Source organism: Homalodisca vitripennis, chromosome 2 (genome assembly GCF_021130785.1).
Source record: "Homalodisca vitripennis isolate AUS2020 chromosome 2, UT_GWSS_2.1, whole genome shotgun sequence".
Lineage (NCBI taxonomy): Eukaryota > Metazoa > Arthropoda > Insecta > Hemiptera > Cicadellidae > Homalodisca > Homalodisca vitripennis.
This window is the reverse complement of record NC_060208.1, coordinates 172,379,013-172,523,191: the sequence shown is the minus strand read 5'-3', so window position 1 is coordinate 172,523,191 and position 144,179 is coordinate 172,379,013. Positions and strand designations below refer to the sequence as shown.

Below are 144,179 nucleotides of genomic sequence, written 5' to 3'. Positions count from 1 at the left end.
AATTTTGAATGCAGCAATTGACAGCAATGAAGGATTCAATTTCAAGATTTTCTTTCAAAGTTGATTTTATGCAGAGAGTCGTATCATCGGCATATTGAATTATCTTTCCATTTTGGATCGATGAATTTATTCGATTTACATATAGAAGAAAAAGAACCGGCCCAAGAATAGATCCCTGTGGGACTCCATGAACCAGTTTATTTCTCCTCGACATGACAACCGAGATCTGCACACACTGGTATCTGTCCCTGAGATAAGACGAGATCCATTTATGAGGGAGACCCCGAATGCCACAAAGCTCTAACTGGTTCATCAGTGTCTCATGATGCACGCAGTCAAACGCTTTCGAAAGGTCGAGAAATACGCTGAGCACATGTTCTCGCCTCTCCAACCCATCGACAACATTATCCAGAAGGTTCGAAATTGCATCGATTGTGGATTTGTTTTTCCTGAATCCAAACTGATTTGGACTCAAAATCTCAAAACGCTCTAGAAATGCATTTAGCCGAATCACGAAGGCAGCCTCAAAGACTTTACTGAATACCGGCAGGATTGAAATCGACCGGTAGTTGCTCATTTGCCTGGAATCACCTTTCTTAAAGATCGGTGTTAATTTAGCAGTCTTTAAAATTGAAGGGAAAGAGCCTTGAATGAAAGAAAAGTTTATTAATTTTGTTAGTGGTGTCAATATATGCTGAAAGCATAACTTGAGCAACCACACTGAGACACCATTTATGTCGGTCGACTTTTTTGATTTCAATCTCTGTATGATGCGGGCCACCTCATCCTCGTCAACAGGGACAACGACCATGGATGTCAGCGGTTCCGGATTTCGACCCGTACCGCAGCTGGACCTCCCACAAAACGAAGCAGAAGACACCGAAGAGAAATAGGCACTAAACTCATTCGCTATATGTTCCGGCTGTGTAAAGATTTTATCTTCATTAACAATTTCCGAACATTTTAAACTTTTTGTGGACTTTAGTTTGGCGGTTTGGTTAATAATTTTCTAAGCCGTTTTTGAAAAATTGTCACAGTTCCTTAATTTTTCATCAATTTCGTAGGCTTTAGCGGCTCTTATTACTTTTTTGTAAATTCTGTTATAATTTCTAAAAAAGATTTTAAATTCCTCATTTTTTGTTGTTATAAAAATTGAATGATAAAATTTTATTTTTTTCCTGGAAGTTAAAATACCGCGAGTAATCCACGTATTCTGTTTGGCAATTTTTTTACTCTACTGGTTTTTAAAGGACATGACAAATTCAGATAAAAGATGAATCTATTGTTGAATCCATTAAACATGTCATCTAGGCAATTATAATCGTCTATGAAATCCCAGGATTCCAGCGCTAGATGCATTTTCAGTTCATGAATATTTTTTGGTCGCACAACGCGTTTGTATTTGAGCTCCGATGCCCCATCTCCATCCTGCGGACAATCGTCAATAAGAACCTCCTGCGCGAAATGGTCTGAGATGGCCGCATTCAAACCACACCACTACAAAGTTTGTATGATTATGTATCATAATAAAATTCTTTACTTCGTCCACGAGAACTCTAGCAGGCTGTTTATTTTTAGTGGTAACGTCTGACAGATACATTCTGTTGATATATTTAAGTAAACCTGAACATTTGGTTTTGTAATGGTACAACTGCTTAACAGATTTAAATGAATTATTAATTCAACGACTAATATACGAGATTCATTGTTATAAACATAACCTGTTTGCACGTACACAGTTGTGTGAATACTATCTCAGAGTTCAAAAACAAAAAGTCCCTTATCCGTAAAAAAATGGCTTATCTATGTTCCAGTTACAAACTTCCCTTTCTCCAATAATTGTTTCTTTAATTTAAAATATATATTATTCATTACTAAGAAGGTGTCTTGGGTTTGAATACTTTTATCCTTGATACATGCATGGTTACATTTTCAGGTAAATTAAATAACAATTTGGAAAAAATAAATTCACGATTTCCCAAAATTTTTGAAAAGTGGAAAAAGAACAATATGGTTCTGAGTGGCCCATTTACTCTATTTTAACTCTCAAGTTGCTGATGTTTGGTGATAACGAGATGCTGATTATAATATAACACTAAACAAAATACTTCTGTGGAACATAGGGATGAAAAGAACAAGGGGGCACGTGGCCCTGTAATGTATATATAAAAAGTAAAATATGTAATTAAAAATAAAAAGTCACTTATAATGAACTATAGAACCAAAGTGACTAACTACTATTCACATTAAGTGGACTTGAGACATTTAATTGAAGGCTTTCACTGTAATTAGGTTCTAGCTAAGCACGGGCAGTACTCGGGATTTAACTAAAGACCTTGGAAGACTACCATTAGGAGATTGAGCTCACGCAGGCTTTGGAAAGTCTGACATTAAAATTGTTTTATTAGTTAATTGCTTTTGTTTATACAACATACAGCGCAATAAGTAATTTATACTTGTACGTTATGTATGTAGAAGGTTTTGATATTATTTTTGTCAAGTATAATATACTAATAATTTTAATAAATACTTATTGTAAAATTCATAAATGTGTTATCATCTGATTTAAAAAAAAATTAATTAATTTTTTCTTACCAAATTTTGAGTCTGAAGTTGAAATAACAATTAAAACAACAACAAAAGATAATTAAACAGATTAATATCTTAATGTTATTTTTATTTCCAGAACACATTTTTCTTAAGTGTTGTGATCAAGATACGTACATTTACAATGTTTGGTTCACCCAACTTTTAAATCCCCATCTATTAAAAAACAATAATCTTCATGCACAGACATAGTGAAATTTTAAAATGCACCACAAATTAACACAAATTGACCGTGTTTGGTTATGTTTAGCGTAATCAATACATTACGCTTCTTCAGAGCGTACTCCTTCCTACTGGAATGTTTTGAACGATTCCAGGAGTCAAGTCTGAGACAGCTTCAGATACCAGACACTGCTACAAAAGGAAGATGAACTGGAGCTAAACTCAAAATTCATTTGAATCAACCCTTTCTACCATAGCTACGTTATGTGTAGTGAGTAGTGATTATACATACATAAACGTTAAAAGCCAAACGAGTGTGGTGAAATCTTTCCAAATATCGGCAGCTCAGGCTTGAAAAAGCTGGATTGATGTAGCCTCTGGGGCGTACAGTATTCACTGAAAACAAGTTAGAAATGATCCAATCCAGTCTAGTACATCCATGAAAATTTATAAACCAACTAGACCAAGAAATATGTTACGGTATTAGTTAACTATTGACGGTAGAAGTATGTCGTCAGGTATGTTGGCTTCTCAGCACTATCACTAATAGTATCTAGGTATACCTTCGTCCAAAAAAGAGAATGATCCAAAAAGGAAAAAAAGTAGAAGCTTCATACAAAGAGACTGGAACCAGAAAATGGAAAGATTTCTCCCAGAGACTGCAAGTGGTGTGAGAAATATTGCCCAGGCGATTAAAACACACCCGCAGTAGAGAGACGTATAGGAAAAATTAATCACAAGAGATCTATGTTTATAAAATAAGCTGTCTGACTTTGTCTTCTGAATGATTTTATAAAGCGTCACTTGCATAGGATAAGGAGAAAACCACACAATTCAATTTTAATATGATTAGTTTGTTTAGAATAAATTATATGAAAATGACAAGCTTATCACTCGGGATTACAGTAAACAGAACCGCTACAAAAGCCATTTTAAGATTAAATTAAATTGTAATTAATGAAGATAATTTTATTAAGTTATGAAATACTGATAATGTATGGTTAGTACCATACGAAACAAGTGTTAATAAAATGTCAAATATTGTGAAGAAAACAAAAAATACATGTGTAAAATAAATTCAGCAAGAAGAGGTTTAGTGGAGCTGAAAACAAGCATCAGCTAACGAATGCTGTCGGAACCGCAGTTGGTAAATATTGTGACAGCAGATTTCCGGCAGTGAATAAACATTACGGCCCCGATACTCGGCTTACAACATCACTGAGTCGCGGTATGTGGTGGTAATTGATACTTCCGTTTCTGTGGTTAAAAACTTGTATGTTCAATTTATTTTCAATCAATATTGGTTTAGTAAATGCAATTTTGAAACATGTTACTTATCTACACGATCTACTGTTTCGTTAATGTATTTTATTTACCAAATCGGAAGATTTTCCTGCTGTCAAATGAATGAGTTTCCATCTCTTCGGCTTAGACAAAGTAATGACCCCCAATTTTTCTTTGAGTGGCTCAAACGCTTGGAAGACACATGGATTTGATTAAATTGTTCTAGAATGAAGGCTGCTGTGTGCGGTCATGGGTTGTCATATAGCAGATTACCCTTGGAATAGGCATGTCTTGCCTTCTTTGTCAATAATAGCAATATACCAGTTTCACGACATCACGCAGTTAGAAATAGCCGTTTACGGAGAAAATAAATGAGCAATACAACTTCGTAATACAGCAGAGATCTACAAAAATATCTTTAGTCTGTGGTGACACCATAACAAAAATTTACCTGCAGAAAGAAATGATCTGGAGCTCATTAATTGTGTACAGCTCTTGCTTTCCACTGATTCTTGGCCTTCGCAGAAGAATCGTACAGGCCACGTTTAAACTTTGGCCATTGAAAGCGTTTTTCTGCTAACAGCGCAGCAGTCCTGGTGGATCAAGTACTTTTTGTGATTCAATGTTTATTGAAAAATTAAATCAGGCTATGCCACTTATACAAATTTAATGAATGTTAAATGTCGTTTGCTAGATATTTGGTCTTCTGATCATATGTTAGTTTGCTTATTTAAACACATATGCGACAGAAACGGTTAAAATACAAAATAATTGAATAGTAACAAGTATGGGCTCTGTGGTGTAGTGATAACATAATCGCCCGGCAGGTGAAAAAACCGGGTTTCAGTTTCGGCGGAACAGTTACTTTTAACATTTATTGACAATTAAGTCGCGTTATTACCGCTTAAAAATGTAATATATAAAGACATCAAGCCACTCACTTTCCCTTTTGAGCCTTCAAAGGAAACATCCGGTTAATATTTGACACCCTCAAATTTAACAGGCAGATCCCTACACCAACCACTATATAATTCGTAAACACAGCTAATACACTTATGAATCTGATATTATTCGATTGTATATAATTTGCTTTTTATTCCATTCGTCTTGAATTTTGAGAACCAAAATACTGTAATGAAACTATTTTCACTGGCTTTACACCAAATTTTCAATTCTCGGAGACAGTCATAATCATGGACTTTTCAAGATGACTGGATTATCTGAATAAAGTTCTATAAAGCTATTATTGTATACACGTAACTCATAAAACAATGAATACTTAAAACAACAATAAATACAATGAATACAGTGGGGACGTACCTGAACCGGAGACTGACCTGGGGCGATCACATTGACAGAGTTTGCTCAAAGGTCTTCCGCAATCTAGCAAAATTATGCTCGTTGGATGTACTGTAAACAGCCTACTTTGGCATAGTACATCCACATTTGACCAACGGTTTGAGACTGTTCTGAATAACAATTTGATAGAGTATTTAGAACACAAAAGAACGCTGTTAGAATACTTTCGAAATTAAAACCCAGAGAGTCGTGTAAAATTGTCTTCAGGGAGCTTGGATTTTTGACCTTACCCAGCCTCTATATTCTCGATATCACCCTGTACTGCCGATTCAAATGTGAACTGGTTCAGGGCAGGGATGTCCACCAGTACGAGACCAGAAGCAGGGACAACTTCAGAACTGAACAGCATAGAACGACTATGTTCGAACACATGCCCATCTCGAGTGGGTAATAAGATAATCAATAAGCTCCCTGGAGATCTCAAACGAATAAATGGACCTAAACAATTCAAATCTCGATTAAGACACTTTTTGTTGTCAATGGCATTTTACTCCGTTGATGAGTTTATAATGGGACGGATGGGATGAAAATTAGCATTTTATTATTATTCTATTTTTCCTTTTCTGATTTCTAAAACATGCAAAATACAATATATTGTTAGATTCACACATTAATATGTGGAATTCACTGTGCCTATGATAACTTTAAATAGGTTTAGTTTATAGATTTTTTTAATCAATATTATGAAATAACGCTTGCAATACAATTTTGTTAATTGTTTTAGTGCAATAAAGAATTATTATTATTATACTGGTGAAATCCTGTTCAGGAGAACCTACTTATTTTTTTTAAATTTCATTAACTATGAAGAATATAATCACGAAAGTTAAATCTACTTCCCAATTCATTACGACTTTAACTGATATCCTAGATAAAATGTATAGACTCCAAAACCTAGGTACACCTCTGGTACGTATGTATACGTGTGTTCCTCCTCTTAGCGTGATGGGTAAATATATTTGCTTGTGGAAGTATTGTGCAGTCCTTGTACTATCTCTGGTCCCAACCATACCAATGTCAGCAGAATGTTATTGCACTCGTCTATTGACACAGACTCCAGATCACACAGTTCCCACAAACAGCAATGTTCATGCAACCATAAATGGACTACAATGCTAATTGAAGTAACTTTAAAATGACAGTAAAACAATTGAGAGGATATCATATGGTATATTAAGCATATGTTAAGAACTCCCTTTTAGCTTCTTCAAAGTTATACTTATTTGTAACACACATTCTTTATACTTTTATTGGAACAAAGTTAATGCAGGATTGAGTTCCAGAATGGGATTCCATGTGTTATAATTACTCTAAAATAAGTATTAGTTAACGAATGGTGTTTGGAACCACAGTTGGGAAATACAGTGACAGCATATTTCCAGCGGTGAAACAATTCGACGTATAACACTGAGTCGCGGTTCGCGCCTGTAACTGATACTTACTGTGGTTAAAAACTTCTCAAGTTAGACCCTGAACGCAATTTGCTAAGATAAACTGTGTATGTTACCCGCGGCTTCGCACGCAGTTTTATTTAAAAAAACAGGGAATCATGAGCATATCGTTTTTAAATGGCATTCTAAACAATCCTGAGATAAGTGATTGTCACTTTCCTTATAAGTACCTCTGAAATTTCTAGAATTTCTCTCCAATATTTCCTAGTATTGGAACTCCTATAAGTATTGGCATTTTATTGTAGTTTATTAAAATTCCGATAAAACAAACCCAGACAAAGAAAAGCTTCTGATCGTAACATGAAACTAGTAAAGTGTAACTGTCTTTGGCAGATGAATGAAAAAATAAACAATTTACTATCATCCGTTTAAATGTATATGCATACTTAAACTTATTATTCTTAGTTGATTAAAAATAACAATATGTACTATTTCCTGATTGGGCCAAGTCCGTACATATAATAAATAATGCAGTTTTAAGGGAGTATTCAAGAACAGTGGGGCATAGCCCGGAGGGATTAAAAAGGTAGGAATTATTGTATAGTTTTTAATACATAACATAAACAATGCACATGCAACAGTTTTGCAGGCAACCCATTCGAAATAAGTATTAAATTTCTGTAAGTTTAGTCTTCAAAATAACTAACCTGAGACTTATACAGTGTGAGTTAAAAGTATGGATACACTCTGTATGGTTTTGGTGGTTAAAGATGGAGGGATGGAACTCGGGACACCTTTCTAGGAAATAAAAGTAAACTTTTTAGTCACTGTTACAACTTTGCTCATTTCCGCAAAATAGAATTTTGGGGGAGTGGGTCAAAATGTTGTAGACACCTCATTTGAAAGTTCTTGATAAAAGAAGGAGAAGAGTGGAAACTAGAGCTTTTGTATCTCAACACAGTACAAAATTGCAGTTATTGAAATTAATTAACAATTAATTACGGCGAAACATGAACATCCACATTCAGAAGGTAAATAACTTTACTACACATTCAAACCCGTTTTACAGTTATACCTGGTGTGCAGGACAGGCCTCCCTTATTTTATCAGGTTTGAGGAAGTCCAGTATCATGTTAAGTTTCTGGTTGGAATTAAAAACAAGTTAAGACGCGTTTCTGTGACACTTGAATATTACGATACCATACTTTGAATGTTTTAAGTGAACAAGGGCGTGTATGGTCCTGATGATGCGAGGCTACGGAGACCGGGAGAGATATTGTGATGAAGTAAAGAGTTTATTTAATAACACTTATCCCAATCGAAGTCTTGTATCTAAATGAGGAGTTCAACAAGCAATCCAACGTTTCCAGGAAACAGGAAGCGTTAAAAACCCCCCCAAACGACCAAAATCGGCAACAAAAGAAACATTGTCTCTTGACGTTTTACAGTGTGTTGTAAACATGTCTCAACAAGAAATGTTTTTCAAATGTTTAGGTATATCTCAAACACCTGTTTGTAAAGTTTTACATGACATGGTTATAAAGCTTGCAAAAACTGTTTAGTTCATGAGCTAAGTGAGGACGATTTTGACCGTCGAGTAGATTTTTTTTGAAATAATAATGCAGAACATTCATAACAACACAATTAAATAAAAAAAAAATGCTTTCTCATATAAAACAACTTTTTTTAAACGATAATGTTAACAGACGCAATGTTCGTTATTGGGCTGATGTTAACCCTCATTAGATGAGAGAGCAATATACCCATCACCCTGAAAAATTAAAAGTCCAGCTTGGCATTGTGCGGGATCAGTTTGTTGGGCCCTTTTTATTGATGGGAATCTTAACACCGAGGTACTGTATACCAGGAAATTATACAAAATCAGGTTTATCCAGCTATCCAAGTAGCAACCAACGACTGTAATAAAGTTTGGTTCCAGCAGGATGGAGGACCTCCACACTATAGCCTGCATGTCCGCGAGTATTTAAACAATATTTTTCCAAATTGCTGGATAGGCAGATGAGGAAGTATCGAGTGGCCACCAAGATAGCCAAATCTATCTCCACTTGACTTCTTTGTGTGGGGTCACATTAAAAGCAACGTCTATAAAACGAAGCCCCAACGCATTACCTTAGGGACAGAATAGTAGCAGAAATTTATACAAATCCAGCGTGAATCCATACAGCGTGCCGTTTCAAGTTTCTACAACAGGCTTGGACGTTGTAAAACTGTCCTGGCACAGTAGTAAGTTATGAACCTCATGTTAGTAATTTTTAGCTTAACGTAATATTAATTACTAGTGCTACTGTAACTTTACATTAAAATATTTTAAACTCCCCCCAACAAGCCCATTTTGGGGAAATGGTTCAATTTTGTTTACAAGAGCGGTGTGCTGAGTTTCATTTTTCTACCTTTGTCCATTGAAGGTTGAGCATGATCCATCCATGCTTTTAACTTAATTAATTTCAATAAGCTGCTATTTTGTACTCGGTTGAGTTGAAAGCTCTAGTTTTAACTGTTCTTTTTATTTTATCAAGAGCTTTCAAATGAGATTTCACCTAATGGCTCTTTACATTTAAACAATTTGAGACGCTCCTCCAAGATCCTATCTTGGGGAAATGAGCAAAGTTGTAACAGTGACTAAAAAGTTCACTTCTATTTTCTAGAAGGGTGTCCCGAGTGCCATCCCTCCGTATTTATCCATCAACATCTAAACAGAGTCTATCCTTAATTTTAACTCACACTGTATAAGTCTCAGGTTAGTTATTTGAAGTTGAACTTTTAACCCACACTTTATATTTTTAAATAGGTACGAAGGATATACTTTTTATTTTCATTATTGTTGATTGAAGTTTGACCAGTACATTATTGAAAACAATTGGTACGAAGACATATTACAGTTACATTAATTTGACTTAAAATGTATTAAAAGAAATTTATATGTCTAGATCTGTGTGATTTTTAGTAAATAGACATTAAACTTTTAACACAACACTAGTTCTGTCATAGACACATTTTCTCTTCTAACCCCTTCCAAATTTAGGTACTTAAAAACATTCATTATATCAGTCATCTTTAGTTATCAACGAAAATTGCTGATAATGTTGCACCGTGGCTAGGTGACAACACAATTCTCACAATCGCCTTACACTAATTGGAATCTGTTACTCCTCCTCCACAAACCGCACTAACCGACAACATTCCCACCTTCTCTATGGGACTTATGTGTAGGAAAAGTGTGATAGTCGTTTTCAGGGAAACCAATTAAAGAACCGAATTGATCTGTCTTTTATTTTTCTTAAAACTTAAGTTAAGATCTCGAAGGATCCTTTCTTCCCCTTTCCCCCGTCCCTTTTTTCTGAAGTGGCCTTAACGCCTATATTTTCCTATATTAATCCGGATGGCACTTGATGTGTACGGCGGCATTGTTACATATTGTTGAAGTCTGACTTCCAATATAAAGGTGATTAAAATAATCACTAAAGTAACAATAAGAAATTTTCGTGGAATTCTCAGCTCAGTATTAGGTTAAACTAATTTATTTGTTAACATTTTGGAGCGTTAACACCAAAGTGTCATACAACAGCAAAGAAGTGAAATATATTCTCTCCCAAAATTATACTTTATGGTATGAAGCTCCATTGCTCAGTTGATATGACGTATCAAGACACCTAAATAAAGCTTATGAGTTCCAGAACCATCTTTGTAAATACAGATAATAGTTACATTAATCTACTGCATTTCAAAAGACTGTACAATGTTGAAGTAATTTGATTATAAAAAAGACGGTTAGGATTAAATTAATATATTAATTAGGATTTTCTATTTTTCAAATAACGAAAGAACGAATTGTCTACCTTTCGGGCGAGTACTCATAATTTACCTCAATATTGATATAATCTACACTAAATGTAGGAACAAAGGCACGCTGTAACACAACGTTAAAGATGATTCTCACACATGAATATGCTGGTGAGTAAACATAACGTAGCGTAATTAATAAGTTACCTCAATATTGATATAATCTACACTAAAAGAACGATGTAGGAACAAAGGCACACTTTGTCACAACGTTAAAGATGATTATCACACATAAATATGCATGTAAGTACACATAACGTAGCGTAATTAATAAGTTACCTCAATACTGATATAGTCTACACTAAAAGATGTAGGAACAAAGGCACACTTTGTCACAACGTTAAAGATGATTATCACACATAAATATGCATGTAAGTACACATAACGTACCGTAATTAATAAGTTACCACAGTATTGTTATAGTCTATACTAAAAGAACGATGCAAGAACAAAGGCATGACGTGACACAACGTTAAAAACGATTATGACACATGAATATGCTGGTAAGTACACATAACGTAGCGTAAATATTAAGTTACCACAGTATTGTTATAGTCTATACTAAAAGAACGATGTAGGAACAAAGGCACGCCGTGACACAACGTTAAAGACGATTATCACACATGAATATGCTGGTAAGTACACTTAACGTACCGTAATTATTAAGTTACCACAGTATTGTTATAGTCTATACTAAAAGAACGATGTAGGAACAAAGGCACGCCGTGACACGACGTTAAAGATAATTCTCACACATGTATATTTTGGTGAGTACACATAACGTACCGTAATTATTAAGTTACCACAGTATTGTTATAGTCTATACTAAAAGAACGATGTAGGAACAAAGGCACGCCGTGACACGACGTTAAAGATAATTCTCACACATGTATATTTTGGTGAGTACACATAACATACCGTAATTATTAAGTTACCACAGTATTGTTATAGTATACGCTAAAAGAACGACGTAGGTACAATGGCACGCCGTGACACAACGTTAAAGATGATTATCACACATGAATATGCTGGGGAGTACTCATGAATATAAAGTAACGACTTCATTAACACGTTTATTGTCTTATCTCATCGTTCTCAACATCGTCGGACACAACTTGTCAGTGAGGTGGGAAGAACTTTAGAGTGTTTCTGAAAATATTAATATTATTTTTTTATATTAAATCAAAGAAACACAATTGTGACATTTTGAAATCCTATTTGCCTAATGTAAGAGGGAATAGTCCAATAAAGCAATAAACTAGTGTTTCGCTCAACATTTTTTCGGGCTATAATGAATAATGAAGATTGAGATGGGATGTCAGTTTTTGGATTGTAAGAGAAGCATTGTCAATAAAGAAAAAGATAGTATACAAGTGTGTGTGTGTGTGTGTGTGTGCGTGCGTGCGTGCGTGTGTGTGTGTGTGTGTGTGTGTGTGTGTGTGTGTGTGTGTGTGTGTGGGCGTGCGCGCTTGCGTGTTGATAATTTTGGAATCATACTTAATAAATTAAAATAAAGAGTCGCATATAGTCGTATGTATAATTAACTATTTGTAACATAAATTGAAATTATTTACATTGTTATAATTAATTTTACTATTACAATATTAATGTTATTTTTTACAATAAATTAAATAAACGCAATTGCGACATTTAGAACACCTAATTGCCTAATATAAAAGGGAAGAGTTCAAATAAAGCAATAAACTAGTGTTTCGCTCAACATGTGCTATAATGAATAATGAGGATTGAAATGGGATGTCAATTTTTAGATTGTAAGAGAAGCATTGTCAAAGAAGAGTGATACAGGACGGAAGAAAAATGTTTCTGGTATTTTATTTACTTTATATATTACTAATTGTCAGTTACTCCAGAGTAAATTCACAAATAAATCGACGGTTTGTTTCACCTTAGAGCTTGTCATGTAGGTACCAACGGCTTAAGTTCACTACCAATGGCTGTATAGGCTGCTCGTTTAAAATCCCAAATAATATCATAATATAGAAATCTTGATGTTCAAACTCAAACTCAAAATGACTTATTGTTGTTGATCATGTAAATTGCATACAAATCGTCAGTACATATATAATAACTACAGCTAAATAAGATACTTTAAAACTAAAAGTTTGTATCAATTAGCCTAATAAAACAAGGGATGCTGTAGTATTCCTTTAGAATTAAAACTTTTTTACTTATTCCTAAAATTAGTGGCCTCTTTGAACCTTGCGGGAAAGTTGTTAAAAAGCTTCATGCAAGAATAAAAAGTATGTTTTTCAAAGAAGGATATCCTATGTTTTGGAAGGGTCAAATAATTATTCCTCGGAGGTATAAGTTGTTTTATTGGAAACAAGTCTTTATTTTTAAGGCTAAATTCAAGCATTCCCGAATGTATATACTAGGAAAAGCAAGTAAATTATTTTCTCTAAAAACATGACGATCTCAGTGAAAGTTGAGGTCAAAAATGACACTTATGGGATGACACGAATAGAGATTTAGTCTTGGAGGATTCATAACTCCAAATGATTAATCCATAATGCAAGTACGTGTAAAAGCAACAGTAATATGCTCTCAACAAGACTACTCTACTTGCGAACGAGGCATACTGCGCAAAACAAACAGACTACTGCTTTACTTTTTGGAGACTTTATGAATGTGGTTGTGGAAAGATAAGTTAGTGTCGACCTCAAAACCACAGGATTTTAGGAAAGAATCAATAACCTTGGTTTTTTTTATAAATTTACGTGAAGACGATTTGACTAAACCATTGAAGTATAAAACTGCCTTGAGTGAAAATTCCAGTCTCTAAAAGTTCTATCACACTATTAGAAATACCGAAAGACGTCATCTGCAAAGAGACAAAGGTCACCCCGATATACTGCTGAGGGAATGTCATTCATAAATGCAAGAAAAAGTATCGGTCCCAGGACGGAACCCTGAGGTACCCCCACTAATGTAGGTAGTTCATTAGATTAAAATGTCCGAAGACAGCCTATACTATCGATTTAGGGAACAGACACAACCTGCTTACTATTGAAAATGAACGACGAACCCAATCAAAGGCATTACCTTTAATACCAACACGGGAGACCTTTTCGAGAAGCAGACTGTGCGGAACTACGTCAAAAGCTTTACTTTGGTCTAAAAACAAAGCATATGTATGTTTATGTTCATCAAGTGAATATAAAATCTGTGAAAAGAAGATAAAAATAGCATCTGAAGTTTGCTTCCTGAAACGAAACTGTTGTTTGCAGATAATCTTAATAAACATGAGGAGTGATTCCAGCCGATTGAGGAAAAGTTGAAAGAACTGATATAGGCCTTACATTTTCTGTTTCGTGATGGTTCCAATTCTTAACGAGAGGCTTAACAATTGCAGTTTTAAGATTTCGTGACAGAACACCAGCCTTGCAAGACGCGTTTGCTGTTCTTTAAGAATATTTCTACAAATTGCTTATTGATTTTACTTAAAACTATTCCATAGACGTACTTCTACACAGCAATCTACTATGAAACCAACTTTAATTATTAATGTAAGTCTAACAAGTTAATCTAACAAGATTCATCTGTTAACTATGATACACTTGTAGATACAGAATATGTTGTTAACACCTTCACTGCGAAACAGTAGTACAATACAAATCATTGCAATCCCAACCGTTTGACTGTATTACTTATTAACAATATAAATAGATTCTCGATTATGAATGTTAATACTAGTGTTAATATAAGAAAGTAAACTTCTATACTCATAGGAAGTTAAAACAATATATCTCAGGCCTAGGTACATTTAACAACAGATTATTTCCCACAACCCAGGATTGCAATGGTATGTCTAGTACTATAGTTAATACTTTAGGATACTCGTAATAATAACAAATTGCGTCCACAGCAGGCAGTGTGGTAAGCAAAAAGTCAATAGAAAAATAAATTTTTAATTTTCTAGCATAGTCACGTTACAGTAATGTGTTGAAGTGATGGTTTCCGGACCGACAGTACGAACCCCTGAATGTGTAGCTGAAGCCACATACAGAGAGAGGCCTGTGTTCGTATGCAGATTGTCCAGTTGTGGGTTGTATTTGCGACAAACCACGCACATTCGGATGATAATGAGATTATAATTACAGATCCGGAATGCAATTAAAGGCCTACTGTTTGCGACTACTGACTTTGCCTTAATAAACGATGATCATAATTCCATAACTACTTATACGGGTAGTAGTGCTGCTCATTCCCACTTGTCTTTCTTTATCGTATTAGACAGTTGTAATGATCTTGTATTTTGTCCTAATATAAGAACAATTTTTCATCATTATTTCCTTTATTACCCATTTTCACACAAATTGACAAAAGTTTTATTTTAAATATGATTGTTTATAATTACCCTCAACTGTTATTAATATAATGTTGCGTCAATTTTTTCCCAATATATTTTTACTTTTAAATTGTAAGATTTTTTTAACCACTGGGGAAAAAAATATGAATGTGTGTAATTTTATTCAAGATAAAACAACACCCCAAGGAAAATCTTACTGTTGAAAATTTGGAAGTAAAATGGACCAATGTGTACTTTTTTTTTTAAAGAAAAATCGAAAAGCTGCATATTAGGAGGACCCTCGTGATTACAAAAACAGTTTTAATAACATTACAATTTTTAGAAAAAGTACGTTTTTAATTTTTGTCCTTGAGGCACCAAAATGTTACTAGGAAAAAGGTGATTTTTAAAATACAAAGGACAAATCTATGGAAGCTTTACAACTGTATAAAAATGTTTATGATGCCTAAAAACTTACAAAAGTTCAAGATTTACCTTTTGCTGTAGAGATGCAAAAATTTACTAGGACAAAAGTGTTTAATTTGTATAAAAAAAACAATTCCAAGGAGGTCTTACAGTAGTTTTAAATCTAAGGACACGACTGAAACCAAAATGTTTCAGCAAAAACAACCCGGAGGTCTCCTTACTGTATGTACACAAAAAACAGGATGCCCAAACAGAATTTTAAATATTGACTTGGAGATATGTCTCTATACGCTAAAAGAAGTAACCGGTAATTTTCTAAAAATGTATCAACTGATTTTTTTTACTATTGAAATACATGTTCGGGTAATATACATTTTAAATAATACATGATACGATTACAGATGTCAGATAACAGTTGATAAAAAATGTATCCTCTGTCACTCTCTACCATTTGTTGTGTTACGTGATACAGGTAGATAGTTACGTATTATTAGACAAATTTAATTTATCCTTTACGAGTGCTTACGTGATCTGAGCTTGAATTTAAGTACTGCATTTTTTCGGGTGATGGTCTTATTTTTTTCGTAAACTGATGGTCAGGTCAGAGAGGCTTTCTGATCGGTACTTTCCCGACCTCAAATCACTTTAGACGAACTGAATTAGTTATGAACAAACAAAGCATTAGATTTAAATGGTCCATTACACATATTCTTTATTTTTGTGGGGGTGGGGGGGGGGGGGGGTGGGGGGGGGGGGGGGTGGGGGGGGGGGGGGGTGGGGGGGGGGGGGGGTGGGGGGGGGGGGGGGTGGGGGGGGGGGGGGGATTCGGTGCTAACATAGACTCCACCACAAGAAAAAAACCTTTGAAACCTGAATAATGTAAAACTATTTGTGAAGTATATAGGTATTATTGGTGCTGATTCTGGAGGGTTGAGGCTTATAGTAATGATGTGAGTGATATTCACATTGATGACAGTGTATCTGAATTGCATTTAGACACAGCAAATGATAATCCTCAGCTGTAAAGTAGACTACAACTGAATTTACCTTCCCACAAGCCAAAACACTTGAATGAGAAAAAATTATTGCTTCCCGTCCTCAGCTTGATTGGAATAAAAAATTCCCGTTATGAAAACATTTATATAATAAAAACAACTGGTTTATGTGTTGATATAACCAGGTGACATTTCCCCATTAAACTTTTTAGTTGATGACACCTTTCTGCATGGAATTATAAATGAAACAAATGCCTAATGCTGAACATCATCAAGAATGCTAATGGTTTTTATCATCAAGAAATGACAAGAAAATCTCTTATAAGCCAAGGGAGACTTGAAACATCCTGAATTTAACCAATTATGGGGTTTTTATTTCATATGGCAATTGTAAAAATGCTTCAAATTCAAGATAATTAGAAAATGAACAATCTTTTTAAGACAAAAGCTTAGGCAAGTAAATGAAACAGGATATGATTTTTATTAATACTAAGATGCTTACATTTAATAAAGGATAATCTAGAGTCTGAAGATTGAATGCAAAATTCAGTGATTGATGCAACGCATATACCCCGGAAATGAACTCTCGACAAGAGCATAGATCTTGTCAAAAAGGCAAAAAAACTAAACAAAAAAAGACATAAATAACGCGCTTGAAATTGTACATTCTAACTGAGGCTTAAATTGGTCTACTTTTTGGAAGTTCCTGTGTTTATGACTGTAGGTTAAGGCGATCTATCAGGTGCTGGGCACACCGAAAAGTGGTAATGCAATTATTATCTGAACGGTTAGGAAAGGGCCATGCTGTTTTTGTTGACAATTTTTATAATAGTGTACCACTGGCAAAAAAACTTCTTGCTAAACAGACATACGTAAGTGGAACACTCTTTGCAGATAAGGTAGGTAACCCTAAGGAAGTTGTGGAGAATGAAACTTAAAAGGGGGGAAACTACTGCTAAGTACCATAAAGGTGTAATGGTCAGAAAACGGAGGGACTCTAGGAATGTTTTGCACATGTCAAACCAATACAAAAACGAGATGACGACTATCATTACTAAAATGAAATTAAATTAAATGAAATGAAAAAATGACTTTATTAGAGGCGAAGTTAGGACTATAAAGTCCTCTCTAACCACTTAAAAGAGGAGAAGAGAAACAAAAACCATTGACAATTGTCAGATACAATGAAAATAAGAGTGGAATTGACAGACAACATCAACTCCTAAGTTACTACCCCTGTGAAAGAAAGACCATCAGGTGTACAAAAAGTTGTTGATCCATATATTACAAATGAGTCTACTGAACGCTACCTGCTTTACAAAAAATGCAACGTTGGCAAAAATGTGTTATTGGTAGAGTTTAAACTCAGCGTGATTGATAGATTGCTGATTCCCCTAGCACATGAGGGCAGCCAAACCTGCCGCTACCAACTCCCCATGGGTAAAAAATGAAGACCACTAAGATATTTCATTTGCAGTGGTAGGGAAAGGAAAACAGACACGACATACATGTGTGAAGCTTGTGATGAGAAGCCCGCATTGTGCCTAGTGGGATGCTTCCAAAGTGTACGTTAGGCAAAATGTGATTCATTTTTATTCACAAGACAATTTACAAAAGAAATGTATAAATATGAGCCACCTTCGATACAATCACTGCGGCGTTTCAATGCAACTTTAATAATAAAAAAGCTTTAATTTCGTTAAATATATCCAAAAGTATTCTGAAACTCCTCACAACAGAAACACGTTTACATAACCTCAAAGTTTAAATAAACACCATCTGAGTAGATGGCACCGAAGTTTTAAAAAACCATTTGTTCACGACTGCCAACTGGGTTTAAACCATGATCAAACTTAATTGAAACTTTTAACTTAACTTAGCTGGTAACAATTATTGTAAAAGCTGGTTCCACTCTAAATGTCTGAATTGGTCAAGATAGAAAAATCAAAAAACTTAGTAAAATAGAAATGGAAACTTGGCTGTGTGTAAATTGCAAATGTAATAACACTATTGAAACAAAGCTTGAGAACCTGTTAGAAAATAACACTTCCACTCAACCACAATCTACGATGGAAGATGTTCACACTAAAATACAAACATTTTGAAAATACAGATGACTTAGAAACCTCTCTAACATTAGCTGCTGAAGCAGGAAATGCCCTACTAGCAGAAAACAACAAACTCAGGCAGGACCTGCATGCTTTAACACTAAGAAATTCCCCAACTGGCAAAACAGATCTCCAACCTAAACTACTTTGTCAGAACTAACATATCAAGCTAAGGATAGAGGAACTTTGAGTCGCAAAATGAATCCCTACTCAGTAGAAATGCCATGCTAACTGATACACTAACAGAAATTGAGAACCAACTTCTGAAAGAGAAACAATTACAAGTTGCATTAGAAATAACATTTGAAGAACCAAGACGCAAGTAAAGAAAAAATAATCGATATCTTTGAAGGAAAAATCAAACAGCTTGAAGACAGCATTAAAAAATTAAACAGTACAAAAAAATATATCTACAATAAAGAAGAAGCTACTGCTATTGACTCCCGGAACCCAGACGAATAATCTTGACGACCCCTAAACCAAGTGATACATCACATATCCTGGTCGAACTAACCAAGCTAAAATGTCGACATGACCACATGGAGTCAACAATAAATGATTTGAAATGCAAACTACAAAACACAATGACACCTGCAGAGCTAACTTACAAAACAATCTCCAGCTAAACAACCTCTATCACCAAATTGCACGAATAAAAAATTTAAAAAACAAGGATCTAAGAAACAAAATATCTTCAGTATCTCGCTACAGGTAGCAAAAAATAAAGAACTCCAAGAAATAAAGAAACACAAAAATGAAACCGTCAAAAAAAACACCAGCTAATAAAATTGCCAAAGAGTTTGGTACTTTTCGTGTTACAAAACAGGCTCCCAATTACAACAACACAACTTAAAGGTAAAACGCTTGAAGAATTTTTTTTTAATGGAAACACCTACAAGAAGTGACAAGGATAAAACAATCCAAACTACCAGACGTTGCTTCAGGGACAAAATTCCAGATACACAGCGCATTCATACTCATTTTTTTAGAAGACCACCACATGAACACAGAAAAATACATAACAACAACCCAAACTGGATCATGATGCAAGGACAAGACCCATACCCTGCTCCTACCCTCCAATACGCAACAGAGTTAACAAAATTAAACCTGCTAGGGAAAACCAATGTACTCCTCCCGAAAAATATCCTAAATAAACAAAAACCAACAGATTGCAGCACCCAAAAAAAAAGAAAGTCCCACAATTTCTACAAAAAAAAAGACACTTCACTAACAATACTACATGCCAAAATCACCAGGATTGAAATCTCAAAATAAAAATAGATATGATGACTGAACCTCACATCAATACCTTATCCTACGAGTGTCGCTCATAATAACAGAACACGGCCTACTTCAAAAGTCGCAAATCACTAGGAAAATACCAACCTAGAAGGCTAGTACAACTTAATAGAGAGTTTTTGTTCGAAGAAGCACTCATCCAGTTAAGAGGGCGAGTTGGCGATCGATACTAGTGAACAACGATGAGACTTAAGAACTACACGGCTTCTGGGACTGGAAAGAAACATACATAGGCCAGGATAACTTGTCTATGTGAGAATAATCTGATTCAGTGCCCAATAACTAACTGACAATAATAACACTAATCAGCATACATTGTCGTGATATCTACATGACCAAATCACCGAAATTTGGACGAAGCCCAATTGACTATCTTATCTAGCACGACTAGAGAAACTAATACCTACATGGAGTATAATTAGGCCTCTAGATACCTTTGATATAATACGGTGACATCAACATTAACGACTGCGATTCTCCTTGACGATAAATAGAAACAATCAAGTCCTAATTCACAAGAAACCCTTAATTTCATAAATATTCAGTAAACAATATCACAAAGACATGCAACTTACCCACCTACACGCTTATCATTCCCCGAACTACTGCAACTTCCATTGATATGGTTCTGCTCCCAATGTACCAAAAATTTTCACGCTGCAACAACGCACAAGGCAACCAGTTCAATGTCATATAATAGTCACTTTCACTTATCCAAATATAAAAATCCGACACCGATTACAGGAACAAACGTGGATGACACTGAAACAACAACAAGTTCAATCGACATTTGACACAATAATTTCATGTATATGTACCAACAATTCTTCACTGTATCAGAAAACTTGGAACTAGCTTAATAGGTTACTCAGAGACAGGAGAACATTTGAATAGAATGACATCTCAAAGATTGGACCAATGGTTAGAAGACACTTATAACACAATTCCTGAAGAACTCTGGAACGTATTCAATAACATGGATGTAGGGCCCATGCCCCACATACTCGATACAGGCAGCGAAGAGGAAACGCGACGCAACAGCCAACTGTGACTCTAACCAAGTAGACGAACATGGAAAAGCGAAGATCAATGTTCCTCCAGCTGCACAGGAAACAAATATCTGCTTACCTGTAGCTCACATGGAAAAACAATGGGCTAAGGCAAATCAGGAAAAAGAAAAGGGAATACGACATTCAATCTCAGAAAAACCAAAGGAAAACTTAGTGGAAAGACATACATGAACACCATTGAACTAAAGCAGAACAATAAAAGCAAGGCAATATGGAGATATAATTAATAAGGAGAGACAACAAAATGTAAAAGACTGGTAATGGAAACAGGATATAACACTCTAACGAAATAAATGGTAACTTTAATTTGCAGATCCCATAAAGGTTAGGCAGATCACGTTTAGAATAAATCATCTTTAGCTAACTGTCCGCTAATAACTAACCCGTACTAACAAGCCTACGATTACTGACGGTCCAACCAATTAGTTAAAGCGAGCCTTTCGCATCAGCTATACAACACCATCATTCAAGACACGCTTACTCTCTTCACCGACAACTAGAACAGGAAGTTTAGGATAAAACTATAACAGACGAAACGAAACAACATAAAAACATCATATATCTACATTCTACACACACGGTGTGGGTGACGGGGTCTGGTCCCCTGTACTTGCCCCCCCCTCCACCCTCCACGACCCTCCCCCCCCCCCCCCCCCCCACACCCCCCCCCTACCCTCGCATTGAGCGAGACGCATAGACGCTCTCGGACACCCCCCTAAACTTATTTAAACACGCGATGCGAGACCCAGTGCGGATTGGCACCAGCCAAAGAATGCGATCATCTAACATATGTTACCTCAGTGTGTGTGCGGCAAGCATAATAAATAAGCATTCGATTCAGGCGACGGAGGGCATGCCTTCCTCTCAACAGAATTATTGAAGCGTATATGGCGTAAATTGGGTGTACGCTCTAAACTCGGAAACAAGAGGTTGGGATCCAAACACAGCAAGCACAGTAGCTAACAGGGTATACGCTCGGGCCAATAAAAGGAGCAAGGGGGAGTGGCGGAGCGCGGGAATGTCCGTGCGCAGAGGAAGAGAGCGCGATCCGCTACTACGCACATGCAATCACTCCAAACACAATTATCGACAAAGGTATTTTCTGTGTTATAGCAAATGGAGCTATTAATACTAGACATTAACTCAAATACTAACATACCTGTCTTCCCCCAAGAGAGGCAACATGGCTTTATGGGAGGTAAATCTACATCAACTGGACTGACAAGCATTGTCGAATATTTAATAAAAGCAATAAACAAAGGAGATACAACAACTGCTATTTTCTTGGATTTTACAAAAGCTTTTGACTGCTTAAGCCATGACATGCTAGTGAAAAAGTTAAAGGCTCGGGGAGTGGTAGGGAAAACTGCTGACTGGTTTACAAGCTACCTAACGGACAGAATGCAAACAGTAGAAATAAGAAGCACAACACAAGAGTGACAACAAAAACTACGCTCGACACCACTGCCAGTCAGTAGAGGAGTCCCACAAGGCCCCATACTGTATATAATTTTTGTTAGTGACTTCCCTGACTACCTCAGAGAATACTGCTCTATGCTATTGTATGCTACAGTACTCCTGTTACAAAACAAAAAGCCCACCAGAACTGGAAATAGACTCATATATAAGCTATTAATATGGCAATAGAATATTGTCAAGCCAACGATCTAGTAACTGAACAGCACTAAAACTCAGCAACTAATACTTGGACGAAGCAAAGGAGAAGTTTTGGAACTATCAGAGGCTGAAAGAATGTAAAATGTAAAGTACCTTGGTCTAGTCATAGACGAAACTTTCTCCTGGAATGACGCAAATATACCAGCTATGTGGAAAACTCCAGTACATCATTGTATGTGCTAAGGAGATTAAAACAAGTTGGTAGTCCAGAAATAATTAAATGTGTCATACTACGCTCTCTTTGAAAGCCACCTGAGATATGGTATAGCCATCTGGGGCAGCTCCTCGAAAACTAACACTAACAGGATCATGGTGCTGCAAAAGAAAGCAATCCGCATAATGTCAGGATTAGGACCAATAGATTCATGCAGGGAAGCTTTTAAAAACTTAAATATTCTAACAACAGTTGCCCTATTCATATTAGAAGTAACTGTCCATACCAGTCAACAAAACATACCAAGAAGAGGAGATGTACATTCACACAATACAAGAGCAGCAAACAATTACTTCACTTCCCTCTGCAATAGATTGACTTCCTATTTGAGAAGCAACCTACTTTATTACGGGCGCCCAAAATTCCTGATACATTAACTAACCGCCTGAAGTTTAAAAATGCATACTGCAGACAAACAGCAATTCAGAAGGGGAATGTGTGTAACCAGATGGCTCCAAGAATCGTCTGTCCTTCGCTTAACTCAATTGAACGTAGAATTTCTTAACTGGGAGAACTGATAACTTATTTACACTTTGCACAACCATCATAAAAACTTTATTACAATGCAAACTTTATGGACACCATTCTAATCTTGAAGATTATGAATAAAAGAATTTTTTGTCTATTGTCTATTGTCTATTGTCTATTGTCCTTAGCTAAACTAAGTTAAAACGAAGATTATGTAATAGATTGGAGTAAATTATTTTAAACTGCAAACGATTCCATTTTTTCTTTAATCAAGAGAAATTAAACTTTTTACTGATTTTCAAAAACACCATATATGGTTATTACTTTTCCTTATGGGGTTTTTGTCAAATAATTTCTAAAATACCACATTTTTGGTTGTTTGAAAAGAATCTTCGTTCTATTATTTAGATGGTTTGGGGTATTAAACTTTACTGATATTTCACTACACACAAATTAGTGTTGGAATCGGCTGTTAGTGAAAAATGGGAAATTAATCTGATATAGGTCTAAAAGTGACCATAACTGAAATTTTGTTGTGACTGAATAGCAAAATAGCATGTTTAGTTTCAAATGGTAAGACATATTTTATAATCTGACTGATACAAAATAAAAATCACCCCATTATAAAAATAATGTGTTAAATTAATTAAATCTTTAACACAATTTAAATTTTACACAACTTAATTGACTTTAACTAAAAAAAGAATACAATACATCATAAACGTAGATAGTTTTATAGTAATAAGAATGTAAAGACCGTAAAGGCTTATGTTATGAAGGTTAGTTGTTTATAATATTCCAAAAGGTGTTCAATATGGCCTCTTTCTCTTGCATCACACACATTATACAACCATTTTCAACACTACGTGTTTGCTCTGGTGCATAGTGGAATTTTGTTCCCAAAAAAACTCCAATACCATCGTACTTTTTTTATGAACGTGGAGACCCAGCGGACTTTTTAGTTAACAGTTTTGATTATTTCCATTTATGTTTTGTGTTTGTCATACTAACTACACTCATTTAACACCCAATTACACTCATCTGATGGCCATAGTTACAGGTAGACTAGCTGATGGTTTATTTTTAGCAACTAGCCACCACTTTGTCAGCAAAAATAACCTTAATAAATCCTTGTGATCTATACTTTCCAAGGAAGCAGTTTACCACAAGTTTAAAACAAAAGATAATTGAAGTTTCCTTCAAAATAATTACACAATACTTGGGTTTTCTGTATAAATAATCTTTGTAAAATAAATTAACTCTACAGTTTTTATCAGATTAAGAGTCTTACTAATTAGAAATCTATTGTTTTGTTTTTTTCTCATCATGTGTTTCTTCTGTGGATTTTCACTTATCCAGATCATTTTCCATCCCAATTAATCTGGAATAAACCAGATTATTACACCACTAATGCATAAAGCACAACTTTAATTCAATCCAAAAGGGCGTATGCAAGCAACAAAATGGATATTGATGTCACTGACAAAGAATGTAAGTCATGTATTAAATGAAGTGCGGAAATTTAAGTTTCCAATGATACCTGAATGCAAAATTTATGTTTAAATTGAACATAAATAACAATTAACAAACTGGCTTGACCCTGCCAACTAGCAAGGCATAATCAAAAATTTATGGTCCAGGTTCTCTGCCATGAGGAGGAGTTAAAAACAAATTTTAGTAGTTAGCATACTATAGACCTTACTAATGTGGGAAACATGGGAAGAAATTACTAGAATATAAAATTAATCTGTAACTTTTTAATCTACAAAATAGGAAGCAGTACATGACAGTAATGTACAAATGCACATGAAAGAAAAATCGATATCACAAAAAATAGATAAACGATATATAATAACTAACAAAAGTGATAATAGTAATTTGAAAATTGGGGGGGGGGTGGGGGGGGGGGGGGGTGGGGGGGGGGGGGGGTGGGGGGGGGGGGGGGTGGGGGGGGGGGGGGGTGGGGGGGGGGGGGGGTGGGGGGGGACTGATATTAGAAATAACTATTTTGACGTTCAGAAAGACACTTCAATTGCAGATAGTGACTCAAGTTTTGATGACCCCAACGATCTTGATTATATTCCATCAATTAACAGCAGCTTGATTGTTCAATCTTCACCTTTACGTGACCAGCAGCAGATATTAGATGTGGAAGTAAATCACTAGCTACTAGAAGTGGAAGTAAACCAGCAGCCACCAGAAGTGGAAGTAAACCAACAAGGTCCGGAACCTCCTGAAGAACAGCCCGTTGTAAGAAACAGAGTGAGAAGTAAAATTCCTGATAAGACTAAATGGAAAAGAAATGCTGAAAAGGAAAAAAGAATGAAAGGACAAGCATATTTAGGGTTTAGAAAAACAGCCGAAGGAAAAACCTACCATGACACGGAGAGAGAAGGAAGAAGGATGGGACCTCCGTGTACTTCAAGATTTTGTGAACGGTCCAAAGTTAGGTTTTGTAACAGCATAATACAACAAGAGAGACAGGAAATCTTTTCAAACTATTGGAATAATATGAACTGGGATCAAAGAAAAGTTTTCATAGTAAACAATGTCTTAAAAACACCAGTTAAACGGAGGGTAGCTGAAGGTGATGAATCAAGAAGAAACGATACCCTGTCTTACTATTTGACTGTAAATGGCAAAAAGATGAAAGTCTGCCAGAACATGTTTCTACAAACCTTAGGAATTAAGAAATGGACTGTACGATACTGGTTAGACACGCCTGGACAATCTACAGGTACTGCCTCTTCATTTGAGACATCTCATGATAATATTGGAGAAAGAAGGGTAAATCCGATTCAGATTGAGTTTTTAAACAAGTTTTTTGACAGTTTGCCCAAACTTCCCGCCCATTATTGTAGATCCACTTCTACATCTTTGTATCTAGAAACAACGATTCCTGTGTCCAAGACTCAGCTCTATGATCTATATAAGAACCAATGTCAGACCAGTAGCGCTGTTCCACTTAGTAGGTTTACATTTGATAAGATTTTCAAACAGAAGAACCTAGCTATACATGCACCGAAAAAGGATAAATGCGATCTTTGTTCTGCCTTTGAGATAAAAAATGGAACCGTTACTGAGGAGGAGTATAACAAACATATAATTGAAAAAGAACAAGCTAGAGAGCAAAAACAAATTGACAAAGCGAAAGCCATTCAAGGATTGCATTACGCTTTCACTCAGGATGTTGAAGCAGTAAAGTTAGCGCCTTGCTTGAATGCCAGTTCCATGTACTTCAAAACTAAGTTAGCAGTACACAATTTCACTATGTACAATTTGGGGAACAAAGATGTCAAGTGTTACTGGTTTGACGAAACAGCATCTTCACTTGAAGCGTCAACTTATGCATCCTGCATTATTGATAATTTAAAAACTATGCTTGCAGAAGACAAAAACCTATTGTTTTATGGTCAGATGGCTGTGGAGCCCAAAATTAAAATGCCATACTGTCAAATGCCTTGCTAAATCTATCGATGGAATCCAACGTAGTAATCAAACAAAAGTGGCTAGTGAAGGGTCATACTCAGATGGAGCGTAACTCAGTTCACAGCAAAATTGAATCCCTGCTCCAACGTAGCTACAACAAACAGGGAAGAAAAGAAATTTGTCTGCCGAGCACGTATCACAGCCTGACCTTAGAAGCCAGGAAAGCACCTATTCCTTACAGGTCTGTGTTTTTGACACACCAGTTTTTTAAAGATTTTTCAAAGCCCAGCACTATGTTTTACGATTCAATAAGACCCGGTAGAAATGTATCAGACCCAAAGGTTAACGATGTAAAAGCATTACAGTACCAGCCGGATGGAAAGATCCTCTACAAACTCAATTTCAATGATGAATTCAAGGAACTGCCCCAAAGTCGGAAACAAATGTTGAAAAATGTTGAGCCAATAACTGACTTCCCCGCCACTTAACAAACAGAGACTCCCCATCACTGAATCAAAGTAGAAACACCTTCAGGAACTGAAGCAATTTTATTCCTAGAGATTGTCATGAATTTTATGACAGTCTGCCGTACAAAAACAAGTAAACCTTTTATTGATTGGGATTTTACCGATTCCTTACTATCATAATTTAGTTTTATTATACTATTGTTGTATTATTTAGCCATAGCTAGTACTTTTCCCCCAAATTGTATAGATTCTACCATTTAAAATTTATACGACTTTTCATAATGTAATGATGATAATAACCATTTACAAGTACTTATATTTGAAATGTATGCTTACTTTATACAAATAAGAATACAACAAAAATAAATAATTTTATCTTTGCATTTTAATGAGTTGTTATTCCCCCATATTGATTTTCAGCATTAATTGAAATAAGTGGTTTTATATTTAAATTACTTTACTAATAAAACAAAGATTTGATAAAAACAAACTTTTTTTATGCTCTAAAGGCAGTTAAACAAAACCTGTCAATACCGCCTAAGTACCTAACGAAAATAATAATAAGCAGCAGTACCGCCTAAGTGCATTACATAAAACATGAATGGTAAATACTAATTAAATGACCTAATACCGTTCACAGATCTTAAAAATGTGAAAACAGGTAATAATTAAATCACGATTTGACATTATCTGTGGTAAAGAGAAAGTTTTTTGTCCCTCCTGAAAAGCTGACCAAATGTCACTTAGGCGGTCCTGTTTCTTAAGCGACGATATTGGAAATATCATATTAGATCAAAGAGAATGTCCACATTTCTGGAAAAGACCAATCATAGTCATTACACACCAGACACAGGAAGTGTATTAAACCTTTAAGTCATAGATTTTAAATATTTCATCTATTTCCTCAATATGTAGAGCTAAAAACTGTTTATAAATTATCAATATAACATATTCTGATTTCTGAAACTATCAAAAAATGTAGATTTCTATGACTTGGTTAAAAACATTTTATTCAGTAGGAGATTGTTTAAATAGCGATATCCTAATATCAAATTTAATAGAATTGGTTTACACATAGTATATACAGGGTGTTTATAAAATGTGTGGAATTATTTTGAGATATGGTTCAATTACTGAAAATAAACAATAATGTTCCTCTAACACTATAATATATTTTGCTTTTTTTGCACATCTGACTATCTATGTTTTAAATATTTTTACAAGGTGTGTTCAAAATGTAATAGGAAATTTAAAGTTTCACGGGTTTGGAGAGTCATAGTGTCAAGATTTTTTTATTATGTTTATACTCATTGCTCCTGAAGTATAATAAAATTTCCAGATGTATTCATTGTTTACTTTATCAGTGGCAGCTACTAAGGTTAGACGTGTTTTAAGTACTCAGCAATTTTTGTTTCTTAAAAAAATAGATAAAAGAATATGTATCAAAAATTGTGTCAAAAATGAAATAAAGTATGGAAAATTTTAACAAATGTGTATGGTGAGTTTGCTATAAGTAAAACAATGGTTTACAAGTGGTATAAATGGTTCAAAGATGGATGTGAAGACATTGAAGATTACGAATGCTCTGGACACTCCAGCACATCCACCGATGAAAACTTGAAAAATAGGGAAGAAGTAATTATGAACGATCATCATATTACAAAGTCACTGATGATATTGTTATAACAATTGGCTCATGTCACAACATTTTTTAGAATATTTTGGGTATGAAACATGTGGCAGGAAAATGTGATCCAAAATTTTGAATTTTGAACAAAAACAGCAATGAATAGAAGTTGCTCAGAGGTTACTAAATGAAGTTAATGACGATGCAGAATTACTGAAACGTGTTATAACAGGTAACGAAACATGGGTTTACGGATATGATGTTGGAACTAAAGCTCAATCATCCAAGTGGAGGCATTCTGGATCGCCAAGAGAGAAAAAATGGTCAATAAGTGCAGTAAAATGTGAAGGTTATGCTCAGTTTGTTCTTCGATTTTAGTTTTTATTTTTATTTCTTATTTCATTGGTTTTAATGAAATTTTGATTTTAACCCTAGAACTGTTAATCGACATAATTATGTCGGTTAATGCCGCTTTTGTAGTGTTAACCGTCAAAATTTTGTCGGTCAAACATTCCCTCGTATAATTACTTTTTACAATATACTCCGGTAACGTATCGATATAATTCATGCACCATTGGATTCGGGAAGAAAAATGCTAAGGAACAGATGAGTTTTATTCCTCTTTGTATTATGGTTATGACGTAGCAAGCTTGTTATTTTGAACGTAAAAGAAAACGTGACGCCGTTTGTTGTGACCGCCATATTGCCGCTGCCGTTCTGTATCACTTTCGTGCCGAGCTGTGGATATTTGTAAGTTTTAATAGTTTTACGCGTGTTTTAGTGTCGTATTTAATGTGTAGTGTGTTGTTTGATGTCGTAGTAGTGTAAACATATATATTTTAGAATAAATCAATTTCTATTTACTGAAATATGTTTGAGAAATTACCGGCTTTGTGTAGGCTATGGCAAAATGACTTTGCTAAAATTCATTTCACATAGTTTGTTATTGTTTTCACTTACTAAACGTTATTTATAGCACTCTTTTAGCTCTGAAGTAACTATTTATTTTTGGTAAATAGATAGTTTTCACAAGAAAATATGTATTTCCTGTAATTTCTTTGGTTATATATAATAACTGTTTGGGTTATTCTATATTTTTTCAATATCTTTAGTTATATTTATAGTTTTCTAACTACATAATATTTCCTATTACTTATAAACCATAAATTTATAAATTTTGATATAGTACAAGCTTTAGAAACTATTTTATATTTTGCTGAATGAAAATTTTTCGCAAAATTTTTTAATAATGGCAAAATTTAACTTTTTTTACTTTTCAAAAAATAATTTATGGTAATTATTTCATTACTACTGTATATTCTATTTTATTCTAAGTAATAAAATATGCAAAATAACATGTAGGCCTATTCATAGATAAATGTATTAGCAAAACTTGTTTTACCAAAGTCTTACGTGTACACCCGATTTTCAGAATTTATACGCATCGCTGCTTTTTGTTCTATAGCTTTATGATGCTTTCATAAATGTGTATATTGTTTATGTTTTTCTGAAACTAGATAAAATTTGACACAGAATGGCTATCTCACTTATAAATATTTCTCACTATAACTTCATTTGCTAGGTATGGTCCCCCCCAAATTTAAGAAATATTTTTCGTAAATTTTATATTTGATTAAAAAAAGTGTTTATTAGAAAATTTTTGATGGTTAATTTTACAATATAGTGCAATTCTACGTTTAATTCTGAACACAAAAATATATACTCTTATTTATATTGCTTTTATTTTATATTTTTAATAATTTTTTTAAAAAAACCTTGCGCGAAGCTCCAAAACAGCCCGACACTACAGGATGAAATGACTGCCAGTTCTAGGGTTAAATATTTAAAAGGCTGTCATTTTATAACTATTGATTTCTTTCAGCAAAAGTGATATCCTAATTATATAATTAAACATGCAAAGTTATAAGCCATAACTTTAATTGTTTCTAAGTCTTGATTACTTTTATTAAAAACACACTCAGGCAGACAAAGTAATCAAAATATAATAGTTCATTTTCACTTACTACACTATACCCCAAAAATATCCCCACAGTATATATTTTATTTTTTAACATGAATATTTTATAACTGACAACTGTCGAATCATTTATAAATGGTGTAATAACATGACATAAATAAATAAATACACACAATTAGGCAAACAGAGTAACAAAATATTGTGCTTTGTAAATAATATATAACTTGAAGTACTTACATATTTTCTAAGATCATATTTAACACCCTAACTTTGGTGGACACATTTCTACTATCTCCAGTTTCCTAAAGTCGAAACAAAAGTCATGTTGTAGCGAAGGTATTAACAACATACAATGTAGCTAGAGATATATCATAGTTTAACACATTGACTATGATGAACGCACATTCCTCACTGTTCTAAAGTCGGTAAATAACTCATGTCATAGCGAAGGTGTTAATGACATATAATATAGCTAGAGATGTTCAAGGTCAAAAACATTATATTTACTAGATACATAAAGTAATATATATTTGATGAGTTCTGTTGAACTCGCATGGAATAGTGTTTAATGCATTGACTGTGGTGAACGCACACTTCTACTATCTCCACTGTCCTAAAGTCACTTCATAATTCGTGTTAACAACATAGTAATATAGCTAGAGATGTATTGACATAGTTTAACACATTGACTGTGGTGAATGTATACAGGCTACTATGTAGAATGCTACTATCAATGTTCTAAAGTTGGTACACAACTCGTGCCATAGTGAAGTCGATAGCTCGTGGAGGACCTTGAAATGATGTTTAAAAAATGGCATTTCAGACGACCTAATTGGGAATAACCTTTGTGAGTATTTGTACAGAAGAGAAGTACGGTTTCTAGAGAGGATGCTTTCAACAACTTCTTGCGGTTAATCATTGCTAGGGTAGGGTACGATAAGCGGACCCGGTTTTTTATATCGAAATTGGTAAACGATATTAATTAATCATAACCATCGATATAATAAATCGATACTAATTAATTATTTTGAACAATTAACTTAAATAATCTATATCAACAGCTGTAAACACTTTCAAATAATACGCGTAAGGTAATATTTCAATTTTACATTTGTAGTAACATTTGATTATTAAAAATGGCAGTAAATTTTAGAAAACTACACGACATTGCTTTGAAAGATGATAGGACGTGTTTTTCGTGGCTTCGACATGTTGGACTCGTACCGAAAAAACCCATTTTATGAAATTTGCGGGAAAGAAACAACTATAACTGTGAGAGGAGCAAATATGGTCGTCTTCAGTTTTCCTAATCTTGGTTATAATAATTTGTCTGATCACTGAAAATATTAAATTCATATTTTAATTTAAAACATATGATTGATATTGAGGACTATAGGTACTTTTATATCGATTGATAGTCTAGGATTTGAGATGCGAATATTAGGTATCAATGATTACATTCTTCGATACCTATAAAAAACCGGGTCCCCTAATTGTACCCTATCCCATTGCGGTAATTGTCACATTAACGGCCGGAGCGGCAAAATACGAGTTTCGCGTTATTAATTTATTGGAATTGTTCTACAAAACAAAACAATATAAGGTTTGACGGGGTGGAAATGAGAAATAACGAAGTTCTAGAACATCAAAAGTGGTACAACTTTTCAAGCGTGGAGCTATATTTCCATGTTCTAAATCCACATCGGGCATCACGTGACTTTTTGTGACCATGATTCAACCTCGTGATGATGTCATCGGATGCGACGTCATCTTTGCAAACATAAATGAAAAATAATACTGAAATGAGCAGAATTTTGATCCAAATGAACAATGTTTTTCTTAAATTTTGAGCTACAAATTAATTAGTTGTTATCGAATTGAGACGAGTGCCTCCGGCCATCAGCACGGGCTTTGGCACTGCCTTGCTCTAATGTCAAGGAAAGAAAAACATCCCTCGAGATAGTACCTATCAGTAAAATATCCAATTCTAGAGGGGCTGATCAGAAATATAAATTGAATCGTAATGGAAAGGCAATTATGTACCGTGTAAAAAACTTAATAAATCATGAATACCCCTAATATGAATACGTATATAAATGGAATAGAGAACACTTACCATTAGTGTGTTCCACAGAATGTACAGAAACTAAATAATCTCGTTTCAGTAGAAACGTAACCTCTAACATGCCCGACAAAACACTCTGACACACCAATTCACTACGATTGGTCGAACTAGTGGATGGTTGATCCATGATTGTCACGCACTCACTCGATCCAAACTACAGTACACCTTATCTCTGACTTCTGCCCGGAGCTTTCAGATAACAGATACGCTATCAGTCCCAGCCGTAGATAATATTTACAGATATCTAGACACAGCACACAACAGAACATTAAAACATTAAAAACTTAAATATTTATGTATATATACCCTCTAAAATCATGTCATTTGTCATTTGCACTCCCTAAATACATGGTTTATTTTTTGTTCAGGAGGATGAGCAGAATACGTTGATAACGTCAAATTCGTGATTTCCCACCTCGACCCTTAATCTTATAATTTCCCCCATTGCTACCCAGGAGAAAACATAAATAGTTACGCATATTTCATATTTTCTCTTATAAAAGTTTGTTATGATTTCGTTATTATTTATGAGTCTTTCCTATTTCCAGTTCTAAATGTTTGTTTAATCGTTATATATACCCTAGCTCCTTTATTGTTAACAAAGAGCATGCGGTGCAGTCACCGGTGACCGCCACACTAGTGATGTTTGGTGATCGCTGGTGACCGCACCAAATGCAATGTCTTAATGAGATTGTTACTATATGTATTGTATTAACTATTTTAATTTCAAACATAACGTTATTATGACTAGATATATATGTTGACATGACTGACAGACTTGTATTGGATACATGAATATTATTGATGATTGTACAAAAACAATATAAAAACCAGATCCGCTTATCATACAATACCACTATATCATAATATAGCTAGAGAGGTATCATAGTTTAACACATTGACTGTAGTGGATGCACACTGCTAGTATCCCCACAGTCCTAAAGTCGGTACATAACTCGTGTTACAGCGAAGTTGTTAACAACATACAATATAGCTAGAGATGTAACATAGATGAACACATTGACTGCAATCGATGCACACTACTACTATCCTCACTGACCTAAAGTCAGCATAAGCCTGTCATAGTACAGGTGTTAAAATTCATTGCTTACTAAAAAGCCAGTAAAAATAGATCACTAGAAGCCTATTTAGCTATATTATCAATTTTCTAAAAAGCAGAGGTAAAAGTTGTTGTCACAGAGCAATAAACCACTGAGATCAGCAACCTTCTTACTTAGCTAAGTCAACCAAAGGTGTAAGTAAAATAACAGACAATAGAAAGATTTAAGTTATCCAGTAACTGTATAAAATTACCCAATGGTAATACTGTAATAAGTATGGATTTAGAAAAACAAAGCAGTAAGCCTAACAGGTTTTCCATTGCAGACAATTTAATACCAACAAAGCTATCAGAACAAAAATGTAATATTCAGGTACCTAACATGAATTCTTGCAACTTTTATCAAAGACATCTTAAGTACCAATAACACGTTTACAGTTCAATTTTAATATGAAAATTAGAGTTTTCAAACAAAAATTAATAGTATTTCATGTTTATTTGAACAATTAACTGTTTCAGATATAACATTTTACTAGTATAGGCTAGTTATCAATAAACAAACCTTGATACCCAGTGAACAGCCAAGTAGGCCTACCAACGAAATCCAGACTAGAGTGTACACAAACACGGTTTGTTGATACCACCACCACCTCCATGGCACAGAAAGAATGGCACTGTTTGTTTTCTTACGATGACTCATTCTCCGTCTGACTCACCAAACAGCTGCATCCTTTGTGATAACGGAAAATGGCTTATGCGGGACCGGCTAGCCAATCATCTAAGTCATACCTTTATATTGTTGGATGACGTCAACAGTTGTTATATTCTATTCTGCTAAAACAGAAACAGAGGGTATAAAATAGGGATACACTATTCTTAACACAGCAGCTAAAGGTAATGAATACATAGAAATATATTTTTATTTTTTGCAGAATTATTTTGTTTTTTACGACCTGTAAACGTTATATCGAGTAAAATTGTGTAGATCAATTGTGTATCAATTTTAGATTTTATGGCTAGCGATTTAAACTTGCTACCATTTTGTTATTATCACTAACCAAAAAAAGGGCATCCGGATCCGTTTGTAAAGTAGATTTCATCCTATCTTGTGTACAAAGAGAAACTGTATAATGTGTATAACTAACATGATTATAGAATATATCTATATGAAATATATTATACATTTTAGATACAGCTAAATGTTTTATTATGTTTATATTACATTTATTATAGCAGCAGTTAAAATTTCAAAAAAAATTAATGGATTTTATTTAAAATTACGGAAAGAATCACTCTTTCGCTGTTCAACCTTTTGTAGGATTATGATATTATTAATACGTTTACAATTTCCAAGTATGTTATGTTATATCGTAGTTTTTATTCTAGTATTTTATCATTTATTTTCGTATTTGATAAACGACAATCGATGAGTTATTGAATAGCCAAAGTTATGATGAATCCATTAACTAGAAGGACAATAAACACACTCTCAATGTTGTGTAAAGTGAAAGCTTAGAGGAGGATTCTCGAGAAGTAGTAGAAGCTCCAAAGAATATTTTATTGCCCTATGTAAGACACATAAAATGTGGACAAATTTCTATTATTTAATGCAGTTGAAAGTGCAATAGGCTTCAGGCCCGGTTAACTTATAAAACTAATTTGCTTCTAGATTTTACATTTTAGTTTTTGTTTGTACCTATTAAATAAAATCAAAAAACTATGTTTAATATGATTTGCGATTTAAATTAAGAACAATAATTCATAAACAAAAGTCATGTTTGTTGACTGGTTAAACACATAAAATCTAAAGTTTCTATATTATATAAATTGTAAAATTGCTGTACACTGTATACTAAAATTCCTAAGAATGTTTATAAATGGTTTTAAGATATAAAAAATGTTGTGTTCCATTGTAATGGAGAAATATCAACAGAATACTCTATATTGTAGTATGATAATATACTAACTAACAATACTATCACACTAAACTTATTGCTGTTATAATAGCAGTGTGCTTAGAAAATCCCTCTTTATTAATAATTTTTAATATATCTAGTACATTTAAATAACTTTTAAGGTGGAAGCTCCCATGTGCTTGAAGCCCGGTGCGACCGTGCCAGACTTGTTTAAACCGGCCATGTTATACCGAAAAGAGCGCTCATCAGTGTATCTTATCTTAATTGGCTGATGGTATTTTACTCTGAATGTCTAAGAGCTGCGATCAACAAATCAACACTATTAATCATTGTTGACGTTATTTACAGATTTCATTGCTGTTAACGATTTATTCACATTGCCACAATTATTCACCTACATTCTTATTCAATGTATTGCAATCCACGTGTTTGTCAGTAATAAATTATTTGTCAAAGTTGTCAAATCTTATTGTTACTTTTTATATTGTGCATGGCAATTAATGGAAGTAATATTTAAAAAATGGACATTTTGACAGAATATCTAAAAACTCAGTGATAAGTGAATAGCCCGTTTCCATGTGTTAGGGAGGATACTAAAATGTTAGAGCGTGTGATAATCAAGTTTTAGAACTAACATGTAACATATAATTTCCACTCTATCTTTTCTATTGTTTACTATGACAGAAAGAGATAAATTTATTGAAAGCTTGGGATCAAGGTATAAACCTTAACAAATATTTAAACAAGGTTGGAATTTGAAATATGTACAGGTATTAGGATGGATGAAGAAAGTCTCTCCAATTAAGTTGTAATACGTTTGGAAAATCTAGTATAGTATTTTAATGGCGTGTGTAATTGTAATAAAATAGTTCGAGATAAATTTGCAAGAGAAACTGATTTTCCAAAATTTGAATTAAAAATACGTCAACGATGAACAGAAGTTTAAAAGGACAACTGCACAAAACTAAAATTAGAAGATTTTCTACAACTATGAACATTAATGGAAAGGAGATGTCGCGAAAAAGAAGGACAGACACATGTAGTGAATATTGGGAAAGTGAATAACAAATTCAGGGTTTAAAAACCCAATCAACCAAGTTTACATGCTCAGATAATACTTACAGTAAATGCGGATTCGAACACAAAATTGTAAAATATTCTGCAAAACCATACAAATATTTCATTTATAAAGAAACTTGATATTTTCAAGGGTTTAAAAAGGAAAGTAGAGTAGGTAAAGATTCAAAAATTATTCAGAGTTGAAAATAAAATTGGTCGAGGTAGTGTTCCTGCAGCAGACTATCTAGGCGATGGCTCTAGTCAGTCTTTTTGGATGGATATCATGACCGATTAGGTACAGTTATACAAGTTAAATTCTTGCATATACTGCTGACGAATCTCAACCATACATTTATTTTTAATTGGCTAAAAATTATTTAAGATGTATTAATTTCAGTAAGAAATAAAATTAATTCCCTAGATATGTTTTGAATTTAAGTTTTGGGTTTTGACATAAACTACTAAATTTATGATTATATTAATTTGGCAATTATTTAGAATAAGGTCAAGTTGGGGACAGAAACGGAATTACCAAAGGCTCCTTTAAATAGAAGTTGAGAATGAAAACAGCCCCGCTCGTATATTACAACGTCCTCTTGCCGTGCTAGCTATATGCTCGGCCTATTCGTAAAATTTTGGTTGATCAGACGTAACAAACAAACATATGTCTCTATGCCATAGAGTAAAAAGAGATGGATACTATCTTGAGGTAGGTTTTTCGTGTAAAGCTGGCAGTATTTGCCAACACTAAGTTTAAAGGTAGCACTAACTAATCTTATACACGATTTATACGATCCAATATACTCATTTACATTCATGTATACGCTCAATGGTGTGTTTAGTTACTAATCTGGAGCCTATTCCCGTTATTTTCGAATATTATCTATGCCTTCCTATTGCTATTACATTGACTTATTTTCGTTATTTTCTATCCTTATTAATAGTTTTCTTCTAATTGTTATACACTGCCTGTTATTTATTTTTTAAATGAGTACTCAATGTCTATCAATAAATAAGAGGTTAGTGTTTCCGAATTAGATGTGTGAGTTTTGGTGCGACCAACATCAAATCAGTTCACAACGAGGCTGTATGGAACAATAGGTCTCTAGTCTGTCTTGTGAACGTTAATATCATCTCTCACTTCTTTTTTTCACGTTTTGTTTATTGAGAGTAACATTATTATTTAGTTCTATGTCTGTGTAGTGAATTGTTATTGACGCCTTCTGACCGGTTGTTTAGTGTTCGTGACTGAAATTTTTAATATAACAATTTGAGACAAAGGTAAATAAGTTAGTGGTTTATTATTTCAGTAGTAATACTAGAATTAAAAATGTGTTGCATGACAATTAAAGTTTAGTACTGATTAAGGTTAGGACACTTGATGATATTTCTCTTCATCTTTGAATTAATATTTAAAGCTAAGAAAAAAATATATATTTCAATTAACAAGACCTTTTACAAGCTCTGCTTTGCGTTTTTTGTTTATATGTTGATTTTTTAATGAAGAGTGTTTAAGATGTTAATAGTATAGCAATATGGGTAGGGTAAGATAAGCGGACCCGGTTTTTCATATTGAAGAATGTAATCATCAATAACTATATTCGCACCTCAAATCCTAGACTATCAATCGATATAAAAGTATCTATAGTCCTCAATAACAATCATATGTTTTAAATTAAAGTATGAATTTAATATTTACAGTGATGAAACATTATTATAACCAAAATTAGGAAGACTGAAGACAACCGTATTTGCTCCTCTCAAAGTTACAGTTGTTTATTTTCCACAAATTTCACACAATGGGTTTTTCGGTACAAGTCCAACATGTTGAAGCCACGAAAAACATGTCTTATCATCTTTCAAAACAATGTTGTGTAGTTTTCTAAAATTGACTGCCATTTTTTATAATCAAATGTTACTTATGTAAAATTGAAATATTACCTTACGCGTATTATTTGAAAGTGTTTACAGCTGTTGATATAGATTATTTAAGTTAATTGTTCAAAATGATTAATTAGTATCGATTGATTATATCGATGGTTATGATTAATTAATACTGTATCGTTTGCCAATTTCAATATAAAAAACCGCGTCCGCTTATTGTACCATACCCTAGCAATATAATGAAATAAACGTGTGTAGAGGCCTAGGCTATAAAACTAAAGTAAATTATTTTACTTAAAAGGGAGAAAATTCGGTACTTGAGTGGGATTATACCGACCACACTAGTATGAAGAACACAAAAATAGAAATTTATAGAAACAAACATGATAGAACGTAAAAACAACTCTTCAATTACAAAATTACAAACTTACAAGCATTTCCAGGTATTGTGATCGCTGTTATCTTATCTTTCTCGAGAATCCTGATTACGGCAGGCCGCGCGGCATCACGTGATTTGCACGGTACATAATTGCCTTTCCATTACAATTCAATTTATATTTCTGATTAGCCCCTCTAGAATTTGATATTTTACTGATAGGTACTATCTCGAGGGATGTTTTTCTTTCGTCGACATCAGCGCGGGGCAGCACCGAAGGTGCTGTCAATGCCCGCGCTGATGGCCGGAGGCACTCGCATTTTGGGTGGCGGAATGTGATCAAGAATAAAAACAAGTTTTTAGTGTTTTTTTAATAAAGAGTTTAGTTTGGTAAATGATTGTTTTTGTTGAATTTTTGTGTTTGGAGAAATGTAGAGGTAAAACACGGAAGTACAACAAAGCGATGCACCAGCTGAACGGGCGGCGAGACTGCAATCACGTTATCTACTAGACGCTCGACTTTGACCTCTGTCTGAGGATGGGGAGGGGTTTGCGATAAGACAATTCCTGTTTTATATTGACGAAATATTGTTCTACGCTAATCTAGTAATCAGTAGAAACGAAATGTGAAATAACGATTCATGTCTGGGTGTGGTCGGTATAATCCCAAAGTACCGTATTATTTTTTAAAAATTGTTAATACCTATTTTTCTTTTACATATAAAAATATAGCTTCACTAAAATACAATCATTAAAGCCTCTACCGTTCTACATTATTGTTTCAAACTAATTAAAACAAAGTAAAATCATGTGTATGGTATTTGATTTATGGCCACAAATAAAATGGTAATGTAGTCTACAAATGTTATTTGAGTCATAAAGTGTTGGCCATGTTTATCCTTCAACATAGTAAAAAGTAACTAAATGTTATACTTTTTGGTTTGTTACATTTTATAAATATAGTTCTTTGTTCATCATTAAAATTATTACTGTTCAAGATATAAAAATAGCTGAACTATAATGTAATTAATTTGAAATACCTATAATGAAATTTTATTCGACATTTTGGTTTCAGTAATTTTAGACTTAATCCTTGGATATCAAGGATTCGATAATCATGAATATAAATAATTTGTATTATATAAATAAAGAATAAAGAATAAAGAATAAAGAATGATTTATTTTCTCATTTTCTTACAGGCTACATACATACATCAGTACGTAACGGTAAATTAATATAATGGGGTTATAATTTCCTAAATCTTGCCAGGTCTGACTGCACCATTACAAAAGACTGGAAATAAAAAATTACTTCTTCAAAATACCAATAAACTAAATTTATAGTTAAAATATAACCTACATCTAAATGCGCTTAGGCCTATACTATACAATAAATGAGAAAATATAGGGCCTCCAAGGCTAAGCCTGTTTGGAGGTTCCTTATTATATTTTAACACATAAAAAAAACATCAGCAAACAACTTAATTTAACAATTTAGATCTCTCTTGAGGATATAAATTAATATATTATTTAATCAAAACATAATATAATAATAGTTATAATCAACCTGCTTGTTTGAGTTAGATTAGATTTTTCAAATTATTTGAAAATATATATAAATATGGGCCGTGAGGTAAAAAACCAGTTACTATGTCTGAATATATAAAATTGAATTTATATCCTCTAGTTCAAACAACCACCTTCCCAATTTTTTTTAAAAATACTAATTTGTTATTTGAGTTTTTTATATTGTTAGGTAATTTATTAAAAATCCACGGTGACATAAAAATGAATGATTTAGTAAAAAAAGTATTGTTTGGTTTTGGAACTCTTATATTTCCTGAATTTCTTAGTTTTAAGCTGTATTCATTTGCTTCTAAGTTGGTAGTATTTATCAAATCATAGTATTGTTTTAATACTTTATATATAAATAACATCTTGATAGGGAAAATCCTAAGCTGATTAAATAATGGTCGTGAGTGTTCAAATATATGACTGTGGGTTATTAATCTGACAAAGTGCTTTTGCTGCATAAGTAATGAGTTTAAATTTGAATCATACGCACTTCCCCAAAGAAATATGCCGTATTCAATTCGACTTTGTACAAGCGCAAAATATAACATTCTAAGTATTTTTAAATTGCAAATGTTTCTTAAAAAATAAAAAATTCTTATAATATTATTGAGTTTTTTTGTAATTTTCGATATGTGAATTTTCCAATTAAATTCACTATCCATATGAATTCCCAAATATTTTATAATATCCGATTTTTGTATCGTTGAACAATCCATTGTTAAGCAATTATTGATTTGGCTTGATTTCAAAATACAGTCAGCACATCTATAGAAAACAGGTTCAAATATAATGTCATTTTTTCTGAGACTGAAATTGACATATTTTGTTTTTTCCGTACTTAAAAGCATATGGTTCATTGTGAACCACCACTGAATTATTTCTAGATCTTTGCTCATAGCAACGTGGATATCAGTCCAGCTATCTTTGACATAGCTAAGGGCTGTATCATCAGCAAATGATGTTAGTGTTCCTTGAAATCTGGCATCGCATAGATCATTTATATATATAATGAAAAGGATTGCTCCCAATACTGACCCTTGGGGCACGCCATATAAGATTTTACCCATTTCACTATATGTGGAGTGCATTCTGACACACTGATACCTATCCCGTAAATAACTTTCAAACCAAGAATAAGCTATTCCTCGAATACCACACCTATAAAGTTTTTTTAATAAAATTGTATGATCTACAGTGTCGAATGCTTTTTTTATATCTAAGAATAAACCACTTATACATTTACTTGAATTTAGGCCATTGTATACATTTTTGGTAAAATTAAATAGAGCGCTTTCGGTATTCATATTTTCTCTGAAGCCAAATTGATTTTTACTAAAAAAATCGGTCTTATTTAAAAAATTAACAATTTTCTTTTTCATGAGTTTTTCATAGATTTTTGAGAAACAAGAAAGCAATGAGATTGGGCGATAGCTATTACACGTACTGCTTAGTCCACCTTTATATATAGGAATTACAACGGCTGTTTTTAATTGTGTTGGAAAAATTCCTTTTTGAAAACTACAATTGATCAAATATGAGAGAATAGTGACTATTTCTGGTGCGACAGTTTTTATAGTGTATGAACTAATTTCATCTATACCTGGAGAAGTATTATTTTTCAATAAATTAATTATACCAAGGATTTCTTCCTCATATACAGTTTCTAAAAATATAGTTCTTTGTTGGTGTTTATCTATAAAGTAATTTCTTATGTTTAATTTAGAAAAATCAGATGGAACATTATCGGACAATTTTAATCCACTTACTACATTAAGAAAATACTGATTAAATTCATTTGCTACATACTCTGAATCATATTCAAGTTTGCCATTTACATCTAAGACTATGGTTTTGCTATTTTTTGTTCTTTGGTTTGTAATGTCATTCAAAACTTTCCAAGTGTTTTTAGTATTGCCTTCACACCTTTCTAATTTATTTTTATAATAATCATTTTTCAATATCCTAATTTCCTCTAATAGCTTATTTCTAAAACGTATATAATGATTTTTCAATTGAATGTTTTGAGGATGATTTTTGACTAATTTGAATAATGAATTTCTTTTTTTAATCTTGTAACAGATTGTATCATTAATCCAAGGTTTTAGTTTCTTGAATTTATTTTTTTGTAATATTGATTCTCTGCTACAACTTATACAATTTTTAAATGTTTTAATAAACGAATCAAAAGCTGACGACGGATCAAGTTTATTGTAAACACAAGACCAATCCTCAGCGGCTAACAGCTGCTTTAGATTCACATAATTGATACGCTGGCCGTCCCGGTGGGGCGGAGGAGGGGGCCGGGTCTCCCCCTCCGCCACCCCACCAAGAGCAATGCATACCAGAGAGTGGTCTGTGATACCAGCGTGTATTGTTGTGACATCGATTGTTACCGAGCGCTTATCATATAAACGCGCATAGACATGATCAATACATGTTGCTGAATCTACTGTAATTCTTGTAGGTTCATTAACAAGACTTTCTAAACCATTTACTGCCATTAACCTTTGATAATTATCTACAAGATAATGATTTTCCAAAATATTTATGTTAATGTCGCCTACAACTAAAAAACTTTTTTCCTTCTTAAAACCATCTAAAATATTAGTAAACTCTTTAATAAACGAATCTATTGTATATGAATATAATCTATATAGAGCCAAAATACAAAGGTCAAAGTTACATAATTTTAATGATATTTTTAATGCGTCAGCTGTTTGCATTTCTACTATTGTTGAATTTATAACAGTTATTGAATTTTTAACATAAATGATAACGCCACCAGCTCTGTAGGTATCATTACAGTTTGAATATAAAACATAATTTGGTATTTCATAAAAATTTATTTCATTACTGTTGATCCATATTTCAGATAAAATAATTATATCGGGAAAAGTATTTCTCTGTTCAATTTCAAGTATAAAAAGATCAAAGTTTTTACGAAGGCTTCTTATGTTTTGATGGATTATTTTTACAGAATGTTGATTAGTCATAATTAAAGATTTTATATTTATATTTACTTAATACTGAATACAAAATAACTAGTATACTTTTTATTCAAAGTTGACCTACATAATATAATAATAAAATAAAAAAAATAACACTTAATGTATTAACATACAAAAGAAATAGATACTGGTACTGAGTTTAACCTTCATACATAAGCTATTTATTTACATTTACCTTTGGCAGGTCAGCCTGGCAAGTTACATGAATAACTTTAGAAGTCTCCTCTTTTCGTAAAAAGATCCTTCCATCCCGCACCCAAACGAACTGATAATTGTTCTCACGCTTAAACTTCCGTGCCTCTGCCATGAGCTTCCTCTTCATCGGTGTCAGGGACTCGTTGATATAGACCGGCTTGTCCATTTCCAGGTTCATGTGCCGCGTCGAGAAGTTACTTTTGACACGTCTTTTTCTTAGCAGCTCTTCTTTATCTAGTCGGCTTACAAACTTCAGCACTATTCCAGGCGGAGGACTGTTGGGCTCAGATCTTTTTCCCAGACGATGGCAGGCATCAATCATTGTATTGGATATATTGAAGTCCAACGCTTTTTCCCACCTCCTTTACGACAGACACCACGTCTTCATTTTTTTCCTGTGGGATACCATGGATTTCAACAGTGTTCCTTCTTGAATACTGCTCCTGCTCCTCGATGCGTGCTTCCAGAGAACTGATTTTCTCCCTGAGTATTTTATTCTCATTTACTAGGCCATCAACTATTGCGAGGCATTTTTCCACTTCCTCAGTTTGTATCTTGACGGCTTCGGTACTCTCGTCGATTTTACTGTAGAGTGTTTCATACGACTTATTGAAGTTTTTCTCCATTTCTTTTTGGCTTTCTGCCACTTCAATAATCTTCTTCATAACGTCTTCTATGGTGAGTTTCCCCTCCGTTGCTTGAGACTCGAACCTCATACTCTTTCGCCGTTCTGAAGCACAAGGTTGGCATCTCCACACTAGGTTATCCGCTGTCACACACTCTACATCAGCCTTGCTCATTTTTAGACAACTTGCGTGAAAATCCTTAACACAGTCTTTGCACGACAACCTTATCTGCTTAACCGTAATTGTTTTCAGGCACATCCCACACATAGACATTTTAAAAAATTTAATTATGTGGCAGTCACCAAAATAAAACTCTCCAAAAACCAATAGTATTAACACAGCGCGGCAGGTTGACAATTGATTCACTCGCGAATTTAAGACTCCCAAGAGAGACGTGAGCTCTTATCAGACACAACCTTCCTCAACGAGCGCTGACTCATTACTGATGTTAATTAATTATAGTTTAGTTGTTTTTATATTACAAAAAGTAGTAATTTCGGTACTTTGGGATTATACCGACCACACCCAGACATGAATCGTTATTTCACATTTCGTTTCTACTGATTACTAGATTAGCGTAGAACAATATTTCGTCAATATAAAACAGGAATTGTCTTATCGCAAACCCCTCCCCATCCTCAGACAGAGGTCAAAGTCGAGCGTCTAGTAGATAACGTGATTGCAGTCTCGCCGCCCGTTCAGCTGGTGCATCGCTTTGTTGTACTTCCGTGTTTTACCTCTACATTTCTCCAAACACAAAAATTCAACAAAAACAATCATTTACCAAACTAAACTCTTTATTAAAAAAAACACTAAAAACTTGTTTTTATTCTTGATCACATTCCGCCACCCAAAATGCGAGTGCCTCCGGCCATCAGCGCGGGCATTGACAGCACCTTCGGTGCTGCCCCGCGCTGATGTCGACGAAAGAAAAACATCCCTCGAGATAGTACCTATCAGTAAAATATCAAATTCTAGAGGGGCTAATCAGAAATATAAATTGAATTGTAATGGAAAGGCAATTATGTACCGTGCAAATCACGTGATGCCGCGCGGCCTGCCGTAATCAGGATTCTCGAGAAAGATAAGATAACAGCGATCACAATACCTGGAAATGCTTGTAAGTTTGTAATTTTGTAATTGAAGAGTTGTTTTTACGTTCTATCATGTTTGTTTCTATAAATTTCTATTTTTGTGTTCTTCATACTAGTGTGGTCGGTATAATCCCAAAGTACCGTAATTTCTTATAAACAATATCTAGGCTATGTGTATTAATGAAATGTAAAAAACAAAAGAACGTAACATAAGTGACTTTTTACTATTTTGAAGTATAAATGTGTCCAACACCTTGTGACATAAATAACACATGTTCATTGCTATTTTAGTTATGGCCATTTATTACTCAAATGCCATACAAATGATATTACTTTGTTTGGATTAATATGAGCTATATTGTTATTAAATACATTAAACAGAGCTGGCGATAATTAATTATAAATAACTATAATTATAGAATTTATTTTTATTTGATAGTTTAGGTATTCCTAATTGATAATTTGATATCACTGATTTGATTGTGGCTGTGACCACTTACTATACTGCAGCTGAGATCCCAAGAAAAGGATAACAGGTACTACAGTCATTTCACCTTGAAAGAAAGGGAGGCTTCCATTCAAATTCTTCCTTTCAAAGCAGACAGGAGAAGCCATAACTTGTTCTTCTTATGCATTTAGCCAATGTTGTCATTCTTCTTTTTTTCAGGACAAATTATCATTTTGATGATGAAAGACGTAATTGATGTATTCCAGTTGCAAGTTCAGCGAGACAAGAATAGAAACAGATTTCCGCCAGTGGACTATAAGGAACATGATGATTCTTATCATGTGGTTAGGTTTATTTTTGAGTGTGGTAAGTAAAACATCTATTTTCTTCACGTAACAAAGCTATGGGAAGAAGGGTTGATTCAATTTGAATGTTGAATTCAGCTCCATTTCACCTTCTGATTAAATCTTTTGCAATCGGGAGACCACAAATGTGGCCTTAACTTATTTCTCCCTCAGCTCAGATTTAGTCTCAAGTAGTTGTCTTCATAGTTTGCCAGGCGACGCATGCATAGGCCGGCTGCATCATTAAGTAGCACTTGCGTAACAATGTACGTCACTTGTACTCGGATTCAAATGGCAGAATTTGACCCTTGCCTCCTTAAATTACTGAGATTTAAATTAAATCCTCAGATAATTTACGAAGTTTATTAGCTTTAAGGTTGAAGTTTTATCGATTGGTTATTTATTACTTGTTTTTAAAAGATCCAAGTAATATGTAATTTAAGTTATAGATTGATCTGTTTGAAAAGAATTTTTATTTGCAGAATAATGTAGGCCTATTAATGTAAAGTACTTTTTGCGATTCAATGTTTATTGAAATTATATATATTATATATATAATTTATCCATGATGAATTATGAGCTTAGGTACATAATTTGTTAACAATATTTTTGTCAGTGTAACTGTACAATAATTTCATGTAATCTATTTATGTAGGCTATAGTGAGATAAAATCAGAATCAAAATCAGAATTTTGCATAGTGACTAAATCATTTAGTATTTTTGTCAAAAAAATTCAAATATGTTAAAAAAAAAACATGTAGATACAAGTTTTGTAGTTAAGTTATGTTTCAGGAATGAAGTTAAACGCAAGCCCTCTGAGTATATCCACTGCTGCCATACTCTTTCATAAGTTCTTCAAGGAGGCTGAGAACAGCAGCTACGATAAATATGTAAGTTTTCATTTCAAGAATCATAATAGACTTAAACGTTTTGTAGGTTTATAGATTATACTTAAAAGGTTTTTGTTATACTTAACCGAATTGCATAATCGAAAAATAAAATCATTCCCTGTGGCGTAATTAGAATTATATTTATTTCATTCATATTGCATGTTATGACCATGAAATAAGTAGTCTTATATTTTTATTTACGATTTGGATTGTTTATATTGATTTTAAGTAATAGTAAGGAGGAATAATAAATTCTTTCAGCAGCATTTTTTGGGCTGTACTATTGTGTGTGTGTGTGTGCGCGCACACACGTAGAGAGAAAGAGAGAGGAGAGAGAAATTTACTTCCAGTCTGAGATATTTTTGGTGCCATAATTCAGTTTCCCTTGTTCTCCTGGTCAAGTAGATATACATAAGCAGGTCTGAGAAGCTTACTTCTATCAAAGGACAATTAAGTTAGGTGTTATAACAGTTCTTAAAAAATGTATATTAAAAGTTAGATATAACTTTGTCCTTGATATCTACATTACGGTACTGACCAATCAGTGCATACTTAATATTTGATAAAACTTACAGTTAATAAAAGTATATTTTTATTCAAACTTTCAATTTTCTTATCTGGATATTGTCTTACTTTGTGTTCAACAGCAGTTGCTAAGAAGGTTGAAATAATAAAGTGATGTTACTATTAAGCTCATTCTATGCTTTCAATACCTTAAATAAATTTAAAATAGTGGTTAAATTTATTATACATTTGGTTGTGCTATCATAAAACTATGTTTACATAAAACAATTGATTACATATTTTAATAGGCTCTTTCAATTAATTTTTCAATTAACTTTAGAGGCTACAGTGGGTTGTAGTCCGGAGAGATATTCACAATAGGAATAGGCCTATGTTAACCAGAGACCCTAAGAATGCCCATGTAACATTTAAGTAAAATCAGACTACTAGTTCTATGTGATTGAATGAAAAACACACACACAGATACTATATTTTTATAAATTAGTATAGATTTGTTACTGTTTCCAGCTGATTGCAAGTACTTGTCTGTACCTGTCCGGGAAAGTGAAGGATGAGCCAGTGAAAGTGCGCGATGTGATCAATGTATCACGCAACACACTGCACCGCAATTCTGCACCACTTGATCTCGGTGAGGAGTACTGGAACATGCGTGATGCTATTGTACAAGGGGAATTATTGCTCATGCGTATGCTCAAGTTTGAAGTCACCATCATACATCCTCACAAGGTCAGTGGAATAAATATAATATTATCTTAGAAAGTGTATTAATTCATCATTATTTTAAAGATGGTGTCCTTTCCAATCAATATAACTTCAGTTGGTGCTCTTAATAAAATCTTCAGTAGGCGTAGAGTTTACTCCGTTTAGTTTTTCTGGAAGGGTTATTCGTTGTAGTTAAGTCTTTTCATAGATAAGGGTTATTGAAAGCACTACACTTGTTCTACCCGCATTGACAGCATATGCAGGAAGTAGTGATATAGTAATAGAGATTTATTATAGCAAAAATGATTTACTGTAGATTTTGTTAAACTCGCATAACCTACAGTGTAATAAGCATATTTTACAATATTTTGTCTATGGTAGTCTACATCTGAGACACATAAATAAGATATTGATAGTGAAAAAGAGAGTTGTTAGAACTATATTGTAACACTCAATCCCTTAGATAACTGTTGAACATGTTTTGAAAACTCACATCTTTGTGTCACAATTTAAATTTGTGAGGTGGTATATTATGCATTTAAATGAAACACCTTGCACAAGACACAAATGTATACAATTAAAATACAAGTCATACAAATTGTTAAAACCTCCCATCTCATAGAACTTCTCTATTTACAAGTATTTAAAAAATGCAACCCCCAACCTCAAGAATTACGGTATGAAACTGATGCAGCACTAAACAATAACTGAGAAATTTCTTATTGGACAATCCAGTCTACTGACAGAATACTGTCAGACGACCTAAACTTAATTTCACATGTAATATGTTGTTACATTAAAATGTTATGTATTTTCACTATATTTTGTGTATAGTACAGTATGATGTTATTGCATTTCTTAACATTCTGTGGACAGATCCAGATATGGATTAAGACTGGGTTTATATTGAACAGTTTGTAGGTGTATCTATTAAGGTGGCATTCTTAATGGACTGTTTGTGGACATATCTGCAAAATCACAGCAAAACCTTACCAATTTATTTGTTATGCAAAACTTTTTATGGTGTGTTAAAATCGTATTTATCAGAGGTTACAAAAATATAAGTGAGCTCTCTAAAACAGGAAGTGAATTACTATTATACATTAAGTTTTCATCAAAATTTATCAGAAAAACATGTTTATATAAAAAATCTTGTTGTGCCTCAAGTTAAAAAACTAGATATATTACTGATTTTTGGACGTCCAAGAAGGGTGAAAGAAATTATAATAATCATCTAATTTTTCTTAGCAATAATTTATATTTGTTATGAATCCAAGAGGAGAAGCCTATTCTCGTCCAGTATTTGTCAACTTAAAAACAGCCCAAAACACTTTTGTAATTGTTTAAATCACTGTTGATTCTCAACCCCAATTATCTTTACAAGAATCACTGTATAAATTAACTGTTGTCAAGTATTTTTTTTTTTTTTTTATTTTGTAAGAATTAAGATTTCTGTGGTATAAATACTGTATTCTTGACTACTCATTGTTGAAGAGGATAACATTCTATATTTTAAAAACACACCCACTTTAGTGATGCTTTTGATATAATTTTTGAAATAATCAGAAAACACCTTATTTTTCTCTAATGGATGGGTATTTTGAGACGATCCTGTTAATAGTTTCATATAGCTTTTTTTAAACTTAGAGGTATTTAAGAAATTTAGATATTTTAATTTTAAGTTCAAAAGCAGAACTAATGTGCTAATTTTGAAAATTTTAGTATATGCTGCATTACCTCAAGTCACTACAGACATGGATCTACCCAGAGGCTTGGGAGAAGGTCCCTATTGTGCACATGGCTTATTCTTTTCTGCAAGTAAGTTTTTCATTCAGTTTTATGATACAATGAAACTAGCTTTGTGAAAATATTGTTCAGTAAACTTTTGATCGTTCACAGTGTTCACCAGTGTAAATAATAAAAATGTATACAGCCTTTTTTGAAACTGTCTAAAACCCTGCACTTGGTACTGAAAGGAAGGACCTTTTGCACCTTCCTTATTTATTTTTAACCCTCAAATCTGAAGATTCTGTAAAAACCAATTAGATTAGTAGATTGATACATAATAGTAATAGGTTGTGGCTAGAAAATGGCAATAATTTAATTGAATTCAGTTTATTTTACCGTAAAAAATTCAATATTTACAATTTCAAAATTGATATATAAATTAATGTACATTCAACTTTAATAAACTAAACCCATGCAATGTATATTACAGTACATATTGTTCATTTTTTACAAAAATAAATTAGAACCAAATCAGTCAACCACTTTTGTTTTAAAGCATTTCTTCTTTATATGTGTTTAACCGTACATCTCATACCATAATTCAATCTAAAAATGGTTACCTTGTTTTCAGCACTTTGCAAGCCTTAAAAATATCACAAAAAATGTAACACTTACTCAAATAATGTATCATTATGTATCTTTTATCCAGAAATTATAGATATTGCATTAATCTGGGAAACAGTAGATGAAAAATATAAAAAAATGTTTTTATTATATAAATGAACATTTTTTTGGAAGTTGCACTAAACTTCTAACTTCAACTATCTTATAATAAAATAAATATTGTTACAAGTAAAAGTATACAAATTAACCACAATTCTATTTGACAATTCAAAAATTACAGTACTGTATTTAAAGCTCAAATTACTGGAACCAATCCAAACTGAAAGATGATACTTCTGTGTACAGGATTTCCATTATGTACCTGTGATCCTGGATTACAAACCTCAACATATCGCCATTGCTTGTATCAATCTCGCTTTACAAGTGTATGGAGTCCAAGTACCTTATACGGATGAAGATGAAGGTATAACATGGTACTCGGTAAGTCTGTTTATTTTAATAATTTAGTATATACTACACCATTAATAACTGTGTTAAAAATTAGATTGTTTTGATCAAGACACTTCTATAGATTTACAATTAAATATAGTTAACATATAGCACGAGGTCGTGATGGCGTCTAGAAGTAAGTCACTGAAGTGTGGTGCTTGTAAAAAATAATAAATCAGAAATGTAACAAGCTTTGCTGTGCGGGAAATTATGGTAACTTATATATTTTCACATTGTTTGTGTGGATTTGTCAGACGATGAGAATCGTATTATTAGCAAATACGGTACATTAATTTCATGGACTTGCAATGGATGCAGATAAAGTGAGGTTAATAATGTTAGTAACGCAAACTCAGATGCTGAAGTAAATATAAACTGCTGTCAGTGTAGTGAGTATATAAGAATATTAAAAGACCAAATTTATGATCCAAAAACCAATCTGAGATGAGAAAAGAACTTAGTTTTCTACTATCGGAAAATTCTAATCTGTCATCTGCATTGACAAACCAAGCTGAGGCTGTAGGTGATCTCTTATTGACTGACAATAGTGACAATGACAATACCTTTTCTTACTCTAGTATAGTGAAAAAATCAGTTAAAAATAAAATTAGGCCTAGTAATATAAGCAATCAGGACAAATCATACAGAAACGAAAGTTTAATCACAAAGGATAATAAGTCAACAATACCTCTCAATAAATTGAAGCCTTCTGCTGCCTCATTTGACAGAAATGAAAGTGATGCTGACATATCAGTCTCAGAGGAATGTGTAGTGATTGGTAGCGAAACTGTAAATAGCCATCAATCCATTCAACCAATTTTGCCGAATTTTCGGGATAATGAACCAAACAAAAACGTACCAAGCACAGTTAATAGGGTTACTGCTCATCATAACCTAAAAACTAGTAGTGACGGTTTTCAAGTTGTCAAGAAAAGAAAGCAGCATTATGATAGGAACGATATTTGAAAACCTCCCAGGAAACAAGGTAAATATATTACTGGATGTTCGACCAAGACTAATAAGTTAAATGTGGTAGAGAAACATAGATTCTTGTTTGTCTCGAGATTAGCTACAGACGTTACTTGTGACTCCCTTAAAAACTATCTTAATGAAGGGTTAAAGGGAGATTATGTAATTACACAGTTAAAAAACCGTTTCCCAGGTTATTCCTCATTTAAGGTTGGTGTGCCTATATCAAACTGGGACAAAGTGTTTGTGCCAGAATTTTGGCCTAATGGAACATATGTTAGTCGTTTTGGGTTCTTAAATCGATCAAACAATGTTGGTAATATCCAGTTGTCTTTTTTGGACAAGGATCAGAAAGGTGTAGTGATACCATAGGTTTTAAAGTTAAGGATACTGCCAGTGGAACCAGCGTTTTAAATAGGCCTAGGCCTATTACTAGAAGCAGTATATCTGAAATAGGTGTATGCCTTTGGAACTGTCAAGGTCTCTGCGGAAAGGTTGAAATTATCGAGATGCTTGCCTCAACAGAGAACAGTGATATTGTATGTGTAACAGAACATTGGTTGAAAGCGGAACAACTTGACTTGATTGGGTTACAGGGCTACATTCTAGTATCCAAATTTTGTCGATCGGAAAAAATACATGGGGGATCTACTATTTTTGTTAAAGATAGTTTAAGTTGTCGTCCAATTCTCGAAATTATGAACTTGTGTATGGTAGATATCTTTGAACTGTCAGCGGTATTTATTGCAGAATTAAACACAACAGTTATTTGTGTATATAGAATACCTGATGCAAATCTGTTACACCTGTTTCTTGAAAAGCTCAATGAACTTTTATTTTATTTATCATCTAAAAAAACTGAAGTGCTTATCTGTGCAGATTTTAATATTAATTTTATTGATACTACTCATTATGATACGATGGAGTTGAACCAATTAGTGACTTGCTATGGTATGCACATTATGTTTCAAAACGTTGTAACTCGTCCTGGTAACATCTACGATGGGTCCTGTATTGACAATATCATTACTAATATACATCCCTCAAGATGGACGACCTCAGTCATTCCTATGGCTGTGTCTACCATAATGCGCTGACAGTAAAAATTGGACTTGATGTCAAAATTGTGGGCGCTGATGACAGTGTTGTTAAACTTGGAAGACAGATTAATGACAATATTATAATCATCCTTTTAAATTGTTTAAAAAATGTAAATTGGTTTTCTGTATATGAATGTAAAGATATTGATGCTAAGTTTTCTCAGTTTCTGAATTTATTTGTATGGGCTATTAATCTAGCTTTTCCTTTAAAACCTTTGCGTTTTAAGAAATCATATTTTGTTAAAAGATGGTATGTCCCTGAATTAGATGCATTGAAACAGACATGCCTAAACTATTTTTATGATTTTAAAGAAAGTGGTTATGAAGCCCTAAAAATTAGATACAAAGAATTAAGATGCCTATATTTAAGATCTGTTAGAAGTGCTAAACTAGCCTATCATAATCAATTAGTTTCAAATTCAGTAAATCAACCTAAAGAAGTATGGAATATTATTAATAACAATCACAATGTAAATAGTAAGCCTAAATTATGTTTAGATGATAAGACATGTCCACTGACAGCTGAAGGTTTTAACACATTTTTTATCAGTAGTATTAGGGAAATTATTGAGAATGTGCTAGTTCATGTTAATGTATCTGTATATAGTTTTTTGTCTTCTTTTAGTGTACCTACTGTTTTTGCTTTTAAACCTGGATCTGTCAAGGAAGTTTTTGCTGCCATTAACTCCTTAAGTAATTCAAATTGTTTTGATGTATATAATATTAGTTCTAAAATGTTAAAAGTGAGTAATTATCTGGTTTCTAAAGTTCTTACTGACATTTTTAATCAATGTATTGATTATTGCATTTTTCCTGATAAACTGAAAATGTCAAAAGTTGTTCCTATTCATAAAAAAGGTGCCAAAGATGAATATGCTAATTTTAGGCCTGTTTCACTTGTTCCTGCTGTGTCAAAGGTCTTTGAGAGATTAATTAGTTTACAAATAATAAAATATCTAGAAAGTAACAAACTACTTTCCACACAACAATATGGTTTCAGGAAACAAAGGTCAACTACAGATGCTGTCCTTGCTTTTATTCAGGATTGTCTGGAAGGTTTAGAGGATGGTGTGCATATTAGTGCAAAGTTCTTTGATCTCTCAAAGGCCTTCGACACAGTATCTCATGATATCTTATTAATGAAACTTGAAGCTCTTGGTTTTGATTACAAGTCGATTAATTTTATAAAATCTTATCTTACTGATAGATCACAGGCAGTTTATTTTAAAGGCAATTTATCGAATTTTAGAAATGTTGACCAGGGTGTCCCACAGGGTTCAATTTTGGGACCTCTGCTTTTTTTTAGTATATGTAAATGACTTGCCTTGTAATATTGAAGATAATAATACTACTTGTTTTCTGTATGCCGACGATATTTGTGCTAGCATGAAATCTCAAAATGCTAATATTGATGATGTTTTTGCTTCAAAAGTTGATGCTTTGGCTAAGTGGTGTGATGTCAATAAATTATCTATTAATTTGACCAAAACTCAAGATCTTGTTATATCTTTAAGGAATAATACTTTTCAAACAATTAAATTTCTTGGCATAATGGTCCAGTCAAATCTTAAATGGCAATCTCATGCTAAATATATTGCTCCAAAAGTGTCTAGAGGAATTTTTATGATTAGAAGGTTAAGTTTAATCGTCAGCTCTCAAGTACTTCTTTTAATTTACTATAGTTTTGTACATACATATCTTTCTTATGGTAACATCTTGTGGGTAAACAGTTCAGTGTCTCAGTGTTTGTTTGTACTACATAAAAGAGCTATCAGACTAGTGTGTGGTGCTAGGCCTAGAGCACATTGTAAATTATTATTTAAAGAGTTGAAAGTTTTATCCTTACCTAGTCTATATGTTTATAATTGTTTGCTATATGTTAAAAAATACATTGCTAATTTTAAAAGTCATTCTGAGGTGCACTGCTATAATACAAGATTCAAGGATAATTTAAGGAAGGAGCAATGTAAATTCTCAACAACTCAACAAAGTTTTAAGTCCAATGTCATAAATTTTTTCAATCATCTGCCTTTAAATGTTAGAAGTTTAGAATATAATATATTTCAATTGTATGTAAAGAATGTACTTATTGAGCATTGTTTGTATACTGTAAATGAGTTTTATGACATAAGAATGTAGATAATATTCACTTTAAAAATACTTGACTATGCTAATACAAAATGTTTTTTGTCCTTGGCAATAAATTATTTGATTTGATTTGAATATTATATCTAATTTTCATTGTCTCACTTACTTGTATTTTGCATTGTCTCAAGTATATAGTAATTCCATAATAATTATTTAAATGTATGGGATTCTTTAAAAATAACTTATAAGATACACTGCTTATGGAAAAAATCTATGAATTATCATCCTGTAGGTTACATGTTACAAGCCAATGCAAACTGGGAAAGTTTTGCTGAAACTAAAATATATTCCCTATGTAGAGAATATATATTCTGCATAGAGAAAATATATTCCCTATTTTTTATCCCTCAAACTGCATTTATACCCATATTCTTCATTATATTTCTAATACCCTTAACTTGCTACATGATAGTAAAAACTACAAATGGCCATCAAAGACTGTCTTTCCTTTCAAAATACTGTAAACACTTTCATATTTTATCCTCTGATAAAATAACTAATTTAAAAACCAAGTCTAATTTTTCCATGACTTGTTTTTATAAACAAAATTATGTGAAACTAATAGTGTTAGATCGAATAGAACTGAACTTTTTTTTTAGTAAGAGCATGAATTAAAGACTTGGCATGGCCTTGAGAGTCACATCATATATCACACAACGTTTTGTTTAGATCGGAGCGAATGTTGGATCAGTGTGCAAATGTAGTAGTCACTATAATACTGTAAATTGTAATTTTAATTATAATTTGTTTACTATTTATTATCTTTGTATTTTTTCAGATGTAAACTGTGCAGTATTATACATTTAGGGTATTATAAATTTGTATTCAGTACACTAAAGAGTAAAACTAAACTGTAGGTATTTGTTTCAGGTATTCGTTGATGACCTCACTAAAGACCACATTTGGGAGATAATGGAAAACATTATGGATGTGTACGAGAAGGAGTCAGAATCACAGTGAACTTAATAAATGTGATCTCAATGTTCCATTACTGTGTGACTATTACTTACAGTGGAACTTTCTGTGTAGAATCCTTGATCCCAAACCACAACTTGAACTCTTTTGATTTATAGGTCTACAGTGTACAGAACGTATCTGAAACCGTGTATAATTTCTAGAGCACTTATGACTCAAAATAAGACTTTAAATATGTTCTGATATTTGAAAACAAACATTATTTTTAATAACTAATGAGTTATTACATAATACTTTGATATTACATTTTAAGAAAAGTAACTGCAGAAATGTTAATTGCTTTTTGGATAGTACCACAAAGAAAATTACTACATTTTTTAACTGTAGAGTAACTTTTTTGTTATTAAAATTGTAAGATCAGTCATAAAAGAGATTTTGAGGGGGGTATATTTTATACTGTAATTATTTTGTATACTAATTATCATAATTTCCTACACATTTTGAAAATTATATTGCATCATCCATATATGCCAATCTCTTAACACTAAAATGATTTATGAAAATTTGTATTTGTCTACTCTATAATACACACCACGAGAGGTTTTTTTATGGATTCAGATACTCTGTATAATAGATTTGTATACACTTTAAGTGTAAATTTGTACAATATTTATTAGTTCCACCGTTTTGTATTTCAGAGGGGATTTATAGATACAGTCAGTGAATGTAAATAAAGAATAGTCATTTTATAAGAAACTGCAATATATATATGCATTTATTTATTTTCAAGCTTTGTCACCTCCTTAATCCCCTCCATACACACACTAATCTTTCCTAACCTCTTAATTCTTGGGCAGAACCGCAACACCATTAATAAAAATTAATATACACTGGTATATTAACGTTTTTAAAGAGTACAAATAACTAAATATTAATTTTATATAACTGAGCATTTTTTTAAGTAAATTTAAGTATTGTAAAAAGTTTACGTATCAATAGTTTTATCCATAAAAAAAAGCTATTGATAAATTTGTATGTTAGTACATCTCATTTGACCTGCAGAAAGCACTGACTGGCAAAGAAGTCCATTGAAGGAGGAGCATGTCGGTGACGAATTCTTCAACTAGATAATAATCATTATATGGTGTTGCCAAGTTGTTTCCTAGCTTTGAAACACAGTCAGTACCAACTAAAACATGAGACCTGAGTAGTAAATTTTAAGTAGCCAAACAACATTCTTATACTTACCTGACAGAAGTCATAGAGAATAGTGTGCAATTGTCACTCTTAACAACTTGATTCCCAGCAGGGATCACTTCTGGCTAGTTTATACCTTCCAGTTGAATCTACCATAGTGCACAGCAAAAACCGGTGTGTCCCTTAAATCTGGGCAACCTTATGGATGTCCAGGAGCATCATTTGTGGTACATCACTAACCGCAAATGTCGAGATTTTGGTGTGCAAGGGTAATTCAATAGGTCTAGTCTTATGCGGGTGATGACTGTTGGAGTTGGCGGGGTCTGTTCCCTAAGTGTCAAATGTTCTTGCTAGCCTCGACATGAGGAAATGCCACCCCTTACCTGCTTTGATTGGAAAGGCTGGTTCAGAGCTTACATGACTTGAGATTAGTGGCCTAAATTCTTCCTTGTGGATCTTGATAGGAGGCGGTCCCTACCCCTAATCTTGCCAACCAAGAATATCCTGTCACTCCGGAAGTAGCACAAAGGTTCTTAGAGGACTAGGTGCAATTTATAAGCTTTTTTGTATTTAGAGTGAAAAAAGCTGTTGAGTGTCATCAATACTAAATCAATCCCTGGTAAATGTAAACACACAATACAACAGCTGTGTAAATTGATATTGGAATATCTGAAGTTTATTATTATCAAAACTGAACCATCACTTATAATTGGGAATGATCTTACAACACAAGAAAATTGTACATTTTTAGGCTTAATCATAGGTGAACACCTTCCTTGGAATAAACATGTTGACAAATATATTAAATACAATTTCATCTATTAGTTCCTATGATTGCTGTGCGATTGCAGCACCTATCGAAGACATTGCAGACCAGTTGCAAATGGAAGAAAACTGAAGTCATGGCGATGTCAGATGTCAAGTGGAACGGCAAAATTACAATGTCGGGATGAGGTTCAACAAACTAGTTGTAAGGGCTAAGAGTGATTTTAAGTGTTCATCAGTCAATTCAATTATTTATTTGCACATTACATTTGTAAGACTGTTACAAAAATAAAAACAAATTGGCACATTGTTATAACTTAACATGTATCGCTTGGTGATGAAACCTTTGGTTTCGAAAGGCCTCGCCCAAAAAAAAACCGTATTGGAAAGTATTGTTCTACTAACATTTTAGTACTAATAAATTTGTGTTTCCAATTGCTGCAAGAGTCTTCAATGTATAGGAAGATCTATAGTTCGCACTAAACTCTTCAGGATTATCTTCTTGCTGTGAAACATGGTAACAGTGTACCACGCACTTTTTTAAAGCCACCTAGTATATGGTATTCTGCTCTGGGGCTATGCACTAGAATACTTGTTCTCCAAAAGAAGCCACTACGCATCATTACATCATCAAACCATCTGGTGCATTGTAGGTCTATTTTCAAATGCCTCAGGATATTAATGATTCAAGGCCAATATGTAGTGAACTCGCTTATATACATACATATAGGAAAAAGTATTGCTGTTTGGGAGAAGACAAGATGTCCATGGTTAGAACACCCACCATGCAAAAGACCTAACACTCTACAATGTAGACTTTCAAAACCAGTTTTCTAATAGCAGTGGTCAAACTATTCAACAGCCTACCGGAAAGCATGAGTAACATGAACACAACTAAGTTTAGGGGAGCCATATGGTCCAGACTTACAAGTAGGCCTATCTAAACCCTCAAGGCAGTTGAAGATGAGCCACTGTTCTTGTCCTGCCACCATAAACTTATTAAAAATAGTGTATATAGTTTTAAATACTTGACAAAATTGTTCTAAACAAATTGCAAAAAGTTTGAAACAAAACTGAGTCTATTTGGTTTTACCAGTCAAAAATGAAGACATCAAGAATTGATGTTGGATATGTTTTATTTCTTAATAAGTCAGCTCACACACATAGATGGATCCGAGAAGAAAAGTTCTTCAAGCATCGTTGTTTTGTAATTCTGTTTCTGTAAGCGAACTAACTGTACAATGGAAGTAGATTACCTTGTGTGAAGCACTCTTGAAATTGTTCTTAAAGTAAATCATTGGTTGACAGCTCATTTGCATCTAGTAGATTCTGAAGGCACTTTCCGAATATTGAAGTTGAAAGAGTTTTTGGAATAATTGAATTTTTTTCTTCTTCATTTGTCAGATCAGACTTCCAAGCAATAACCTAACTGTTTTCACGGCTTAGAAATGATTTCCAAGATATGGGTTATGGTAAAAGTAGCAATGTTTTGTGCATAGAAATGATTTCCAAGATATGGTTTATGGTAAAAGTAGCAATGTTTTGTGCATAGAAATGATTTCCAAGATATGGTTTATGGTAAAAGTAGCAATGTTTTGTGCATAGAAATGATTTCCAAGATATGGTTTATGGTAAAAGTAGCAATGTTTTGTGCATAGAAATGAGTTCCAAGATATGGTTTATGGTAAAAGTAGCAATGTTCTGTGCGTAAAAGCTTTTATGATTTTGAGAATCTAATCAAAGCCCATAGATGCCATGTAATTTGCAAAAAGTACTGGATTTTTCTAAAAATTAATGTTCTAGTATTTTACAAACTTGAGAATTTTAACCTAGCAGTTTTTAAGTTAGGTATGAGTTAATATAATTTAGACCGACAAGAACAGCCAGTTTCAAAATGAACGAAGAATTATCCCACATAATGCTCAGTAATAAAAATGTTTCATTATAGGAGGAAGTTTAGCAAGTGGTTGATTAACCAACCTCTGACACATTTAATGAATTCTTCAACAAAGATTAACTCTTTCCTTCTTATCTGTGACTAATATAACTACCATTAATGTAACTTGATTTCATTGTAATAACCCTGTTAATTTGAAAAGATACTTGACACCATTGTATTTCTCTATTACATTAGAAAAAAAACAAACTTCTATGTAATCTTAAATTTGTTCATGCCACAAACAAAAAACTTGAGCCAAGTCTGTATTGTTAGTTGATTCACCCAGAACCATTCAAAATCTTTGAGAAAAAAGTTTTGACATATCTTTTGCTATAGATGCCACTGTATTAGCCAACAAACAACTGAATTGATTTAACAGGACACGTTTCTTTGATGGCTGTCAAGATACAATCTTTTATTACTTGGCCATTAGTAAACTGTTTGTTTCCAGCTGTTTGTTGGTTTTAGCTGAAATTTGGCTGACTTTTGCTTTGTTGCTTAGTAAACACCAGTGAAATGAATACAACTTATCATAACAGAGGCTTTGTTTGGATGATTCTCGCCCCATGTAGAGTAATCACAAGACACAGTGGTACCAAGCAAGTACAGTCTAGAATGTAGAGCAGGGACTCATGCTACTGCACAACCTGTAATTCCATACACTGATTGCTCTTGAGCCATTGCACACGCAGATTTTATTACTGAAGAAATTTTTATTGAAAATATGTAGACAAGTACAGGAAAATCATAGGTTGTATACTATACAATTGTTTATCTACTTTTGTTTTAATAACTTTATAAACGGAGGTTACTTTCCAATGGTATGGGGATATTCATACTACTAAATTTTATTTTATTTATAGGACAATAATTACAAATGGCACAATCCATTCCTCTGAAACTTAAACTATACATTAATGTAACTGAACCTGAGGTTTCCAACACAAGCAGGGAAGAAATAAATAAAATTCCAATTTTATGAAAATTTATTCAGTTGAAACGTGCGTTTGGTTTATTTACTTCAATGACACTCCATCATTTCATAACAGAGACTTCATAAATTAATTAATCAAAGCTTAACCAAAGCATATGACGATTTTAATAACATAATATTATTTTAACCAATAAAACAGAGAATGTATCACAATGTATACAATTTTTATACAAAACAAGTTTAGTGATACATGAAAAGTAAATTAAAATAACTTTTGTTTAGTATAAACCTCAAATAAGTAAATGTGCCCTGGTGGGCAAGGAATTGATTCATCCAGCATGTGAGTGGACAACCGAGGGCTAAGTTTACCCATATAGGTCTTCGTCCCCTTCGTCTTGGAACGTGGACTGGTCAGCGCCCGTGGTACCACTGGCACCTTGTGTTGCTCCCGAGGGGAACCTAGGAATATAAAAACAATTCAGCACAGTGAAAATTATTGTTTAAATCGGGTCAAAAAATACATTCCTTTTGTGCACCTATTTGATGAGTTCTCCTATCACACCTGGTCTGATGCACAAAAATCATTCAGTGTTCAATTTTAATTTCATTTCAATATTGAAATTGTCCAATATTTTTAAATAATTTTTACAAAACAACTGTTCCTTAATATTCTCAGATTAGATATATATATGACTAATTAATACGGTTTAAATATTTATAAGTTTCTGATAACTGTGTTGTCATCAATTTACTGATCACATAAGTACCTTTTTTGGAGACCATATATTTTAAATGCTCAAATTATGTGAAATCTAATCTCACTTATCTCTCTTAAGCCAAAACGTGTGCTATTACAACTGTACTCCTTGATTTTTATATTTGAACATGGTCAAACCAGTGACAATAGCACTATACACACTAGTACATATGATAAAACTTGTAAAATTGCTCATTGCAAGTGTTTGAATTATTTCGTACTCTTGCCAATTTAATCAATACAAGATCACACATGAATTTATGTATTTTGCTAATATCATAATATGTTGAAGATTGAGCTTTTATTGGTTACTTGTTAACTTATTTACATTCAAACACATAAACCAATATTTAAAACTTTTATTTTAGTGAGGCCTTTCAATAGCAAGACTTTTATGATGTTTCTGACGAAGATAGCCTTGCTATCGAAAGGCCTCACAAAAATAAAAGTTTTAAATATTGGTTTATGTGTTTGAATGTAAATAAGTTAATATCATAATATGTGAATGTGTAATCATATACATTTATTACAATACACATTACTGTTGAATTATTAGAATTTAATTCCAGGATTATTTCCAAACTTAACTTGACAACTTATGGGTCCTATGTTTTATAAAGAAACACATATTTGGACATTTTTTGTTACACTGCAATTGTTCCAACCAGTAGAGAGCATGCCAGTAATTGTTAACAACTGGCATGATTTCTACTGTTTGAGAAAGATTACAGTGCAATAGAAAATGTCTAAATATGTTTTTTTGTGTTTATTGTAAATCAGTGTCTCAAGTTTTCAAAGTAAACCTGTTGATTTTCCTACCCATTAGAAATAATACACATCAGTGTGACAAATCTACATAACCAGAAGGATCGTTCTTACTAGCCATAACACTTTTGATATTTTAGCAATGAAGTAACAACAAAATCTTACAATGAAGTAAATATACAAGAAGAAAGAATCAACTTTGCAAAGATTAACCAATGCAAAGGAAAATTTATCCTTGTGAATAGAATTAGATAAGACTTCTAAAGCTTTCACAATAACCTAACTCAAACCAAGAGTTACAAATTTGAATAACTGAATAAACCCCTAGCCGTAACGTAACCACCTACCGGAAGTTGGTGCCAAATCCTCGGGACTGCTGGAGTGTCTGAGCAAACATCTCGTACTTTCGGATATCATTATCAGTGACGGAACGGCGTGCAAACCTCATTGCTTCCTCAAAGTGAGCTCGAGTTATCTCGGGCACAGGGTCCTCTTCGTCCATCTAGCACAAACATTCAAAGACAGTCAAATATCCTTAAAGAGAAAAATTTCCTTACTATAGCTGGGGATAGTAGACTGATGAGTTGATGCTTTCATAACATTCTCCATATAATTTACCATTTGCTAGTTAAGGTATGTAGCAGAAAACACTACTTTTTCAAGTTTTAGCAATGTCTGTTATATCCAATAATGCATAAGTCCTTCAACTTTTAAATCTTTTACTAACATGGGACAAGGCTTTAAGTTTAACCTTTAGACAGACCACTAAGTTAGGACTGATTTCTTGTTCAGCTCAAGTGAAACTACAAACAATTGTCCTCTCAGCTCGGTGGGCCACACCTAGGGACCAGCTGAGTCTCCACTCAGTGATTGCACAACCATGTATTTAGACTAAAAATTAAATGGCAGTATTTGAGCTACCAGCCTATAATTTCTTGTTCAGCTCAAGTGAAATTACAAACAGTTGTCCTCTCAGCTCGGTGGACCACACCTAGGAACCAGGTGAGTCTCCACTCAGTGACTGCACAACCATGTATTTAGACTAAAAATTAAATGGCAGTATTTGAGCTACCAGCCTATAATTTCTTGTTCAGCTCAAGTGAAACTACAAACAATTGTCCTCTCAGCTCGGTGGGCCACACCTAGGGACCAGCTGAGTCTCCACTCAGTGATTGCACAACCATGTATTTAGACTAAAAATTAAATGGCAGTATTTGAGCTACCAGCCTATAATATTTCTTGTTCAGCTCAAGTGAAATCACAAACAGTTGTCCTCTCAGCTCGGTGAACCACACCTAGGGACCAGCTGAGTCTCCACTCAGTGATTGCACAACCATGTATTCAGACCCAAAATTGAATGGCAGTATTTGAGCTTCCAGCCTATAAATTACTGGAATTTAAGAGTAACTCTAAAAAATTTACAATGTTTATTAGCTTAAATTTAAAAATATTTTCGATTGGTCATTTAAATTCTTTTGTCGTAAACATACAAAGTACTATGTAATTGAAACTATGATTTTACCTAACTTAAAAGTATTTTTCTTTACAATATAAAAAAATAATTAGTCTTACGTAGGTCTCCAATTTCAACAGAATATATATTTATTTCCATGAATATATGTGTTTTGATAGTTTGCTCCACCAATTCACAAATATTTCAAATAACTGATAGGATATACTAAAGCAACTACATTAGTATAACCCTTGAATGAAAAAAACAACTCAAAACAAACAATGTGCTACAAATAATTTTTATAAATTATTTGCTGTATATATATATATATTTACCTCAATACAGACTAAGCAAAAGTGAAAAACCCCTCTTTATATAACATATTGTTTAATGAATAAGTTAAGTTTTCAATTAAAATCAAGCCATTAAGTGACTGTTCTTTTAAATAAAAATTATACAATGTCTTACTAAGTAATGCATTTTATTCTGTAAATGAGGTTTTATTGAGTCAATGGATTGAAGATGACCTTTTATAACTGGTAATAAATACATTTTACTTGAAATTTACTGACCTGCCCATGTATTTGCTTGAAATATTTTATGGCCAATAACCTATTCCAGTCTAATAGTAAATTTGTAGTTTAGTTCCTCATTTCGATGAGAGATTACAGCAATTTCCAGCCACACCTTTATAAGGATTCAGTTTTGTAACTGTATAGTAGTAGGCCACAGTCTGCCGAGCTTAACTAGAACTGCTGAGAGTGGTACAGGAATTTGTAGAACTTTACATGATCGAAATTCACTGTTCTAACTAAAGAAACTGCCATGGCCACTCACTGTGGTCGCCTGAGCTAAGAGAATAATCACTTAAGTTAAATCATTGTTAACAGTGACCTCTTACACTTAAATAAGAGCAAGAAAGGACATTCAACATGATAGTAAATGTATTTAATAATTACTAGATGAAGCAAAAGGTAATTATTAAAAAGGTCTGCCAACAATAGTTTCATATAGCCACTAATAGGTGGCTTCACACGGAAAACTCACATTAAAGGAGGAGTGGCAGGGTATGCAAAAAAATGGCATGGAAAAGCATATAAAATTCCTTGGCGCAAGCAACGAAGAGTCTGAGCTAATATGCGAAACTGCTCTTTTTGAAGTAAAGCTAAAGAAAGAGACCATCCGCGTACTAGGAGTGTATAGGCCCCCAAGAGCCAAGCAATTGAAATTTTATCAGATCAACTTGAACATGCTCTTTGCACAAAGAAGCCCACTGTCATCATGGGTGACATACATATTAACAACCTTGACGAACATGCAAATGACTCTGACAACAATAAGCTTGAAGAACTCTTAACCTCCTTCGACCTTACTAGGCTAAACCTACCAACCACTAGAATCACACATGAATCAAAAAGCTCAATAGACTGGATCTGCACAAACGTCGACCCCCAGCTCATTCAAACCTCCATACTATTATCTGGACTCTCAGATCACACGGCTCAAATCACCACATTTCAGCTACCATCACTAGACAAACCAAAGACAACCATAGAAAGAAAAAGAATAATTAACAAAAACACATTACAGCTCTTTAAAACCAGACTAATGTACCAAAACTGGGATACTGTCTGCCTAACACAAGATGCATCAATGTTCATAGAAACATCAATGAAGGAAATCTAATATCTGGAAAAAAGATAAACAGTAGTATAAAAATAAAGGATAATAAATGTCCCGCTATGCTACATTACAACATCCAAGGTGTTAAGAGCAAAATTGATGAACTAGAGTTGTTAATAACAAACTGTAAATATGATGTACAAATAATTTGCCTTAATGAATACAACATAACAAATTCTAATCAAACTTTTTTAAATAAATTAAATGGTTTTAAATTAACTGACGGATTTTTTAGAAATAGATCTAGGGGAGGGTCTTGCATTCTAATTAAAAACCATTTACAGGGTACTCCTAGACCGGATCTCTCAATCCTAAATGAAGAGTTCATCTTTGAAGGATCATTTACAGAAATCAAATCTCTGAATTGTTTAATTGTGGCAATATACAGAACACCAGGCTACTCAATGACTAACCTCTTTATACATAAATTAAAACTTTTAATGCAAATACTTGAAAAGGACTCAAAAACAAAATTTGTAGCTATTGCTTCAGACTTTAATATTAATTTGTTACAAAATGATAAATTTTCAGAATCATTTCAGGATTTAGCAAAACAATTTGGATATAAGATAAATAATAGAGAACCAACTCGAATAACTGATACAACAATGAGTTGTATAGATAACATATTAACCAGTTTAAAATGGGGCAGTAGCAGTGTTCTCAACACAGATCCTGGCCTCTCAGTCCATAATGTACTTATCGTTTCCTTACCATACTCAAACAATTCTCAAAATTATAAAAAACCAACAAAAAATATCAGAATATATAATGGAGACAATTCATTTTGTTTCTTAATAAACTTAGACCGTGAAATGAATGAAGCCATTATAAGTGTGTAGAAGCAAATTATAAGTGTTTTCTCCATAAATTTATATCTTGTATGAATGAGGCTTTTCCTTTAAAGACTGTTAAAGTAAATAATATGAAAAAAATAAAATGGATTACGGAAGGTATAAAAACGTCTGCTAAGAGAAAAAGAGAGTTACATGTCATAGCCAAAACAAACAAAGATCCAAAATTCCAAAACTATGTTAAGAACTACAAAAAATGTTTTAAAAAAGTAGTAAACAAAGCAAAAATTATAGCAAATGAAAAGTTTATAATCAATGCAAAAAATAAGTCAAAAGCCACTTGGGCCATTGTGAAAAAAGAGCTAGGAGTACAATGTAGCAGGGATGACAAAATCATTTTAAGCATTAATGGCGATGAGATAAGAAACCTCCGTGCACTTGCTGAACAGTTTAATGCCCATTTTGCTAACGTTGTTGATACGCTACATATACCAAAAACAGTACAAAACACATAACATTGATGCTAGATCAGTAAACAAACTACCAGAGTTAGATTTTCTTCATTTTGTATCAGTTACTGAGGTAGAAAAGATAATTCTTAGTTTAAACAATAGTAAGGCATGTGGCTGGGATGGCATACCCATATCTTTACTGAAACTTTCGTCCAAAATAATAAGCCCAATATTGACCAGGATAATAAACCAGTCATTCCTCTTAGGACATTTCCCAGATAAACTAAAGTTGTCTGAAATCATACCTGTATATAAAAAGAAAGACTCCCCTAAGGACATCTCAAACTATCGACCTATCTCTTTATTGAGCAACATTTCAAAAGTCTTTGAAAAGGCAGTACATTCTAGATTAAACAAATTTTTAGAAAGAAACAAATTAATATGTGATGAGCAGTATGGTTTCAGAAAGAACAGAAAAACAGAGTTAGCTATGGTTTCGTTTGTAAATAGTGTTTCAACTTCCTTGGATCAGTCGAAGTATACCGCAGGTATATTTTGTGACTTATCAAAAGCCTTTGATTGCGTAAATCATAAATTGCTCCTCTCAAAATTATATCAAATTGGAATTAGGGGGTCTAGCTTTGGATTATCTGCAATCATATCTAAATAACAGGAAACAAAGAACCATTATCAATGAAAATTCGCATAGAGTCACATCAGATTGGGAAAATATTCTGTATGGTGTCCCTCAAGGCTCTATTTTAGGGCCTACCCTTTTTCTTATATATATTAATAATTTACCAATCGACATACCAAACAAACAATTTATTTTATTTGCAGATGATACAAATGTTCTTATTACAGAAAAAAACTTTTTCAATATGGAGGAATCTATAACAAGAACTCTTCAGTTGTTAGAAAATTGGTTTAATTCTACTGGACTTCTGTTAAATCAAACTAAAACCAATATAATAAATTTCAGACCTAGTAACAATGGTAATAGCTTCTTAGAAAATTCTGGATTAAATCTAGTGGACTCTCACAAATTTTTAGGTATCAAAATTGACAAAAACTTAAATTGGAAATGCCATGTAAACCACCTTGTAAACAAATTGAGTTCGTTCCGATTTGCAATGAAGATTTTAGTAGAATCCGTATCTATAAACACATGTAAAATTGTATACTTTGCATATATTCAGTCAATTCTTAAGTATGGTATAGTAATATGGGGATCATCTCCTGATTTAAAAAAAGTTTTCATGGCACAAAAAGCAGTGGTAAGAGCAATGATGGGAGCAAACTTCAGAGAAAGCTGCCGTCCTATATTTAAAAAAAGCAAAAATACTTACACTGCCATGTTTATACATATTGGACATTTTAAATCTGGTCCACAAACATCCAAATATTTATAGTTCATACACAAACCAGCATACCTATAACACCAGACATAAGGATCTTTTGTTGTTTCCAATTCATAAAACTACCTTATTAGAGAAAAGTCCTTTATATATGGGTATTCGTGTGTACAATAGTTTGCCAACACCATTAAAACATCTTGAAGAAGCTCAATTTCATAAATGTATTAAAAAAATATTATTGAAAAAAGCCTATTATAGTACAGATGAGATATTAAATGACAAGACAATTATATTTTAAATAAATAAATTTATTTAAACATCCCAGCACATGCACAAGCATAATAAGTGTGTATGTTGAATACTTCTGTCTTACTTTTAGGATATTCCACTGTTTTACTTTTAAATTTAACATTGTTTATTAAATTATGACAATGCACCTGTTTGTATTACAAATTGTAATAATGTTCAAATGTAATGTGCAATAAAGACTTTGACTTTGATGCCAATCAAGCTTATGACATTTTTCACAACACAATACAGACAATAATGAACGAAGTCTGCCCTATTAAAACAACCAGAAACAAGGGACATAAACAAAGAAAATATTGGGATGACGAATGTACCAGACTAAAAAGCCTATATATTGAAGCTCTGGAAAAAGAACTCTGCACAGGCCGACCTGAGGACAAAGCTGAAACTGCAGCAAGGAAAAAAGACTATGACCAAAGGCTTAAAACACTGAAGAAAACACAAACATCTGACTACATTACAAATGCCGACAACAAGTCCAGAGCTTTATGGCAAGTAATAAACAATGAAAGGAAGGTAAAACCCAACCAGGTGAGCAAATGAAAACTCATTGCAGACGGCAAGACACTACAGGACCCTGCTAAAATAGCAAACTGCCTCAATAGTTACTTTGCAACAGCTGCTGATAGGACACTCCAGGCAAACAACATTAACATAAAAAATAGCAGCCAGGAGACACCCCCAATCACTAACTTCAAACTTCAACTCCAGCCTGTAACCCAGACAGATATACAAACAGCCATAGACTCTCTAAAACCTAAAACTTACTACATCAGGAATTGACGAAATATCAGCTAAACTTGTAAAAACCTGCAAAGAAGAACTCACTATTTCACTAACAGTTGTTATAAACAAGTCTATTACAAGGTGCCTTCCCAGCACAACTAAAAATTTCCAAAGTCTATCCAAAATATAAAAATGGGTCAACCACTGACACAAAAAGTTACAGACCAATATCACTCATCCCCACATTCTCAAAAATTTTTGAAAAAATTGTTCTCAACAGAGTTCTTTCTCATCTAGAACAAAATTCACTTCTAACAAACCAGCAACACGGTTTTCTCAAAGGCAGGTCTACTACTACGGCCTTAGTACAACTCACTGAGTACATAATTGATCAACTAGAAGATGGCTGTGCAGTAACTGGCTTGTTCCTGGATTTCAGTAAGGCTTTCGACTGCCTCAATCACAAACAACTCCTCAAAAAACTAGAAGCCCTGGGCATTGAGGGGATGGCGGGAAAATGGTTCCAGAGCTATCTAACTGACAGACAACAACTAGTTGAAATTCAGCATGTAGAGAACAACACTCTTCATAAAACACATTCTGAAATGACTGCCGTGCAAAGAGGAGTGCCACAGGGATCAGTTCTGGGACCGGTCCTGTTCCTCCTCCTCACAAATGATCTCCCAGACTATCTCCAGGAACACTGCCAAATCACAATGTACGCAGACGACACGGTCCTCACACTAAAAAATAAATCGGTAGAAACTCTAAACAGAAACGCCAACACTACTTTCAATAAGACTAAACAGTACTGCACCCACAACGAACTTGCACTCAACAAAAAAAAACTGTCCAAATCAATTTCACTACCAAAAATAAAAACACAAACATAACACTTCCTGGGCTAGAAGCACAACAGAATACAAAGTACCTTGGAGTCATTATGGATTCACATCTTACATGGAAGCAGCACATTGACCATCTCTGCTAGAAACTTAGTTCCGGCATTTATGTCATAAGGCGAATAATGCAAATAAGTGACCAGGAAACTGCAAGAACAGCCTACCATGCCTTATTCGAGTCACATCTCAGATATGGCATGGTGGTATGGGGAGGAACTTCCAACAACAACCTCGAAAGAGTACTGATCCAACAAAAAAGAGCTGTAAGATGTCTTGCAGGCCTTAGATACCGAGAAAGCTGCAGAAATGCCTTCAAAGAGCTGAAGATTCTTACAGTAACTGCACTCTACATCCGTGATGCTATTCTCCATGCCATTTCAACAAGCCAAACCAGACATAGAGACATACATCATCACAACACTCGAAATGCAGCAAGTTTTACTCTGCCACCACATCACCTAAGTCTGTACGAGAAAAAAACCATCCTACAAAGGAGCACTTCTCTACAACCATCTGCCCGAAGAACTCAAAAAAGAACCAGCACAACGCCTCAAGATCCAGCTCACAACATGGCTACAAGACCGACCTTTCTACACTGAAAAATAATTTTTTGACAACCAGCTCTTCTTTTAACAAACTGACTGTAAAATAAAAAAAATGTTTGACGCATGTACTATTCTCAATGAATACGTAAATAAAGATTATTGTCTATTGTCTATTATGCGACATTTATTAAGATATTTCAATAAGTTTATATACTTACATCCATAGCAACCTGGTTGTTGGCTCTCTCTCGTTCCCGTCTCAATTCACTTTCTATGCACTGCCGGATTGCCAATTTACAAGCTCTCTGACAGATTTCTGTGATATCAGCGCCCGAGAACCCATGTGTTACCTTTGCTATGTATGCTAGATCTACATCCTGCAAACACATGATCACAGTGAGTACTTGTGTTACCAATAAAACCCATACAAATTAGCTGCTTTAGCAATAACTTCTATATAGTGTTTAAACAAGGATGTGTTTTCAACTGTCTGGTTGTCCAAACAACTAATGGATTAGGCATATAAGCTAAAGCTATACATCAATATTATTTCAAGGGTTGGTAATAGCTCCAATGGATGGATTCCTCAGCTTCAATCTGGGAATTCATTCTACAACACTATCACTAGTAACATGTTAAAAGTTTGTTTACCACCATTAAAAAAAAAAAATATTGTAACAAACAAAATAAATTTCGCATTATAAAAGAAATAGAAATTAATTTAAATACAAATTCCACCTAAGCAAAAAAAAATTAAATTCAAATAAAATACTAGTGTTGCACCTTGGTGTGTTCACTGTAGTCGCACAGTCAATCAATCAATTTATTGTTTTAAAACTTTTTAAAAGTATTAACAACGTTAGTATTGCAGGACAACGCCAAGTCTAGATATACATATAGATATACTATAAGTTAAATTACAGATAAACTATTACATTTTAAATTCAAATTTTTTTATAATTTGATAATTTTTGTACGTTAAGGTGTGAAAATAGGTGTAAAATAACGCCATCAATTAGTTAATATAAATTACTTCAATTAAATGACAATTAAAACATGTAAAACAATGGAATTAATCAACAAAACTAAAATTCAACAATTAATAAAATATTTATAAATAAACTAAAAAAAAAAAATAAAAAATAATAACAACAAGCTGTTAAAACTCATTTAAAATAACAAGAAAACAGCAACATCAAATCAACACACAACATCAAAGAGTAAAGAATTCTCAAAATGCAATTGGACTAACTCTAAAATAACTCCTGATGGCTGTAAAAAGGATTCAAATTCAAATTCAGTGAACTATTCTTTTACATGAACTATCATCTATTATATGCATTGCCTAGGCCTAGTAACAAGTATCTATCCAATTACAGCATAATAATCACTGATGTCATATGGGCTGATATTAATCAATAGCTTCTTTACACTTTTCTTGAAACAATTAATTTCAAGAGATTTAAGATGAGAAGGAAGAGAGTTGTAGAGTTTAATGCCTGTTTCAACAAAACAATTTAAAGTGGTTTTAAGACTACATTGAGATATTCTAAGAGAATTTGAGTTTCTAGTCATATGGTTATGTACAGATCTATTTGTAGGTATGGGATGTAAATTTCTTTTTATATACAATAGGCAATCTAAAATATAAAGTGCAGGTACTGTAAGAATGCCATACTTTTTAAATAAAGGTTTACAGTGAGTCCTTATGTTTACATTAGCTATAATCTTAATAGCACGTTTTTGTAAAATTAATAATTTTTTTGTGTTACAATCATTGCCCCATACAATAATTCCATAAGACAAGAAACTATGAAGGTATGCATAGTAGACAGTAATGAGGATGTTTGTAGTTACAATATATCTTAGCCTAATTAATATAAAAATACCCTTAGACACTTTATTGCATAACATTTCAATGTGCCTATCTCATTTGATGTTACTTTGAAGAATAACTCCTTAAGAATTTCACATAGTCAACGTTCTGTTGTCTAGACGGTTTTAAACAAAATTCTAGAGTCTGGGTTTTATCTGAATTAAGACAGAGTGAATTGGCAGCTGACCAGTCTTTGATAGTGTCACTAATATTAGAAAGAACATCTTTAGCAAATAAAATATCATTACATTTAACTTGTACAGCCAGGTCATCAGCAAACATATAAGAGCTTGCATAGTTAGTAGCATTTTAAAAAGGCATTATCGTAATATTAATTAATTGATACTAAGTAATAAGAGTAGCCGGAGCTCAAGACAGCTGGTAACTTGCTCCAGTGATGTCACACCACAATGAGCATGACCCCTCACTGTATATTCTAGTAACCATGGTTATATCTAACGATTAAATATTCATGGCTTAGATGAACCCACAGCAGTGGTTCCCAAGTATCAGATAGGAAGTCTACTGTGCATCTGGCTGTGAAATGCTGGCTGGCTATCTCCTCCATCCCTAGACCACACGTGCATATATTTAGGCCAAATGTGGCATTTGGATATTTTGTGATTACCAAGACATATTCTTTTTTCTAACATTTTATTTTGTTTAGATTTTTGCCCAAAAACCATATTTTGATAACATTATAACAGATGTTCTGACAACCACTTTAAAGATTTTGGCTACTTTATTATTATTCAACCAAAAGCAGGTTTTGATTTCTTAATGTTTATTTTATTCATAATAAGAAACCTAACAAATTGATAAAAATGCATTTGAAAATTCCTGTGACAAACACTGCATAGTTTTAAATCCAGCAAGTTAATTTATAGATATCTCCAAATATCCTTATACTCTGAAACACTTATATCTGTTAATTACCTTGGCTACAGGAGATTTGCGTAAATCAGCCTTAAATATAGATTCTCTGGATTTCTCATCTGGCAAAGGAATGTATATAAGCTGGTCTAATCTACCAGGACGCAGGATTGCTGGATCAATGATATCTGGAACAAAACAATGAATATTTGCATATGGACTTTAAAAAGAAATAAACTATTAGTAAGAGCATAAATTGTCTCGTGTTACCTCTAGGTTGAGCTAGGATGTGCCGCATTTAAATCTTGCGGCATTCTGTGCCTCTCTTACATTTCAATATCATTAACTCTTGAACTTACTGCAAGCCCACCTGCCTAAAGCCCTTATAGCTTTCTTTAGATACACCTCCTCAACCACTTTTGCCTCGCCCTTGTTCTGATAAGGAACGTTTCCCTTTTCTCTGCACATCTGAAGTTGGTTCATTAAAAAAATTTCAGTACACGAAGAGGAATTTTGTGTAGACAGATTTTGGCCTGTACTCTCCGTAGATTTGACTGTCGAATCCCAATGATCAATTCTCAAATCGGAATCTTTGTTGAAAATTCAGTGGATTCAAGATTCGGCTTCCACACATCACTAGTATTAGTATTTTTTCTGAAGATAACACACTCAAGACAAAAACAGCAAAAGTGCCTTACCTGGTCTGTTAGTTGCTCCAATGATGAAGACATTTTTCTTGGCCCCCATTCCGTCCATCTCAGTCAGTATCTGGTTGATTACTCTGTCGGCAGCGCCACCGGCATCACCTACGTTGCCTCCTCTTGATTTTGCGATCGAGTCCAGCTCATCAAAAAATAGTACACAAGGAGCTGCTGCTCTGGCCTTTAATCAAAGTAGTGTCAATTAATATAAAAAACCTAGTCATTTGTCAGAAACAAAAGTATTGATCACAGTACTGACCCAATTTTAAATCAGTTTTGTCGTCAGGGAAAAATTGTTTTCAAGAAATTGATTTTTTAGTTCATTATCTGACTAGCAAAGAAATCCAGTGTTTCAGTATATTATTTTCTAATAGATTTGACTTGCCAGAAATGCTGGTACAATGATTATTCGTGCAACTCTCTGAAGGGGTACAGATTCTACATTATTTTGAACCAGTACTAATCTTAAATTTGTTATGACAAGTCATCAAGATAATTATGGTATTTCAGAAAAATTAGTCATCAAAGTGCAAACAAAGAAATTAAATGATAATGTAAGTAGCTGGAGTAACACTTTAATCATTCTGTGAGCTGAAGAAGTTCAAGAACATAATATTGACTTCTTCAAATCATACTGGATAAAAAAAAAACATATTGGAAAATATATATTCCTCCATGAACATTTGTATAATCGTATTTTACTTATAACCATCTCACCTTATCAAAGATGTCTCTGACGTTGGCTTCTGACTCTCCAAACCACATTGTGAGCAGCTCAGGACCCTTAATAGAGATGAAGTTGGCTTGGCACTCGTTAGCGATGGCCTTGGCAAGCATAGTTTTACCACATCCAGGAGGCCCATAGAAGAGTACACCACGAGATGGCTGCATACCGAACTTGAGGAACTTGTCAGGATGTTCCACAGGGTATTGCACCAGCTCCTGCAGTTCTTGCTTGACGTTTTGTAGTCCACCAATGTCATCCCACGTGACATTGGGCACTTCCACAACGGTCTCACGAAGTGCACTCGGGCTGCTCTTGCTCATTGCATACTGTAACAAAACAAGCAGTTATGCCAAAATTCCAAGATCTGTAATGGTTTAATTTGATCTATTAGTCATATAATGTATTTGTTGTCAATACTTTATAGACCAACTAATTATACTCTCAAATTTTATTTAAAAAATTGTTTTTTGTTTTATTAATTGTACATTGTACTTTAGACAAACATTACAACTTACCCTGAAATCATCCATGGTAACAGCTAGAGAGTTCAGTACTTCTGCATCAATCTGATCATCTTCTAAGTCTATGAGATCCATCTTTTCACGAATCTGTTGGAGAGCTGCTTCAGAACACAAGGAAGCTAAGTCAGCACCCACATGACCATGAGACTCTGCGGCAATCTGAAATTAATATTTATATATGTCATATCTAACTCTTGTTTTAGCTTATGTATGATACTAAAAAATATATTTGTTGCCAATACTTAAATCACACAAATTTGTATTAACAAAGAGAACTTGACATTTAACCCATTGGCCTACAACTACGAGTTATCTTGTAGTATGGAAAAAGGACCCACATGTACAACTACGAGTTTTCTCTACATCTCTGTTTATCTACATTACTTTATCTATTAAAAAAGGTTTTGTAAACTAAATAAATTACGTCATTGATGAGAACAATAAAGTATAAACAATGCACAGCCGAGGTCAGCTGAGAGCAGCAGACAGCTGTGTTGCCGTCTACGTCGCAATTCAGTAGCTCTAGTTGCCGGTTCGCGCTAACAAGGTTATGTTATTGTTTACGTTCATTTTATTTTGAGTTTCAAAATGAGTCAAAAACGTATAAGAAGTGATTTTGAGATTAATAATGTTTTGTTTGAAAGTGAATTAGAAGATAGTGAATTTGAGGAAAGTGAAGAATCTATTGTTATTGAAAGGCGTAAACGTGACATCGGTTGTGAATCAGATTCTAGTGATGAAGATATTTGTGATGCAAAAAATTATGCAAAATTAACATTTGTGCCCTATTTTTTCATAAAAGTATGTTTAAGTTATAAAATAAATTAGTTTTTAAAGGGCATAAATAATTTTGAATGTAGAAAAAAATATTTAAAATTTATGTTTCAAAATATATAATTGTAAAATTGTTTATTAAAAATAAAAAAGTTATTTCTTAAATAATTTGTAAAGGTGTCTATATAAAAGTCAGTGTAAATTTGAACAATTTAGTAAAAGTTTTATGTAAATATGTTAATATTTACTATTTGTACGGTTATTTATCTAAAACACTACAATTTGTGTAATATTTGCTGGTCTAACAGGGCCCAGCACCGACAGATATGGGAGGTATGGCAATGGGTTAAATATGAGGAATGCTCTTTAGCCTTTTTTTTACTTGGATCCCAATACCATAAAATTGTGTCTAAATTTAATATAACATAAAAATGGGAAAACTGAGAGTTGAAATTGAAATTATACCAAATTAAAGCAATATTAATTTTAATAATAGCCGCTATTGTAATAGATATAATTCTCATAACAATTTTGGTTTAAGGTTTGATTTTGATGATGAAGAGTTTGTGAAGGTATGTTTTGGACCATTGCCATAATTGAGGGAACACTAGATTTAGAGATGTGCATCTGATCTCTTCCATAAGTGGACAACTAACCTAACACATATACTTAAAACTAGGTTAAAGTTAGTATATTGTACCAATGTACCAGTTATTTAATAAAAATTTTCCAATGAAAATTTTAGATCAAAAATTGCATTTGTAGAGCTGTTTAATTATTTTATTTTAAAGTCAAATGAATAAATTTTGTTACCTTTGCACATTTCATTGTGATCAGTTTAATCTGTATACCAGGTATAAAAATAACAAATGCTGAGAATGTGTTCTTGAAGTGAGGTGCACTCTACTACATGTGACTTTGCACAATTTAATGTTTAGACCAGTATAAATTTAGGGTAATATGCACAATAAATTTAACTTTAAAAATGGTTTACAGCTGAGATAGATCGCACCAAGAACTCATACTCCACCTACATACAGTTGAAGTTTCAATACAGGATCTTGACTTCAGGCCTCTGCCATTTTGGAATCATTTGAAACCTCAGAAACAGTAATTATTGAAACAATCTTTGCATGAGTTGTAGATATCCCATACAAAATGTATTACTAAAATGAAAATTTGCTATCATATCAAAACATGTGTCTAAAGTTCATTATAATAATGCAATTCTCCAAGATGACTACTGCTGAAGAGCTGATATACAATTGAGAAGTTTTGAGTAATTAAGTTTTAAAGTCCAGCTAACATGAAGTGATAAGTCAACATCCTAAAAAGCTTCACCAGTTTCAAATGCCTTCAACACTCACTTGTTCCAAGTCAACATCATCGGCCAGCTTCATGTTCTTGGTGTGGATACGGAGCACCTCAAGTCTGCCGGTAGCATCTGGTATGCCGATGTCAATCTCCCGATCGAACCGGCCAAACCGCCGTAGTGCGCCATCGATGGAGTTGGGTCGATTTGTCGCCGCCATCACAATCACATGTGAGCTCTGCTTTAATCCGTCCATCAGTGTGAGCAGCTGGGAGACAATACGGCGTTCCACCTCTCCGTGTGTCTGTACAAGGATGACGTTAAGTGATTATTTTACAAAATTAAAAATTATTTCAATACCAAAATACATCACTCCTCTTTCCCCCTCCAGAACAGAGAAGAATTTAACTTTCCATTAATCCATTCCAAATTCAATATCAGATAGACAACTATATCTTACATATAGATATATCTTATATATATATCTTATATACAGGGGTGCTGAAAAGTCCCGGGACGGTCTAATAACTTTTGAACTAATTACAATATAAGAACCAAAATTTACATCAAGCTTTTGCTCATATAAAACTATTATTTTATGTATTTCACCATGATACCCTGCTTATGGGGGACGTCCCGCTAGGGGTTGGTGAAAATTCTTAAATAGAAGCATAGGTCGAGTCGTACATCAAATTAAAGCTCTTTTAATTAGAAACATTTTGGCGAAAATCTGACGTAAAAACAGTTGACGCATTACAAAATGGCGGACACTCAAAGATTATAAAATACAGAACTTTTCAAATGCAAACATTCGGTTGTTAGAGAAAACTGAGACACAATCTTTTATTTTATTTCTTTTACTTCAAATCATTTACCAAAACAGTTATAACAAATGTTCAAAGTGTTTGCCTTCAGTTTGCTGACAATATCCCAATGAACGCTGATACTGATAGCTGATACTGATATCTGATATCGCATTGTTTATCTGGAAATTCCTTATCAGCAGATAAGGTTATTACCTTCCTTATCTGGAAGGTAATCAGCTGGAGCAAACAAGACCAAAAAGACAACAATGAAATTGCCAGCTGACAGATACTTGTTTTATCAACTCAGTCACTTAGAAGTCTTCAAGCCCTAATTTTGCAAGTAGTTTCAGTAGTGCTAGTTTATTTTGCTATGGCGCTTTCCGAGAGAGAAAGAATAACTTTATTAATGATGCGCGGGTTTGGTGATTGTATTAGATCATGTGATGAGGTAAGGCATCTGTTTAATGAAAATATCTGGTTTCAGCAAGATGGAGCCCCTCCACATTATGGCGTACATGTAAGACATTTTTTAGACAATGTCTTTCCACATAAGTGGATTGGTAGAAGGGGAACAATAGAATGGCCTGCCCGTTCTCCAGATTTGTCCCCTTTAGACTACTTCTTTTGGGGCTACCTCAAAGAAAAAGTGTTTAAAACTAAACCTCAAAATTTGGATGAGTTGAGAAACCGTATTGTAAGAGAAGCTCAGGGTGTTTCTGTCCAAGCTTTAAACAATGCGATATCAGCATTCTACAATCGATTGGGATATTGTCAGCAAACTGAAGGCAAACACTCTGAACATTTGTTATAACTGTTTTGGTAAGTGATTTGAAGTAAAAGAAGTAAAATAAAAGATTAAGTGTCTCAGTTTTCTCTAACAACCAGAATGTTTGCATTTGAAAAATTCTGTATTTTATAATCTTTGAGTGTCCGCCATTTTGTAATGCGTCAACTGTTTTACGTCAGATTTTCGCCAAAATGTTTCTAATTAAAAGAGCTTTAATTTGATGTACGACTCGACCTATGCTTTTATTTAAGAATTTTCACCAACCCCTAGCGGGACGTCCCCCATAAGCAGGATATCATGGTGAAATACATAAAATAATAGTTTTATATGAGCAAAAGCTTGATGTAAATTTTGGTTCTTCTATTGTAATTAGTTCAAAAGTTATTAGATCGTCCCGGGACTTTTCAGCACCTCTGTATATATATATATCTTATATATATATATATATATATATATATATCTTATATATAGAGAACTATATTTTTCAATCCAGCATATTCAATAACCAGTCTGTTTATTAGATTCTAAGGAAGGTGGTTATGGTGCTAAAGAATGAAAGAATGTAAAAAAGTAAATACAAAATTGGTAATTTTTCGCTAAATCCTAAATTATTTTTGTTTTCCTTAAATACACCTCAACTTCTGTATGACATGATAAAAAAATCATTAGGGTTACTTTTTTAATAGTATAAAATGAGTCAGGTACAATAAAAGTTGAAACACTTTTTATTTGAATTTTACTTAAAATTTTGTATACAAAATTACAGCTTTGAGGTATGGATGCATAGAATTATTGTTACCTTACTACTTCCAAACAACATAAACTATTCTTGCTCCACCTTGAAGCTGATTATAAATACTATATTTATAATCTGAAAAAATAAGTCAATCCCATATGCCATTATAGTATTTTTACAATAATCTAGAGAAAAACCCCTATCTCTTGTTAATATATTTCATGTTTCTGGTCCACTTAGTTGACCTTTAACAAAGACACTGAGTAATTTTGACCCATGTTTTGATATTACCAGAAAGGTTATTGATATACTGATGAAACTCAAATTATAATAGAGATTTAATTATAAAATAAATTAAGAAATTCCTTATCTAATACACATCTGGGAATTGTTACACAATTTAATGAAAAAAGAAGGAAATGTTCATTTTCAAATGAACCATTTTTTAAGACAATACTTTCATTCCTTTAAACACTATTAAAAATAAAAATTATCCATTTACTATATTTGTTGTAAATTTTTTTATTTATGTACCTGATAAAGAATTACTCAAATGAATGTTTATTAAGTTGTCTTAACAATATTTGTTTCAAATCATGAATGTGTTTAGTATTTTTCATAGAGTGAAGATATTTTACAGTACAACACATCCATTCCTTACAATCGTAATATTTTACAGACATGTACAAATCTAGAACATGGACATCATAGTTTTACTTTACTCATTTTTTCAAACTGATTTATACTGTGTAATCTGTATTTTTATGGGTTCTGCTTTCTCTTTTACTTCTATCAGGGTGTTAGAAACAAAATTCCCTGCTGGAATACACCATAAATTGAATCAGTTGTTGACAAAGGCTTAGTGCTGTTGCTTATTATGCATATGCACTATTTATTATGCACTATGCAAAAACATGTTTAAGTTACTAAAAGTCATCATAAAGTATTGCACATTTGACAATATCAATGGATTTAGCTATGTTCAAATGAAACATTGCATTGCATGTAGATATGTTTTGTTTAAATTTTTTGTAAAAAATCATGTATTAACTTTCTTTTTTCTTCAACAAAATTTAACAATTTTAAATCAAAAGAAAGTAGAATAAAGGGGAATTGTAGATATACAAGCATATATATATTAAAAATTTTGTTTACTTACATTTTTTATCACTAAAAGTAGCATTCTATGAGGAATGCGTGTGATTCAAGGTCAAAATTCAAAGTTAGCCAATGTTTCATCCAGAAAAACATTGCCCTTTATATTCAGTAGCCTATATTTTATTAATATCAAATTTATGAATAAATTAAGTGTTAAAGGAACCATTCATTCAGTAATCTAAATTAGAAATTGTATTTAAAGTGCTTTATCAATACGTCACCAGTAGCCTACCTTTTCTCTCTTTGGTGCTATAGCATCTAATTCATCAATAAAGATAATGGCAGGTGCATTTTTGTCTGCTTCCTCAAAAGCTTTACGAAGGTTGCTCTCCGATTCTCCTGCCAATTTGCTCATGATTTCAGGTCCTGAAATAAAAGTATTTTTATTTTCGTTCGGTCTATTTGGAATAAACAAAGCCATACAAGGGCTTACAACCTAATCACTTAGCATGCTATTGATATTGATTAATGAGTTACAAATTAAATGATTTTAATGAATAGCTAAACATTAAATGTGTTAAAAGTGTATTTGATATATAGAGGAAATTTACTAACATTCTGAACTAGACATTCAGAAATTAAAATTTCTGGTTTTTATAAAATTGTAAAATTATTTCAGTTAATCTAAATATATCGCACAATAAATGGGCCATAGAGAACACATCATCACAAACAAATATGATTGGTCAGACAATTGCTAGTACAGCTCTACCATGACTCACATCTTTTATTGCACAATACAGCTTCAACAAGTCGTTATATAAGTTATAGCAGTCTGTGTTTAAAAGAGTTTTCATTGAAACTGGGAGAGACAATAATATAAACAGAATTAAATTAAATTTGATTTTTTTTTCAGTGAGAAAAAAACATAATATTGCTAAAATAGATGTTATTTTTCTGTAGAACTAATACAAATACATGTCGTTGTACCTTATAACTATTTGACTACAATATTTCATAAAAAGAAAAATAATTAAGCCACAGATTGTAAAAAAATTAAGCATACATGTTATGAGTCCGGAGAACAAACAGGATCCTCAGAACAAATAACAGTCTACAGAATTTACTAAAATTTAATGTGATTTCTCATTCAAAAGATTTTATTTCATTTCATTTCAATAAAATTATATGAAACTAAACAATCTATTTAACAACAAAACAATTACTATGCTGAATACCACCTAATACTATATGTTGAAAAACTTAATAGCAGTTAGTTAATTTATTTGGAAATTTACAATAATCCAGTTTGCATATTGCTAACATCATTATCTCCAAATTAGAATTTGAACATAGAAAAAAATAAAGAAACCTTAATTTCTATCTAACAAATACTGACCGTTTATGAGGAAAAAGAAGGCGCCAGTCTCGTTAGCAACAGCACGTGCAATGAGTGTCTTTCCTGTTCCAGGTGGTCCATACAACAGAATACCTCGTGGTGGCTTCACTCCGATGGCCTTGAAGAGACTGGGGTGACGCAGCGGTAGTTCCACCATTTCTTTGATCTGAGCCAGCTGCTTGCGGCAGCCACCGATGTCGTCGTAACCAACTGCGTTTAACGCTTCCTCCTCTTCCTGCCCAAACACAATTCATTCAATACTTTCATGTTATCTACAAGTATTTGTTATATTTTTTCAATTGTTATTTTGTACAGTGAAACAATTAAGTACATTTAATGATCAAGGCTAATTTTTTATTTTATACAAACAAAAATTTGTTTTAAAAATTGTTAAAAGTGATTAATTTAACCCTTAGCACTCGGACGAAAATAACAGAGAATGCCTAGCAGGTTGGATACTTAGTTTCGAGACGAATACTCACGAGTAAGGCGCACCCCTATACACTCAAAACCCTCTGTAATATGTTACTATTATTTCAAATATGAAATAAATTACTTGTCCTCTGGACTTGACTAGTGCTACATTCTATCGGGAAATGTGGCAACTACATAAATCAGTAGTTTTAGATTTCTTTAGTTTTGTTTTAATCAATATCACACGCTTCTACTGTTAGTAAAATACCAGTTAAATTTATTATTTACAAATTTTATTTTAATATTAAATAGTCATCATGGTACATCGTCGTAATCTAGGTTCTGACGGAATAGGACAAGTCATTGACTAGAATTTGATGATAAGTGAGTTAAATATGACATAAATAAAAATATTTGCTTAAAAACTTTACCATTTAAAGTAATAGTAAAAGGCGCTTTAGTTAAATATATTCACATATTTTAAAGCTTAACAAAAAACAATAATATAGTTTGCAAAACATAACATTGTTTTTCAGTTTAGTTCTAAAGTCTATTTGGATCAAAAATTTTAAAAAATCATCTAAATCCATATCTGGTGAATTCAATTTTGTAAAGACCTCTCGTTTGATGGGATCTCCCTCGCAGTGGATAACCGTGTCTGGAGCCACAATGCAGTATGGTGATGGATCAGTCTCCACCACTTTGAACTCTACAGCCCGCATGCCACCACGCACTATGAATGCATCACCTTTGTGTATCGGTCGGTACGCTTCCAGGAAATAAGGCTTCAGGTACACTTCAAACAGGTTTCTGGACATAAAAAACAAGAACTCTTTAATCAGAATCAAATTCAGGTCACATCTAGCAACTCCAGGTTTATTGGGTCGACAAAATTATTAAGGTCAATTTCACCTCTGATGAGAATTGAAACTTTACTTTATCATCAGTCAATACAATAAGAACAATAACCTAGACCCATATACAAATGTTTCATCATTAAAAATCACTGTTATTATAAAATTAATGAGATAGGCGAAAATGAAGAATTGGTTATTTGTAGAATGCCCTGTATAATATTTTTGTCATACATTCTTGTTCTTATGATCATGATTATTAGGACCATTAATAAACTCAGTGGCAAGAAAATTATACAACTAAACTTAAGATTAACCACATTCATGAAATAGGATTAACAGTGCTTCACTTCAAGCACTGAACTTACATCTAGACCTATCTTCAAAATTGTAGTGTTTGTTATGACTTTTCAAATTACAATATTTTTCCACACAAAATATTTTAGATAATAAAGGCAAAAATTGATATAACTTTTAAGATGTCTCACCATTTTTAATATAAATAAACAAAACGTGATGTTAAAATCACATAACTTTAATCTAAAATTATTTAAATTAATGACGAACAAACACGTTACAAACTAGTTAATTGGAAATATTTTGTAAATGAATACTGAACACTTACTATAACTTTTTTAACAAATTAATTCATCAAGACGGTGGAATGATCATTAATAAAATATTAATTGTATCTAGGTTTTGGCAGGAAATAAAATATTTTATTGTTTTTTAAATATGAGGCATAAAAGCAAATTTGGATAAGTTAACATAGTAGACTACTTCAAAAATAAATAGAAAATATAGAAGGAAAATGTATTTTCCAGATAAGCAAATAAATCAACTTTACAATTTAAAGCCTCTTAAATTAATACCTGTTGATCCACCATTTGATCCACATACCCATACAAAATCCTCGCTTTAAACTACTTTAATGCTGTATTAACACCAAAAGTTGACATAAAGCAAAACAATAACCAACCCTGTGAGTCCTTCGACCGTGTCGTCTATGGGAAGCACATGGATGCGTTTGCCATACTTAACATCAGGACAGGGCTGTACTGACACGACATCCGACAACCGCACACGGAGGTTGTTGCGCACAACACGGTTCATCCGTATCTTCTCATCAGCGCATGTGTCGTCGGACAGAACAATGCAAACTGTCTCCTTCCTCCGCTTCCCCTTCAGAAGGACTGTATCACCCCTAAACAGCTGGAGCTGATCCATTTTGGCCTGAAGTCAAAAGTCACAACATAAATAAACTAATCCAAATCCTTTAAAAACACTTAAATAGGTTTGACAAAGAAGCACACAAATTAACTGTACACCCTATATTGTCATCAAAAGTAATAACTGAATACATGGAATTGTAATGTTGCTATTAGTTCTGGCTGAAAGTTAATAAGCACCTCATCGCCTAATCAGCTGCATTACATTGTTGCTTCTCAGCTCTATAGCTGGCTAATACAATTCTGCTCTTATTGTTTAATTCAATTCAAACTCAGATATAAATAGCATCATCGTCAATAACAATATAACTATGTTATTTATATGCTAATATGAATTATACACAATTAACTGTGTTCTAAAGTAAATCAGGGAATGAAAAAGAGACACCTTTGTCAAGACAGGCACAGAAATCCTTCTGGTAGGACCAGAGCCAGGCTGTGGAGTAACCTTTTCCTACAGTAAAGCTGGAAAAAGAGGATTAGATCCTTAACCAGGAGAAAGGCCTCAGGGCTAAGACAATCTAAAACGTTTATCTCTTCTTATGTAAAAGGATAGTTAACACTCCTTGAACAAGGTAAGTCGGATATACGACTAGTATTAGGGATGTTTAGAGGACACGACCCACTTAGGAAACATCTGGTTAAGGTTGGTCTAAGCCAGACAAATGAATGCAGACTCTGCGAAGAAGCAGAAAAATATTTGACTAAACTGTCCTGCCGTATGCAAAATCAGGGGAAAAAATCTTAGGGGTGTATCTTCTCATCCCTAAGGATATCAGAGATCAGGAGCCCTCAAATCTTATAGTAAAAGCTTCAGATTCCGAGGGTCTGAATATTAAGTAAGGGAGGTACAAAGGTCCTTTCAGGACTATATGCCAAAAAATTTGTCTTTCCTTCTATAAAAATATGTAGAATTTACTTTACATATATATATGGAAACCTCAAACAGTAATAATACAGAATTCCGCAAAAAAATCCTTGATGGAAACATCATGTAGTTTAGTTGTTTTAATTAAAACTTAATATGGCTGACCAGTGTCGTTCCAGTGATAATTCTGGTGAAAAAATTTGACTCCAGATACTTGTAGCCGTACAAATGACAATAAATGGGTTGTACCATACGACCTACAATTAATTGTAAAGTATCAAACTCGCATTTCTTTAGTTGTCCTGTAATTTTTATGTAAAACAATCTTTTCTTAATGATGCAGTAAACATTTCAATAATCTGACACTCTTAACTTTCATTGGCATTGAAACAGTATTGCACTTTTTCATTAAATATTTTTAAGTATTCTAAGGAAATAATCTTTTTGCATACTGGAACAAATGTACCTTTTTTGTAACACATTCTATAGTCCATGCTGATTTAAAACTATACAGTGTACTACATCTTAGGTTTTCTACTTATATTTGTATAATTAAATTTATTAACTAATATATAAACAATTGTTTAATAGCAAAATGTAATATTACTAATTAAGATCTACTGGTTGAGATTTTACTGTGCAAATTACCTGAGACAAGGCGACGACTGAGTTGTCATCGTTAACTGCCTCCTCCACCAGGAGCCTATTGGGCTTGTCCTTCTTGCGCAGGATTGCTGTAGCCAAATCATCGGGACTGAAAAAAATTAATGTTTACTGGACTTCATTCAGAAAACAATAATTTCTTTAATTCTCTGACTGTTTCTGCTAAAAAATAAGTATGATCCTTATGACTCAAAAGTTTTAGTTACTACCCTGACATGCTAGATTTCAGCTATGGAAGGTTTCAGTATTTAAAACTTATTGTAAATAAACAAATGTTCATATCTAAGCGATATAGCTGTAGACTAAACAGCACAATCTACAGCACGATATAGCTGTAGACTAAACAGCACAATCTACAGCACGATATAGCTGTAGACTAAACAGCACAATCTACAGCACGATATAGCTGTAGACTAAACAGCACAATCTACAGCACGATATAGCTGTAGACTAAACAGCACAATCTACAGCACGATATAGCTGTAGACTAAACAGCACAATCTACAGCACCGCAAACAACAAACTAACAGTTGTCTAAACAACTAGAGATCGAACCCCCTTATTTACAAGATGAAGATAAGCTTTCTCAATTAGTCACTATTTACCACTGTTCTATGCTTGTGTAGTTAAGTGAGTATTGATTAAGCTTGAGTCAATACTCAAGTGGATATTCAATATCCAAACCTGAAGTTGTGATTTATGCCATTTTAAACCCTGTAACTGGGCGTTAGCACCATAATGGCTGGCTCGCTTTTTTAACAAAATTGTTGCTCATCTATCTTTAACTATCATCAATTAATCAATATATCTTTCTTCAATATTTTAGTAGATGAATTGCTTTAATGAAGCGACATTAATCTAGGTATAACTGTGTAGGCCTTATATTAAAACAAACACAAATCTCATAAATCTCTAAATACAATTCATAGGAAAATTCACCAAAGAGTAAAATGGATTCTTAATAAGAAACAGTTTAAGATCTTCTTAAGTTTTGGTGTGCTATTTTGTGTTTTTATTTGAAGAGGTAATTTTGAAAAAGGTTTTAACCTGCGGTAGCTTGGTGTTTTTTTTTTTTTTAATGGATTTCTAAATTTCACGTTTCCAAAACAATTAAATTCCAATTTAGAATATTGTAACCACGAGTTACTGTTAATTGTTTAATAGGTCAATTTGAAATCTTAAAATGAAGTACTGTTTGTAGAACATACAAACTATACACTATCATAAATCCCAGCTGAATAAAACTGGCCCTGGCAGCATCTCTTCATTTAAGCTTTAATATTTCCTTAACAGCTGTTTGTGCTAGGAGAATTTTGTCCAGATTTGCTCAACTAGTTGCACCATATAGACTTAAGCCAAATACAATGTGGGATTGAATAAGAGAAAAGTAGATGATTTTTTAATGTTTCTAGATTACAAAACATAACCACATATTAAGGTAAGAGAGGTTAAGTGGTAGAGAGGATTTTATAGACCTAACTTCGCCTCCAATAAAGACATTTTTCATTTCATTTCATTAAAAATATTAGTATCTTTAAAAATAAACATAAGTTAAAATTTTTATTTGACGCTAAAAAACATGTAAATATAAAAAAAATCTTAAAGAATAATTTTTGTTTCAAATGTACATTACATTATCCAGCAATGTAAAGATTTTGTTAGACTAAATCTAAAATGCACAAAAATGTTATGATCGAACTCAAATATTAAATTTAAAAGCATTTGAGTAAAAGAAGTTTTTGGGTATTTTTGAATATTGTTTGTACAAATAGTAAAATATTCCGTAAGCAAATAATTTTTGTATGCAACTATGACTGTTTGGCTTCCATTGGATGTATGGTTTCAATACATGTAAAAGAAATGTATTATAAACATAGGGGATGTTGTAGGAAGGTTTTTTAAACCCAGATCAAAGGATTAACTAAGATATACACTAAAATTCAAACACAATAGTTTTTGTGATTTGTTAGCAACTAAGAATTCTGGAGATAAAAGTATATAGTATTTGGAGATATTTTTAAAAGTGGTTTTAAGTCTGTTTTAGGTAGAGTGGCTAAAGTAAACGTTACCCTCGATTTTAACCAAATAACAACTTAACATCAACAAAAACTAGGGGACCAGGAGAGAGTTGGGTTCAAAGTGGGGATAACTAATAAGATTGGAGGGATAATAGGGCAAGGTAACCCACATGAAGAACTGCTAACTAAGAAAAAAAAAAAAAATTAACAAAAAAAAAAATAACCACCAGTAAAACCGACCCTTTACCAATTGAAACTCTTCTCTAGCTACCTGTAGGGCCAACCTGAGCCAACCATTATAACTTATTTGCTGCCACAACTTCCTTAAATAATTTTTAATCACTCTAAATGGTCCATTTCTACTTTAGTATACGCTATAGGAGGAGTTCTGAATGGTTTTTAGGACAAAAAAACTGGGTGTCTCTAAACTGAATAAATACTTAATAACAACGAAAGGCTAGATCTAGTGCGGTTACAAGTACATGACTTTCTTGCTGAAATGTCACTAACCCAGAATGCTAAAACAACACAATATTTGTTTGGTTGGTCTTCAAGACAATGAGGTAGAGTCGCCAATCACCAAACGACGATATACCCATATAGTCACTGTGATATAGCCTACATTTATATAACATATTTACCTTTACAAATTTGTTTGAAATAGCAGTTTTTATCAATATTCAATAACATACTGGATTTTGATTGTAACACTGTGTAGGGTACTTTGGGATTATACCGACCACACCCAGACATGAATCGTTATTTCACATTTTGCTTCTACTGATTACTAGATTAGTGTAGAACAATATTTTGTCAATATAAAACAGGAATTGTCTTATCGCAAACCCCTCCCCATCCTCAGACAGAGGTCAAAGTCGAGCGGTCTAGTAGATAACGTGATTGCAGAGTCTCGCCACCCGTTCAGCTGGTGCGTCGCTTTGTTGTACTTCCGTGTTTTACCCCTACATTTCTCCAAACACAAAATTCAATAAAAACAAACATTACCAAACAAAAACTAAACTCTTTATTGAAAAAAACACTCAAAAATTGTTTTTATTCTTGATTACACTCCACCACCCAAAATGTGAGTGCCTCCGGCCGTCAGCACGGGCTTCGGCACCGCGGTGCTGCCCCGCGCTGATGTCAACGAAAGAAAAACATCCCTCGAGATAGTACCTATCAGTAAAATACCAAATTCTAGAGGGGCTGATCAGAAATATAAATTGAATTGTAATGGAAAGACAATTATGTACCGTGCAAAAAAACTTAAATAATCATGTGATGCCATGCGGCCTGCCGTAATCGGGATTCTTGAGAAAGATAAGATAACAGCGACAACAATACCTGGCGACTACAATGCTTGTAATTTTGTAATTAAAAAGTAGTTTTTTCGTTCTATCATGTTTGTTTCTATAAATTTATATTTTTGTGTTCTTCGTACTGGTGTGGTCGGTATAATCCCAAAGTACTCAGTGTAGTAATAAAACAAAAATTCTCAAAAAGCAATATAATATTATTATGCTTTAGCTTTAGAAAGTTGCTTAATTAAGGTCAAAGTCTATGATTTTGAACATGGTATTGATTAGATAACCACCATCAAGTCATGCTGATCTACAAGTGTCTCTCTCCCAAGAAACACCTTTGCTTATAAAATTGTTTCAAAGAAATGAACTCAATGTTGTACTCAGCTTTCTTTCATATTATGAATAATAGAGATCTACCTAGAGTAGATGAGCCTAACTATGATGCTGTTCTAACATTCTGACCACTTCTTCAACAGTGCAATAGATTGTTTAAATTTTACTATAAAGGCAATCAGCAGCTTTCTGTTCATAGATTGTTTAAATTTTACTATAAAGGCAATCAGCAGCTTTCTGTTCATGAATCAATCATTGGAACACAGAGCCAATCTCAACTTATGCAATATAAGCTAAATAAGCATCACCGCCATTGAGGATAAATTGTTTAAATTTTACTATAAAGGCAATCAGCAGCTTTCTGTTCATGAATCAATCATTGGAACACAGAGCCAATCTCAACTTATGCAATATATGCTAAATAAGCATCACCGCCATTGAGGATAAAGTTTGGGGTTCTTTGTGACTCCATTTCCAACTACTGTCTTAGCATATGTTATTACAAAGGAAAATGCAAAAAAGAGAATGCCCAATATAGAGTTGAAATTTAAGAAAACAGTGTTGGCTACTCAGTCGTACAAATCTGCTGATAAGTTGCAATGACATACCAAAAGGTTAACATGTCTTCATGTACAATTTTTTTCTGATATAAGATTAGTGAGAAATTGATATACAAACAGAACATTTTTCAAGAGAACTGTAAAATGAGACAACCAGAACTGGGTGTCAACAATAATTGCGTTGAACGGATTGCCACCTCGCATTGCCACAACAGTGGGTATTATTTGTAGGGAAACAAGTGAGATTTCTTGTTAGAGTACCTAACACGTTAATGGAGCAAATTGCCCTGCTTATTAAACCAAGCAGCACTATTATAACTGGAAGGGGTATAAAACTCGCAAATTGGAGGATGCTGGTTTTACTCATTACACAGTAAATCGTAAAAACAACTTCTTGGACCAAGAGACCGGCGCAAGCACACAGCAAGTCGAAAGGACGTGGGGTTAGCTAAATGGTGAAACTAAAGACATCATGGTACAGCACGGCACTACCTCGATTCTCACCTAGCTGAGTACATGTGGCGGTTGGAGGTAGCAGCAGAGTACAGCAGAAATTCATTCGACGCAATTCTTGCCAACAATGTCCAGTTCTGGTCATCCCAGTAAAGCGGCACACCTTAAATATTGTAAGTTTGTATTTTGGTCAATAAAGTTGTTTCAGTTTGGTTACATTATCTATATTTTCAGAAATAATAGAGTGTGGTATTTTCATAGTACAACCCATCCTTCATACGCAATTCAACAACACGATTAGATAGACCACACAAGAACGCAGTGGACAGAGTAGTACGATGCCACGAATGCCCGTCCAGCAGATACTGACAGGCACCGCCGTCAGTGAGGCGGGCGGGCCTCCGGGTGGAGTCTCGTTGGCTGTGGGCGGGGTCTTGTAGGGAGTGTTGTGTGAGTAAACAATGTTTGAGTTGTATTCATTAGAGATGGTTCTATATAGGCTAGTTTTTAAACAAACACAACTAAATACACCCATTTTCAGAAATAATAGGTGTAGTTGGTATAATACCAAAGTTTTATGGGACGAAAATGGTCAAAATATTGAATTTTAGAATATTAACCCTGGAACTGGCCATCATTTTTCCCAAAATGGCAGGCACTTTTTGGTGATTTTGTAAGGGTTTTGTGTTTTAATCACTGCTCATCTATTTTTTAAGATACAAACATTTTAAAAGCATCAATGTCTTTAGGAATAAATGTAGTTTCTTAAAAAAATATTAAATATTGAATCATTTCAATTTATTTTTATTTTTTTACTGATTAACATAAAAGTATTAGTAAAGAATAAATGTTTCTCAAATGTATAGCAAGCACCCTCTCAGGTAATATGAAATTTTTTAGAATAATCTAAAATATACAAAAGTTTGCTTATATATCTGAATTACAAATTACAAAAAAATATTTAGGTAAAAGAAGTTTATTGGTACTTTTGAATAATACATCTAAAAAACTACAAAATCTGAAAAAAGTTTGTATAGCACTATTATGTATACCATTGTGACATTTTGGAATCTATTGGATGAACAAATATTTTTTCTAAGAGATGTATGTAGAAGAGAAAAATATGATATTTATAGAAGTTTGCATTGTATAAGATATTTTTATATGGCAACAAACTTTTTTTTAATTTTTACAAAAGTCAAAATTGTGAAATAAATGCCAAACATTTTTAGCTAACAATTTTCTTTTCATCCAAAAATTATTTATATAGATAGTACATTTATTGAAGTTTACAAAAATGTACAACAATGTATTTTATCTCTATTATTTTTTTGTTAAAATAATAAAACAAGCGATGGTCATAGAAATAAAACGCTAATACCTTCAGAAAAAGTAAAAAAAAAAATACTGTCTAAAATACATGAATATGCTTTTATAATAAATACATTATGTTTAAATTAACACTCATTATGAAATAACTATAAATTGCCAACCAAATAATAAAACACTGAACCTGAAGCGTATAACATGCTTACTTTCAGTTTCACAAACATCCAACCTATTCACTAAAACTTAACCTAACCTCTACATTTTTCACTTCACTAATTAAAAAAAAACACTAAACAAACTTTTATTTATACACACTAAATAACGAAAAGTCTAAAATATCCAAATAAATAGCAAGCAATACACTAATACCGGCAATGGCGTAATAATAACAGAGAAATCAACATGGCAACCAAGCGATGCGTTGTTCTTATCTACTGGCTGAGTCGGTGATTGCGCAACAGAACAAAAATAAAAATACTAGTTCATAGTCTTCGTTGACGATACTGTTGCTTAGAGTAATTCGTCTTCTTTGTTTTGATATGATTTTCACTATTTCCAGACAACAATAAAGTAACAAAAATAATAAAATTTAATGAAGCTATTTTCGACGCATTAGGCATTTTGGAAATTTACACAACATGAGCTTTTCAAACGCTTATTTTATAAACATTTATTTTCCTACTGGCTATTGAAAAGATGTTTCTGAAAGCCAAGAATTCACTGTTTTCAATGACGACACTTACGATCGTGTAGAACGTAAACTCACGATAGGGAATTTTGACAAACACGCAGTAATTTTAGCGTGTTCGGAAATTACGCAAACAAATGGCAATCGGAAATGTGAACATCCAAATTTATAATTTTATAATGAAAGATTTAACGTAACTTTAGATCGTTTTATGATATAGTATGAAACCTTGGATCTTTATCTTTAGATTTACGTATGTTTTACTTCAAACAAAGTAAAAATAGGCTTGCTGTGAGAGATCATATTACGACATAGTTAATGCGTCGAAAATAGCTTAGTGCCATTTTGAAACTGTAGTTAATGCGTCGATAATCGCTTAAAGCCAGTTGCAGAGTTAAAAGTGGAACTTTTTTTACAAAGATAGCAGGAAGTTATGGTTAGGTAAATTTATAATATTTGTTTGCTTTATCAATTTGCATTTATTTTATTTGGTCAAAATTCCCCAGATTTCAGCATTAGTGGTAAGTGTAAACTTAACAGCCAGAGTGGCAAAATACGAGTTTCGCTTTATTAATCTATTGCTATTGTCCTCCTGAACTAAACAATATAAGGTTTCAATGGGTGGAAATGACAAATAACGAAGTTATCGAACATTAAAAGTGGAACTACTTTTTTCACACTGAGTAATAATTTCATTGTTCTACGAGGGTCACATGGTTTTGTTATGATCCTAAGTCAACCTCATATTGGTTGCTGCTGAAGTCAGCTGTTATGCCATCTTTGGATACATAAAATGACAATAATGCTGAAATCAGGAAAATTTGACCCAAACAAAGACATGTTTGTTAAGGGGATTCACCACTGAAAATAATGAAAAATTATGAAATTTTCAAAAAAAGTTTTTTTGTCATATTTTGTCATTTGGGACCTACTGAACAAAAACATAGTATCCTAAGACCTATATTTTAACCCTAAGTATGAAAAATAACGTTTTTTTGCAAGCGCGTTAATGTCCAAAATTTCACATTTTTACTAGATACCTTATTTTGTACTAAAAACATCATAATTTCTTTTATATATTTCATTATAAATATGTAAACCAGATATTTAAATCTAGTGTAATACGCATATCAATCATTGTACTGTTTTATTTTCATTACTCTATGCTGAAGAAGAAGAAGTAGTAATAGAAATAGTAATAGGAAAAAAACGCTGCCAAGATTGCCAAGCGCTTCGACAATAAAAGACTAGCACTGGCACAGAAACGCAAAAAGATGAAATTCACAGAGTACAGAAGGAAGTAGGACATGCACAGCTTGAGGAAGAAACCAGGAAAATAGAAGCGGAGGGGAAAACATATGGTGCCGGTGACTTTTGAACGTCACCGACCGAACTCTGTTTTATTTTACAATGTATATATATGTATATTTTATTGAACACTGACATAATAATATAACCTAATATTGATATATAATACAACCTTTTGACCTAATATATTGTGTAAATTTATTTCAGAACCATAAACTAAAAAAATATACGTGATATATTAGTGTTGAACCTACGTTTACTTTCTATCGCAGTTTTCCGAAAGTTTGAATTTCGATAAATTTTCAGACAAAAATCGATATATCTTGGGAACTAATTGAGATAGTAAGTTCATATTTTTACCACATATTAAGTAGATTTTTTTCTAAATATATAGGTAGAATTAAATTTTTAGGTATATATGATGAATAAAAACATAATTTTATATATATGCATGTTTTTTTAAAAAAATGTCTAAAGTTTACTAAATTATTTTATTAAAACGACTAATGTTACCATGATAAATCTACCTAAATATTTAGATTAGATCCATATCTTCAAAATTAGACCATGAGTAGTGCAATATGTTGGATAGTTTCTTAGATATATCAATTTGAAATATGGTCTGAAAAACGCGAAAAACCCCCGTTTTTATTCACTGTAGGCTGTATGTGGCAACTTTTTGGCCGTTTTATATTTTTGTATTTTTTGTTAGCCTACTACACACAAGAAAAGAAATGGTTAAGCTATTTTTATTGTGTATTTAAAAAAAAGTATGTTTTCAGTGGTGAATCCCCTTAATTTGGGCCTTCTAAGAATAAAAGTCCCATATCAGCTTGACACAAATCCCTTCGGCCATCAGTGCAGGGAGCTCCCACTCTGATGGCGAAATATGAGAAACATCCCTCGAGATAGTACCTATCAGTAACTAGACCTAATCAGATTCTAAATGGTCTGATCACGAATACCTCCGGCCATTATTGCTTTATAGGAAATGTAACTTGAAATTCATCGGTCATAACTTCCTACTATCTAACAAGAAACGTAGTTCCTCTTTTAAAGATCTAAAACTCATTATTTGTCATTTTCATACCGTAAAACCTTATATTGTTTTGTTCAGTAGGACAATTGCATGAAATAGGTTAATATCGTGAATATTGTTTGGATAAAAAATAAATTTGAAAATAATGCATACAAATTGCATCAAAATTTCAACAAACCAAATAGTGTTTAAAATAGGATAGCTCTTCTCAATTTAAAGTAACACAAGATTTTAACAACTAACTCATAACTCTTACTTGAAAAAACACAAAGACCAAATTAATTTCCTAATATTTTAACTGCTCATATAATCCACAACCAAAACACATAAGCTTAAATAACTTTCAAAGATCAAATGTTGTATTCTCAAGAGTATCAATATTTACTATTCGATTGTCGTGGTAGGCTAGCCGCTTATTAAACTGCAGCCTAACAATTTATAAAAATAGTTTTTTAATAAATTGTTAATATATTTCAATAATTTCAAAGGTTTAACCCTCCGAGTGGTGAAAGACGCTGCAGCGTCTATTTATTTTCTATTACCAGTGGCAAAGACGCTGCAGCGTCTATTTATGTAAGCCTTTTTTGTTAAGCGGTTTATAAAAACATTCCGCGACGTATCCACACTAAAGTGGTATGGATAGAAAGAACAGATTCCAAACTTTAATTTCATATAGTATTATATTGTACTGGCTATACGTTTTGTTTACTGTATGTCGATTTTAAACGCCTTTGGCGAGTCGCGTTGATAGAACACTCGTGGCTTGTGGACAGTGGCCGTAGTCCGCCAACAGTGTTGTTTGTTTGGTTCTGTTCGCGTTCTGTTGTTTCTAACAATTAAAATGGATAGTGCTTTACGTTCTAGTGATATTAGGGAACTTGTAGCAGATGAAGAATTAAGTGATGTAAGTGTTAATGATTTAGAAACTGATAATTTCCCCGACGACGTTAGCCTAGAGGACTTCTCATCCGGAAGCGATGAGGTTCATGTGCCTAACCAAGACGATGTTGACACTTCTGATGATGAAAACCAGAGAATTGATGTGAGTGGTAATAATAATTCTAGGCCTAGCACACCTCAGCCTACATGGATGCGAGCTTATCCTCCTGAACCACCGATTGACATTTCAACTGATTTCACAGTTAGGAATCCAGGTGTTCGAAATTGCCCACCTCGAAATAGCGCTCATATACAATATTTCTTTTTGTTTTTCACTACCGCTGTGTGGCAAACAATTGTCAGAGAAACTAATGAATATGCTAGAAAATTAATTGAAAAGAAAAGAAGATCTGGTGAAATGAAAACCTTTTCAAGGTTACAGGCATGGGTTGATGTAACAGTTTCGGAATTGAAAAAATATTTTGCTCTATTTATAAATATGGGATTAGTAAGTAAGAACAATTTATCAGACTACTGGTCTACTAGACCTAATCTTAGAACTCCATTCTTCCCTGAAACAATGCCCCTGAAAAGATTTCAGGCAATAAGTTCAGCTCTCCATCTGACATCAGAAACTAGTGTACGCCGAGGCCAGCCTGGGTATGGCCCCTGGGTTAAAATTAGGTTTATACTTGATCACTTTAATTTTGTCTCTAAGCATCACTTTGTACCTACACAAAATATTAGCATTGATGAGAGCTTAGTGGGTATGAAAAATAGATGTACAGTAGAGTCCCGTTAATCCGACCTAATTGGGACCGAGCCCTATTCGGATTATGTGATTGTTCGGATTAGCCAGAATTACAGAAAAATACGGTTTTAAACTTGAGAACGGTATATTTTGTTATAGAATTATCAACATTGTTTATTAAGTTAAAACATGTTTTCTGACTGTTGCATTGTATTTCTTGACAAATAAACGTGTTTGCGAATACTAAGCACATTTACCGTGTGAGAGTTCTATTGTTAAGCAATGTGAGCGTACTGGATATTGTACGGGTCCACGCGTTCAATAGTTGTACGAAACTACGCGTCATCCAATAGACTCTCTTTAATGCAACAGAAGACAATAACTGAATTTATGTCTTTTAACAATTAATATTGTACTCAATAATAATATCAGTACTGTACGTCCAATTTTTGTTTGATTTCATTTCTTAATACACTAATTTAACTCATACTTAACCTATAAGTTTCAATTTGGTACAGTATTTAACTTCATTATTTATGTACTGTACTGTACACAATTTGTCTTAATAAAATACTGTATGTCTATTTAATTAAAGTTTTCTTTGTTTATGTACGAAATGATGCACCCATTTTCATTTTTTATGTAATTAGTTCCTATAACTGTTCATTATTGTTATAAATAATTCCTCCTGGACCTGTTCGGATTAACCGACGTTCGGATTACACGTGTTCGGATTAGCGGGACTCCACTGTACATTCATACAGTACATGCCCAACAAAAAGCACAAACAATTCGGTATAAAAAAATTTGAAGCATGTTAAAGCCAAACAAGCTATGTCATCCACATAGAGCTCTACACTGGCAAGGATTACTTGGAGAACAGACCTGAACCATTTGTTCATAAAGTTGTACTAGAAATTCTAGAAAAAAGCCAATTGCTAAACAAAGGTTATCATATTTTTACTGATAACTTTTACACAAAACCCGATTTAGCTGAAACATTGTTGGAAAGAAAAACTTTCATGACAGGTACAGTAAATAAAAATTCTAAAAGCTTTTCAAAAAACCTTGTAGCCCACAAACTAAACAAAGGAGAGAGTATTTAAGCCCTACTACAGAAAAAATAAATTACTGGCTATTGGATTCAAACAAAAAGTAAAAGGCAAAAATGTCTACTTGCTTTCGACTGCATGTCATGCGGAGGATGTGAATGTGAGAAGCAGAAAAGGGATCTGTACAAAAAAGCCACTAGTAATAAACCAATATAATCTGTATATGGGAGGTGTGGACACTAGTGACAAGTCTATATATCATGTTTCTTGCTCCAGGACAACATCAAAGTATTGGAAAAGACTGTTCACAAACATTCTCGACTTGTGCCTCCTGAATTCTTATGTAATTTATTCAAAAAACACTGTCAAACCTATGGCCAGAAAGGAATATCAGTCTGATATTGTAAATTCACTGGTTGAAGCAAACAAACAATTGTGAAGCCTGCAATTGTGGAGTTCACAGAGAGTGCTTTCCCTACTTGGAACATTATTGGAGACCTCTAAGGCCTGGAAGAAAGAGGAAGAAAGAAGATGGCTCAGATACAGACTAAAATGTCATAAAAACTGGTGTACATAATAGTTTTTATGTAATTAGTGTTAGTGTATTTTTTTTAGTCAATTTAAACTGTGTGTTTTTCAAATTAAAATTAAATTTAGAAAAAACTGCTATCAAGAATAGTTGATTTTAGCTATTTTTTAATTTCATAATTGAAGCCAAACATAAAAATTAAAATTTTCAAAAAAATATTTTGGTTTTTCAACTCATCTACTTTTTAACTAATCCAAGGTAAGTAAATTATTTTAACATTGTTACATTGTGTGTTTTGTGCAGTTTAATTTGATATATAATATGTCATATTTGTATAATTTTTTGACCTAAAAAGTATGTATATATTGATACAATACAAAATAGGAGAAAAAGTCCCGAAACTTAGAGAAAAAGTAGTTGCCACTGGGAGGGTTAAAACCAGGAGAACTACTTTGTTATTTGGAACACCTATTACGTAATTTGATCTGACAATTTGATGTTTTAAGTACTTGTAAATAGTAATGAACATTGACGATTCGATTGTGTTGGTGACCGCTTATTATACTGTAGCCGTTATAAATAAAATAAATTAAAATATAAAACGCTTAAATCATTGAAAGAATTTGAATATCCATAGCAATTGGGCTATTCCTCAACTGTAATAGATGGTTGAATTATATAAGTCTATCTTGATTAAGGTCATATGAAATCCTAGCTAGTGAAACTTGACCATTCTGTGAAACTATGGTAGAGCAAGTTAAATACTTGAAAACTTAATATTATCTTTAATGTTATAGTCTAGCCTAGGCTATATTTATTATTTAACTTAGGCTGGCTGATCTCACCAGGTACATGATACAGATAATAAGTATCCTAATCTTAATCTTAAATTAAAGACCCTAGACATTTAACAACCCATAGTTGCCCTAGGCCTTTTAGGAAAATATACCAAAGTATAGAATACACTTTATTCTATATGATTATACATTAGATCGTATTAAATAAACATCTAAAACTATCAGCACTCCTCAATTTCAAAACAAAATATGTGATAGAATAAGACGAGCTGAAACAAAGAAATTGTACAATGCTACAATCGCAACACCACAATGACAATGTACTTTTGAAGGAACAGAGCCATTCTCCGAGATAAAAATAATTTACTTTATAACGTATTAATACAAATTACAAGCTAATAAGAAACTATATCAACTGCTAATAGATAAATTTGTACTTACTTCTTCGTCTCAGCCATTATAAAAGGCTAAAGGTAAATTAATAGAAACAATTAACTTTGTCCAACAGTATCACCTTCTTCCAAACTCGCGTTGCTCTAAAGTCCCAATCTCGTCCACAGACCACGACCGTATAGCTGATTCGTGGTAGGTCGGTGACTCGCACTTCGTACTACGGTATACATACTTGAAATTTGACAACGTTGCCAAAAGGGAGAACTCATAGAGCAACGTTGCCAAACTCACGATGAGCTGGATACGGTTAGTCAAAGACCAAACAATATAAACACTTTCCATAGTATAATAATCGTAGGTGGTACAGTATCAATATTATGTTAATAAAATAACAAAATCTTTTCAGAATTACACTCATAATATATTTACCAACTGCGAGTGATATTTTCCAATAAGATAATAGTATATAAGTATATAATAATATATATATTCCGTACTTACTGCTTTTTTTCACATGATGCTCAAACTTTTGAGTCGTTCATATGCTCATCAACGTTTCATAAAAAAAAGGCTGTACAGTTATAGAATTATAATTTAGGAAGACAAGGAGTCGAGTCGTTGTAAGTTATTATTTGTTGTTTCAAAATATTATTTCGTCACTTATCAGTGACATTATCTAAAACAAGTATACAAATTAAAAATGTCCAAAATTAAATATAACAAAAATAATTCATTAGCCTTTTAGCAATAAAGAAATTTTTAAACATCATTGTGATAGACATTACATTTGAAAAATAGGAATGAAAAAGTAAAATAAAATTGATTAATCGCTTAGAACATTGGGCTAAAGAAAATGAAATTTATAATTTTTAAAATGTTAGTCTTGAAAAATAGAAACAATAAAAGAAATTTCAAAATAAACTAATTTGGACCTATGTAGTGTTGAAAAATTGTCATTACTAGCAAAATGTGACTGCTGAAATTGACAAATTATTACGAGAAACTATGATAAACGTGTTAAAAATAGACTTAGTTTTAGAAGTTCTAAATAAGATTAACTGTGAACTGTTCAAAACTATTAGACAAACTTTAGGTTTTATACCAAATTATTGGAAAGAAAATATACATTTAAAATTGTTAGAAAGTATTTCCAAATAACTGGAAAATTTTGAGACGCTGTACAATATGATTTTAACTTTATGAAATCTCCAAAACATCCTTGTTTTCTGCTATAATGTGTCAAACTACAACACTCATGGCATTGAATTCTGGAAACACATTGTTAGTTTTTACCTAAGTGATAGTAACAGGAAATACAAATTTGCCCTTAAAGTAAAAAAGAAGGCAATATATTTGCCACAAATTTCAAAAACGAAGGCGGTAACTGCAGGTCGTGTTTTCAGCTTTACAGTAGCCACGGAAATTATTGCAATTGGAAGAATGTTGTCAGAAGCTTATGCGACTGCAGGCTTTTGGTTAAAAATAATCAACTTGTTTGACAATTTTATTGGTTATTACATCAAACGAAATTCTTTAAGAAGCAAAGTAACTACAACATCAAGACATTTAGAAACTAGCATAAATTGATAAAATGGTGACATTAATGGAAACTATGATGACAACGTAACGAAATCACCAAAAGAATAAAATGTATCAATGCATTTAAACAAATAACAGTCTAAGATTGTTTGCAAATAAAATTCATAATTATACATTTTGTAAATATTAGTTGCTCACAAGAAAAATTAGTCAAGATGGGCTATAACATTTCTTCTCATGTATTAAAAAAAGGAGGATTTAGAAGCAATCTGTTATCTAAACATTTTAGTAAAGTTACAACACGAAAAAGTAAAAATCTAGACTAGCGTTAACATCATATGAATCAATAGAATGAGCAAACTTAAGTTTCTTCTTCAATAGTGAAAGGACAAAAACAGTATTAGAAGTTGAAGGAAACTCAAGCACTGATTTTACTTGAGAATTGGGAGAACTGATTAGTATAGGGCATGTTTTTGGATTCATATTGAAAATAATTTTCCTGTTCCTTAAACATTCAAATCAAATCACTTTATTCCACATACTTTAGAATATACAAGAAAAACAAAGCTTATTATTACTATGGAAATTCCCAGCAAGACTACAGGTCAGAGTGCTGAGAAGAGTTCTTTCTTATATTTACATAACGTTACATAAAAAGCTATATTAATGACAGAATAAAAATAAAGTGTCTTTAAAAAGTATAAACCTAAAAATACTAACAACTTTGAAAAGAAAGGATTACAACTAATACAAATAACTTGTCTAACAAACAAAAGCAGGTCCACGTATGAAAATTAATTACTACATTAATGACAATTGAAATTGACAGGTGCCAAGTTTTATGCAAAGATTAAATTAATAACAAATGGTCATACAACAATTAATTAACAGAGCTTTGGTCCGGTAATTTAGGTATAAGGTGACAACAACAGCGCCTCTGCAGCCCGCCATCCAACACGGAGCAAACCATTCTGTCACCTTCCGTTTATATACAATGACGCTGTCACTCTCTGCTTCCCTAATTTCGTTAGGTAAATTTTGATACAGTATTTGGGCCGGATAAAATGAATTACTAATTTCAGAACTATGAATTAATCTAGAATGGAATAACCGTAATTATCTTTAAACCTTGTTGCATAACGATGATGAGTTTTCAGTAAAAATCGTTTTCTTTATTACTTCTTATGAATAATAACAATGTTTTGATAAAAAGCTGTCTTATATTAAGCACAGGAAATTCCGCAAAAAGTAATAAAGTAGGAAATCTATAGCTTCTTTTTTTAAAATAGTTTTTACTATTGCTCTCTGTGTGATCGCCAGTGGTTGCAAGACAGCAGCGGAAGCACCACCCCATGCCAGTATACCGTATTGTAACACCGACTGCACGTAGGCAAAGTACACAGTCCTGCACTGATCCACCGTCAAAACATGACCAAGCTGTGAAAAAGCGTATATAAGTTTCCTTAAGGCTTTATTCAAATACTGTGTGCGTGTGGGCCCCAGGAGAGTTTATAATCAATGATAACACCCAAATATTTGTACTGGTCCACACGCGCAATTGCTTCACACCCACACACATTCGACAGCGGATCACCGCAGGAATGCATCCTCAAAATCCGAAGGTCAGGATCGGCTTGATTTCTAGTAACGATGGGCAAATATTTAGTTTTACTAACATTAACTGTAAGAGAGTTACGGTCAAACCACATTATAATTTTTGATAAATCCTCCGAAGCCTGTTTTCAAAACTTCGTCCACGTGCAGCCAGCAGAGACAACAGCCGTGTCATCAGCAAACAAAAATAATTTTCCTTTGACATTTAATTTAGAGACATTATTGATATAAATTAAGAAAAGTAGAGGCCCCAAAGTGCTTCCTTGGACAACTCCAAAATCAAACACCAGCATTGTCACTCTTGATTCCATTTATAGAAACTACCTGAAGCCGATTCTGGAAGTAACTCCTGAACCACTCTAATTCTTTACTCCTTACACCAACTGCATCTAAACTTTGCAATAAGCTTTGTCCTGTCAACAGAATCAAAGGCCTTTGCCAAATCTAAAAATGTAATCAGCACTCGCTTTTTCAACGCAATCTGACTTGAAATAAACTTTGTAATGTCAAACAGAGCATGTGATGTATTTTATGTTATCTCTAAATCCATACTGAGAACATCAGCAATTATATTATGTTTTGAGAGATAATTTTGACAGTTGCTGTTTAACACTTTTCTCTATAAGCTTGGAGAGGGTCGAAAGTAATGAGATGGGCCTGTAATTATAGAAAGGAGGCTTTTAAACCAGACTTATATAAGGGAACAACTTTGGCAATTTTAAGTGCATTCGGAAACTGTCCAGTACGAATACTAAGATTAATAATATGTAAAGAGAGGAGGCGATAAGGAGTTAATATTGTCTTTAATTATTTTTGAAGGAATTGCGTCAAAACCTGCGCCGATCCTCCCCTAATACCTTGAACTAAGTTACAAAGTTCTTCCTGAGTGACTGACTGCATTTGAAAAAACTGACTCCACTCTATAGTCAGCATCATTCACCTCCGCCTGTCCCCAAGGATGTATAGCATTTGTTAACTGTAACCCCTACAGAGGCAAAATAGTTGTTAAATGAATTGCCGATTTCTTTTACTTTAGCAGGAGTAACAGCGTCACTGGAGTTCAATGAACGCTTCTACCGGGAAAGGCTGCCCACATACCGGCTTGCAGGCTACCTCATTGACAACCGAACCAAAATTGTCTAGCGTTACTAGCGTTAGATAATTTATTTTGATAATAACTGAATTTTGCTCGTTTGATTGTAGAACGAAGTATGTTCCTGTAGCACAGAAACTCGTTTCGCAGATTTACATTGAATGGTTGTTTTTTTTAGTTTTTCTGTACAATTTATCGCGATGCCGAATTGATTTAATAAGACCCGCGGAGATCCATGGTTTTAAGTTTCGTATTTTTTGCGGAGAGTTTAATTTTTTTTGAATTTTATTAACAATGTCTTGTAAAAGAGCAATGAACCTGTCTGTTGATAGGTCCACGTCGTTACAATTAATAACCATAGACCAATCTTGAGATTTAACTGAGTCATTGACTTCAACCCAATCGGTTTTAACAAAGAAATTTTGGGTTGCAATTGTTTTATTTTTACTACAAGATGATTCTATATTTAGAAAAATTGCACTGTGATCCATATAGCTGCATCATACACCGCGGCAGAAACATTAAGTGTTTTTGGTAGTTTAATAAAATAAATGATCTAAGCAGGTGTTACTCTCAGATCTTGTTACCTTGTCGATACAAGATACAAAACCAGCCTCACTCAAAACTTCTAAGTAACGTTTGCTCTACAGAATTTAAAGCCACGTCTAGGATGTCGCAATTAATATCCCCTGCCACAATAACGTAACCCATTACCGCTCATGGACTCGTTGCAGAACACGTTCATTGCGTCAATAAATATTGGCAAATTAGAACTGGGCTACGATAAACAGCGAGTAAATGACAATCAAAACCGGCCCAGTTAAAAGTCAATGACAAAGCATTGCCACACCGCCCAACAACAGCTGACTACAGGACACTGATAAGGAGCTATCGATGTAGACGACCAGGCCATCGCACTGATGATTAAGACTATTGTACGATCGAAACAAGTTATAGCCCTCAATATGCATGAGATCGCAATCATTTTGTTAGCCAAGCCTCAGTTAAAATAATTACAATTAAACTTAACTGGAAAATTGTCTAAAACTACTAAAAGTTCATAAAAACTTTTATTATAACTTCGAATGTTTTGATGAACTATGTGAAATTTATTATTCTTGTTTGTCCAGGACAACTATTTACACCAAAAAAAATACCATACTCATTGTCATTATTGCAATTAAAACATGAAATAAGGGGAGTATCTAAAAACTCAATCTCATCCCTTTCAAACATTAACAAAGTAATAACTTAATAGCTAGCCGCCTGGCTTATACAATGAGCTAAAATAAAAAAACAAATGTTGCAAATTTTTACTTTACTTAAGTTGATTTATTACCATGAAAAAGACTCATTAATGGTTAGTGAGATTTTAAATTTTTTACAATACTCCCATACTCGAATAAACTGCTAACAATAACTGTTTACAAACAACGCCTAACATTTACTGGGTTGTAATCTGTACTAGCTATTATGTAGCTTGAACATTATTCTGCACAGTAAACAAGATATCATTAATGAAAAAAAAACACATGTTATAATATCATTTTATATAAACCGATTAACTACCCTTTAAAATAATATCTAAATCTAAATTTTAATGACGACAAATTTTAATTAAAAGCTGACATTAGAGCCATTTATACATCCTATAAAAATAGTCATAATAGAATATTTATTTAGAATATCTTACGTTAAAACAAGCTATAATTTTTAATTCCAAAGTTATGCCTTAATGTAAGTAAACACTTTAGCTTGTTTTCATAATGTCCAGTCTATTGCTGGTCAAAATTTTTTACTTATGACATAATTAAAAACAACCTACTATGTAAGGTTGTAACTATGTAAGTAGTACTATGTACCTATATTTTCAACTACATAATTAAAATTCCAAACCACGACATTTTTAGTGTTGGATCTTTTTAAACACGCACTCATACTTATGTAGATTTAAATAACGGTGCAGTTTAATACGGTTTCTTTTTTTTTTAAACACTTAGTGGTTATTTACAATATTAACAAATTCAAAGCTTATATACAATTCCTAGCATATTGTTTATGCAACTGTATATAATATATATACAGATTATATTATAATCATTAATTTTCCTACAGTAACTAACCATATTAACTAAAAAAAAAAAACTGTCTAACACAGACCTAAATAAACCAAAATACATACAAAATACTTTTTTAATGGTTTGTACAATAATATGAAGAAAAGAAGAATAACTATAAAAAATTTAACTATTTTACCGCATCAAGTCCATGAAGAAGATCTAGGCAAGAGGCTGTGTCACAGTGGTAGCGGGAGGTGGTGAGACATTCGGTACTAGATGTTGGGCTGCCGATGACTGTTCTAGCTGGGCGACATGCTGGAGGTCCCTGACATTGCAGTATTTACGATCAAAATAATAAATTGTATATACATTTCAAGAATTTCTACGACAGAGGGATCTTGGTTTGTAAAAGAAATATACGTGTGTGTGTGTGTGTGTGTTTTTACACGTGAAAAATATTTGGATTTTATTTTTGATCAGTACACATAAAAGAATAGATTTGGCTGGACTTTGATTAACTCTTTAGGAAATGTTGGATAAGTCTGTATTTTATTAAAATGTTTGTAAACATTAAAATATATTATACCTTGAAGTTAAACAATGGAACTTTACAATCAATCTTTCTTTATATAATAGTTATTTTCGATAAAAACAAAAAATATTATCAGCATAAAAAGAAAAAAAACCATATATATTTTGAATTTTGAAGTTTTCAGTTAAGCTACGACCTATATTATATACGATGTTAATTTTATTAAATCATCATCACGTTATACATTATACATTATATTATGTGTTTTTATACATTATTTTTACTAGCAGCAGTTATAGATAAACCGCTCGCAAAGAAATTTGCGCAAAAGCAAATATCTGATCAGCCGCGCACAGGAGGGACTTCCTTGGTGATGAGTGGTATAAGCACATCTTCGTCTCTGTTTCATCAGCAGTGTGCTCGCGTCGTTTTGTTTACACTGCAGCTACGACCTATTCTATAACTTTATTTTATGTTTACGTGTAAGCCTATACAAGCGTCGCAGCCCAAACGTAATATAATAATTTAACAGACTAATGTCACCATTGACTTATGTACGGAGATTACGTTTTAGTGTGAGGTTAGCCGCGCACTAGCAGTGATCAGGGCAGGGGTGGTGCCGTGCAATGGTGGAGAAGCTGAGATATGGCGGCATCAAAGCGGCGGAGGTGTATTTATCCCACCCTGCGTGAACTAAAATCTCTCATTTTTTTGTAATCGGTTATAATATATATCGGATATAATAATATATCGGACACACACACACACACACACACACACACACACACACACACACACACACACACACACATTACTTTTAATAAATAAGTGTAAAAATATTTTTTTTTTTCAAATCATTGGCACTACATTACGGTAAAACTCGTCTTCAGGTGCATAAATAATTGTATAAATTAAAAAAAATTATGGTTGCCTGTAAAGTCGGTTTTACGGGCGAAGATTTTACGTGACAACGTCTTTTTCTCGGTAGAATATTTATTGATATGAATATTATTAAACTGCACAATAGGAACAAGGAATTGAATGAAAATAATAATTGCACAAATTTTAACTATAGAATTATATTTTGTTTACTAAAACATTGTACATAATTTGAAATTAATTAAAATTTGTTATTGTAAATGTTAAAGTTGAATAAAACATTTACTAAAATTGGAATTTGAAATTCTTGCTAAACACAGTTAAATTCTAACTCCGCGCGTGGTGATTGGTCGGTTTAGTTCGTTTGTTTGGTCGCACTGTTATGACAGGTTAGAGGTTATAATTTGTTATTTTAAATGTTTGACTAGCAATACGCGCTGTTTCTTCTCAATCGACTGAATTACGATTGATTGCAGAGTGATTTAAACTAATAATTTACTTAACACTATCAACATTTGTCAATAGTATGACATAACCTATAAACTCAGTTTCTCAACTTTTGTGTCAATCTAACAATTAATCAATCAATCATAGTTTACGATAATGAAATATCAGTGTACAATTATTTACCTTTATTGTTGTAGTTGTTGTAAATGACGAATCTAAGCACTCCACATTTTCACGAATAAACATAGTTATCTGCTTTATCCCGTGCGGCGGACCCACAGTTATCTGCTTTATCCCGTGCGGATCCCGTGCGGCGGACCCACTGGACGGGCATCATAACGTTACCGGGCGTTACACTTTTTCATGAGTGACTTCGAGCCGCAACCTAATTTAAGACGTTGTCACGTCAAAAACAAACTTACAGAAAATACGTTTCTACAGAAAATAACACTTTCATCTTATGAATATTTTCGTATTTTAATTTTTTATCGTGAAATATAAACTTTTGCCATCTTTATTTTATAAAAATATCCCTACTGCAAAATGTTAGGAAGAAGCTTACCTACTACTTTCTGTTTTTGAGTGACAATAAAGCAGACAATTTAAAATTATCTTGAAATCCCTAAATGGCAGAAGGAGTTATACTGTGACAAAACGAACTATAGAAGTAACAAAAATAATCTTACAGAGTGATAATGAGTCAGTGCTATCTTAACAGAACATTCATACAATAACATATTCCAAGGAATCTGGAAATAAAATTAATGGCGAATTAGCAATCAGGGTGAAGCGTTATGCTGTAGATTTAAACATTTGAGCAATTTATGGAATAGAAAAGATAGTGAACTATACTCAGCAAGCGAGGGAATATTTTCCTTAATAAAAGGTTGAAGTAAGTTTCTTGTCTCATATTAAACTTTAAATATCAATCCTAGAAAAATTTAGTTCATAGTATTCATAATTTACAACATTCATTAAAACACTATGTTTTGAGACATTGGTTTTATATATATATATATATATATATATATATATATACAGGGTGTTCTGAAAAAAGGTGCCCATAAGTCAGGGCGTGATTCCTCACATCAAAATAAGAAAAAAGGTCTAATTAACATAGGTCCGAAAATGCTTAGTTACCAAGTTATACAGGGTGAAAGATTTCGTCTGAATTTCAGTTCCCCTGCTGCAACGAAGCCCTACGGGTATTTCTTGGCTGTTAATTAAGATGTACAATTTAGCGTACTTTATGTAAAATGAACTGAAAAATTGAATAAATAATAAAACCGTTTCCCAGACCTGTAGCTACAGTAATTTTTAAGATATGTGACGAAATACGCGAAACTTGGTCCCGAAAAACAAGTTACATTTAGGTTTGAAGCAGATTTACTATGTTAAATGTACAATAAACACAAAATATTTTGTCACGGTACTTGTAGAAAATTTAATTTTCGAAGAGAAAAGATGTAAAATAAGTCTATAATAGACAAACGCAAACTTTAAAAAATAATCCTTAATTACATACAAAACGCAATGAAAAAATAGACAAAATCTGTTAAGCTCTCTACAAATGTAATATTGAAATTAAAACATCCGTTTTATTAAAATATTTGATTTGAGAAACAAAATAATTTCTATTTAAAACACATGTTTTAACAATGTAACATTGTTTATAATAATTTTAAATAAACATTACAAGCAGCTATTTTTCCATTGCTCATTAAGTAAACACACGCAGTTGATCTGTACTTTAATACAAGTTAGTGCGAGTGCCGTTGAAGTTAATTTTTGATAGCTAATAATATCTTATTCATCATGGCAGGTAATATGAATATTATGTACACTAATGGTGAAATGGTAGACATGCATTCAATGTACGGTCCTTGCACATTGCAACAGTCGTCAGGGCTAGACGACTCTATCAGGAACATTTTCCTCATAGACAGTTACCGACTCATAAAATGTTTTCTTCCATTCATAGAAGGCTAAGCGAGACGGGTACCTTTAAATCTGGAAAAGTTGGTAGATCAGGACGGCCACGTACAACGTGTACAGCTGAAATTGGAGGAGGGCGTGTTGGACGAAATAGAGAATCATCCTGGAAGAAGTACTAGAGAACTAGCCTTGGATTTCGGTATTAGTAATTCAATTGTCTGGAAGATTTTACACGAGCAGCAGTTGCATTCTTATCACTATCAAAGGGTCCAGGCTCTTTTGCCTCGAGATTACTTTCCTCGTGTTCAGCTATGCCAATGGCTTATCCAAAGGTGCAGAAATCCACATTTTTTTAAATTACATTATCTTTACTGATGAAGCAAAATTTTTCAAGAATGGCTATTCTTAACACCCACAATACTCACATGTGGGCAATTGAAAAATCCACGTGCTATTTCAGAGAACCGTCACCAATATCAGTTTTCTATAAACGTATGGGCTGCTATTCTGGGTGATAAAATTTTTTATTAGTTTTTTTACCTGATACGCTCAATGGTGAAAATTATTTACATTTCTTGACGACTAATCTGAATGAGTTACTCGAAGATGTGCCACTATACACACGCAACAACATGTGGTTCATGCAGGATGGAGCTCCAGCTCATTACACATTACAAGTAAGAGAATTTTTAAATGAAGCATATCCAAACAGATGGATTGGTCGAGGAGCCCCAGTAGCATGGCCTGCAAGGTTACCTGACCTCAATCCTCTAGACTTTTTTCTTATGGGGACATTTAAAGACGCTTGTCTACGACTCGCCTGTGGATACCATAGAAGAGTTGCGAATAAGGATTGTTAACGGGATTCAAAGGATACGTGAGGACACCTGGGATCTTCGAAAGAGTTCGCAGTCTATGAGAAGACGGCTGGATGCTTGTATTTTGAATGAGGGGAAACATTTTGAACATCTACTGTGACGTGGTTAGTTTTTTAGGACAAGTGTAACTTTTTTGTTGAATGATAATTCAGATAACTTTTTTATGTATGATAATGTATGATTGTTAAAAATATTTACTTGATAAAAAATAATAGTAACTCATTAATTTGTTTTAATAAAACAGCTGTTTTAATTTAAATATTACATTTGTAGAGAGCTTAACAGATTTTTGTCTATTTTTCATGCGTTTTGTATGTAATTGAGGATTATTTTTTAAAGTTTTGCGTTTGTCTATTATAGACTTATTTTTACATCTTTCTCTTCGAAATTAAATTTTCTACATGTACTGTGAAAAAATATTTTGTGTTTATTGTACATTTAACATAGTAAATCTGCTTCAAACCTAAATGTAACTTGTTTTTCGGGACCAAGTTTCGCGTATTTCGTCACATATCTTAAAAATTACTGTAGCTACAGGTCTGGAAACGGTTTTATTCAATTTTTCAGTTCATTTTACATAAAGTACGCTAAATTGTACATCTTAATTAACAGCCAAGAAATACCCGTAGGGCTTCGTTGCAGCAGGGAACTGAAATTCAGCACGAAAATCTTTCACCCTGTATAACTTGGTAACTAAGCATTTTCGGACCTATGTTAATTAGACCTTTTTTCTTATTTTGATGTGAGGAATCACGCTCTGACTTATGGGCACCTTTTTTTCAGAACACCCTGTATATATATATACAGGGTGATTCATGAAGTTTCTCCCCCCACTTCTACAGCCCATTTTACTAGTAAAAATAATGAAAAAATGTTATATAAACATAGGTCCGAAAACGCTTCGTTAGCGAGTTACAGCTAGCGAAAGATTTCGCCTGAATTCCTGGGTAAAGAGTAAAATAAAGCCATACTGAACTTTTGGAAAGGTTAATTAAGTAAGAAATGTCGTGGATTCTTATGTATTTTTACCTGATAAAGCTAATAAAATAGGTTTCAGAACTGTACCTGTAGTAGTTTTTGAGGGATTCAGGGTTAAATGCAAAAAATTGGGGCACGAAACAATGTTTTTTTAAGTTTGATGTACAATAACTTTGTTAAATTGGTAATAAATACATAAAATCAGCAAACATTAATTGTAGAGAATTTAATTCTGAGAAAATTGATATAATCAAAGTCTAAAATAAAACAGAAATAAGTACCAAAAAATGATTTTATTCAGTATAATACATTACTAGCTGTAAAGAAATACCGTACGGTATTTAGTTAAAATAAAATAAAAACAAAATGTTTGTTCCTTAATGATGAGATAAATTGAGCAAACAAGATTAACTGTAAAATAAATTTGTTTGTAAATAAAAATATCATGTTTTATTACGTTGTATTTTTTTTAATGAAAATTTACATCAAATGTTCGAAAATAAATGAAGCAAACATTTTCCCATTATTGTTTACTAATCATCGAAATGCAGTTTTTTGTTTTATTAATTTCTAAGTTGGTAACGCACGAATAACAGCTGATCAACAATGGTATTCTGTACTGTTACGTTAGAACTGTGTATTAGTGGTGTTTTGCAAGCTACAGCAGGAGATCGGGTTCTGTGAATCGTGTTATTAAATGCAATCTTTCTGTGAGTTATAATTCGATTGTTTATTCAGCGAAAAAATGCCTTAATTATTTACATCAGAGGAATACGCTGATATGGTTTTTTATTTTGGGTTACTGTAATGGTAATGCTAGAGCTGCTGTAGAAGAATATGAACTACATTACCCTAATAGGAGGATTCCAAATACCAAAACAATTTCAGGAACTTTTCGTACTCTTCGGGAAACAGGATCACTACCAAGCACTAGAACCAATTATGAACGAGCTGTCCAACTTGATGATGATATTGTTATTAATGCTGTTCATCGCAGTCCAGGTGTAAGTACACGACGTATTTCTAGGCGGATAGGAGTTACGCAGTCAACGGTGTGGAGGTCACTTAATCGAAACAAATTTTATCCGTTTCATAAACAAAAGGTTCTAACATCTACAGCTAGGGTATGGTCCGCTTCGCTTGGAGTTTTGCAACTTTTTGAATATTAATAATCAACTCTACAAGCGTATTTTGTTTACGGATGAGGCACAATTCACTCGGGATGGTGTCAATAACTTGCACAATGAACACTCATGGGCAGAAGAAAATCCACATGAGGTAGTGGAACAGAACTTTCAACACCGATTTAGCGTCAATGTCTGGTGTGGCCTTTTGCACAATCGCCTGATTGGACCTTTCATATTACCTGGACGCCTAAATGCTGAGTTCTATTTGCATTTCCTTCAAGAAGAGTTGCCGCAGCTGTTGGAGAATGTTCCTTTACATCTCAGACAAAATTTGTACTTCCAGCATGACGGAGCACCTCCCCACTTTTCACGTGCCGTTTCTGGTTACTTAAATCATCAATTTCCTGGACACTGGATTGGTCGTGAAGGGCCTCACCCTTGGCCACCAAGATCACCAGATCTATCTCCATTGGATTATTGCATCTGGGGATGGATGAAAGACATTGTATACAAGACAAAAGTGAATTCTCATGATGAATTAATTGCCCGTATTATGGATTCGGCTGTGCAGATACAGGGAAGTCCTGAAAAATTAAGAAACGCAACAAAAGCAATACACAAACGTGCTGCAAAATGTATTGATAATGATGGCCTCATTTTCGAACATCTATTATAAAAAGGTGCGTACGGTTGGCCCAACCTGATTAATTTTGCTTAAAACTAGTAATGTATTGTACTGAATAAAATAGATTTTTTGGTACTTATTTCTGTTTTATTTTAGACTTTGATTATATCAATTTTCTCAGAATTAAATTCTCTACAATTAATGTTTGTTGATTTTATGTATTTATTACCAATTTAACAAAGTTATTGTACATCAAACTTAAAAAAAACATTGTTTCGTGCCCCAATTTTTTGCATTTAACCCTGAATCCCTCAAAAACTACTACAGGTACAGTTCTGAAACCTATTTTATTAGCTTTATCAGGTAAAAATACATAAGAATCCACGATATTTCTTACTTAATTAACCTTTCCAAAAGTTCAGTATGGCTTTATTTTACTCTTTACCCAGGAATTCAGGCGAAATCTTTCGCTAGCTGTAACTCGCTAACGAAGCGTTTTCGGACCTATGTTTATATAATATTTTTTCATTATTTTTACTAGTACAATGTGCTGTAGAAGTGGGGGGAGAACTTCATGAATCACCCTGTATATATATATACAGGGTGTTCTGAAAAAAGGTGCCCATAAGTCAGGGCGTGATTCCTCACATCAAAATAAGAAAAAAAGGTCTAATTAACATAGGTCCGAAAATGCTTAGTTACCAAGTTATACAGGGTGAAAGATTTCGTCTGAATTTCAGTTCCCCTGCTGCAACGAAGCCCTACGGGTATTTCTTGGCTGTTAATTAAGATGTACAATTTAGCGTACTTTATGTAAAATGAACTGAAAAATTGAATAAAACCGTTTCCAGACCTGTAGCTACAGTAATTTTTAAGATATGTGACGAAATACGCGAAACTTGGTCCCGAAAAACAAGTTACATTTAGGTTTGAAGCAGATTTACTATGTTAAATGTACAATAAACACAAAATATTTTTTCACGGTACTTGTAGAAAATTTAATTTCGAAGAGAAAGATGTAAAATAAGTCTATAATAGACAAACGCAAACTTTAAAAAATAATCCTTAATAACATACAAAACGCATGAAAAATAGACAAAATCTGTTAAGCTCTCTACAAATGTAATATTGAAATTAAAACAGCTGTTTTATTAAAGGGGCTATCATTATTCTAGTCTTATATATACATATATATATATATATATATATATATATATATATATATATAGAGAGAGAGAGAGAGAGAGAGAAACTAAAAATGGTAAATATGAATATGTGTCTTGTTATAATAGTACACTCGTCACTGTTAAGTGTATCCTCTTTCTCTTTGTGAAAGTTCCATGAAAAAGTTTCTCTTTCCGGTGTCTTCTCGTTAATGTTTTTCTTCTTTGTTCCTTAGTGCTCCATTCCCATTCTACTCTAGCTAGACGTTTCTCTTTTGCAGGTTGTTCGTAAGGGCAAGCAGTAGTTCTCTTTCGTAGAGTCTTTAAAGTTAATATTTTTTAGTTAAATCTTTATCCATAAATTTAAAATGCCTCCAAAGTTCGATCCCAGTGAAGTAAAAATTGGTAAGTGGTTTATAAGTAGTCAAGTTTACATTCGGAATATGTTTCGTAACCTATTGATTGAAACACGTGGCGTTTTTATTTTACTGGATTTTGCCCTTTAAATCCCAGCCATTATTTGCAAGAAATTTAACTACTACAATTTCTTGGTCATTTGCTGCTTTGCGTATGTGTTAAAAAAACAAGCCCCATTTTGTTAGTTTTGCTGCTATGAAAGTAAACGCGACAGGGAAATGCGGGGTATTTATTTACAATAGCGTGACCATGGAAAATGGACTTTTTTTTCTTGGGTTGGGCATTTATAGCCAAGTATTATTATCATAGGTGCATATAAACTGAGGGGAAAGTGTATTATTGTATTATATTGATGCCTTGGGCATTATTGCGTTAAGGAGCAGGGGCATCACGTGATCTGGGATTAGACTTTTGCAAGCTCGAGTTAATTTTTTTTCTAAAAGAGCAAGCAGTGTGCAGCGGGCAGGCATCGTTGACAGGATTAACGTACTAGTCAGAATCATTTCAGTAACTTATCACTTACTTAATGTTCAGGTGGGTACAGTTTTGCAGCCGCAACCCAGAAATGGTGGATCCGCTCATTGAGGTTTGGGTATTTCCCCTTAAAAAGGTATTCACCCAAATACCCCACAAAATGAGTTTATCCTGCCGTAACGTGGATTTTTATCTTTTACACTTCTCCACGTCCGCTTGATGGTATTTGTATGGGCGTGAGTGCGTGGGTCCACAAACTCCTTTGAGTGATTGACTGTCTCTTGCACAAACCCCTCGTCCTCTAAGCAGTCGTACGCACGCCAACAATCACTAATAATTTTACTTCCTGGTAAAATTTTTTCTTTTATGATCTTTAAGAGAGTTTCCTTGTCCCTTTTATCTACCGGCACTAAAAATGTTTCGTGTGTGGTGCGGTCTATACCACCAAACACCCACTGCCCTTCAATAAGTCGTCCTCTATTATATTTCCGTATACCAAATTTGGCCTCGTCAATTTCCACAATGTGGCCAACTCTACCTAAAGTTACATCATTATTGGCCACATTGTCAACAAATAATTCCCGACAAAACGAATACCAGTCAACAGCTGTTTTAGAACTAATATTAAGTTTTTTTCCAGGTAATCTTTTCGCGGCGGCACTAAACACAATATTGACGCAACAACATAAAAAATGTCCGTCAATGGTAAATGGGCTTTTTAAAAGAAAGTCCCCTTTTTCGCACCGGCAGTAAACCGACACTTAATTTTCTTTCGTTTCTGTGCAGGCGTATTGTACTTTCCACACCGAAAATTGAAGTCCCCAAATCGTTTACAACGAGTTCGTTGCCACACTTTCTATTACCACAACGCCTAGTCCGGTTATAAGCCCCGTGGTTTACATAAAATTGTAAAACTCCATACTCGTCTTTACGAATTGCTTCCACTAAGATAACGAACATCCAACACAAAGGTGTGCCATTACCACTACTGAACTAGGAGGTTAAGAATAGACACGGAGGAACAAAATAGTTCAAAATGGCATCCCTTCTTTATTTGAGAGAGCCGCGGAGTAATACCAAACTGTCAAATATGGATAGTGTAGCCAGAGGTACTGTCAAAAACAGAGTTTTCAGAGGATTTCAAAAAATCGTAACTCCTTTGATTTTCGTTGCCGATGAATTTTTTCTTCACTATTGTTTTCAGGAAAAAAAATGAACATACCTTTCCATGGTCACGTTATTGTAAATTGATACCAAATGCGGCCTTATAAAATGTAATTTTAAACTGAATGACGATCCTTTCGAAATTTTAAATATCTAACTAAAGACAAGCATGGGATGGTGCTTCAGAACCAAAGGCAATTTTGAGATGTTGAGGGGTAGACTTAACACATTCGGTCCCGCCCGAGCGTCTCGGCACCATTTAAAGGTGCCGGCGGGACCTATCGGTCCCGCTGGGCATTGTTGTTTTGCTCTCGGCACTGTTTAGGCAGCACTGCAAAGAAGCCCTTTCTGATAGCGTGAGCGTGTTGGGCCGGTTTCGTTCTTTGTTCTAGTGTGCATAGTTTCTCGGTTCAGCTAACTATAGTTGTTTTCATCCAGTGGTGTGTTTGCTATTATTTCGTGATTCTTGTTAGCGAAATAAACAATGGCTGGGACATCTAGAGACCCCAAAGTAGTTTGTATAATACATTACCAATGATTCGTGATGATATAACAAGTGCCATGACAATAAGATGCACAATAACAAAAAGTGTTTGGTATGATGTACATATTGTAAATAAGACGTGTTAAAAACTACAAAGAAGGGAGGGGATGGTTGTAAATAATAAAATGATATACTATTAGTGCCTTTCAGTGAAAATTATCTTGTTTTAGAGTGTGCACTCATGTATAAATCAACGAAGACCTGTAGCCAGGACAACGGGACCCATCGGTCCCGCAACATATTACATAATTTTAGGAGTCTTGGGAACATAATGCCTAATTTCTTGTCTTTACTACCATCAAAAGTCATAAGGTTACGTGTACACCCCTAAATAATGCAATAGTTCTTGTAATAAATGTCATTTTCAGGTTCAATGGACATTGGTCCATGTTGACGGGACCCATCGGTCCCGCAGTATAATGATTTAAAAAAAAATGTAAATATAGGTCAAAAATAATCTTTTATGCTTTTATGTCACTTCTGCAAGTTATATCTTCTAATTAAACAAATTTAAAAAATTAGCACTGGGGTTTCGCTAATACTCAAATGCTTAGCAGTGAATGTGTTAAATAAGTGGCCTACACACTAGTTATTCAAATGGTTAGATGTTTATCAAAGGAATAATATTCTATACTAGTTTATTTAGCTTAGCATATGATTTCAACTTATTAGTTATTGTAATTGTAATGTAAACAATAAAGAACAAGAAGATACTACAGTAGTATTTTGTGAATTAGAAAATGGCATGAGTATGAGGGATATATGTGAGATATTTCTCACAAGTGAAGAGATATGTTTAAGTAGCTTTAACATGTGGGGTTGACTCCTGCACGAACAGTAGCGGTCTCTCGCTATTGTATACTCACTTCATATCTAGCTTGCGTTGATTCCGGTTTATAAAAATATCTCCATCTATATTCTTAAAAATAAAATAATTAAATACAATATATTGTTTATGAACTATTGTAATATATATCGATCAATTTCAGTCGATCGTAAGTTTTCCATTTCGATCAGCTCGTATTATGACACGCAAATTATACCATAAAATGCGATACCAGTTACTATTATAATAACAGCTGAGGAAAACAACCAATCAGAAGTGCTAAAAAGTAGAGAGTAAACTCATATGAATGATTTTTCAACATTCAAATGCGATCTGTAAGATGTTTATAAAACTTTTGAAAACTCTGAACGTTGACGTTAAACACTCTTAGTTGACAAGTGAAGACGATCCCCTAAGCAATCAGACATCTATCAGACATTAATAGAATTATTTGGAGGGAAACTTAAAAGCACACCGCTTTTGCGACCTGAGCTTGTCATTGTGCCGTTAGGCCCAGTCGCTGCGTGACGAGTGCAGCTCACCAGTGATCTGCAATGGGTTAAACCGAAACATCGAAAATATGCAATAATAACAGTTTTCCGAAACTGTTGCTTAATGTTGTATATTCAGCAGTGCCAATACGCTAGTGGTCTATTTGCCGTATATACTTGTAGTTGTCAGTGTTATAAAGGTAAACAATTATGCTCTCTGATAACTCATTGAGAATTAAAATTGAGGTGGAAATCACAAATAGCCTAATTATGCTTTATAATAATTTAAATGAACTATGACATGTTATGTATGTACAGTAGACTCCCGTAAGTTCGGCCTCGGTTAGTTCGGCCGCCGCTAGTCCGGCCCGGTCGGCTGAGCATGAGTCACACACGCACTTGGCGCCAGCCAGAAAGCGGGCAGCACGTCTCTACTAACAGTGCCGTTGTATTCTTTGGTTAGTTTATACTGCTCTGTCAAACAGCTCATCAGTTCGTCTCGAACATTCATACTGGGTGGTGCTCGTCATTTTTACAGTAGACCTACAAAGTCAGTTATTTTCTTTTAGTTTGCGTTTTGTACTGTTGTTTATTTACTCGTGGGTTTCTGTGATTTCTTTTGTGTATGTACAGTACTGTTGTTTTCATAGTTTTTGTGTGTGTGCGTGTGTGTTTGAACAAAAACTGTTTTGCATCGTGTTTTAAATCTGTTTTTAAAATGAGTGAAATGCGTAAACGTAAGTACAAGTCAATGGAACAGAGACTACAAGCTCTGGAGAGATTAGACAAAGGAGAATCCGTGCAAAGTATTTGCAAGGATTTTAAACGTGGGCAAAAGTACAGTCAACGACTGGCGACGCAACAGAAAAAGTATTGAAGGCTTTTGTACACAAATTGATACCGAAAAAGTTCTAGAAAAGCGTTGCACACTAAGGAAGGCCAAACACGAATTGGGTGGAAGATGCTCTATGGTTGTGGTTCGTTCAAGAACGAAGACGAGGAACGCCATTAAGTGACCAATATTAAAAAGAAAAGGCCATGATCTTACACTCAAAGCTTCAACCAGAAGAGGCGTTCGTGGCTAGTGATGGATGGCTCTCTCGTTGGAAAAAGAGAGACACGGCGTACATTTTATTGGAGTTTGTGGTGAGAAGTTATCAGCAAACCCAACAGCGGCCACCGACTTTTCTGCAAGATTTTTTAAAAATTATCGATGATGAAAACTTTTGCCCAGAGCAAATATACAACATTGACGAAACTGGGTTAAATTTTAAACTTCTGCCTAGAAAAAACATTTGCCACCCCGCAAGAAACGTCTGCTCCAGGGTTTAAAACCAGCAAAGACAGGATAACAGTCGCCTTGTGTTCAAATGCTTCGGGGACTCACAAGTTACCCCCCTATTTGTCATTGGCAAAGCAGCAAAACCGAGAGCGTTTAAGAACATAAACATGGACGCTCTCCCAGTGTATTATCGGTCACAGAAATCAGCGTGGATGGACACGTACTTGTTCAGAGAATGGTTTGTATGCGAATTTGTTCCCAAGTGAAAAAACATTTGGCAAAATCGAAACGAAACTCCCCGCCAAAGCACTTCTACTTCTTGACAACGCGCCTACTCATGATGAACATCTTCAGTGTGACGATGAAAAAGAAATTAAACTGCTGTTCCTACCACCCAATGTAACCAGTCTTCAACAGCCGATGGACCAGGGGGTCATTGAGTGCTTCAAGAGGAAGTATCGTCGTAAGCTACTTTCGGAAGTTCTTTCCAAACTGGAGACTGATGACAGCTTAGACCTTACCAAAGTGTTGAAGTCAGTTAACATGAAGGATGTTGTGTACATGTCGGCCAAGGCATACGACGAAATACCACCATCCACGTTTGTAAAGTCTTGGAAAAAAACTTTGGCCAAATATAGAAGATAGCGTAGATCAAAAAACAACACAACAGCAGATGAGCCAAACAACATTCTTGATGGCGAACCTGATGACAATGCAGCTCTATTGCACGACCTTCAGCAACTACCGAACTGTGGTCCCCATTGTTGAAGAAGATGTTTTGGAGTGGATCAACATGGAAAAGGAGCTAGACAACAACGAGGTTCTGAATGATGACGAAATCGTCGAGTGTGTCATTCGCCAGGACAACGAGATGAATAACGACGCAGATGGTGCTGAGATTGAAGAGTGAAGACGAAGAAAATAAAATGAGCCACGCTGAAGGAAAAGCAGCTTTGCAACTGGCAGCTACTTACATCGAAACAGCAAAAAGAAGCAACTGCAGTCGATGTAATTTTTTATTAAGAAGTGGCGTGAGTTTGCACATAAAAAATCATTAGAAACAAAAATTCAGAAAAAAGTGACACAGATTATTTTAAGTGTTAAGAAGCTTAAACCACCAATGTACAGTGCAGTACTGTATTATTTTTATTTTATTTCATTAGGTCTGTGGTTTTGTAAATAAAGCGTTACTCTGTGTTGTATTCTATGTGCAAGTGTTTGATTCCTACACGCATTGATTCCCAACATATGCAGTATTACCGTGTTTTATTGGTAAGTATACAAATTTAAAAATTAGTTTTAGTAGTTAATTCTGTGTTGGTAATGTTTGGAAAGGTTTAATTTTACGGTTATTTCATAAGCTTTTATTGAAAAATTAACCCTTGCAAACAATAAATGGGCATTTTTTAAATAGGCATCGGTTAGTTTCGGCCGCTTTTAAGTTCGGCCTAGGGTCCGGTCCCGAGGTGGCCGAACTTACGGGAGTCTACTGTAATGCAATTTGTATTAGGTCATAACAATATAGTCAATGTGCCAGTGAGTGACGTGTGAGTGGGCTGGTAGGCCTATGTATGACTCAAGGAAGGCTGGTTAAAAATGGATTTCCATTTGTTTGCAGTTTACCTGAGGTGTGTTGGAGGTGAAGTCGGAGCTACTTCCTCCTTAGCTCCTAAGATCGGTCCATTGGGTTTGGTAAGTTAGCGTTTTATACATTTTACTTAGATTTTTAACAGATTCCAGGATTATTTAATTCCATACAAAATGAAAAACTAGCACATACAATCCTTCTAAACAAGAAAATGAAAACTATATCTGAATAAAATTCCTTTATTCTATTAACCCATTTTTTCTCAGTGTCCTAAAAAGTGAGTTTTTTTAAATCTTGGGTTTTGCTTTATTTTAGGTGATTTTGATTAACTGCAGTAGATGTGTAATAAAATAACTCAATTTACGGTTTTTAAGTTTTTTTTTGTGTTTATACAGAACTAATCTAATAATACACAAAAGTTATTATATTTACAAAATATGAGAATAAGATAAAATATTCAGTATTGTCTCATAAATATACTAAAGTACAGGTTAGGTACACGATAGTAACAATACACAAGCCTCCTCAGAAATCTTTGATCGCATGCAATGCATGAAAACAGTTGGACACACAAAGCAAAATGTTGCAATCCCAGCACATCGTGTCCTGGTGCCGCTGCTTGCCTACACTGGTTTATCTGCACATGTGGCATGCTCTCCTCGGTTTGTCCTTATCTGTAGCTGGGATGGTGGCAGGAAAATGCCGACCATTAAGTCTCAGGGGAGCATCTTAGCCAAAAATTCCTCTGCAAGTCTTTCTTGCACCATTTAACATAGTTAGTAATCACACAAACAGCTATGTTTATTTACTCACGGTAAATACAACAATATTTTACAATCAGGGCAACCAGTAATGTAAAAGTGAGATTACAACCTGTATTCACTACACTAACAGAATAGAATCAGCTGATTACTTGGAACAACGATTGAATACTGTCATATGGCCTAATACCATCAATTGGGTCTGAAAGAAATAAAATAAAGAAATAACTGGCTTTAATTGATTATTGACACATTAACTACATTTTCAAAAGGCACAAAGCTATTTTTGACGCATTAACTTTGTTGTAATATGATCTCACAGCAAGTTTATTTTTTCTTAGTTTGAACTAAAAAATACATAAATTTAAAGATCCTACGTTTCATATTATACTGTAAAACATTCTATAGTTCCTTGAAGTTTGTCATTAGAACATTTTAAACTTTGACGTTAACATTTCTGATTGTGATCTGTTCACATAATTGCCAAACACACCAAAAATTGCTGTTTGTCAAAATTCTCTGCCTAGGGTTTATGTTGTACATGATCATGTGTGTCGTTATTGGAAAGAGTGCATTCTTTTTTTTTCAGAAACATCGTTTGCCTGTAAGCAAATAAATGGGTAATTCTAAGCAATATATGGGTCAACCTCGATTTTTCTCATATTACAATATAATGTTCCAATAGTCAATTAGAAAAGGAAATGACTAGAATTTCTTGCCGGAAAGCAGTTATAGGGAGCAGGCAACTCATATTACAATATAATGTTCCAATAGTCAATTAGAAAAGGAAATGACTAGAATTTATTGCTGGAAAGCAGTTATAGGGAGCAGGCAACCGCGAGAATTACCTATTAGTGATCAGGGGCACTGACGTGATCTGGGCTTCAAATTTGGAACTACTCGAGTAATTTTTTTTCTAAAAGAGCAAGCAGCGCGAAGCGCTGCACAGCGGGCAAGCATCGTGCGTGATCTTCGTATATACTGAATTGATTCAGGCCAAAGGAATGACACAGATTCCTTTACCAGATTTTTACGGAGATTTTGTATTGGGCGGATTATATTGGTTTACTTTGCTTTCCAGCATGTAATTATGTGTTTAAAATTGTTTTACATACATTACCTACATTATATTGTAATATGTAAAAACAATTTATCAGAAATTTTTAATAAAAAAAGGATCACGCACGATGCCTGCCCGCTGCGCAGCGCTTTGCGCTGCTTGCTCTTTTAGAAAAAAATTAACTCGAGTAGTTCCAAATTTGAAGCCCAGATCACGTCATTGCCCCTGATCACTAATAGGTAACTCTAAGCAATATATGACCGTCTGGCGGTTGCCTGCTCCCTATAACTGCTTTCCGGCAAGAAATTCTAGTCATTTCCTTTTATAATTGACTATTGGAACATTATATTGTAATATGAGAAAAATCGAGGTTGACCCATATATTGCTTAGAATTACCAATAAATGTTTTTACAATGGTTTGAAAAGGTAATGTTTTGTAAAATCCCAAAATGCCTGATGCGTCGAAAAGAGCTTCATTAAATTTTATAATATTTTTTGTACTGTATCATTGTCTGGAGGTAGTGAAAATCATATCAAAACTGACAATAACTTCTCTAAGTAACAGTATCATCACAGAAAACAATGAACTATTATATTTTTTTTTTTTCCATTACAGAATTACGTACTCACCAAGTAGATAAAAATTACACATTGTGTGTATGGTTGCCATAGTGATATCTCAGTTGTTTTTACACCATTTGTTAATACGTGTATTGTGTGCTATTTATTTCTATCTTTAGATATTTTATTTAGTGTGTATAAATAATTGTTGTGTGTAGTGTTTTATAAATTATTGAAGTAAAAATTTTGGATGTTTGTGTAAGGTTTCATCTGCAGGTTGGCCTATGTTGATATAGGTTTACTATTTTTATTGCTGAGTGAATAATTTATTGTACATTTCACAATAAGGAATGTCCTGGGTAGTGAATCAGTAGACAATGTTAGTTTGGTAGATATGGATAAAGTTTTCACTTTTAAAAACTGTTTGACTCTGTAACATGTCTTGATGATGTTGTTAATAAAGAATATTGTCTATTGTCTATTTTATCCAACTTGGATGAACTAGTGAATTTATTGTGCCCAATCCTATTGACTTTAAAAATAATAGAGTTAAAAATACATTGTTATACATTTTTGTAAATTAATGTAAATGTACTTTCTAAAGGCCTGTAAGTAATTTATGGATGAAAACAATTGTCACCTAAAAAAGGTTAGGCCTTTATTTCACAGTTTTTACTTTTGTAAAAATTTTAATTGTTACTATATTTTTATATAACACGAATTTCTATAAGTATATTACTTGTTATTCTACACATATTTACATTTTAGAAAAAAAATTAGTTTTTCCAATAGAAACAATTGTCACAATTAAATACAAAACAGTGCAATAAGAGAATTTTGAAGATTTTATAGTTTGTATAGACATTATTAAAAAGTACCAACGAACTACTTTTACTGAAACATTATTTTTATAATTTGAGTCAGATATAAAACAAGATTTTTCTATATTTTGGATTTTTTTTAAATACATTTCACATTGGCTGGAATTTGGTCTCTAAAATTTTGAAAAAAAAACGTGTTTAAAATCAACTAGCAGAATATTTAAATAACAATCATATTATTTCCGAATAATATGGATTCCGCAGAGACAAACACACATGCAATGAATTATTTAATGTTAGAAATTCGTAAATAATTTCAGAACTAAGCTTAAAGATAAAATATTAATAGATTTTCTTGGTATCATTAAACCTTTTGATTCAGTAGACAAATCAAAATTCATTAGAATATTACGCTTAATTGGAATGCTTTTAAAAATGGTTCAGTAGCAATTTTGTAAATCGTCAACAAATTGTGTCAATAAAACCAGGTGGATTCAAATTTTTGTTTTTAAGATTGCTTAAGTTATTTTTGTACCACATAAACAAATTTGTACTATGAAATAATAAGTTTTGTTTGACAGTGCTTGGAATTTGGGTCTTGTTCATTAGAAATTAGCAAATTATCTTGTAGAGACTACCGTCTTTGTGTATAAAAACTTTGTGTTTTCTATATAACTTGAAGTGTAAATTTGCTCCGTTTCATTTAATAAAGGATTAATGACACATAATTTTGTTTGAAAATGTGGCTTGCAATGAAGTTATTGTTCCTGAAAAAAAGTATTTGATTATAATAATAATATCAATGATAAACAAAATTATTGGAAAGAGTTTTCACTTATACATTTTTAGAAAATATTTAGTAGCCCAGTTCTAATATTTCTTAAACTGAGAATGAATTATATACACAAATTAGTATTTATACTTTAATAAAATAAAACCTAACTAACAATACATGTGTCTGTGTACAGTCACCCAAGAAGGTGGGAGATGACATTGCCAAAGCCACATCGGACTGGAAGGGGTTGAAAATCACAGTTCAACTGACCATCCAGAACAGACAGGCCACCATCTCTGTCGTCCCTTCTGCCGCCTCTCTTGTCATCAAAGCTCTCAAAGAACCCCCTCGTGATAGGAAGAAGGTCAAAAATGGTGAGCAGAAAATCTTTCTTGCAATTAAAATATATTGTTAAGTTTGGCTTTTGCCTTTGGCTTTATATTTGGCTAAATGTCAAATATGAAACAATCTTTTCAATACAGCCACACCAGAATTTAGGTTTCTTAATTTGGCTTGTTATCTTGAGATACTATAATTGGAATTTTTTCAGGGTTTTGGGATTTTGTTATGGAAAATGTTGGCCTGGCTCTAGCATGTATGGAAATAGGGTTATCAGTAGTAAACAAACCTTCATGAGGCCCAGAGGTTTAACCTTTTGCCCTCCATAGGTAAATTGAGTCCAACATCACAAATTTCATGTTTCGCTCCAGTGCTGACTATCCGGCATTAGATTATATTACGTATTTTTGGTTCTAAATCATCTTATTTCATATGAATTTTTCAGTAATATTTTAAATGTTTATTTATGCTTTATAATTTAATTTGCAGGAGATAACACAAATTGGAAATGAAACTGTTCAATGTGCAAAATATTATAAACATTTAAAAAATATCTTCTTTATGGCAGTTTTCTATTTAGTTGGACTTGAAAGATGTTTCAGTGAAAGAACTAATTGCATTGCATATTTGGAGGCAGACTAAACCAAAAATACATTTTTTTCCTCTGACAATTGGGTTGACTTTTCTAAATTCTTCAAAGATGTATTTTCAAGAAGGCTGTTTTTTTTTCAAATATTTGGGGCTTTACATGTGTCTCCACCAGACCAAGGACACACTAGACCTATTAGTGTGGACCCATGTAAAGCAGAATCAGTTGATAAAGAAAATGTTATTGAATTTGTTAGATATCAGTTCTTTGAATTGTATTGGCTTAATTATCCTAGCTGCTGTTGAGTCAATTGTGAATTTCAAAGGGTGAGTCAAATTCAAAATGTTCAATCCCAAAAACTTAGAAAAGGGGGTTACGTTTGTATGTTGTCATTGAACGGCTATACATTTCCTACTATGGATTTTACACTACAAATGGCTTGATTCGACCAGACTTTCCATTCATATCTAGAATTATATTACATATGATAATGATTACTCCAAAAGTTTACTATCAATCGGGTTTACCATCTATACACTGATAGGTTTTATACCAGTGTTGATATAGCCGAGGAACTACTTGGTGTTTAAGGTGTTTAAACTAAAGGTGTTATTTGACTGGTACATTAATGTCAAATAGAAAGGGGCCTACAAAAAAAAATTGGGAATAAATACATAACAAATTTGAACAAACATAAATGTTAGCCTATTGCCAAAAAATATGTAACATGATGGTGCTGTCCTGGAAGGATGAAAGAGTGGTTGGTATGGTAAACACTATCATACTTCAGAAACGGAAATGGTAAGACAAAATAGGAATAATGTGGCAGAAGAAATTGAATAACCAATTGTAATATCGGATTATATCACAAGATGGGAGGTGTAGTTTGTAGTGACCACTGCTGCTCCAGTTACGCTTCAAGAAAAGCCTGAAGAGGTGATGAAAGTTGTATTTCTGGATTTTGGAAGTTGCTCTTGTAAATAGTTTTATTTTATACCATATTAACAGAACCGCCAACAACTTGCCTCCCATTTGACATACTGTTTATAGGAGGCAACTAATTGAATCCCTTATTAGCGATGTCTTCAATATTTTGAGGAAACAGGTGGGCCTACTTCTTTTGATTCTGATGCTTTAGTTCGTTTGAATGCTCTTTACCATTCAATTAAAGTTCAGAAGGGAAAAAACTAAGCATTGTGTTGTTTGCTCTAACAGAAAAATTCCCGGTGACAGAAAAGAAACGAGATTTGTTGCAATATTTGCAATACACACAGAAAAACAATCGTCCGATACAGTGAAAGTGCTTTTTATGAACATAATGTATAAATATTGTATAATGTATAAAATTAATTGTATTTTACTTTTCATTAGGCCTAATTTTCTTTTCGTACATTTTTATAATTTGTGTAAATATATACAGTAGTAGCCTATTCAAAAACTAAAAGACCGGTAGAAAAATTGTACTTTTAAATAATTTGTTGGATTTAGGATACCTAAATTGATTTTAATTGTGTTTACAACATCAGGGGTATCGGGTATACAGGGAGAACTCGTAAGTGACCCAGTCAAAATTACAGAACTTTTGAACAAATTTTTTTATAAACATAGCTGAAGAATATATCAAAACCAAGCAAGTGGTGAAAGAATACTACCAAATTCAAATTGAAATATTCCAAATTTAATACTACAACATTACCACACTCCTAGAAGAGTTAGATAAACTAATCCGATTCATTAAAAACCAAAACCTCAGCTGGAATTGATAGTGTCTCTACTAAACTGTTAAAAATATGTGAAAAAGAAGTATTTGGTCCTCTTGTTAATGTCTTTAACAAATCTTTCACTTCTGGCACATTTCCATCTGCTTTAAGTATCTGTTTAAAGTTTATCTGAACCTCAAACAAGGAAACACCAACCAACTAGCTAACCACTGGCCGATACCAACTTTTTCTAAAGTCATGGAAAAATAATTTTAACTGTAGATCAGGTAAAGGCATTTGAAAATGTAAAAAAAGCTATTACTACAGCACCTACACTAGGATTTTATGATGTAAAGAAGCCTGTGAGACTGTCAGTTGATTCAAGCCAACATTCAATTGGGGCTGTTCTATTACAGGACCGTCCAATTGCCTATGCTACAAGAGCATTATCACCAACAGAACAAGTAATGCCACAAATAGTAAAAGAAGCTCTTGCGGTACAATTTGGTTGCACAAAATTTCACTGTTTTATTTACGGTAGACCATTGACTATAGAGATTGATCATCAGCCTCTACAAACAATATTTAGAAAAACATTGAATGAAGCACCTGTTCGTCTTCAAAGGATATTTCTAGAGATAATTCCGTACGATCCGAAAATATTGTACATAAAAGGAACAAATATGCACATTGCAGATGTTTAAGTAGGGACTGTAAAACGGCTGAAAATACTACTATGCAGGAAAAAGACCTTGAAGTGATATCAATCTTCTCAATACATCCATACAATCAGCTTTTAACCCTCCGGCTGGCGCGCATTTGAGCCTTGACTGGCACCCTGTTTTGAAGCTTCGTGCAGAGTTTTAAATTTTTTATCCTGTACAATTAATTATTGGAAAAAACACAAAAGTGTTATACATTAAATTACTCTGCAGAATATGTTGTACAATATAAACATAATTATAATTTGACTTGCCTAAATAATGGTGGATGTTTGATGGTCAGAACTCAAAACTTTTTTTTCAAAAAACACTTTTTTATATTAAGCCATTAAAAAAAAACTCAAAATTAATTTTATTTAAAAATCTAAAATATGCATAATGTTCACTGACTTATGCACAAAAAGAAAATACATAGTTATAAACACTTTTATTTACAAATGAAATTACAATTGAAAAAAACAAGACTATATACAAGCACTAACAGTTGCTGAGTCGCGTCACGCGGAAGTAGTCGGGAGCTTTTAGCGGCCAGTAAAATAACAAATATTCATATATATATATATAAAAGTGAATACATTATTAGAAGGCTTGGGATCTTGTGATTAAAGTGATATAACTTTTATGCGATTCGAGCGGTAATTATCGGAACTATGACGTAATTAGTAGACGATGTTTAATGAGTCGTATATTACGACTCTGCCAGTTCACGGCGGGAAAAAATGAGTCGTAATTTACGACGTTGCCAGCCGGAGGGTTAAGAGTCAAAGAGGAAACATTGAAAAGTTCCACCTTACAAGAACTAATACAAGTAATACAAAATGGTTGGCCTAAATAAAAAACTGAGTTGCCTAAGAGCTTGCACTTATTTTGGAATTCCAGAGATGAAATGATGGTTGAAGATGGAGTTGTGTTCAAAGGAACCAAAGTTGTAATTCCAAATGGTATGAAAACGGATATTATCAAAGCTATTCATACTGGACATCAAGGAATTCAATCTTGTTATCAAAGGGCAAGAGAATCCTTGTACTGGCCCAACATGTTTGAAGATTTGAGTGACTTCATACGATCATGCACAGTATGCCAAAGTCAGAGCAGGGCAGAAATAAAAGAACCCATCAAAAGTAAACAAATTCCAATCAGGCCATGGGAGGTTACAGCAGCTGATTATTTTAAGTTCAAAGGCAAAAGTTACCTTGTTCTTGGTGACAGCTACTCTGGTTACTTCGAACTCGCTGAAGTGTCGTCAAGTAGTTATGCAACTATCAAACAGTTGAAGTCATGGTTTGCTGTTCATGGTGTACCAGCTGTACTGGAATCAGATAACATGCCTTTCAATTCAGCAGAGTTTAAAACATTTTCAAAACTATGGGGATTTGAACAGTCCATATCCTCTCCAAACTTCCCAAGAGGAAACGGATTGGCAGAGAGGTTTGTTCAGACAGCGAAAAACTTGGTCAGGCGATGTTATCAAGACGGAACAGACTTATTTGAAGCTCTGTTGAATCATAGAAACACTCCACGATCACCAGATCTAGGTTCTCCAGCACAAAGGCTAATGTCTAGAAGGACACAGACATTGGTTCCAATTGATGATGCGCTTCTATTGCCATCAATAATTGATCCAAAGAAAGTGCATCAACAACTCTCTGAAGCGAGAGAAAAACAAAACATGTATGGAGATAGAGGTGCAGTTCCAAAGCCAGAGTTTAAACCTGGAGAGAACGTAAAGCTAAGAAAGGGTCATCGAAGTTGGGTGTTAGACGGAGTAATTAAAGACAAAGTAAACCCCAGGTCTTACATAGTGGAAAGCAAAGGAAAACTTTATCGACGCAACTCACAGCGTATTGCCAAGAGATATGGTAAACCCAATTACCTGAAGGATTACACTTAACACTTCCTGAGGAAGGGAGATGTGACATAGTCAGCTGACTATTATTTGTTTTTGTTGTTGTTTACATTCCAATATTTATTCATTCATTATACAGTCTTCAATAAAGATGTTTTAACTGTTGCATTTAACTTAATTATCTTAGTGTTGCGATGTACTATTTAAAGTATTTATAGTTTTTCCTGTTAGATGGTATGCCAATACGCTTTCTGCAGACATTTTGAGTTGTTGGTGAGTTCAGGTGTGCCAACTATGGCAGAAAAATAATACTTTTTTCAATAATTGTAATCTATTACCAGTGCTTATTTTGTGTTGATACTAGGATTATGTTACGTCTAAAATTAAGGCTAGCACTTCTGACAATATTATTGAAAGTTTATTACAATAGTTTTATAAAATCCATTTAAATATTTATTTGTGATATTCGGTAAAATTTTTGTTTCGTTGCAAGGCTAAAGGCTAGCCTGCAAAATTAAAACAACGTTGTTTGTTTGTGAAGTTTTATTTTTATTTTTATTTTATTTATTTTATTTTTACAGTGTATTTTTTAGTGTAGTTCTGTGTTTTTATATGCAAATTGTGTGTGAATGCTACAAAATCTGCGACCCGTGCAAACTGATGGAAAAACTACACTTGATAAGTATTCTAATATAATTTTTTTAAATAATAAATGTTCAAGTAAAAATTTGAATATAATTTATTTTTCATGACAAAGAGTTACTGAACAATAAATAATATATATTCAGTTTTTAGATAATAAATAATTTTAATAGTGAAAAAAAAAATTAAAACTGAAGTTTTTTTACATGAAAATCCCAACATTTTTGTTATAATTAACATTATTAGTAAATTTAAAACAATAAAAATTAATTTTATAGTTGTAAAATGTAGCCTAGTTTCTTTGAAACATGATGGTAAAATAACCATGGTAATAACTTAATTAGTTAGGTTTCTATAAAAATTATACGAAACCTTTACACTTTCAGCAAAATTAATTGCTAGTTCAGGTCCAAGCAGCACCAGAAAGAGTACTAGGCCAATGGGTTAAATAGAGTGTAAAAAGGTTCAGCCGCAGGTTGGCATTTAATCCTCACATTCTTGACAATGATTTTACAGTGCAGTAAATGTGTCTTGTGCATTTATGTGGTTACCTGAGGCTGAAACTATTTTATTAGTAATAAAACAATGGTTTTTGTTTCAGTAAAACACAGTGGAAACTTAGCGTTTGAGGAGATTATCAACATTGCCAGAGTGATGAGGCCGAGGTCCATGTCCCGCAAGATGGAGGGAACAGTGAAAGAGATTCTAGGAACATGTCAGGTAATGTCAGGATTGATCAAGGACTTGGAGGAGCGTTATGACATAAATACATGAAGTAAGCATGTAAATTCTGTCAGGCACTGTATATGTCAGCTGATACTTATAAAAACCATCAATTTGAAAAATATACAAACCAACTGTGACTTGGTTATCCATATTTAAGAAGTTTAGCTACAGAATAGTAAGTCTCGCTTATAACTGACTGAAAGGTATTTTTTTAATATACTTCTAGAATTATTTTTTAAGATATCATTGTCTTTGGTAAATCCTTAAATCACTCATTGTGTAGTACAGTTTCAGTCTATACATTATATAATTATGCTGTAGAAGAAAGTTCTAATGATGTTAAACCCAAGCCACTTAATTGCACAAGGTGAGATTATTTATCAACATAACTGAGCAGCCTGTTTGAAAGCAAAAATGATTTTTTGATTAATACTTTTGAGTTGACTAAAGAACCGGTTTACATTTTAACCCTTTTTGGACCACACACAAATCAGTTTAATGTAAAAGGTCTAACCAAATTTATGTTGCAAAAATGTAAAATTGTGCTTAAAATCCCTGATGATAACTAATAAAAACTAATAAACCTGGTTATCTGGTTCAGGGTACACATTCCTCATATTTCATGGAAATATGAGGTTTAAAAATGTTGAAAAAGGACTTCTTTGCCTATAAACTGTTTTTCAATTTCACAGCTTATCAACTTTTGAGTTGACCAAACAACAGTACAATTCTAGTTGATTAAATAAATGTAAACTGAATGTATATAACATTAAGAATAAAACAATACTGTTTCCATGTACAGGATATCAAGAATCTTGATTCATTTTGATTAAAAAAGGCCTTTATTAAAGAGGCGGAGTTAGGGCTGTAAAGCCCTCTCTATACCACTCAACCTCAGAGTGGTAGAGAATAGGTGTCAGATAATAACAATACGGTCACAACAAAAAAACTTGTAATACTTCGACAGGTAATTGGCAATACCTCTTTTCTTAGTTATTTCAGATTAAGATTGCAATTATAATAAATTTTGGATACCTAATTACACCCTTAGTTGGGTGATATGATTTGAAAATTTACTTTAACAGATCAAACTTACAAATGAATTAATAAACAATTTTTTGAGAGAGCAAAATAGATATGGTTAGTAATGAGTGATTCATGGCTGGGATGACAGACAAGAAGGTATGTATTCAACATTACCTCTGTACTTAATTATTTCAGATAGAGATTGCTATGATGTTAAGCTTAGGACACCTAATTACACCCTTAATTGGGTGATATGATTTGAAAATGTATTATCTGAGCAGTCTTTGGAATAAAAATGAGTTAATAATCCACTTTTTGTGGCAGTAAATTAGATTTGGTTAGTTATGAGAAATCCATGTCTGGGGTGAAAGATAAGAAAGTATAACAAGGAATATTGGTTTTGATAAGCTAATGAATATTTGATGTTTTGACTGTTCATTGTAATTTTCAATTCACAATTACTATGGTTGTAAAGTTAGGACAACACATTACACATTTAATTGGGTGCGATGATTTGAAAATGTATCTTAATTGAGTTGTTTTAGAACAAAAGAGACAAAAAACATGTATTCAGTTAGCATTTAAATTTGGATAATTATGAATAATTCGTGATTGTGATGACAGATAAGAAAGTACATAATTGACATTATTTACGTCTTTAATTATTCCTAAATAAGATTGCTATGATGTTAAACTTAGGACACCTAATTACACCCTTAATTGGGTGGTATGATTTGAAAATGTATTATCTGAGCAGTCTTTAGAATAAAAATGAGTCAGTAAACTATTTTTTTGACTATTAATTAGATTTGGTTAGTTATGAGTAATTCATGGCTGGGATGACAGATATGAAAGTATAAAAAGGAATATTAGTTTTGATAAACAAATGAATGAAATGAAGCTTTCGTTTTTTCATAATTATTTTAGATTTACGTAGCTAAACTTTAAACTTAGGACACCTAATTACACACTTCATTGGGTGGTATAATTTGAAATTCTTTCTAACTAAGCTTTCCTAAAACATGAAACAAAAATTTGTATTGAAATGAATAATTTGCAATTGTGAGTAATTCGTGATTGGGATGACGGATAAGAAAGTATATAATTGATATTATTTCTGATTTTTATTAATTCAAAATAAGATTGCTATGATGTTAATCTTAGGACACCTAATTACACCCTTAATTGGGTGGAATGATTTGAAAATGTATTATCTGAGCAGTCTTTAGAATAAGAATGAGTTAATAAAAATAATGAGTAATCCTTATTTTGTGACAGTAAATAAGATTAGGTTAGTTAGGAGTAATTTATGGCAGAGAAGACACATAAGAAAGTATAACAAGGAATATTAGTTTTTATAAGTTGGCAAATATTTGACGTTTTGAATATTTGAGGTTTTGAAGTTTCATCCTTTCAAAGTTATTTTGGATTGAAATTATAATGTTAGACCTACAATGTTTAACTGTACACTTTTTTGGGTGGTATAAATTGAAAATTTATTTAATCTAAGCAGTCATAGGACAAAAACGAAAGACAATTTTTTAGTTATTAAATGAAATATGGATAGTTATGTTTAATTCATGATTGGAAAGATAGGCCAACAGGAATAGGACATATAGGAAAGTATGTATTTGAAATTATCTCTGTACTTAGTTATTTCAGATTGAGATTGCTATGATGTTAAACTTAGGACACCTAATTACACCCTTAATTGGGTGGTATGATTTGAAAAAAATGTATTATCTGAGCAGTCTTTAGAATAAAAATGAGTTAATAAACCATTTTTTTTGACTATTAATCAGATTTGGTTAGTTATGAGTAATTCATGGCTGGGATATAACAGATAAGAAAGTATAACAAGGAATATTAGTTTTGAAGAGCTAATGAATATTTAGCTTTTGTTTGTTCATAATTACTTTAGATTGACATTGCTAAGATCTTAAACCTAGGTCTCCTAATTACACACTTATTTTGGTCGGATAAGTTGAATATTTATCTTAACTAAGCAGTCCTAAAACATAAAATGAAAAAAAAAAAAAACAATTTTTTTAGTTAGGAAATGATATTTCTGTTATAATTATTCCCAAATAAGATTGCTATGATGTTAAACTTAGGACACCTAATTACACCCTTAATTGGGTGGTATGATTTGAAAATGTATTATCTGAGCAGTCTTTAGAATAAAAATGAGTCAGTAAACTATTTTTTTGACTATTAATTAGATTTGGTTACTTATGAGTAATTCATGGCTGGGATATAACAGATAAGAAAGTATAACAAGGAATATTAGTTTTGAAGAGCTAATGAATATTTAGCTTTTGTTTGTTCATAATTACTTTAGATTGACATTGCTAAGATCTTAAACCTAGGTCTCCTAATTACACACTTATTTTGGTCGGATAAGTTGAATATTTATCTTAACTAAGCAGTCCTAAAACATAAAATGAAAAAAAAAAAACAATTTTTTTAGTTAGGAAATGATATTTCTGTTATAATTATTCCCAAATAAGATTGCTATGATGTTAAACTTAGGACACCTAATTACACCCTTAATTGGGTGGTATGATTTGAAAATGTATTATCTGAGCAGTCTTTAGAATAAAAATGAGCCAATAAACTATTTTTTTGACTATTAATTAGATTTGGTTACTTATGAGTAATTCATGGCTGGGATATAACAGATAAGAAAGTATAACAAGGAATATTAGTTTTGATAAGGAAATGAATATTTAGCTTTTGTTTGTTTGTAATTACTTTAGATTGACAGTGCTAAGATCTTAAACCTAGGTCTCCTAATTACACACTTCATTGGGTGGTATAATTTGAAATTTTTTCTAACTAAGCTTTCCTAAAACATGAAACGAAAATTTGTATTGAAATGAATAATTTGCAATTGTGAGTAATTCGTGATTGGGATGACGGATAAGAAAGTATATAATTGATATTATTTCTGATTTTTATTAATTCAAAATAAGATTGCTATGATGTTAATCTTAGGACACCTAATTACACCCTTAATTGGGTGGAATGATTTGAAAATGTATTATCTGAGCAGTCTTTAGAATAAGAATGAGTTAATAAACCTTATTTTGTGACAGTAAATAAGATTAGGTTAGTTAGGAGTAATTTATGGCAGAGAAGACACATAAGAAAGTATAACAAGGAATATTAGTTTTTATAAGTTGGCAAATATTTGACGTTTTGAATATTTGAGGTTTTGAAGTTTCATCCTTTCAAAGTTATTTTGGATTGAAATTATAATGTTAGACCTACGACGTTTAAATGTACACTTTTTTGGGTGGTATAAATTGAAAATTTATTTAATCTAAGCAGTCATAGGACAAAAACGAAAGACAATTTTTTAGTTATTAAATGAAATATGGATAGTTATGTTTAATTCATGATTGGAAAGATAGGCCAACAGGAATAGGACATATAGGAAAGTATGTATTTGAAATTATCTCTGTACTTAATTATTTCAGATTGAGATTGCTATGATGTTAAACTTAGGACACCTAATTACACCCTTAATTGGGTGGTATGATTTGAAAATGTATTATCTGAGCAGTCTTTAGAATAAAAATGAGTCAGTAAACTATTTTTTTGACTATTAATTAGATTTGGTTACTTATGAGTAATTCATGGCTGGGATATAACAGATAAGAAAGTATAACAAGGAATATTAGTTTTGAAGAGCTAATGAATATTTAGCTTTTGTTTGTTCATAATTACTTTAGATTGACATTGCTAAGATCTTAAACCTAGGTCTCCTAATTACACACTTATTTTGGTCGGATAAGTTGAATATTTATCTTAACTAAGCAGTCCTAAAACATAAAATGAAAAAAAAAAAACAATTTTTTTAGTTAGGAAATGATATTTCTGTTATAATTATTCCCAAATAAGATTGCTATGATGTTAAACTTAGGACACCTAATTACACCCTTAATTGGGTGGTATGATTTGAAAATGTATTATCTGAGCAGTCTTTAGAATAAAAATGAGTCAATAAACTATTTTTTTGACTATTAATTAGATTTGGTTACTTATGAGTAATTCATGGCTGGGATATAACAGATAAGAAAGTATAACAAGGAATATTAGTTTTGATAAGGAAATGAATATTTAGCTTTTGTTTGTTCATAATTATTTCAGATTGACATTGCTAAGATCTTAAACCTAGGTCTCCTAATTACACACTTATTTTGGCCGGATAAGTTGAAAATTTATCTTAACTAAGCAGTCCTAAAATTTTAAACGATAAAACCAATTTTTTTAGTTAGGAAATGACATTTCTGTTACAATTATTCCCAAATAAGATTGCTATGATGTTAAACTTAGGACACCTAATTACTCCCTTAATTGGGTGATATGATTTTAAATTGTATTATCTGAGCAGTCTTTAGAATACAAATGAGTTAATAAAGCATTTTTTGTGGAAGTAAATTAGATTAGGTTTGTTATGACTAATTCATGGCTGGGATGACAGATAAGAAAGTATAACAAGGAATATTAGTTTTGATAAGCAAAGTAATATTTAGCTTTCGTTTGTTCATAATTATATTAGATTGAGAATGCTTTGATGTTAGTCCTAGAACAAAAATGAAAAGAAAAACTTTTTTTGGTTTGAAATAATTTATTGATAGATAATTCACGATTGGGATGACATATAAGAAATTTTGTATTCAACATTATCTCTGTACTTAATTATATCAGGTTGAGATTGCTATGATGTTAAACTTAGGACACCTAATTACACCCTTAACTGGGTGGTATGATTTGAAAATGTATTTTCTGAGCAGTCCTTAGAATAAAAATGAGTTAATAAACCACTTTTGTGACTGTAAATTAGATTAGATTAGGTTAGTTATGAGTAATTCATGGTTGCGATGACACAGAATATTAGTTTTGATTACTATACGAATTTTGACATTATTTCTGTTCATAATTTATTTCAGATTGAGTTTACATATTATTTATAAAAAAATAGATTAAAGTATATGTTTGACATTACCTCCGTCCCTGATCATGCGTTGGCTTTGGCATATCAGACACAGTAAAAATCTTTTACATAGCCAGTGTAGATCACCTTAGAGATCCGCATTTGGATGATATTTAATATTATAGTACAAAGTTGAATTTGTCTGATACGGATTACATGTTTGGCATTTAGCAATGTTTAGTTCGTTCCGTAATTGTGTTTTATATAACAGCAAATCTTAAAGCACTATACAGTTAACATTTACTAGTGTAGTAAATTCAATATTGATATTTTGATGTTTCAATAACAATGAAGTTATTTTTATTGTTTACAGCATTGTTCCCAAGTACATACTACACATTTGACATTTTATTTTTGGTATTAGTTACTTTCAGAAAAATATAATTTATTATACACAATTTTGTTTATAATTTCATTGCCTTTCATATGTTAGTGCCCAATAAATTAGCTTTTCTAATTTTAGATTTTGTTGATACACCCAATAAAAATGTTTTTGAAGTCCAGATTTGTATTTATACAGAAATTAATCTAATTATGCACAAAAGTTATTATATTTACAAAGTGTAAGAATAAGATAAATTATTCAGTATTTTCTCATAAACATACTAAGGTACAGGTTAGGTACAAGTTAGTGAAGTTAGTAGTCTCCTTTGAATTCTTTGATGTTGTGAAATGCGCAAAAACAGTCGGACACAAAGCGGAACGTCGCAATCTCAGCACATTCATGTAGTTTTCTGGCACTGCTGGTTTGTCTGCACGTGTGGCTTGCTCTCCCCGGTTAGTCCTTGTATTTAGCAGGGATGGTCATGGGAAAATGCTAGTCAGGGAAGCATCTTAGCAAAAGTTCTGTTACACACCATAAAATTCGTAAAAGTAGAAACATTTCTTACTTTTGACTAGACTAGGGAATAGTTTTATATTTTCCAATTGTTTATTCAAATTTAAGTTTTAAGTTAAGTATATGCACACTCCTTAGATCTGCCTCCGGGACTGTTTCTGGTCCGCCGACTTGTTGTTGGTTATGGGAGGTAAATGAGTCATTAGTGTGCTACAATATTATACCTCCTGAACTGGACTGTCTTGTGGACTCTAGTAGTCTGCTGGGTTATCTGGTTCAGGGGACATACACATAGTAAACATTGCTGGAAGTAAACACTGAAAATCTGAAAACAACCCTTGTTATTTATTTATAAGAAAACCTAGTAATATTAAATTATTATGCACTCTTTTTTATCTGTACTTTGATTTATTTCCTAGATGTTCATTACCCTAGGCTTGATCAGAATTTGAATGTTGGTTAATCAATATTTTAAAATTTAGAATATAAAAAGTGGTTGAGAATTTGTATGTCAGACCTCTGAGCATTTTCAGAAACGAACCTTGAATTTAACATAAAATTATATTGCAGAATGCATTCGGTTCTGTATTAATAATATATTAATGTATGTTTCAGTCTGTCGGTTGCACAGTGGAAGGCAAGCCTCCTCATGACCTCATCGATCAGATTAATGACCACGAGCTCGAAGTTCCAGAAGAGTAACTGAGTAAGTTTAATTACTGATGTTAATGGGTTCTGTCACATCCTTGCGTTACCGCTCTTGTATTAATTATTACTTTAGACAAATTATAAAAATAAATTACGTTCTCAAGAATTTGAGTGTAGTGTTTAAGAAAAAATTTAAATGTTTTCACCAACATATGTGTTGTAAATCAATGGTAGTAAAATATGTGTAAAAATTTTCATTTTAACTTCTGATGGTTTCTCTTGACAAAATTTAACAACTAGCTTCCCTACACGATAGACTTTTGAGTACGTGTATTTTGAAATAATAACTTCTAAGTTTTACATCAGCAAAAGGTTTTTTCATGATGTTTTAAATACATAACGTCAGTATGGACTACAGTTTTATTATACAATTAAATTAAGAAGTAAATCTTATTATGATAGGTTTGGATCTGTACTAATAACTCTGTGTTTCTTTAAATATATTTGTTTATATCTATATGTGTTTTCATAATTCTTTAGGTGTGTTAAAATATTATTTTAGCAAATATCTTTTCCCACTATGGTAAAAAAGGTCTAAATATTTTTAAATTTACTATAAATTATATTTCCATATGAAAGTGCATTAAGTGTCTTTTTAATATGTTTTCTAACTGATAAAAACAATAGAAAATTAACAAGCATTTTTGGACTGGAATAACATTAATTATTTTTTAAAGGATTAACATATAGGTAGGGTATTTCCTTATACCAGTTATACATTTGACAAGACTGATGTTGTATAAATATAATTTAGCGATATTTAATGTGCTCTTACATTGAGGTTATAATAATCAATAGTTAAATTTGACTGTCAACCATAATAAATATTACGTTTTATTGAAAAAAATGTATCAGTCACAAATTATTTAATAGCCAATAGAACAAAATATGTTAACGCAAGTTTGTGTAGAACCCAGGACCACCAGTCTGGTAGGGGTTGGCATCCCATCCACCACTACGGCTGTTCTGTGTCTGGCTCTGTGCATATTTTACTCAAATATCTGCTATTCTTATAATTACTTGGTTGTTAATATTCTATGCTTGAGGGAAGAATAGTCACCAAGTTAAAATTAAATACTTGCACAAAGTGATGCTCTGTTTGCTATTTATTAACTTTGTTGGAGAGATTGTTATGATGCTTTTACTTAGAACAAGTAATCGCACCTGTATTTTAACAGGTGGGGCGATTTGAAATTTTATTGAGCAATCTGGATCAGAAATAATATGTTCTTTGTTTTGCTATTTACAAACAGTTGATCAATTCAAGATCAGGATAAAACATAGAATTATGTTCCTTAACCCTTTGCGATCGGCAACAAATCCATTTATGATTGTTGTCTCACATTGCCAGGCCACAAATGTGCCCTTGGGATCTTCTCTGCCTCAGATCGATGATTTATGACCATGTCCTATCCCTTAGCTCGGCAGGTCACGCCCAGTGGCTCTCACTGTTTTGCCATCTAGCTCGCCAGGCCACTAAATGTGGTCCACAATATTTGCGTAGTAGTTAAATTCAATCTTTATCCAATTGTAGCTGGAAAGTGCTGAAACCTCTCTGCCAAATAAGTAACTAAATTAATATTTCTCTATTTGCATTATATACCGTAGTACACATAATTCAGAAATATTTTTTATCCGACTGTCAGTGCCATTGTAGTTGCCATAGTGTATCCTATCTATTTACTAGTGCAATTTGGTGTAGACAAAGCTCAATATTTGGAAACAAGATAATATTCTGTTGATATTGAAGACCTAATTGAGACGGATTTTTATTTTTATTCTGCAAATAAAAGTATTTTAAAAACAGATCAACCCATAGCTTAAATTGCATATAACTTGGTTAGTTCAAAGCAATTAATAAAAAACCTATTAATACAATTTCAAACTTGAAGCTGAATTAATTATATGAGAATTTAATGTAAATCTCAGTAATTTAAAGACCTAAATGTCGGAAACTGCTATTCGAATCCAAGTAAAAGTGAGACGTGTACATGTTAATGAAAACGGTGCATGATGGCACAGAATACAGTTGGCCACTGTGTGTGGCCCGGTGAGCTGAGAGGACAACCTTATGAGTCTATACAAGCTGAGACAACATTAGGTCAAATTTGTGCCCTCTTGATCGCAAAGGACTAATATGGAAAATATAATTGTTAATTTCAGTAATGGTTGTACAGGTAAATGTAAGACTTGGAAAATGATGCTAAACAAAATTCAGTTTAGTGTTAAAAATTGTGATTGCCTTGTCTTGCTATTTGATTTGAAAGAGAGATTGCTAGTTTTTTCTTAGGTCACCTAATTAAACATTTTAAGAAGTGGGATGATATGAAATTTGACTATCCAATCAATGCAAGAATATTTTTTAATAATAATAATACACAGTGAATTTGATTGAATTCCAATATTAGGTTCCAGATAAGTCGCAGTTTTATACTTGAAAATAATGGAACCTATAATGTATTTTGTAATGCTAAATTGAATCACAGTGTAGCTAGCTAACTCTTAATACAATTTAAAATAAATATTACTTTCAAAGTAATCCAGAATCTTAAAAAATGATAACAATGTTTGTATTGGAGAAACAAATTGATAAGATAAAGTAATGACTCTTAGACTTTCTTAGAAGCTTGAAAAGTTGAACTTAAATCAATTAAATAGTGTGGCAATTCATTCTTTTGGCATAGTTAGGGGTGTAACTGCATGCTTTTAAATATCAGCAGATATTTGAGTGAATTCTGTATTATAGAATCAAACAACAGTTTTCAGCTCTGTGGATATAACGCCACTGAGGAGAAAACCTCAATAAAAAACTGTAGAATTCCTTGAATTTGTGTATTAATAGGTACCGGGTGTCCCATGAAGAGGTTTAAACGTTTGACTTTATATTACTTGTCCATTTATGCACCGAACATTTTCAAACTGTACACAGTTCATTAAATAGGTTTTAAACATATTGTCTGAAAATTTCAGCTATCTAGCAATATTTGAAACAAAATTGTCGCATTTTGAAAAACTATACATACTTTAAAAACAGTTAAAAAAACCAGTATTTGTTTTTTTTGTAAAATTATTTATTTCCATAATTATTCTAGAGAAGTAAAGCAATTTCAATCAGAAAATTAGAATATAGCCTATTAAAAAACCTACAATTACAGTCTACAATTATTCAAACTGTAATCCACCCAAAGCGACACACTAACAGCTCTTAACAAATTAATTCTAGATGAAAACCTTCATGGCAGTTTGATTGGTTGTGGAAGTGATTTTTTTTAGATTGGCCACCCCGATCCCCAGATTGAACTATGTGTGATTTCTTTCTATGAGGTTACTTTAAGGAACAAGTTTATGCTCGTAGCTTCAATAATGATATTATTGGGTATTAAAACAATCAACTGAAGAGGAAACTCTTCGGATACCGCAGAATTTCTTTGTAAAAGCTTACGTTTCATTTGTTAAGCTCTGTTATCAGTGTCTCGCTGTGGATGGATTACAGTTCGAATAATTGTGGACTGTAATTAATTGTAGGTTTTTTAATAGGCTATGTTCTAATTTTCTGATTGAATTGATTTATTTCTCTAGATTATGAAAATAAATAATTTTACTTAAGCAAAATACTGATTTTTAAAATATAGTTTTTAAAAATGCCACCATTTTGTTTCAACAATTGCTAGAGAGCTGAAGTTTTCACAGATTATTTGTAAAACCTATGTAATGAATTCTGTAGAGTTTGAAAATGTTTGGTGCATAAATGGACAAGTAATATAAAATCAAACATTTAAACCTCTTTGTGGGACACCCGGTATATTAGTTTAGCAATTAAAAGTATTATTAGACTTAAATCATAATTTACTAATATTGTGTTGTCACATTCTGTTAATTTTTTGTTTTGTTTTTCAGAGTTTACTGCTGTTGAATAAACAATTTTTAACTAACTATTCTTGTTTTATTTATTTACCATAACTCTTGTATTACTCATACCAAGACATATGAGCTTCAACGAACACTTAACCCATTGCTAATCACTGACAAGCTGGGCTCGTCACGCAGCGGCCGGGCCTAATGGCACTATGACGAGCTCAGGTCGCAAAAGCAGTCTGCTTTGAAGTTTCCCTAATAGTTCTATTAATGTCTGATAGATTGGGCGATCGTCTTCACTTGTCAACTAAGAGTGTTCAACAACTGTCTACGTTCAGAGTTTTCAAAAGTTTTATAAATATCCTA

At 33.0% G+C, this 144,179-nt stretch overlaps 3 protein-coding genes across 4 annotated transcripts; 2 read left to right on the top strand and 1 right to left on the bottom strand.

Moving 5' to 3' along the window:
• Positions 1-38,041: 38,041 nt before the first annotated feature.
• Positions 38,042-57,301, top strand: LOC124355051 (cyclin-Q-like). Its single transcript, XM_046805962.1, has 7 exons — positions 38,042-38,175; positions 46,320-46,466; positions 47,238-47,335; positions 48,368-48,586; positions 50,285-50,380; positions 51,260-51,394; positions 56,491-57,301. The coding sequence occupies exons 2-7, from the start codon at positions 46,337-46,339 to the stop codon at positions 56,578-56,580; spliced, it is 768 nt and encodes a 255-aa protein (XP_046661918.1). The 5' UTR covers positions 38,042-38,175; positions 46,320-46,336; the 3' UTR covers positions 56,581-57,301.
• Positions 57,302-61,404: 4,103 nt separating this feature from the next.
• LOC124355050 (transitional endoplasmic reticulum ATPase TER94-like) lies at positions 61,405-100,390 on the bottom strand. Of its 2 annotated transcripts, none has more exons than XM_046805960.1 (14): positions 100,234-100,390; positions 86,738-86,843; positions 84,972-85,225; positions 83,756-83,948; positions 82,725-82,959; positions 81,618-81,751; positions 77,954-78,202; positions 75,807-75,971; positions 75,282-75,617; positions 74,562-74,745; positions 73,927-74,051; positions 71,333-71,491; positions 63,240-63,394; positions 61,405-61,829 (listed from the first exon to the last, which is right to left on the bottom strand). In XM_046805960.1, exons 1-14 carry the CDS (start codon positions 100,248-100,250, stop codon positions 61,736-61,738), a joined length of 2,406 nt encoding a protein of 801 aa, XP_046661916.1. In that variant the 5' UTR covers positions 100,251-100,390; the 3' UTR covers positions 61,405-61,735. The 2 variants fall into 2 exon arrangements, with proteins under 2 accessions (XP_046661916.1, XP_046661917.1); XM_046805961.1 differs by having other exon boundaries at positions 63,240-63,391.
• A 14,911-nt stretch (positions 100,391-115,301) lies between these two features.
• On the top strand, positions 115,302-143,891 carry LOC124355049 (60S ribosomal protein L12). Its single transcript, XM_046805959.1, has 6 exons — positions 115,302-115,460; positions 121,872-121,945; positions 126,014-126,194; positions 132,260-132,378; positions 139,866-139,956; positions 143,856-143,891. Exons 1-5 carry the CDS (start codon positions 115,424-115,426, stop codon positions 139,950-139,952), a joined length of 498 nt encoding a protein of 165 aa, XP_046661915.1. The 5' UTR covers positions 115,302-115,423; the 3' UTR covers positions 139,953-139,956; positions 143,856-143,891.
• The last annotated feature ends 288 nt before the right edge of the window (positions 143,892-144,179 follow it).

Coding starts and splice junctions, on each gene's coding strand:
- LOC124355051 (XM_046805962.1), top strand. CDS start 46,337: ATGATGAAAGACGTAATTGATGTATTCCAGTTGCAAGTTCAGCGAGAC. Junction 47,336..48,367: donor ACAGCAGCTACGATAAATAT/GTAAGTTTTCAT, acceptor TACTGTTTCCAG/CTGATTGCAAGTACTTGTCT. Junction 48,587..50,284: donor CCATCATACATCCTCACAAG/GTCAGTGGAATA, acceptor TGAAAATTTTAG/TATATGCTGCATTACCTCAA.
- LOC124355050 (XM_046805960.1), bottom strand. Junction 83,949..84,971: donor ACGGTCGAAGGACTCACAGG/GTTGGTTATTGT, acceptor TTTTATGTCCAG/AAACCTGTTTGAAGTGTACC. Junction 63,395..71,332: donor ACAACCAGGTTGCTATGGAT/GTAAGTATATAA, acceptor TGTTTGTGCTAG/ATGGACGAAGAGGACCCTGT.
- LOC124355049 (XM_046805959.1), top strand. CDS start 115,424: ATGCCTCCAAAGTTCGATCCCAGTGAAGTAAAAATTG. Junction 115,461..121,871: donor TCCCAGTGAAGTAAAAATTG/GTAAGTGGTTTA, acceptor ATTTGTTTGCAG/TTTACCTGAGGTGTGTTGGA. Junction 132,379..139,865: donor AGATTCTAGGAACATGTCAG/GTAATGTCAGGA, acceptor TGTATGTTTCAG/TCTGTCGGTTGCACAGTGGA.